This window comes from Callionymus lyra, chromosome 1, assembly GCF_982586985.1.
Source record: "Callionymus lyra chromosome 1, fCalLyr1.hap1.1, whole genome shotgun sequence".
Classification (NCBI taxonomy): domain Eukaryota; kingdom Metazoa; phylum Chordata; class Actinopteri; order Syngnathiformes; family Callionymidae; genus Callionymus; species Callionymus lyra.
The window spans coordinates 49,205,882-49,346,657 of NC_141818.1; the positions used below are offsets into that span (position 1 = coordinate 49,205,882).

The following is a 140,776-nucleotide window of genomic DNA, read 5'->3' on the forward strand; positions in this document are numbered from 1 at the left end:
GGTTTGAATTAATGACCATTTTTAGTTGGAAATCAGTGCAACTCTGAGTACATATGAGTCTGAACTTGTCTGCAGTGGAGGATGAGATTTAACACAGGCTGACACTGAGCTGAAGACCAGGTCTCATGGATCTCATGGATCTCATGGATCTCATGGATCTCGTGGATCTCATGGATCTCATGGATCTCATGGACATTTTTGGTTCAAGTTACTCTCAGAGGAAAAGTATCTTCTTATGAGGAAATAAGCTCCTCACGGACTGCACTATTTGACTCTAGTTATTTATGTAAGTCAGCATTTCTATGAAGATGATTAAATCACACAAATCCTTCCATGACTGATTATCAGTCCATTCACTTCATTCAATCATCTGAGTAAAGTTTGTTCTTACTTACATTGAGCAAATTTGATGAAGGTAGATCTTTTGAACTTAATCATTTAAAAAGGAACTCGCAAACCGAAAAAAGTGTGACACCCCTGGTGTATCGGGTAAAGGGTGTAGTGTTGGATCGGACTCGAGAGACCCGGATGCGAGTTCCGGGAGTAAGATCAGAAAGACTTAAGAACTCAGGAAGCTGACAACGTTAGAAGTCAATCAATAATCTTAGAGCAATCCAGTTAAAAACGAGGGAGCCAAACCTAGGTCAGGAGACAAAGAACTCTGGCAGATTTTTAACAGCTTAAGTCTTTTCACTGTCCTTTGCAAAGCTGACATCCTTGCATCATACATAACATCTAACATGTGGGGCACTTCTTAAGTGTGATCTTTCTCTCTAGCTTTTCTTCATTAAGTAACACTTTCAGGAATCTTTTGGCTTAGCTCTTTCGTTGAAAGACACACAAGTCCATAGCTCTGAAGATGCTGAACTGAACCTACCGGATTTTCTGCAACTCCGTCCGTTGTGATGAATCAACAATTTCTTTCAAACCGATGATGTCATCGCCACACATCTTGCATTCTTCCGCTTGAGTTTCCTGGAACCCTGTGACACAATATTCTGCTCTTTTTCCATGGTAATGAACGGCAAGTGTGTGTGTCCAAGTTGCAGTGGACTGGTCACTGTCAGAGATTTGTCCAGTTGAAATGAAGGGCATTCCATAAGTATTAATAATAATATTCTATCGTCTTCTGCGACAGCGACAATTACTTAGTTTCCTAAATGAAAGCAGATGTTGATAAAGTCATAATTTTAAATGATGGTTGCATGTTTGGCTTTTTTAGGTGAAACTCAGACTTCGAGTGGGTCCAGTGGTTCACTAGCATCAATGACCAAAGCAGGAAACTTGCGGCGTTTAAGCCTCAATCACAACAACCAGACAGGATTATGGGAAATCTACGTAAACTCCAATGACCCCTACTCCGTTAAAGTTACAGGTACGCCAACCGATTTAGTCCTCTTGAATACTATTTAAGCTTATGTTGTCGGTTCAGGTCAAAGCTCAGTAAACTTCATCTTTAACCTGGTGGAGGCTCATGAAGGAGCCCATGGAGACTTCAGTCTGAAGGAAGGACGACCTTTTGAAGGTCAGAAGTTTGATTGGCATCACTTACACCTTGTTGTGGAAATGACATGCTTGTTTTCAGTGTCTTTCCATTTCTTCACCATAACTTTGTTCTTTCCATGCTTAAGGAGGGAATGTCAGCCTTATGATCACCGTGACAGGAAGTGACAAGGTTAAGGTGACGAAGGCATCACTGTATGACAGCTCCGGACCAACACAAGTCAACGGAAGTCTTGAGGTAAGTCACACTTTCACAGACTATCGAGGGAGTAACATCCAGGTGTTACATAAGGCAGAAAAGCACTTGAATGACGTGTATCTCACTTCAAAGTCATTAGGGCGGAGCACCTTCCTAGCAAAGTTCAACAACATCCCAGCAGGACAGTTTGTGGTCCTTCTAAATGGGGAAGAAAGCAGCAGCTCCTTAACAAGGGCAGCAGTAAGCACCTTCCAGAGACAAGCTTCAACACAGATGAAGACGTCCAGCATCTCTGTCACTGTGAGTTCACCTTAAGTCAACCGTAAAACCTTATATTCTCAGTTTACACAGTCATTTCTTTAGGCCACCTTGAACAACACCAACATCGAACCAGGATCCAGCATCTCTGTCCCTTTCACGGTTTCCACCATGTCCAACGGCGTGGTCAACGAATCTGCGACCGGGACGTTCACAGTTCGATCCAGCAACGACCGCAGCTTCACTTCTACTTCACCGACCTCTGTCACCATTGGAAGTGGAGGGAAAGCCAGCGGCACCGTAACCTTAACAGTACCGTCCAGTGCTGCATCAGGGTCGGACGTGACTCTGACGATCGAGGCAGAGAAAGCGGACGATATAAACTATTCTGTGTTGCGGTTTTCGGTCAATGCCAAGGTAAGGAAAGTCAATTATTGTATAGTTTGAAAGGTATTCAGAACTTAAACTGGTTCATGAAAGTATCTTGTGTTAAGGTATATCAAGTATCCATTGTTTTCTTAATCTAGATTTTTGAGGTGACCTTTCCTGATGAGAGAATTTGCTCAAATCTGTTCTCTGTAATCTCTTTGTCTACAGGTGACCGACGTTAACCGGCCCGTATGCAACGTGGTCAGCTCGGACAAATGCTCCAACCTCCCATGTTCTTCATCACAGTGGGAATTTGTTGCCAATATCACAGATGGCATCAACGGAACCGGCATTGAGAGCGTCACACTCCGCCAAGGCAACGGGACACTCAACATCAGCACAGTCTCCGGGGCAGGAGGCGAGAACATAACCCTGGTCACCTATACCGCCTCCTGCTGTTCACCCACTGTGGAGTTGGTGGCTGTGGATAAAGTGGGTAATGTGGGCACTTGTGTGGGTCAACCTCGAGCCTTGACCACTGCTGCCCCTTCCACAGCCCCTGCAAACACAACTTCTTCAGCTGAGAACAACTTGAGTATGAAATACTTTCTGTGGGGCAGTTTGGTGGTTTCACTGCTTCTCAAGTAAAAGATATTACAATAGTTGAATCAAACGAATGTCAGTCAATAAAATGGAAAATATCTGTTGGTAAGAGAACAACAATGTGTTCAAGTCATGTACATGAAGCTACTGATTCCTTGTCCATTAAAACCAAACTGTAACATTTGTTAACAAGTGTCAACCTTTTGCCACAATACATTTTCGAAAATGAAAATTAGATATTTTCCAGTGAGTTCCGTTTGTGAGGTCATCAAATTCTTTAGTTGCTTAAGTGACTTTGTCTTCTTGATCCTCGGTGACTTGGACACGGCTTGAAGTTTGTGAAGGAAGAATAAATTGATCAGTTTAATAATAAAAATATCAGACAAACAGACGAGCGATACGGAGCAACGGGGGTGTCGAAAGGAAAAACGAAAAGAGGGATAAAAACCAGACACACCAAGCTACGGAGCGCACTTGGGAAAGTGAGAAAACAAAGAGTAACAGAAGAGTGACTAAGGGCAGGATGTGTGTGAAAACAGTGGATCATGAAAAAGAATATCGAGCTCAAGCAACATTGAAAACTCAAACACACCAGGAAACAATACCAGGAATGAAGAATATTTACTGGCACAGAACTATTAGAACACTTCAAATTCTTTAATAATAGGTGATTATTGTGTGTTGGGCAAAAGTGAAAGCAAATTGAATAGAATAGGCGACACACCCTTTTTACGTAAAACCTGTGCCTGGAATTACATTTTCTTTGGCCTTTTTCTTTTTTTGGGAGGGCGGGGAGGGGTGACATCATGTTACATTTGTTTGCATGTTTTAAATCATACTTTGTGAGGGGTTTGAATTGTTTGAGCCATGAATTGTGCCCCATTGCTACAACAATTCAGAACTGGTGCAAGAAGTTTTACCCAATTTTTTTTACCAAAGATAAATTCACTCTCCTTCCGTTCGATGTCATTGAAACAATGAACCACTCAGTTGATAAAAATGTCTTCTTTCATTGATGATCCATAACAATGACACAACAGACTTGGACTTTGCACAGCATTTACACACATATTTGTTCATTGTTTTTCAACGGGGAAAGGAAACTGGAGTACCCAGGGTAAAACAACGCTAACACAGGGAGAAGATACTCCACACAGAAAGGCCAATGGATATCCCAAACTGGAAGTGAAGTCGCGACCTTCTAGGTGTGGAACAGTGATGCTAACCAGCCCTGGCTGTTCTTGATCCTCTTAACAAGGCCCCATGTGTACCTTACTGGGGTGTACGGTGGTGGTTAGTGTGATTGCCTTATAGCAAGAATGTTGCTGGTTCGCTCATGGGTCAGGATGGAGCCAACATTTGACTTTTCTGTGTGGGGTTTGTATGTTCTCCGTGTGTCGTGTGGGTTTACTCCGGACACTCCGGTTTCCTCCCACAGTGCAAAAACATAGAGAAGATGATTGAGAGCTTGGGGAAATTGTCCGTAGGTATTAATGTGTGTGTGAAGGGTTGTGTGTCTTTGTGTGCCCTGCAACAGACTAGAGTGTTGTGGTCACAGCAGCCTGCTGTGTTCCCCTCCCCCTGGTCTGCCACTCCTCCTGTCGCCTCACCTCACACCTGGTCCTCATCACCAATCACACTCACCTGTTCCTGATCCCCAATCAACCCCCTTCATCTACCCTTGGATTCCCCGCGGTCGGCGCCAGATCGTACTCTACTCTACCGTGTAACTCGGATCCCTCACTCCAGCTCGCCGATCTCGCTCTCCCTCCGGCTTCCCCTTCAACTACCTGCTTCCCCTTCGTTCAATAAACCCCTTTTTGCTCTCTCTGGAACTTCGCCTTTGTCTGCTCTTGGGTTCAGCATCGAAGAACATAACAGAACGATCTGGCCAAGATGGACCCAGCGGACATGGCAAAAGTCCACGGAGCTCTCGCCACTCAAGGCACTCAGATTGCCGAGCACAGCCAAGCCCTCCGGGACGCTATGGAAGCCTTCAAAAACATCGCCACCCGAGTCACTCTGATGGCCGCACAACTGGATGCATTGGTTCCCCACACACCGGAACCCCCACTGCTTACGACTCCTCCGCCTGCCCCCACTTCCCCAGCACACCTGCCACGAGCCCGAGAACCTCTCATTCCTGCGCCCGAACGCTACGCCGGGGACATGGGTACGTGCAGGGCCTTTTTGATTCAGTGTTCCCTAGTCTTCAGTCAACAACCCCTCACCTACCCCACTGAGAAGGCTAAGATAGCTTACATTATGGGGTCACTTAAGGGGAATGCCTTAGCGTGGGCCTCAGCAGTATGGGACAGTGATTCTCCAGTCAGGGATAATTTTGATCTTTTTGTTGCGGAAATGAGGAAGGTTTTTGATCACCCCGTGGAGGGAGGGGACACCGCCAAACGCCTTATTTCCTTACGCCAGGGCTCCCGCAGTGTAGCTGAGTTCTCCGTAGAGTTTAGGACTTATGCAGCAAGATCGGGCTGGAATGATAAGTCTCTACGTGGGATTTTTCTTTCTGGTCTCAGTGAGTCCATCAAGGATGAGCTGGCTACTAGGGAGGAGGCTGAGTCTCTGGACGAAATTATCTCCGTTTCTATCCGGCTGGATAACCGCCTACGTGAGCGGCGTAGGGAGAGGACAGGGAGTTCCATATCCCCAGCACTCTCTACTAGCCATTCCTCACACTTCCCGAGAGCTACCCCCTCTGCCCCCGTGAGATGTGCTGTGCCCGAAGAGGAACCCATGCAGCTGGGGCGCACTCGTCTCACCGAAGCTGAGCGGTCCCGTCGTTTAAAGAATGGGGTGTGTTTGTACTGTGCACAACCCGGACATCTCATCTCCACCTGTTCGTCACTGCCAAAAGACAAGGCCCAGCAGTGAGACTCGGGGCCCTGCTGAGCCACCCTCCTTCCGTCCCCGTTCCTCTCGGTTCACGCTCTCTCCTGGATGCCACTCTTCTGTTCCTCGGACGTCCCTTGCCAGTACCCGCCCTGGTGGACTCAGGAGCGGACGAAAACTTCATTGACGCCAAGTTCGCTTCTCAGGTTGGCATCACTTTCGAAAAATTACCCTCGCCCCTTAACGCTAACGCCTTAGATGGCCGCCACCTGGCCCTTATTACTCATCGTACCAAGCCCCTGGAATTAATTGTTTCTGGTAATCACCATGAGAAACTTCAGTTTCACGTTATCCAGTCTCCTCGTACCCCTCTGGTCCTGGGTTACCCCTGGCTCAAGCTGCACAACCCCCATTTCGACTGGTCGTCTGGCAAGGTGGTGAGTTGGAGCACCTTCTGTCATTCCACATGCCTTCAATCTGCACTACCTCCAGCAGAGGGAGTTGTTCCCTCGCCCCAAGTACCCCCCGACCTCTCCTTGGTTCCCCCAGCCTATCATGACCTAGGAGAGGTGTTTAGCAAGTGTCGTGCGCTCACCCTGCCCCCTCATCGCCCCTATGACTGTCCCATTGATCTCCTCCCCGGCGCCCCCTTGCCCAGTAGTCGCCTGTATAACTTGTCCCGGCCAGAGAGGGAGGCAATGGAGAAGTACATCAAAGATTCTCTTTCGGCTGGCCTCATAAGACCCTCCTCCTCCCCTGTTGGTGCTGGCTTCTTTTTCGTCTCCAAAAAGGACAAGTCTCTTCGTCCTTGTATCGACTTCAGGGGACTCAACAACATTACGATCAAGAACAAGTATGCCCTGCCCCTCATCAGTTCCGCATTCGAGCCACTGCAGGGCGCTACAGTCTTCTCAAAATTGGACCTACGCAATGCCTACCACCTGGTGCGCATCCGTGAAGGGGATGAGTGGAAGACTGCTTTTAACACCCCCCTTGGCCATTTCGAATACCTGGTCATGCCCTTCGGTCTCTCTAATGCCCCTGCAGTGTTCCAGAACCTCGTAAATGACGTCCTCTGGGACTTTCTCAACCGCTCGGTTTTTGTCTATCTGGACGACATACTTATTTTTTCTCGGAACGAGGAGGAGCACTGCCAGCACGTCCGACAAGTTCTTCAGCGGCTGTTGGAGAACAAACTCTATGTTAAGGCCGAGAAGTGTGAGTTCAGTGTCACCTCGGTATCCTTCCTTGGGTTCATCGTAGCGAGCGGACAAGTGAGGACCTGCCCCGAGAAGGTCAGTGCGGTGACAGACTGGCCCATCCCCAATTCCCGCAAGAAACTGCAGCAGTTTCTGGGGTTTGCTAACTTCTACCGGAGGTTCATCCGGAACTACAGCAGGGTTGCAGCCCCTCTCACTCGTCTCACCTCTCCTGCCCTCCCATTTGCCTGGTCACCCGAGGCGGAGACTGCCTTCTCTGATCTAAAGAGACTTTTCTCGTCTGCCCCCATTCTCATCCAACCTGACCCCTCCAGGCAATTCATCGTGGAGGTCGATGCGTCTGACACAGGGGTGGGGGCAGTCCTGTCCCAGCGCTCTGCCTCTGACGAGAAGATTCACCCCTGCGCGTTTTTCTCTCGGCGGCTGGCACCTGCTGAGCGCAACTATGATGTTGGAGAGTTGTTGGCTGTGAAATTGGCGTTGGAGGAATGGCGCCACTGGCTTGAGGGGGCTAAACAACCGTTCGTGGTTTGGACGGACCACAAGAACTTGTCCTACATCCAGGCAGCGAAGCGTCTTAATTCCCGCCAAGCCCGATGGGCCCTCTTTTTTGGGCGATTTAATTTCACCCTCACTTACCGTCCGGGTTCCCGTAACGTCAAGCCTGATGCCCTCTCTCGTCAGTTCAACCCTGAGGACGCACCGGCCTCCCCTGACACGATCCTCTCCCCTTCTTGCCTCCGGATCGCTGCCGTCTCCTGGGAAATTGAGTCCCTCATCCGGGAAGCCCAAGTCACAGAACCAGATCCGGGTAACGGTCCTCCTAACCGTCTCTTCGTGCCCAGTGCGGTTAGCTCCCAAGTTCTGGTGTGGGTCCACACATCACGCTTCGCCTGTCACCCTGGCGTGGTCCGCACCCTGTCCCTCCTGAAGAGGTACTTTTGGTGGCCAGCGATGGACGCCGACACTCGGGCATTCATGCTCGCCTGCACGGTTTGTGCTCGGGCCAAGTCCTCCCATCAAGCTCCTGCTGGTCTGCTACGTCCCCTTCCCGTTCCTGGTCGGCCCTGGTCTCACATCGGCCTGGACTTTGTGACCGGTCTTCCTCCCTCTAGGGGCCACACTGTGATCCTAACGGTGGTGGACAGATTTTCTAAGGCAGTTCACTTCATTGCCCTCCCCAAGCTCCCCAGTGCCACAGAGACTGCCCAGCTGCTTGTGCAGCATGTCGTCCGCCTCCACGGGATTCCCACTGACCTCGTCTCAGACCGTGGCCCTCAATTCATCTCCCAAGTTTGGAAGGCCTTCTGCCAAGCACTTGGAGCCTCTGTCAGCCTGTCTTCAGGATTCCAACCACAGACGAATGGGCAGGCTGAGAGAGCTAACCAGGACCTGGGGACTGCACTTCGTTGTGTGGCTGCGCACAACCCCTCTGCATGGAGCGACGATCTCTCTTGGATTGAGTATGCCCACAATTCCATGTCCTGCGCTGCCACCGGCATGTCTCCATTTGAGTGTTCCCTGGGGTACCAGCCACCCTTGTTTCCCGCTGAGGAGGAGGATATCTCTGTCCCCTCGGTTCAACACCATCTCCGCCGTTGCCGCAAGATGTGGAGGGTCGCACGCTCCGCTCTGCTGCGCTCCGCCGAGCAGAACCGGCGCATTGCCGACCGCTCCTGCCTATCGGGTGGGCCAACAGGTGTGGCTGTCCTCAAAGGATCTCCCCCTAAAGACTGGCTCCAAGAAGCTAACCCCTCGTTTTGTTGGTCCCTTCCCTATTGTGTCCATCGTCAACCCCTCAGCTGTCACACTCAAGCTGCCTCCAGCCATGCGCGTTCACCCCACCTTCCATGTCTCTCGCCTTAAGCCAGTCTCCGTCAGCTCTCTCTCTCCCCCTCCCCCCTCCTCCCCGTTTGATTGACAGTCACCCAGCTTTCACAGTTCGGCGGTTGTTGGACGTTCGTCGTCGGGGCAGGGGGCATCAATACCTCGTGGATTGGGAGGGTTATGGGCCAGAGGAAAGGAGCTGGGTTTCGCGGGGTCTCATCCTCGACCCTTCCATCATCCGTGACTTCCATCAGGCTCACCCAGAGAGGCCTAGGCCGCCTAGAGTCGTCCCTTGAGGGGGGGTACTGTTGTGGTCACAGCAGACTGCTGTGTTCCCCTCCCCCTGGTCTGCCACTCCTCCTGTCGCCTCACCTCACACCTGGTCCTCATCACCAATCACACTCACCTGTTCCTGATCCCCAATCAACCCCCTTCATCTACCCTTGGATTCCCCGCGGTCGGCGCCAGATCGTACTCTACTCTACCGTGTAACTCGGATCCCTCACTCCAGCTCGCCGATCTCGCTCTCCCTCCGGCTTCCCCTTCAACTACCTGCTTCCCCTTCGTTCAATAAACCCCTTTTTGCTCTCTCTGGAACTTCGCCTCTGTCTGCTCTTGGGTTCAGCATCGAAGAACATAACATAGAGTCCTGTCCTGGCTGCCCCCCCCCCCCTCCCCCTCGACCAGGACCTCAATAAGGGATTAAGCCGGTACAGAAAATGAAAGCATCTACCTTGCAGTGACCCAGCCAACTGTAGTGGTGAGATCCTGCACATGAGAAGCTCAGTAACTTCAAGCGTTGTCAGGCCAAGATTGTAGCTTGATGATGAAAGTTCTACAACGCTCTTTTAGGTTGAATTGGTCGTGTCTCCGGAGTAGTCTGGTCTCTGGGACCACACAGAATTAGTTGTGCACCTCAAGGTAGTTTATGACAAAACACCGCCATTCGAGGCTGGTCACCCGCAGGTCTGATCAGACCTGGGCTTGTGTCCCATAGTAGCTCCATGTGCCACGCTTGACGTTTTGATGACTTTCTGCTTGGTTCTGACCCCTGATTCACCCGTGTTTCAGTGATATACTGTGGTCTGCGTGTATCACTTTTCATTTGAAGGCCTCCTGCTACGGTAGAGGATTTAGACCAAAGGACCAGGTAAGGTCTTGCGGAAATCTTTGGTGGGAAGTTGAGCCGCTGCTTTTTACCCTCTTAGACAAATGTTGGTTGCCAAGGAGTAGTGTTGCTTGGGTTCTGTGTTGGTGTTTATCCTTTAGGTAACACAGGTATGGACTGGTCGAACAGATCATCAACTTACATCGTTTCAAAGAAATCTTTTTTTTTTTTTTTTAGTATTGTTCCTGGTTGGGTGCTTTCTGTGCCAAATCATTTGTTCCACTAATCTGGTTTTTCCTGTTTGGCTTGGAATATAAATGATTACCTTCAACCATGTAGGAATTATTTGATGTGCTGTTTAAAACCTTCGCCCCTCACAGGTGTAAGTACGTTGCCGTCCTTAATGTTGGCCGAGTGTGTGACAGAAGACCGGTCGGTAAGAAGCCGGGAAACCTTCAACATTTTCTCGTCATTCTCGTCATTCGATAAACAAGGAACACATTCCTCTAATGCGATAAACACTGAACCACTACACCTGGAGTGGGAGGGTATTTGGCTCCATCACTTGATATGTGACAAGCCCGTTTATAAAAGGTCGGCAAAGGGCATTAATGCTTCACTGTTCAGACATCAACTCAGGCTGAGGACGAGGCTGCGACACACAGGAGCAACAGCACATTCCAGAAACAAAGCATAAAGGTAACTTCTCACTTATAACTTATAATTGTTGTCACTTTTTTATTTCAGAGTTTGACCAATAATGCACACGTCTTCTCAACATCCAGACCAACAGTCATGCTTCGGCTGGCAGCGCTGCTGCTCGCCCTCGCCGGCCTCACGGCTGGCTTCAAACCCATGTTCACACTGAAAGGAGATTCAATCACACATCGTGAGATCACAGTCCGAGCCGTTCTCCAGAAGACGGCCGTGGTCTGTCGCGACATGGCCGAGGCCGAGGGACGAGACTTCAGCCTGACAGTGAGTGGAAATCACTCGGAACATCTCCTGCGAGAAAAAATACGATAAGGGGACTTCTAAGAGGGGTCACGGAAGATAGATGAAAAGTTAGTTTGCGCTCTTTTTCAAGATGAATACAAAAAGACGGGAGAATTTTTCTTGTTTCGATGAGCTGCAAGATTTAGTTTCTTTGTGATTTGTATAGACAAACCACAGGTGGGTTTTGATGTGTGGTTTGAAAACAGTCAGTTTGTTGATGGTGACAGTTCACTCAGGTATGATGGAGGCTGTGAAAGGCTTGTTGTATTTAGGGATATTTTTCTCTAATTGTTTTGAACTCTAGGATCTTGTTTATAGAAGAATATCAGTGTCATCATGAATTAATGAATTTAACATTTCAAATGTTTTTGACTTTTTTGTTTTTATATAATATTTTTTTTTTTTTTAAAGAATTGAAATCTATAGTTTGTTGATTGAAAGGTTCAAGTAGTTTTTTTCTAATTCATTTGATTTAAGAAATCGGATATTTTTAAAGTAAAAAACGTTTACACATAGTTTGATTATTGAATTACAATAATTCCAAAATAAAGTCTTAAATTCAATATGTTTTGACAAATTATATATAAAATTGTCGGTGTCAACATTTCTTAATTAAAAAAAGAAAAGTAATAAATACAATATAGAAATAATTTAATTCAATTTTACAATAAAATATTTCAATGCTTTAAATATACAACATTTCAACTTTTCAGTTTAAACTACGCTTTGTGAGAGAATAAAAAAACAGACAATGAGAGAAAGTGGCGAGGAAACTGAAAAACAAAGGTAGAAAGAAAGGACTGTAATTTAAAAGACAAGTTTATTTCACCGCAGCTTAAAGTTCACCTCATGTGAAAACTCTCATGACTTATTGACATGTTGTAAATGTTAAAGTCTTCAACATGCAGTAGATTGTTCATCATGACGGGCTGAAGCGTATTTTCTAATGTAAATATCTTTATTAAAAGACAGTTTAGTGCAAAAAGAAACAGATGAGTATAATAGAGTATAATAAAGGTCCTAGAACAATTTAAGAGACATTTAAATCAGCACATTAGCTGAACTTTAATGATCGGAGGAATTCAGTTGATGTCTTGTCTCCTCTCTCTCGCAGATCGACAACAGCCTCACAGTTGAAAAAGTACAGGAGGCCTGTTTGTCGTCACGAGAGTCCTCAGGTCCTCTCTCCACCTTGCCGTTTCACTCTTCTCTGGTCACCATGACCTTCAGCAACGCAGTAGTGGACGTCATACTTGCACTGAGCGCAGACCACCACTTTGACGACGAGGCCTTCGTGGGTGGACGTGATGTCATCACAAAAGGTCGTCTTTAGATGAACACAAAGAAAAAAAATGTCATTACAATTTGAATGCATTTAAGGTTCAGACCTGAGGTTAAGTTTAAGGTTAAGTTCAAGATTAAGGTAAGGGTTGGGGTTAACCTAAATGCTATAGATTATAGTTTATTGGAACGTGGACCCATTTGCAAGATTAAAAGAGAGACCCTTCCTTCAGCACTAGTCCAACATTGTTGTCTCTGTAAGACTTGTCAAGAGACAAAGAAGAAGTTGTTGAACTGGTTGACGTGACGTGTAAATGCATTCTCTTCACCCAGGAATGTTGAAAATGTTGTCGAAGGTTGTGCCAGTAAGTCCCCAGATTTTTAATGCACTCATAGAAAAAGATGCATCAGATAGTCTTTACTGGAACAACTGGTACCATATGTGCGGAGAGATGCTGGGAATTATTATTTATACACAAACACATTTGAACTTTGAAGCCACTCTAGACGCACATTCTGGGCATGATTAGTTTGGAAATTTATTTTAAATAAAAAGTTGTGGTTTATTGTGATTAATCTAGTTTATTCCCACAATGTGTATTTTATTGATTTTGCCTTAAAATACTGTAAGTATAATAATGGACCCCAGTAATACCAACATGAGCATTAAAATGTTTGCGATGATGTTTGTCATCATGAGTGCTTTCATAGCAAAGGTATCTTTTGACGGCTTTCATCGCTTACTATAGTCAGCTGGCAACACTACTGACAAGATGAATGAATTGAACCTTAGTTTTACTCTGGCTGTTCAGGTGTGTCTGATGTGAAGGCCAGTGTGAAAGCGGACAACTTCCTGGTTGGCCGTCTCATCCTTGGAAAGATCTTACACACCCTCCAGGTGAGTTGAAGAGTAACTTCACTCAAAACCTTTTGTTCGTTAACACGGTGACGTCGCTACTCAGGACTTCTACAGCCACAGTGACTGGGTAGAGTTGGGGAAAACCAAACCGTACACAAATCTGATCCGACCTGATCAACTTCTTGAAAATCTGGCAGGTACAGTACACACTGTGTTTGTTTGTTGAGAAATGCTTTTGACGTGATTCATTACCGCAAAAATTCATTGGTACGCCTGAGATCAACCAAAACTTTCAGAGCTCTCAAGGGTCGCTGTGGCTACAAAACATTTCAAGGCTTTGGGTAACTCTTTATGGGGGTGAGGCACATTCTAATTCAACTTCCACTTTCATCAGGTGAGGGGCGGAGGACACCCCCCTGAACCGGACACTAGGCTGAACCACTCAACCACAAACACACACACATGGACAATTTTCCCAATCAACCTCTCTATGTTTTTGGACTGTGGGGGGGGAAGTGTGGTGCTCGGAGGAAAACCTCGCAACACAGGGAGAACATACAAACTACATACAGAAGGGTCACAAGTTGACTCCCTCCAGACCTGGAAGCGTACCGGCAACCTTCTTTCTGTTAGGTGATCACGCTAACCACTGCACCACTGTGCGCCCTCACTGGCCTTGATCTTGAACTTGTTTTTTTCTTTCCCAGTTTTATTTTAGTTGTAACTTTACCTATCTTGCGTTGTACGTTGAAGAAATGCCATTTTGGCTGCAGGTCCGGATGTTCCCACTTGTAGGAGCTGCATAGGAGACAACTGCGATGACAACATTCTTCCAGACATACTTAAGCGAGGACTCATTACTTCTGGTTATTTTAACCTATTTTCCCCGGAGAAACCTGCAGGTAATACTTGCTGTAGTTGGTTCAACCATCGCAAAACACATGAGTTTTCTTTCCTACTTGCAGGCAAATGCAGCCACGGGGGCTCACCTGATAAGACGAGCCAAACAGACCCAGTTGGGGGTATAAACAAGGATGATCTTCGATCCAGCCACGGATCACTCCACACCAAGGCAGCAGCTCTGGCTGTCGATGCGACTGTTGAACTCCTGGAGGACATCAGAGGCGCTGTGGGCGACAAGAAGTTTTTGCAGTATGTGGTCATAATATGTCCAATACCTGTGAATACACATGACAACGCATTTTTCTTTTCCCAAGATTGATGGGTCTTTCCCAGTCATCCGTGTTGTGTTTTGTCATCGACGACACGGGCAGCATGGGCGATGATATCGCTGAAGTGAGAAGACTTACTTCAGCTATTATTGACAGCAGGAGAGGGACGCTTGATGAACCCTCTGAATACATCCTGGTTCCATTCAATGACCCGGGTGGGTACTTAAGGGTTTATCACTTGCTTAAGCCCACATGGAATCCATTGAAACCCACATTTAAGCTAACCAGTATTTGTGGCTGTCAGATTTTGGACCTGTGATGAGGACAACCGATGCAGATATCTTCAAAGGATTTATCAACCTTCTGACTCCTCACGATGGAGGGGACTCTCCCGAGATGGCTTTATCTGGATTACAGGTCCATAAAGCAGAAACAATTATTAAAATAAAGATTGAAATACATTTTAATGGAACTTAATTGCATGATACGTCAAACCAAATATGTTAAATGACACAGATACATGTTTTTCTACCAGCTCGCCTTGACAGCAGCTCCTCCTTCCTCTGAGATTTATTTGTTTACTGATGCTCCTGCCAAGGATGCTTATCTGGAAAGTGCCATCGTTGCACTGATAGAGAGCACAAAGTCTAAGGTAAGTAAACTGCAACTTAGTTTGACGACCAGGAAACAAATGCATAGGCAAGGTATATGACAGGGAAGGCTCCGATACTGACACAGATGTCACAACCTCTGGTACAGGGTTATTTAACTCGGTCCTTGAAAGGCAGAGATGGTGCAGGTTTTTGTTCCAACCAGTCAACAAATCAGGTGTTACCTGAAGCAGGCAGCACAGCAGGCAGACAAGCAACTGATTACACTCTTTGGACACCTGATTGGTTCAATTGCATGTGATTGACTTGTTGGATTAAAAACTTTCTCCACCAGGCGCCCCTTGAGGAGCAAGTTAAATATCCCTGTTGTAGTGTAACAGTCTTGTTGTTTCCTCTCTTTTAAGTAAATTGTAATGGCTATTTTTATCATGATTATATCCTCAATAAAGACCCTCACCATAATACCTGCGATAGGGTTAAGTTAGGGTACGGGTTCAGGTAAGGAGAGGGTTAGACTTAAGGTCAGGGTTACAGTAAGATATTTAAAATATAAGGGTACTTTATTATAACAAATGTACTGATAATTTAGCAGATATGATCGGTGTTTAAAATGAACATCTATGTCACCTATAGCAATCTATTACATCATTTCATTAATTATTCTGCAAACAAATGCTTCTACCAAATGTAGGTCACCTTCATGTTGACAAACGTATTTGCAAGAAGACGACGCAGGAACAGCCAGAGAACGGTCACACGTTTGAGTACAACACAGATCCAACTTTATCGTAACTTGGCCAAAGCCTCTGGTGGTTTAGCAATTGAAGTCCAAAGGTCAGAGCTGTCGACTGCAACAGAGGTGATAAAGGACTCGTCAGCCGGTGCAGTGGTCAGTATTAGAAAGAAAATTAAAAGTTTGAACAATTGTAAAAAATGCCTTCATGTTCCTTACAGGTGACAGTTTTTCAGTCAGCCAAGAATCCTGGTAGTCCCGAAACTTTCAAGTTCACTGTTGATGAGTCACTCCAGAACGTAACGGTCTACATCACAGGAACCTCCTCCCTGACCTTTAACGTTACCAATCCCTCAGGTTTGTGGTTACTGGTGTTTGGCATGGACCTTTGTGAACTTCTTTGTACTAGGTGACACTTACAATGACTTCCTTCCTGAGCTCACAATTAGTTTTACCACGAATATAGGTTAATAGCTAAGTTCACCAGAAATTCCATCATCACTTTCATGGCCTTACGTGTGAAAATAGATACATGTAATGTACAATGTTTTCATTTGCTTGTCTGTTTTAGGTGTATCTCAGAGTTCTAGTCAATCCAGTGGCCCACTAGCATCGATCACAACAGCAGGAAACCTGCGGCGGTTGGCCTTCAACAATGATTACCAAACTGGATCATGGGAAATAAATGTGAACTCAAATAACCCGTACTCTGTTAAAGTTACAGGTGAGCTTATAACATGGCAGGGAAGAGTTGTCTTATGTGTACCGTTAGAGCTTTGGGTTTTCTTTCAGGTCAAAGCTCAATAAACTTCATCTTTAATCTTGTGGAGGCGTTCGGAGGTGCTCCTGGAGAGTTCAGTCTGAAGGAGGGGCGACCTTCAGTAGGTCAGAGCAGTTTCGTTGTTTCACTGTCTTTGAATTTCATTCGTCTTTATTATCTATAACGACCTATCGTCTGCAGGAGGGAACGTCAGCCTCATGGTCACTGTGACAGGAAGTGACACGGTAAGGGTGACGGAAGTGACTCTTCACGCCGGCTCAGGATCAACACAAGTCAATGGAACAATACAGGTGCATAGCTCAAAATGAAACTTTTTTTTTATGATCATCCATCCATCCATCCATCCATCCATCCATCCATCTATCTTTTTATCCATCTGTCCGGCAAGTGATTGCAGTAATAAATTACTTGACTTTCCCTATCAAGTCATTAGGGGGCAGCACCTATCTAGCAGAGTTCAAGGATGTCCCGGCAGGAGATTTTGTGGTCCGTCTGTCTGGGGAAGACAACGGCAGTTCCGGATCCAGGTCCAGCGTGAAAACATTCCAACGACAAACTGCTACACAGATGAAGACTTCCTCAATCTCTGTCACCGTGAGTTAACTCAGCCATAAAACAAAGTGATCAAACATACGCAACAAACTTATGTTAAATCTTTCTCCAGGCCGATTCGAGCAACACCAACATCGAACCAGGATCCACCATCTCCGTCCCCTTCACGGTTTCCACCATGTCCAACGGCATGGTCAACGAATCTGCGACCGGGACGTTCACAGTGCGATCCAGCAACGACAGAGGCTTCACTTCTACTTCACCCAGCTCTGTCACCATTGGAAGTGGAGGGAAAGCCAACGGCACTGTAACCTTAACAGTACCGTCCAGTGCTGCATCAGGGTCGGACGTGACTCTGACGATCGAGGCAGAGAAAGCGGACGATATAAACTATGCTGTGTTGCGGATTTCTGTCAATGGCAAGGTGAGAGAAGTCAATCAAATGTTCAAAGTCCCACTGTGTCAGCAGCAAGACCGTGGCAACCAAATTCAATGTACATCATGGGTTTTAACAGTAAATAATGTCAATAACAATCCAAGTACATGTCCAAGGTCATTCAGGTTTAGTAAATATTGTAGCTTTGTATAAAGTTTTCTTTGATACAATGACCATATTTATTTCACCTTTGCTATTTTCCTTTTTGTCTACAGGTGACCGACGTTAACCGGCCAGTATGCACCGTGGTCAACTTGGAAAAATGCTCCAACCTCACATGTTCTTCATCACAGTGGGAATTTGTTGCAAATATCACAGACGGCATCAACGGAACCGGCATTGAGAGCGTCACACTCCGCCAAGGCAACGGGACACTCAACATCAGCACAGTCTCCGGGGCAGGAGGCGAGAACACAACACTGGTCACCTATACCGCCTCCTGCTGTTCACCCACTGTGGAGTTGGTGGCTGTGGATAAAGTGGGTAATGTGGGCACCTGTGTGGGTCAAGGCCGAACATTGACCACTGCTGCTACTACATCACCTGCCCCCACTACTTCACCTGCCCCTATAAAAAGCACAACTTCCTCAGCTGATAACATCTTGAGTACTAAATACTTTCTCTGGGGCACTTTGGTGGTTTCACTGCTTCTCAACTAAATGTAATATCAAAGTGCTAAACAAATCAAAATTACTATTCTGTTGCTATGAGAACAACAATGTACCCATTGTAGTTTGAGTTATGTTTGTGAATCAAGTAAGTATCATCAAAACACTAGAAACTGTTCTTCACTTATATATGTTTGATAATTATCCCTCATGTGTCAAGTGTTATCAAATCAAATAAAATACTTTTTTTCTGGTTGCCTGATTGTGTTACACACCTGATCGTGAGTTTTGGTTTCCTGTGACCGACTTCTTTGGCCATCGCTTTTCATCTGTCTTTCTTGATACGTCTGTGTAGGAGTTTTTAGGGATGATCGACTTTTATAATTGGTTTCTGCCTCCTGCAGCCACATTACAGGACCCTGAGCCTGAAGAAAGCCAGTGCTGAGGTAGACTGGAACTTGAGCGCCTGCAGGCATTTGATGGGGTCAAGAAGGCCCTGGAAAACGCAGCGCACCTGGCTCATCCCACTTCTTGTGTGCCAATCACTCTCTCAACCAATGCATCTGATGTGGTGGTAGGAGCTGTAGTTCAGCACCATGTGGCAGGAAAGTGGCAGCCCTAGGAATTTTTCACTCGGAGATTGAGGGACAAGGAGCAGAAATACAGCGTCTTATGCCCCTTAGCTCAGAGGAATTTTTGTTTCTTGCTGGAGGGTTGTGCGTTTACTTTGTAAGTCAACATAAAACTGTTGACGCTTGCAATGCCTTAAGTAACTGAGCCCTGGTGTGATCGCCAGCAGCGCCTAATGAAGATGTGAAGGGATGGGCAGCAACATGCGCAGCGTTTCAGTGTGTTTATGATGGAGTCTACTGATTACTTCAAGAAGACCTATTTATTCATGCAGAGTTTTCTTGAAAGATACAGGCTAATGGAGTTTCCCACAACCTTGAGTCTTTTCAGTGGCCTCTCTGACGATACCAAAATGGCGGAATAATGCATCAACGGCATCCAGTTTACGGCCATGCACCGTCAACACTTCAGTCAGAGTCACGTCCACACGACGTTGTAATGCATTCAAGATTCCAATCCCTTGTCAACCTTTGCGATTCATCAGATATCCACCAGCTCAAAAAAGCAGAAATCCAGTTATCATAAATCCAAATAGGTAGAAGTTTTCCCCCGTCCTCCACGGCAAAAACCAAGACACATCGAGAAAAGTCGAGTGAGTCTCTGACAGATGAGAAGGGACAGAGTGCAGAGTGTAGGGAAGGAGCAAAAGAAAATGCGACCTCCTTTGTCGAGACCTGAAGAGAGGGTTCATGATTATAACGGGGAGGCTGGTTTTGTCACTGTGTCTTTAGGCCTTTTAGAGTTGTATGTATTTTTTTGTAATTTTACTGGATATATTTTGGTGATAAAGCGCATTTTGACCCCCGTCTATGAAAGGAGCTTTACTAAAAAAATACTTACCTATGTACTTACTTAGTGCACCAACAAACCAACACTGTAACCATTTTAAGGTTCCAACAAGGCGTTTTGAACACGTGCACGTTTACCTGGTAGGTCCGCTGCCTTCTTCTCAAGGTTTAACACACTTTCTCAAAATGGTGGATCGGACCACAAGGTGGTCAGGGGTGAATCCCGCTGTCCTCCACAGCAACTGCGGATGTGGCACGTTTCGGTTCCCCTCGACATCACATCCGGTAGAGGTGTCGCAGTTTGTGTCTGAGCATTGGTCAGAGCTTGCAAGGTCCCTCGATGTACAGCTTCATAATGCTTTGGCTTACGTCACGTTCTGACGTGATGCACTCATGGTTTCTAACTGCGTGGTTTGCCTCGGGTGATGCTCGGATTGCACTCAGCTCCTAAGGGGGGTCTAGATGATGCTTCTGCTGAGTCGGTGTAAGGTCAACTGCTCTGTTTTCCTGGCGAGTTCTTAACTGAAAGTTAGGTGGTCTTTCCGATTCAGGTCGCCCGTGGTCAAACTGTGCTCAGTCTCGCTCCTGTGTCGGTGCATCAGTGTTTCCAAGGATATTAGTGACTCAGAGATTGCCACGGCTCGCTTTGTTTTCATTTACCATGAGCCCATCAGCCCCCTTATGATGGCCCATTTCGGGTTCTCGATTCCTGTGCTGCAGTTTCTGAAGGCTGATTAAGTAAGTAAGTAAGAAAGTAATTTTTATTTATATAGAGCTTTTCCAGACCAGGGTCACAAAGCGCTTAAACAATCAAAACAATATTCAATAAAGTATATATTTTAAAGGTCAAGATAAAACTGATAACACAACAGGAGTTCCAGAAAATCAAGGAAAAGCCTGAACAAATAGAAACGTCTTAAGATGTTTCTTAAAGGAGTCAGTAGATCATCAAGAGCAAAGAGAGAGAAGATCGTTCCAAAGCTTAGGAGCAAAAGCCTGAAAAGATTTCTCTCCTCTGGTCCTGAACCATGTGCGAGGAACCATCAGTAGGAACAGGTATTTCGTCTTCAAGTTCTAATGTTGATGTTGTGAAGTTGTAAAAAAAAAAGATTGTGAGACTCTGTAAAAGGTTAATCCTGAGATCTTTGATCAGTGAACCATCCGATTGTTGAAGAAAAATACAAAATGTTAGGAGTGAATATCTTCGTTGATACATTATTTAGGAGTCAAACTTTTCCCAGAGGTTCTTGCATGGAGGGGGGGGGGTTAGTAAATATCTCTGAGCTCCTCTGTTCTTGTCCAGTCTTGTGCTCTAAATGTTGTCATTTTTCTTTCTTTGTTTTCATTCTCCTCCAGCAGGAACAGGTGAAAGGGAAACGAAAAAAAAAAATGGTATGTACATAAGAAGGGGCGTCTTCTCTGCTACGTTTTTCTCTCAGGTGTTCTTTAGGTCTTCATGTGTGATATGAACGTGTCTGAGGGAAGGGTTGAGATCTGACGTGAATTCTTCATCAAAGTGATTCTGACATGAGCATCTATCTGTTCTACGGCTGCCTACCTCGGTAAGGAACACTCTGGGATTCGACCGTTAATGTAAAGCTCACAAGAGTTTAATTCAAGAGACTTTTTCCATGATTTTCTTCATCAGAAGAGCTTCACTTCTTACATTAATCTACCACTGACACAGACCAAGCTTTGAGGCGTTCCTTGTTTTCTTCTCCGTCTGATTAGAGCAGCTGTTTCATCACACGAATAAGGTGGTCCAACCGTTTTTATTTCGTGGGAAAATCAAAGGAAATTGTTCGTAACGATTCGAGGAAGAGATGATGAAGTTCATCTGTAGGCTTCGTCTTTATTTTATTTATATGTTTCCATGGGATGATCTCTTGCTGTTGACCTTACGTTGCGTAATTTCCTATCTCACACTATATCTTAACTGAAACGGCAGCTGAGTCATTCGAGCTCATGCAAGACTGAAGCATGTTGTGGTTGTTTTTTGGTGTATGTTAGAGGAACTGAAATCACTCTGGTGAGGAAAACTCTTTCTCTCTCCTCCACCATCCAGAACCCGGCCATGCTCCTGCCGGCGCTGCTCGTGAGCCTCCTGGGTCTCGCTCAAGGTTTCCTCCCGTTCGACTTCAAAGGAACGTCGCTCACTCACGGAAAGATCACACGACGAGCGGTTCTTCGAAAGACGGCCGAGGTTTGTCGAGATATCGCGGAGCGTGAAGGACGACACTTCGATCTCACCGTAAGTGAACACACAGAAATGTAGGATATTAAAGTAGGGTTGAGTTTGGAAATCGATTCTGATGATGGTTTTTGGTCAATAATCTCAGGTACTTTGAACTTTCATGTACCTACTGAACTATGAATACATTATAGTGAGATTTGATTTGCAGCATTTTGTCATAAATTAGACTTTTGTGTCATGAATCCTTGCAATAGCGTCAAAAACATCACAAGTCTTTCATTTCAAAGGAAAGGGTTTTAGTGAAATGTAAACTTTTGCATTTCATTACAAAGATATTTTCAAAGTCAAAACTTACAGTTGGTAGTTAATTAGCATTCACTAACTTTTGTATTAAATATCAGGTTATCTTGTGATCATTGCGGATTATCTTTCCAAACATAAGATAGTACATATAAGATACATTTCATATATTACATCATTTGTGACTAACTTCACTGTTATCTCATTTTATCTTGTGATAAATTTGTGTTAATTTGTGAAAATATCACTTTATCTCTTGATATATTTGTGTTATCTAGTGAAAATATCACTTTATCTCTTGATATATTTGTGTTATCTAGTGAAAATATCACTTTATCTCTTGATATATTTGTGTTATCTAGTGAAAATATCACTTTATCTCTTGATATATTTGTGTTATCTAGTGAAAATATCACTTTATCTCTTGATATATTTGTGTTATCTAGTGAAAATATCACTTTATCTCTTGATATATTTGTGTTAGCTAGTGAAAATATCACTTTATCTCTTGATATATTTGTGTTATCTAGTGAAAATATCACTTTATCTCTTGATATATTTGTGTTATCTAGTGAAAATATCACTTTATCTCTTGATATATTTGTGTTAGCTAGTGAAAATATCACTTTATCTCTTGATATATTTGTGTTATCTAGTGAAAATATCACTTTATCTCTTGATATATTTGTGTTAGCTAGTGAAAATATCACTTTATCTCTTGATATATTTGTGTTAGCTAGTGAAAATATCACTTTATCTCTTGACATATTTGTGTTAGCTAGTGAAAATATCACTTTATCTCTTGATATATTTGTGTTAGCTAGTGAAAATATCACTTTATCTCTTGATATATTTGTGTTAGCTAGTGAAAATATCACTTTATCTCTTGACATATTTGTGTTAGCTAGTGAAAATATCACTTTATCTCTTGATATATTTGTGTTATCTAGTGAAAATATCACTTTATCTCTTGATATATTTGTGTTATCTAGTGAAAATATCACTTTATCTCTTGATATATTTGTGTTATCTAGTGAAAATATCACTTTATCTCTTGATATATTTGTGTTATCTAGTGAAAATATCACTTTATCTCTTGATATATTTGTGTTATCTAGTGAAAATATCACTTTATCTCTTGATATATTTGTGTTATCTAGTGAAAATATCACTTTATCTCTTGACATATTTGTGTTAGCTAGTGAAAATATCACTTTATCTCTTGATATATTTGTGTTATCTAGTGAAAATATCACTTTATCTCTTGATATATTTGTGTTATCTAGTGAAAATATCACTTTATCTCTTGATATATTTGTGTTAGCTAGTGAAAATATCACTTTATCTCTTGATATATTTGTGTTAACTAGTGAAAATATCACTTTATCTCTTGACATATTTGTGTTAGCTAGTGAAAATATCACTTTATCTCTTGATATATTTGTGTTATCTAGTGAAAATATCACTTTATCTCTTGATATATTTGTGTTATCTAGTGAAAATATCACTTTATCTCTTGATATATTTGTGTTAGCTAGTGAAAATATCACTTTATCTCTTGATATATTTGTGTTATCTAGTGAAAATATCACTTTATCTCTTGATATATTTGTGTTATCTAGTGAAAATATCACTTTATCTCTTGATATATTTGTGTTATCTAGTGAAAATATCACTTTATCTCTTGATATATTTGTGTTAGCTAGTGAAAATATCACTTTATCTCTTGATATATTTGTGTTATCTAGTGAAAATATCACTTTATCTCTTGATATATTTGTGTTATCTAGTGAAAATATCACTTTATCTCTTGATATATTTGTGTTATCTAGTGAAAATATCACTTTATCTCTTGATATATTTGTGTTAGCTAGTGAAAATATCACTTTATCTCTTGATATATTTGTGTTATCTAGTGAAAATATCACTTTATCTCTTGATATATTTGTGTTATCTAGTGAAAATATCACTTTATCTCTTGATATATTTGTGTTAGCTAGTGAAAATATCACTTTATCTCTTGATATATTTGTGTTATCTAGTGAAAATATCACTTTATCTCTTGATATATTTGTGTTATCTAGTGAAAATATCACTTTATCTCTTGATATATTTGTGTTAGCTAGTGAAAATATCACTTTATCTCTTGATATATTTGTGTTAACTAGTGAAAATATCACTTTATCTCTTGACATATTTGTGTTAGCTAGTGAAAATATCACTTTATCTCTTGATATATTTGTGTTATCTAGTGAAAATATCACTTTATCTCTTGATATATTTGTGTTATCTAGTGAAAATATCACTTTATCTCTTGATATATTTGTGTTATCTAGTGAAAATATCACTTTATCTCTTGATATATTTGTGTTATCTAGTGAAAATATCACTTTATCTCTTGATATATTTGTGTTATCTAGTGAAAATATCACTTTATCTCTTGATATATTTGTGTTAGCTAGTGAAAATATCACTTTATCTCTTGATATATTTGTGTTATCTAGTGAAAATATCACTTTATCTCTTGATATATTTGTGTTAGCTAGTGAAAATATCACTTTATCTCTTGATATATTTGTGTTAACTAGTGAAAATATCACTTTATCTCTTGACATATTTGTGTTAGCTAGTGAAAATATCACTTTATCTCTTGATATATTTGTGTTATATAGTGAAAATATCACGTTATGTTGTTTTTTGTTCTCTGGTGAAACGATCACATTATCTCGTAAAAATGAAATTGTTGACTGATCTTGTTATTGTCGTGTGTTTTCTCGTGAAACGATCCTATTATTTCTTCATATATTTGTGATATTTAGTGAAAATATCAGGTTAGCTGGTTATCATTTTGTGTTTTCACGTGAAGTGATCACATCATCTCGTGAAAAAATATCATTTTGACTCATCATTATTGTGTGTTTTCCTGTGAAAATATAACCTTATCTAGTAAAAACGTCAGTTTAGTCGGTGAGCGTGTTGTCTTATCTCTTATTATCTTAAATATCAGGTTATCATGAGGTTTATCATCTGGTGTTGATTCATGAAGTCCTCACGATACGTCGTGAAACATAAGTAAAGATAGGAGTTCTTGCTCTAGATTGACGACGGCTTGACGGCGTGGACGGTTCAGGGGGCGTGTCTCTCGTCCCGGAGGTCGGTCGTCTCCGCCATCAGGTTCCAGGCGTCTCTGCTCACGTTAACCTTGAGTAACGGGTTAGTGGACGTGGTCTATCTTCTGGGGACGGCACATCACGTCACCGACGAGGCCTTCGAAGCAGGACGTGACATCATCACGAGAGGTGAGAAACCCCGGTTACCTATACGTAACCACGGTTCTACGATCTGAATGCGAAGAGACAGTTACACAAGTGAAGAACTGATGGACGGATGTTTCTGACTGCGATTGGTTTTCATTGGAAGGTAAAGCTGCGGTGAAGGCCAGCGTACGGAGGTCAAGCTTCTTCGCCGGACAGTGGGCCCTCGGTTCGATCTGTCACACGGTCCAGGTGAGTGTGGGCGGAACGTGGAACACAGTCACGTCGTGTATTGAAACACATGATACACGCAGGACTTCTACAGTCACAGTAACTGGGTGGAAATGGGGAAGAAGGTTCCGTACGACACTCTGATCCAACCCGACCGACCGTTCGTCAACCTGGCCGGTAAGACTCGACCATCGCAATCCAACGTGATTCAAAGTATTATCGGAAAAAGTACCAAGTTCAGTGAGGTTCGTTCAAATATCGGCACCTTTGAAACTAGTTTAGAGTTTGTTTGTATCAGGGTCTCAAAGTCAACTGTTCGATTGTTGTGGGGAAATAGTTTTGTTTCCTAGATTTGATGTGTGTGTTGTCAAGAATGTGTTGATACGTAACACAATACAACAATACAATACGACTCTGGTGTTGTGATAGTGTAGTAACAAGTATATATTGTGTAGTATTGTCCAGTACTTGACTCTGGTGTTGTGATAGTGTAGTAACAAGTATATATTGTGTAGTATTGTCCAGTACTTGACTCTGGTGTTGTGATAGTGTAGTAACAAGTATATATGTGTAGTATTGTCCAGTACTTGACTCTGGTGTTGTGATAGTGTAGTAACAAGTATATATAGTGTAGTATTTTCCAGTACTTGACTCTGGTGTTGTGATAGTGTAGTAACAAGTATATATTGTGTAGTATTGTCCAGTACTTGACTCTGGTGTTGTGATAGTGTAGTAACAAGTATATATTGTGTAGTATTGTCCAGTACTTGACTCTGGTGTTGTGATAGTGTAGTAACAAGTATATATAGTGTAGTATTTTCCAGTACTTGACTCTGGTGTTGTGATAGTGTAGTAACAAGTATATATTGTGTAGTATTGTCCAGTACTTGACTCTGGTGTTGTGATAGTGTAGTAACAAGTATATATTGTGTAGTATTGTCCAGTACTTGACTCTGGTGTTGTGATAGTGTAGTAACAAGTATATATTGTGTAGTATTGTCCAGTACTTGACTCTGGTGTTGTGATAGTGTAGTAACAAGTATATATTGTGTAGTATTGTCCAGTACTTGACTCTGGTGTTGTGATAGTGTAGTAACAAGTATATATGTGTAGTATTGTCCAGTACTTGACTCTGGTGTTGTGATAGTGTAGTAACAAGTATATATGTGTAGTATTGTCCAGTACTTGACTCTGGTGTTGTGATAGTGTAGTAACAAGTATATATGTTTAGGATTGTCCAGTACTTGACTCTGGTGTTGTGATAGTGTAGTAACAAGTATATATGTGTAGTATTGTCCAGTACTTGACTCTGGTGTTGTGATAGTGTAGTAACAAGTATATATGTGTAGTATTGTCCAGTACTTGACTCTGGTGTTGTGATAGTGTAGTAACAAGTATATATGTGTAGTATTGTCCAGTACTTGACTCTGGTGTTGTGATAGTGTAGTAACAAGTATATATGTGTAGTATTGTCCAGTACTTGACTCTGGTGTTGTGATAGTGTAGTAACAAGTATATATGTGTAGTATTGTCCAGTACTTGACTCTGGTGTTGTGATAGTGTAGTAACAAGTATATATGTGTAGTATTGTCCAGTACTTGACTCTGGTGTTGTGATAGTGTAGTAACAAGTATATATGTGTAGTATTGTCCAGTACTTGACTCTGGTGTTGTGATAGTGTAGTAACAAGTATATATGTGTAGTATTGTCCAGTACTTGACTCTGGTGTTGTGATAGTGTAGTAACAAGTATATATTGTGTAGTATTGTCCAGTACTTGACTCTGGTGTTGTGATAGTGTAGTAACAAGTATATATTGTGTAGGATTGTCCAGTACTTGACTCTGGTGTTGTGATAGTGTAGTAACAAGTATATATTGTGTAGTATTGTCCAGTACTTGACTCTGGTGTTGTGATAGTGTAGTAACAAGTATATATGTGTAGTATTGTCCAGTACTTGACTCTGGTGTTGTGATAGTGTAGTAACAAGTATATATTGTGTAGTATTGTCCAGTACTTGACTCTGGTGTTGTGATAGTGTAGTAACAAGTATATATGTGTAGTATTGTCCAGTACTTGACTCTGGTGTTGTGATAGTGTAGTAACAAGTATGTATGTGTAGTATTGTCCAGTACTTGACTCTGGTGTTGTGATAGTGTAGTAACAAGTATATATGTGTAGTATTGTCCAGTACTTGACTCTGGTGTTGTGATAGTGTAGTAACAACTCTAACTGTTGTCATTTGTTTTCAAACCAAAATATATCCCAACACCAGCGTTCAATGTATCCTCTCGTCCTCAAATGAGATCCTGGCGATAACTGAGGACGAGAGGATACAGTAGAGCTGGAGCAGGAAGTGTTTGAATTCTGGGGGAACTTTGATTTTAAAAAAAATAGAACAACCCCTTAAATAGGAATGTAGGAATATAAATGAAATATAAATGTATGAAAAACAATGGAATATAATCCTGAGATCACTGGTGCATTTAGAGTTGATTCTTCCACGAAATCCTCCGCAGGTCCAGACGTTCCCACGTGTAGAAGCTGCGAGGGAAGCCACTGCGAGAACAACATTCTACCAGAGATACTCAGAAAAGGAATCCTGACCTCGAGCTACTTCGGCTTCTTCTCCAGAAGCAAACCTCCAGGTAACATCTCGACCCCGAGAATCGACACCATTATTTAGAAACTCATCCACTTCATGGCCCCCGGGGTTCAAGGTAAATGCAGTCACGGGGGTTTCTTCGACCGGTCCAGTTACGGGCACCCGACCGGGGGGATCAACAAGGACGATGTCGGAGCCAGCCACGGATCGCTGCACTTCCGGGCGGCGGCTCTGGCCGTGGACGCGACCGCGGATCTCCTGGAGGACATCAGGGTGTCCGTGGGCGACAAGAACTTCCTGAGGTACGCGTGGAGACCTGGGGACCTGCTGGGAAACTGATCCTTGTGCCGCAGGTTCATGGGCGTCTCCCAGGCGTCCGTGCTCTGCCTGGTCGTGGACACCACGGAGAGCATGGGCGAGGTCATCGAACAGGTGAAGAGAGTCGCCTTCAGCCTGATCGAGAGGAACCAGCAGGAGCCGCCGGCCTACATCCTGGTGCCCTTCAACGACCCAGGCCAGTGTTCCAGTTTTTGTCAAAATGAAGCCGTTAAGACGTCATAATGGACCACGCTCTCGTAACCTCTTGTTCGCCCAGATTTCAGACGAACTTTCTTCGTCACATTAGTTTTTCCTTTGATAAAAAAAACAACTATTGTGGCAAAATAATGAGTCAAAGTGTAGCATCTTTGAACGACTTATTACCAACTGACTCATAGTTCCTTAAACCACAGGACCTCGATTTATACTGTGATGCTTTGTTTTGTGTTTCACAGACGTTGGGCCTGTAATGATGTCGAGAGACGCAGAAGAATTTAAGGCCAACATTAACAGTTTATCAATAGGAGGAGGAGGCGACGTACCAGAGATGAGCTTGTCTGGCCTTCAGGTGATTCACGTGGAGAAATGATTATAGTTGAAAATTGTTTGATTTTAGTTTAAATTGTTGGATTATAGTTGAAAATTGTTTGATTATAGTTGAAAATTGTTTGATTATAGTTGAAAATTGTTGGATTATAGTTGAAAATTGTTTGATTTTAGTTTAAATTGTTGGATTATAGTTGAAAATTGTTTGATTATAGTTGAAAATTGTTTGATTTTAGTTGAAAATTGTTTGATTATAGTTGAAAATTGTTTGATTATAGTTGAAAATTGTTGGATTATAGTTGAAAATTGTTTGATTTTAGTTTAAATTGTTGGATTATAGTTGAAAATTGTTTGATTATAGTTGAAAATTGTTGTATTATAGTTGAAAATTGTTTGATTATAGTTGAAAATTGTTGGATTATAGTTGAAAATTGTTTGATTATAGTTGAAAATTGTTGGATTATAGTTGAAAATTGTTTGATTATAGTTGAAAATTGTTTGATTATAGTTGAAAATTGTTGGATTATAGTTGAAAATTGTTTGATTATAGTTGAAAATTGTTTGATTTTAGTTTAAATTGTTGGATTTTAGTTTAAATTGTTTGATTATAGTTGAAAATTGTTTGATTATAGTTGAAAATTGTTTGATTTTAGTTTAAATTGTTGGATTATAGTTGAAAATTGTTTGATTATGGTTGAAAATTGTTGGATTATAGTTGAAAATTGTTTGATTATAGTTGAAAATTGTTTGATTATAGTTGAAAATTGTTGGATTATAGTTGAAAATTGTTGGATTATAGTTGAAAATTGTTTGATTATAGTTGAAAATTGTTGGATTATAGTTGAAAATTGTTGGATTATAGTTGAAAATTGTTGGATTATAGTTGAAAATTGTTGGATTATAGTTGAAAATTGTTGGATTATAGTTGAAAATTGTTGGATTATAGTTGAAAATTGTTTGATTTTAGTTTAAATTGTTGGATTATAGTTGAAAATTGTTTGATTATAGTTGAAAATTGTTTGATTATAGTTGAAAATTGTTGGATTATAGTTGAAAATTGTTTGATTATAGTTGAAAATTGTTGGATTATAGTTGAAAATTGTTTGATTATAGTTGAAAATTGTTTGATTATAGTTGAAAATTGTTGGATTATAGTTGAAAATTGTTTGATTATAGTTGAAAATTGTTTGATTTTAGTTTAAATTGTTGGATTTTAGTTTAAATTGTTTGATTATAGTTGAAAATTGTTTGATTATAGTTGAAAATTGTTTGATTTTAGTTTAAATTGTTGCATTATAGTTGAAAATTGTTTGATTATAGTTGAAAATTGTTGGATTATAGTTGAAAATTGTTTGATTATAGTTGAAAATTGTTTGATTATAGTTGAAAATTGTTTGATTATAGTTGAAAATTGTTGGATTATAGTTGAAAATTGTTTGATTATAGTTGAAAATTGTTGGATTATAGTTGAAAATTGTTGGATTATAGTTGAAAATTGTTGGATTATAGTTGAAAATTGTTGGATTATAGTTGAAAATTGTTTGATTATAGTTGAAAATTATTTGATTATAGTTGAAAATGGTTTGATTTGAGTCTCTAGGAACTGATACTAACAACATACTCTCTGCTCTCAGCTCGCTCTCACTGCTGCTCCGCCTTATTCTAAGATATTTGTCTTCACTGACGCTCCGGCCAAAGATCAACATCTAAGAAGCTCCATCCAAGCTCTGATAGAAAGCACCAAGTCAACCGTGAGTCCTCTTGAAACCACACCCACGGATCGCAGTCATTAGTCTCTCCTGACACCACAGGACCGCTGTATCCATGACTACCGTCTGAAGGGTGTTTTATTTTGAAACCATCGCGTTACAAGCGTCGTTCCCCGTAAAGTGAACTCAATCCTCTCTTCTGTCTGATGAGTTCTGCGCCTTCGTTTGATCCGAGGAAGAATAACATTTAGAATTAAAACAGTCCATTTATTTAAAGTAAAGAATGATTACAAAACCTTCCAAGACCTTAAATACAACAGATAACAAAGAATGCAAATTACTCATAAATACCAGAAGTTGGAGCGCTCGGTCCAGTCATCCTGGTTCACCAGCAGATCCTTCCAGAGAGAGGCAGCTAATCTTCTAGCACGTCCCTTCTTTTAAAGACCTCCAGACCCTCGAGAACACTGAAGTAAGTGGAGTAAACAATTACAACCTCGAGGTACAGGATGTTTTGCAAAATCTGCCTCCTTCATGAACAACAGATTGATCTGAACACTGACCTGAACAAAGAATCTTCAGTCTTCCTTCACACTTGTTATCTCAAACCAGGTCTGCAGACCATAAATTCTGCGTCTTGACATTTTTAGAATCGTACACGTTTCTTATCTCAACAAGAACAGCATCTCCACACGGCTTACATCCTCTTCCCAACACATATGTCTTTCACAGTCAGATCTATTGACACAGGGTGGCACCAAGGTCAATACAAGGTTAAGAAACAGATGCCCAGAGCCCCCCAACCTTTGAACCCTGCTCCCTGGGAAAGACGAAAGTCGAAACACAAGAATATGTTTGAACTCTGAATAAAAGACAACACCATCAGTACACAAAACGAGGACATATATTCAACCCATCAATGAATACACATATGTGGATGTATTGGAGGATATATATCTTCACCCGTCTTCTCTCGTCATTCTCCCACATTCAGGTGACGTTCATGAAGACGTACAGGCCCAGAAGAGGGCGCCGCTGGTCCCTGAGACCTCAGGGCGCCCGAGCAGAGGAGCAGCTCTACAAAGACCTGGCCAGCGCCTCTGGAGGATTAGACATCGAGGTGAAGGAGTCGGAGCTTCATGACGCTCTGGCTCTGCTGGAAGACTCGTCCGACACTTCAGTGGTGAGAGAATAACTGTCACTAGAGCAGCACCGGACGACTCATGCCTCTGCCAAGGAGCTTGTTTTTACTTTCTTTACTGATGCTACTAAGAATCACACGGAACATGTTTTTTTATCTTCTCAGGTGACGGTTTTTCAGGTGGAGATGACGCCCAAAAGAAAAAGCACGGAGACCTTCAGGTTCACCTTGGACGCCTCGTTCCAGAAGGTCTGGGTCTACGTCACAGGAAACCCTTCCTTGACCTTCAAACTCACCTCTCCCTCGGGTAAACTTGATTGACATCCGTCACGTGACGCCTTCTGACTCAAACCTTCTTCATCCGTCAGGTGTGTCTCAGACGTCCAGTGAGCTCAGCGGTCGTCTCGGTTCCACCATATTTTCAGGAAACCTCAGACGCCTGAGTCTCCATGACAGCAACACAACGGGATTGTGGGAAATCTCTGTGACGTCTAATGATGCTTACGTCGTTAAAGTGACAGGTGAGAACGAGTTTGGTTTATTTAAGATCAAATATTGTTTGATTAAAGTTGGAAATTGTTTGATTAAAGTTGAAAATTGTTTGATTATAGTTGAAAATTGTTTGATTATAGTTGAAATTGTTTGATTATAGTTGAAAATTGTTTGATTAAAGTTGAAAATTGTTTGATTATAGTTGAAAATTGTTTGATTATAGTTGAAATTGTTTGATTATAGTTGAAAATTGTTTGATTATAGTTGAAAATTGTTTGATTATAGTTGAAAATTGTTTGATTATAGTTGAAAATTGTTTGATTATAGTTGAAAATTGTTTGATTAAAGTTGAAAATTGTTTGATTATAGTTGAAAATTGTTTGATTATAGTTAGAAATTGTTGGATTATATTTGAAAATTGTTTGATTATAGTTGAAAATTGTTTGATTATAGTTGAAAATTGTTTGATTATAGTTGAAAATTGTTTGATTATAGTTGAAAATTGTTGGATTATATTTGAAAATTGTTTGATTATAGTTGGAAATTGTTTGATTAAAGTTGAAAATTGTTTGATTATAGTTGAAAATTGTTTGATTATAGTTGAAATTGTTTGATTATAGTTGAAAATTGTTTGATTATAGTTGAAAATTGTTTGATTATAGTTGAAAATTGTTTGATTATAGTTGAAAATTGTTTGATTATAGTTGAAAATTGTTTGATTAAAGTTGAAAATTGTTTGATTATAGTTGAAAATTGTTTGATTATAGTTAAAAATTGTTGGATTATATTTGAAAATTGTTTGATTATAGTTGAAAATTGTTTGATTATAGTTGAAAATTGTTTGATTATAGTTGAAAATTGTTGGATTATATTTGAAAATTGTTTGATTATAGTTGAAAATTGTTTGATTATAGTTGAAAATTGTTTGATTATAGTTGAAAATTGTTTGATTATAGTTGAAATTGTTTGATTATAGTTGAAATTTGTTTGATTAAAGTTGAAAATTGATTGATTATAGTTGAAAATTGTTTGATTAAGTTGAAAATTGTTTGATTATAGTTGAAAAGTGTTTGATTATAGTTGAAATTGTTTGATTAAAGTTGAAAATTGTTTGATTAAAGTTGAAAATTGATTGATTATAGTTGGAAATTGTTGGATTATAGTTGAAAATTGTTTGATTTTAGTTTAAATTGTTTGATTAAAGTTGAAAATTGTTTGATTACAGTTGAAAATTGTTTGATCATAGTTGAAAATTGTTGGATTATAGTTGAAAATTGTTGGATTATAGTTGAAAATTGTTTGATTACAGTTGAAAATTGTTTGATTATAGTTGAAAATTGTTTGATTATAGTTGAAAATTGTTGGATTATATTTGAAAATTGTTTGATTATAGTTGAAAATTGTTTGATTATAGTTGAAAATTGTTTGATTATAGTTGAAAATTGTTTGATTATAGTTGAAATTGTTTGATTATAGTTGAAATTTGTTTGATTAAAGTTGAAAATTGTTTTATTATAGTTGAAAATTGTTTGATTAAGTTGAAAATTGTTTGATTATAGTTGAAAAGTGTTTGATTATAGTTGAAATTGTTTGATTAAAGTTGAAAATTGTTTGATTAAAGTTGAAAATTGATTGATTATAGTTGAAAATTGTTGGATTATAGTTGAAAATAGTTTGATTTTAGTTTAAATTGTTTGATTAAAGTTGAAAATTGAAATCCTTTTAGGTCAGAATTCGATCAACTTCATCTTCAGCCTCATGGAAAGGTTCGAGGGAGCACACGGAGACATCAGTCTAAAGGAAGGACGACTTCTGGCCGGTCAGAACTTCAGGTCATCTTTTAACTGGACATGTGTGTCAATCATCTTCCATTTTTACGCCTGAAGGCGGCGACGCCACGCTCATGGTCACGCTGACAGGAAGTGACAGCGTCGAAGCCACAGAGGTCAGCCTGCGTGAACGTTCAGGACGGACGAGAGTCAGCGACTCACTTCAGGTGAGACTCTTCAGTCCAGTCACTCGAGAACAATCACCATCTCGATTCTCCCGACAGCCATCTGGAGACGGGACTTATTTAGCGGAGTTCACGGCGGTTCCGGCCGGTGACTACGACGTCCTCCTGAGAGGAGAAGACGGCGGCTCCAGCTTCCAGAGACAATCCTCCACACGGATCAAGACCTCCAGGGTCTCCATCAAGGTCAGTCTGACCCTCAACGTCAGTCACACGAGACGATGTTTGTTGGTTTTATAAATGATCTGCGATTGTTTAAAAATGACATCAAATATTTGATGAAGAAATGAATATTTACTGATTGAAGTTAAAGTTTCGATGTCACACGTCGAACAGAAACATTATCAAGGTTTTCATCTTCATGAGAAGTAACTTGAGAACAAGTACGAGTTCAGACCTGCAGACGCACAACTGTTGTCGTCGTATTGCTTTGTTGGATTATAGCTGAAAATTGTTGGATTATAGCTGAAAATTGTTGGATTATAGTTGAAAATTGTTTGATTACAGTTGAAAATTGTTTGATTATAGTTGAAAATTGTTTGATTATAGTTGAAAATTGTTTGATTATAGTTGAAAATTGTTGGATTACAGTTGAAAATTGTTGGATTACAGTTGAAAATTGTTTGATTATAGTTGAAAATTGTTGGATTATAGTTGAAAATTGTTGGATTATAGTTGAAAATTGTATGATTATAGTTGAAAATTGTTGGATTATAGTTGAAAATTGTTTGATTATAGTTAGAAATTGTTGGATTATAGTTGAAAATTGTTGGATTATAGTTGAAAATTGTTTTATTATAGCTGAAAATTGTTGGATTATAGTTGAAAATTGTTGGATTATAGTTGAAAATTGTTGGATTATAGCTGAAAATTGTTTTATTATAGTTGAAAATTGTTTGATTATAGTTGAAAATTGTTTGATTATAGTTGAAAATTGTTTGATTATAGTTGAAAATTGTTACATTTTCTGATCCAACAACCAACTAATAAAGTGCATCAACTCACAGACACAAAGAAATGAAAGCAGCATCGAACCAGGAACCACCGTCAGGATCACCATCACAGTGGTCGTAGTGAGCGACGGTACAACAGACGACGATGCAACAGGGACGTTTCAAGTGAAGGTCAACAACGACCGAGGCTTTCACTCTGGTTCGCCCAGTTCTCTCTTCATCAACGGAGGAACAGCCTCTGGCTCTGTGACCTTGACGGTCCCGCCCGACGCTCCCTCGGGGTCGGACGTGACGCTCACCATCCTGGTAGAAAACAACGCCGACGCCTCTGATGTTAACTACGCTGTACTGCGATTCTCTGTCATTGCAAAGGTGAGCAAGATCTTTGTGTGGTGTCAAAGTGTTACTCTGTGAGGTGTCAAAGTATTACTCTGTGAGGTGTCAAAGTGTTACTCTGTGAGGTGTCAAAGTGTTACTCTGTGAGGTGTCAAAGTATTACTCTGTGAGGTGTCAAAGTGTTACTCTGTGAGGTGTCAAAGTGTTACTCTGTGAGGTGTCAAAGTGTTACTCTGTGAGGTGTCATAGTATTACTCTGGGAGGCGTCATAGTATTACTCTGTGAGGTGTCAAAGTGTTACTCTGTGAGGTGTCAAAGTGTTACTCTGTGAGGTGTCAAAGTGTTACTCTGTGAGGTGTCAAAGTGTTACTCTGTGAGGTGTCAAAGTGTTACTCTGTGAGGTGTCAAAGTGTTACTCTGTGAGGTGTCAAAGTGTTACTCTGTGAGGTGTCAAAGTGTTACTCTGTGAGGTGTCAAAGTGTTACTCTGTGAGGTGTCAAAGTGTTACTCTGTGAGGTGTCAAAGTATTACTCTGTGAGGTGTCAAAGTGTTACTCTGTGAGGTGTCAAAGTGTTACTCTGTGAGGTGTCAAAGTGTTACTCTGTGAGGTGTCAAAGTATTACTCTGTGAGGTGTCAAAGTATTACTCTGTGAGGTGTCAAAGTGTTACTCTGTGAGGTGTCAAAGTGTTACTCTGGGAGGCGTCACAGTGTTACTCTGTGAGGTGTCAAAGTGTTACTCTGTGAGGTGTCAAAGTGTTACTCTGTGAGGTGTCAAAGTGTTACTCTGTGAGGTGTCAAAGTGTTACTCTGTGAGGTGTCAAAGTGTTACTCTGTGAGGTGTCAAAGTGTTACTCTGTGAGGTGTCAAAGTATTACTCTGTGAGGTGTCAAAGTGTTACTCTGTGAGGTGTCAAAGTGTTACTCTGTGAGGTGTCAAAGTGTAACTCTGTGAGGTGTCAAAGTGTTACTCTGTGAGGTGTCAAAGTATTACTCTGTGAGGTGTCAAAGTGTTACTCTGTGAGGTGTCAAAGTGTTACTCTGTGAGGTGTCAAAGTATTACTCTGTGAGGTGTCAAAGTATTACTCTGTGAGGTGTCAAAGTGTTACTCTGTGAGGTGTCAAAGTGTTACTCTGTGAGGTGTCAAAGTGTTACTCTGTGAGGTGTCAAAGTATTACTCTGTGAGGCGTCACAGTGTTACTCTGTAAGGTGTCATAGTAATACTCTGTGAGGCGTCATACTATAACTCTGCGAGGCGTCATAGTATTACTCTGTAAGGTGTCATAGTATTACTCTGCAAGGTGTCATAGTACTACTCTGTGAGGCGTCATAGTACTTTAGGCATTTTAGGCATTTACTCTGGGAGGTGTCATAGTATTACTCTGCGAGGTGTCAAAGTATTACTCTGTGAGGTGTCAAAGTGTTACTCTGTGAGGTGTCAAAGTGTTACTCTGTGAGGTGTCAAAGTGTTACTCTGTGAGGTGTCAAAGTGTTACTCTGTGAGTCGTCACAGTGTTACTCTGTAAGGTGTCATAGTAATACTCTGTGAGGCGTCACAGTGTTACTCTGTAAGGTGTCATAGTAATACTCTGCAAGGTGTCATAGTACTACTCTGTGAGGCGTCATAGTACTTTAGGTATTTTAGGCATTTACTCTGGGAGGTGTCATAGTATTACTCTGCGAGGTGTCATAGTATTACTCTGTAAGGTGTCATAGTATTACTCTGCAAGGTGTCATAGTACTACTCTGTGAGGCGTCATAGTACTTTAGGCATTTTAGGCATTTACTCTGGGAGGTGTCATAGTATTACTCTGCGAGGTGTCATAGTATTACTCTGCTAGGCGTCATAGTACTACTCTGTGAGGCGTCATAGTATTACTCTGTGAGGTGTCAGTATTAATCTGTGAGGCGTCATAGTATTACTCTGTGAGGTGTCATAGTATTACTCTGTAAGGTGTCATAGTATTACTCTGCAAGGTGTCATAGTACTTTAGGCATTTTAGGCATTTACTCTGGGAGGTGTCATAGTATTACTCTGTAAGGTGTCATAGTATTACTCTGTGAGGCGTCCTAGTATTACTCTGAGAGGCGTCATAGTATTAATCTGTGAGGCGTCATAGTATTACCCTGGGAGGTGTCATAGTATTAATCTGTGAGGTGTCATAGTATTACTCTGTGAGGCGTCCTAGTATTACTCTGAGAGGCGTCATAGTGTTAATCTGTGAGGTGTCATACTATTACTCTGGGAGGCGTCATAGTATTACTCTGTGAGGTGTCATAGTATTACTCTGAGAGGCGTCATAGTATTACTCTGTGAGGCGTCATAGTATTACTCTGTGAGGTGTCATAGTATTACTCTGAGAGGCGTCATAGTATTAATCTGTGAGGTGTCATAGTATTACTCTGGGAGGCGTCATAGTATTACTCTGAGAGGCGTCATAGTATTAATCTGTGAGGTGTCATAGTATTACTCTGGGAGGCGTCATAGTATTACTCTGTGAGGTGTCATAGTATTACTCTGTGAGGTGTCATAGTATTAATCTGTGAGGCGTCATAGTATTACTCTGTGAGGTGTCATAGTATTACTCTGTAAGGTGTCATAGTATTACTCTGCAAGGTGTCATAGTACTTTAGGCATTTTAGGCATTTACTCTGGGAGGTGTCATAGTATTAGTCTGTAAGGTGTCATAGTATTACTCTGTGAGGCGTCCTAGTATTACTCTGAGAGGCGTCATAGTATTAATCTGTGAGGTGTCATAGTATTACTCTGAGAGCCGTCATAGTATTACTCTGGGAGGCGTCATAGTATTACTCTGTGTGAAGTCGAGTGTGTGGACCAGGGTGTTCTGAAGTTCTGGTGACGCCCGTGAGATTCATGGCTGGTCTTCATCACCCTCTGGTCTCGTCACAGGTGACAGATGTTGAGCGGCCAGTCTTCGAGACCATCGACGCCTCAAAATGCCCCCAAGCCTCGTCCTGTTCTTCGTCGACCTGGTCTTTGATCACCAAGGTCACCGATCCCGGCGGCTCCGGCATCAGCGCCGTCAGGATCCATCAGGGTGAAGGGACTCTGGATTTAAGTGCCGTCGCCGAGGCTGGAGGTCAGAGCGCGACCGTGGCCAACTACAGCGCCTCCTGCTGCTCGCAGAAGGTGGTGCTGGCAGCTGTGGACGGCGTCGGAAACGTGGGGACGTTTGCAGCCACGAACCGAGCTGGACTTGGTTTCTCTGTGGGAAGCGTCTTCTGGAGCAGCCTCCTGGTTTCTCTGCTGTTCCTGTGACGACGCCAAACATTTATACTTTTATACTCTGTGAAGCAGGAAGTCAACCCTTTATTTCACCGGAACTCTACTCACAGTCCAACCTTCAGGTGAAAACAATGACAATGACTTCAAATAAAAACAAAAGCAAAAAGTTCATGTTCTATTCATTTTTCTATTGCTTAGTTTGTGTTTTCGTATTTCATTCTTTTATTTTTTCCTATGGTGTGTTTACAACACTGACAATACAAGTACCTGATTCTGATTATTACTCTCAATATTATCAGCTAAATTGTTGTCGGAAGAAAGTACATCAAATATTTACTTTTCAGACAGTGATAATAAATAGGACAGAAATGACATTAACATTTTGTTCTTTCTTTTAATATTTATTTTTTATTCACAGTCATAGTATTACTCTGTGAGGTGTCGTAGTATTACTCTGTGAGGTGTCGTAGTATTACTCTGTGAGGCATCATAGTATTACTCTGTGAGGTGTCATAGTATTACTCTGTGAGGTGTCATAGTATTACTCTGTGAGGTGTCGTAGTATTACTCTGTGAGGCATCATAGTATTACTCTGTGAGGTGTCATAGTATTACTCTGTGAGGTGTCATAGTATTACTCTGTGAGGTGTCGTAGTATTACTCTGTGAGGCATCATAGTATTACTCTGTGAGGTGTCATAGTATTACTCTGTGAGGTGTCATAGTATTACTCTGTGAGGCATCATAGTATTACTCTGTGAGGTGTCATAGTATTACTCTGTGAGGTGTCGTAGTATTACTCTGTGAGGCATCATAGTATTACTCTGTGAGGTGTCATAGTATTACTCTGTGAGGCATCATAGTATTACTCTGTGAGGTGTCATAGTATTACTCTGTGAGGTGTCGTAGTATTACTCTGTGAGGCATCATAGTATTACTCTGTGAGGCATCATAGTATTACTCTGTGAGGCATCATAGTATTACTCTGTGAGGTGTCATAGTATTACTCTGTGAGGTGTCGTAGTATTACTCTGTGAGGCATCATAGTATTACTCTGTGAGGTGTCATAGTATTACTCTGTGAGGCATCATAGTATTACTCTGTGAGGTGTCGTAGTATTACTCTGTGAGGCATCATAGTATTACTCTGTGAGGTGTCGTAGTATTACTCTGTGAGGCATCATAGTATTACTCTGTGAGGTGTCGTAGTATTACTCTGTGAGGCATCATAGTATTACTCTGTGAGGTGTCGTAGTATTACTCTCTAAAGCATGGTAGTATAACTCTGTGAGGTGTCATAGTATTACTCTCTAAAGCATGTTAGTATTACTCTGTGAGGTGTCATAGTATTACTCTGTGAGGTGTCGTAGTATTACTCTGTGAGGTGTCGTAGTATTACTCTGTGAGGCATCATAGTATTACTCTGTGAGGTGTCGTAGTATTACTCTCTAAAGCATGGTAGTATAACTCTGTGAGGTGTCATAGTATTACTCTCTAAAGCATGTTAGTATTACTCTGTGAGGCATCATAGTATTACTCTGTGAGGTGTCGTAGTATTACTCTCTAAAGCATGGTAGTATAACTCTGTGAGGTGTCATAGTATTACTCTCTAAAGAGTCGTAGTATTGCTGGGTGATGCGTCATAGTATTACTAAAGTTGACATACGGCTAATTTAATCAAATTTAACCTGTTTTTCATGCATTTGTTTTTCCTGAACAAAGAATTTTGGCAAAACTTTCATTTTTCTTTTTTTTTTTTCCTGTTGCTCACATGATGTCGAAATCATATCCAGAGCTGGGAGTCGAACCCGCGACCTCTTGTCCACGAGCCAAAACCACCGGCGTCTGCGCTAAAGCTAAAGCTAACGTCGCTGAAAAGAACGAGTCGACCTTCAGGAATATCTAGCAAACTTTATTTCATTCAGGTCCAAAAAACGCTCAACAAAAAGTGTAGCAAAGGAAAGTGTTTAGTCAGGATTGGTCGTCAACACATGGAACACATGGAACAGCAGGTTTGCTACGAAGAATAAGAGTTTGAAAAAGAAACAACACAAACTTCTCAAAGTACAAAAGCCACCGAACTGAAGGTCAAACGTCCGGACGTCGAGCGCTCGTGACCCTGGGAACGAAGAGCAGCAGAACTTCTTCAAAACACCAGAGACTCGTTAGAAAAACTCTAGGAAGATACTATAGAAACAATACTGAACACATTCCTTCATCGTCAGGTCAGGCTGTGAAAAGTGCATCTCAAGGTGAAAAACCAGGGTTTCCTGAAGCGTTGACCTTGAACAGGTGGTGAAGGCAGCATGCAGAGGCACTGAGAAGAAACACATGCTCACGTGAAGCCCAACATCTCCTGGATCAACCCCCGGACCTATGATAGTAGATCAGGAACATCCGAAGATTCTGTCGTTTCATGGAGAAAACGTTCACTTTTTTTATTGGAATCAAGTTTTTTTATTTATTCACTTCAATCATTTCTTTATTGAAAGATTTTTTCATCATTGAATTTTAAATTTTGACTATTTAAAGAAAAATGACACAGAGTTTGATTTTCTTATTCCAATAATCCAGAAATGCTTTTTCTAAATTCTATATTTTCTCATTCATAGTCTTTTGAATTCAATATAAAAGCGTTGATATAGTAGTAAAACCTTTCGACCAATCGTATGTTAGCTGACGGTCACGTGACTCGTAGAAACGCACGATCAAGAAGATTTTTGGTGGTTTTTTTCCATTGGAAATATTAACATTTTTATATTGAAAGGTTCGTAAAATTGTTGTTAATAATTGAATTCAAAAATTTGATTTTTTTTTTACACATAGAGTTTGATTTTCTTATTCCAATAATCCAGGAATGACTTTTATAAATTCTATATTTTTTAATTCATAGTCTTTTGAATTCAATATAAAAACGTCAATATAGTAGTAAAACCTTTCGACCAATCGCACGACAGCTGAGGGTCACATGACTCGCACGATGAAGTCGATTTTTTGGGGAAATACTAACATTTTTATATTTAAAGGTTTACATTTTCTTAATAATTGAATTTCAAAATTTGAATTTTTTATATATATTTTTTTACACGTAGTTTGATCTTCTAATTTAAATAATCCAGAAATGACTTTTATAAATTCTGTATTTTTTAATTCATAGTCTTTTGAATTCAATATAAAAACGTCAATATAGTAGTGAAACCTTTCGACCAATCGCACGACAGCTGAGGGTCACATGACTCGTAGAAACGCAGGATCCAGAAGATTCTTCTGTTGAAATCCTAACATCTTCTGGTGAACCTGATGACCTTCTTCTCTCGACTCACGGCTTCATTCATGCAGAAGAAGAAGAAGAAACTCTTCGTCGGCGCTTTTTAAAAATACCTCATAAACGTGTGATCGTCGTGAACGTCCGGCGCGAGTCGTGACCTCGTGAACTTTGACCCGGCGGCGTTCGCGCTTCTCCCCGAGAGACTTTTCGTGTTTTTGGGTCGGAGGCAGAAAAACGATTCGATTCCACGGAAAACCATGGAAACCATGGAAACGGACGAGAAGTTGGAAAATAAAAGCAAAAAAGGAAGTTGATGGTGTAACGTGTGCGTCACTGGTCGCTGGAAGACTGTCGGTCCAGAGGGTCGGGGTCGGGTCGGGGGTCGGGCAGGGTCAGGGTCTCGGGGGCCGACTTCTTGCGAGGGCGGTCGTTGGGCGGGTCGAGGGTCGAGGGGGCGTCGGCGCACACCGGGGTGGGGGGGGCGCTGGCGGGGCCCGTCGGGGCGCGAAGAGGCGAGTCGTGGATGGAGATGGAAGGAGGGAAGGATCCGATCTTCTGGTTGGTCGCCTGTTGGATGGTTCGCTCGAAGTCCCTCACCTCGTCCATCGTCATGTCTGTGATTGACAGGTGGAGCATCCAATTAAAAACGGTTTGGTTATAGTTGGATTCTAGTTGAAAATTGTTGGATTCTAGTTGAAAATTGTTGGATTATAGTTGAAAATTGTTGGATTATAGTTGAAAATTGTTGGATTCTAGTTGAAAATTGTTGGATTCTAGTTGAAAATTGTTGGATTCTAGTTGAAAATTGTTGGATTCTAGTTGAAAATTGTTTGATTATAGTTGAAAATTGTTGGAATATAGTTGAAAATTGTTTGATTATAGTTGAAAATTGTTTGATTATAGTTGAAAATTGTTGGATTATAGTAGAAAATTGTTTGATTATAGTTGAAAATTGTTTGATTATAGTTGAAAATTGTTTGATTATAGTTGAAAATTGTTGGATTATAGTTGAAAATTGTTGGATTATAGTTGAAAATTGTTTGATTATAGTTTAAAATTGTTTGATTATAGTTGAAAATTGTTTGATTATAGTTGAAAATTTTTGGATTATAGTTGAAAATTGTTGGATTCTAGTTGAAAATTGTTGGATTATAGTTGAAAATTGTTGGATTCTAGTTGAAAATTGTTGGATTCTAGTTGAAAATTGTTTGATTATAGTTGAAAATTGTTGGATTCTAGTTGAAAATTGTTTGATTATAGTTGAAAATTGTTGGATTATAGTAGAAAATTGTTTGATTATAGTTGAAAATTGTTTGATTATAGTTGAAAATTGTTTGATTATAGTTGAAAATTGTTGGATTATAGTTGAAAATTGTTTGATTATAGTTTAAAATTGTTTGATTATAGTTGAAAATTGTTTGATTATAGTTGAAAATTTTTGGATTATAGTTGAAAATTGTTGGATTATAGTTGAAAATTGTTTGATTATAGTTGAAAATTGTGTGATTATAGTAGAAAATTGTTTGATTATAGTTGAAAATTGTTGGATTATAGTTGAAAATTGTTTGATTACAGTTGAAAATTGTTGGATTATAGTTGAAAATTGTTTGATTATAGTTGAAAATTGTTTGATTATAGTTGAAAATTGTTGGATTATAGTTGAAAATTGTTTGATTACAGTTGAAAATTGTTTGATTATAGTTGAAAATTGTTTGATTATAGTTGAAAATTGTTTGATTATAGTTGAAAATTGTTGGATTATAGTTGAAAATTGTTGGATTATAGTTGAAAATTGTTTGATTATAGTTTAAAATTGTTTGATTATAGTTGAAAATTGTTTGATTATAGTTGAAAATTGTTGGATTATAGTTGAAAATTGTTTGATTACAGTTGAAAATTGTTTGATTAAAGTTGAAAATTGTTTGATTATAGTTGAAAATTGTTTGATTATAGTTGAAAATTGTTTGATTATAGTTGAAAATTGTTTGATTATAGTTGAAAATTGTTGGATTATAGTTGAAAATTGTTGGATTATAGTTGAAAATTGTTTGATTATAGTTTAAAATTGTTTGATTATAGTTGAAAATTGTTTGATTATAGTTGAACATTTTTGGATTATAGTTGAAAATTGTTGGATTATAGTTGAAAATTGTTGGATTATAGTTGAAAATTGTTTGATTATAGTTGAAAATTGTGTGATTATAGTAGAAAATTGTTTGATTATAGTTGAAAATTGTTGGATTATAGTTGAAAATTGTTTGATTACAGTTGAAAATTGTTGGATTATAGTTGAAAATTGTTTGATTATAGTTGAAAATTGTTTGATTATAGTTGAAAATTGTTGGATTATAGTTGAAAATTGTTTGATTACAGTTGAAAATTGTTTGATTATAGTTGAAAATTGTTGGATTATAGTTGAAAATTGTTTGATTATAGTTGAAAATTGTTGGATTATAGTTGAAAATTGTTTGATTATAGTTGAAAATTGTTTGATTATAGTTGAAAATTGTTGGATTATAGTTGAAAATTGTTGGATTATAGTTGAAAATTGTTGGATTATAGTTGAAAATTGTTGGATTACAGTTGAAAATTGTTTGATTATAGTTGAAAATTGTGTGATTATAGTAGAAAATTGTTTGATTATAGTTGAAAATTGTTGGATTATAGTTGAAAATTGTTGGATTATAGTTGAAAATTGTTTGATTATAGTAGAAAATTGTGTGATTATAGTAGAAAATTGTTTGATTATAGTTGAAAATTGTGTGATTATAGTAGAAAATTGTTTGATTATAGTTGAAAATTGTTGGATTATAGTTGAAAATTGTTTGATTATAGTTGAAAATTGTTTGATTATAGTTGAAAATTGTTTGATTATAGTTGAAAATTGTTTGATTCTAGTTGAAAATTGTTTGATTCTAGTTGGAAATTGTTTGATTATAGTTGAAAATTGTTTGATTATAGTTGAAAATTGTTGGATTATAGTTGAAAATTGTTGGATTATAGTTGAAAATTGTTTGATTATACACTATATCATAAACCCGTGCAGGAGCCGAGGCCTCAAACATACTTCGTGAAACGATTGTGAAAAAAACATGGTAATGACGGTGAAGACGAGGAAGAAACATGGAAAACACGGAAAACATGGAAAACATGGAAAACATGGAAAACATGGAAAACATACACTTTCACTGCCATGGATGGGAATGTCATCAGAGGAAGATGGATCGGAGGTGGAATGATTTTTCTGCTCGTCGCACACTTTTATGTTGGTTTTCTGGTTCATGCGTCGCTCAAAGTTCCGCACGTCGTCCAAAGACATGTCTGGAAAAAGGATGATTGTCGTTATGTGTTGAAAAGTGAGCGCGAGGAAGAAAACTCTCCGCTGGAGCCTCGAGAGCCCGTTAGCATTCTGGGCTAACATTAGCGCTGATTCTCTTTTCTGCTTCGCAGCGTCGCCTCTTGTACTCAGTCCACGATCAAGAAACTGTAGCACCTGCTCTGAACAGAAGTTTTTTTTCTAAAATGACCTTTTCAATCATTTTGTAGAAAAATGTTGATTGAAGCAGATTTTTTTTTTATGTAAACGTTTAAATCCTGGGAAATTACCCAGAATGCCTTGCTCTATTAAAAGAGGAAACTACTTCGATTCTCTGTTGGTGGACTTGAAGGTCAGTGATGAAATGATCTCTTGTTTTTAGAGAAACGTGGGAAATATCAGAGAATGTTGCACAAGTTTGACGAAAACACAACGTTGGACTTGAGTTTGACCTCGAATCAGGATTTCGTCCTTTTTGAGTCATCGGTCGACGTTTCCTCATTTGTTGGCGTTTGATTCATATTTGACCTTTTCTGCATGTTTATATTTAATTATAAATAGAATTGTTGAAAATTGTTGGATTACAGTTGAAAATTGTTTAAAAACGTTCAAATTTGACTTAAACTGATGTAAAGAACAAAAGTCATTCTATAAAGTGACAAAACACGTTTAAATGGCGCCCTCTGTCGTTCACTGAATGATACTGCGCTTCTGTAACTAATGAGATCAATCACTGATGCAGTGAAATAAACAAACACTAAAACATTTAAACACAGAATGACTCATTATTTTCACCTTGAGACTGAAACGAACCGTTGAACAAGTTCCAGAGAAGAAAGAAATGAACCTGAACATGATTTGAAAGAAGTGAAGAGTTTGTCTGAGGAACAAGATGAAGATTCAACAAAAACACACAAACAAAAACACACAAACAAATACACACAAACACTTCCACACAAACTCTTTCACTTAAACAAATACTTTCACACAAATACTTTCACACAAATACTTTCACACAAATACTTTCACACAAACTCTTTCACACAAATACTTTCACATAAACAAACACTTTCACACAAACTCTTTCACACAAACTCTTTCACACAAACACTTTCACACAAACTATTTCACACAAATACTTTCACATAAACAAACACTTTCACACAAACTATTTCACACAAACACTTTCACACAAACAAAGACTTTCACACAAACTCTTTCACACAAATACTTTCACACAAACAAAGACTTTCACACAAACTATTTCACACAAATACTTTCACATAAACAATACTTTCACACAAACTCTTTCATACAAACACTTTCACACAAACAAAGACTTTCACACAAACTCTTTCACACAAATACTTTCACACAAATACTTTCACACAAACTCTTTCACACAAACTCTTTCACACAAACAAAGACTTTCACACAAACTCTTTCACACAAAGACTTTCACACAAACAAACACTTTCACACAAACACTCACACACAAACAAAGACTTTCACACAAACTCTTTCACACAAATACTTTCACACAAATACTTTCACACAAATACTTTCACATAAACAAACACTTTCACACAAATACTTTCACATAAACAAACACTTTCACACAAATACTTTCACATAAACAAACACTTTCACACAAATACTTTCACATAAACAAACACTTTCACGCAAACATTTTCACACAAATACTTTCACACAAACACTTTCACACAAACACTTTCTCACAACACTTTTACACAAATACTTTCACACAAACACTTTTACAAAAATACTTTCACACACACACTTTTTCACACAAACACTTTGACACAAACTCTTTCACACAAATACTTTCACGCAAAACTTACGCACAAACACTTTCACACAAACAAACACAACATCATCAGTGTTTGTTTGTTTAAATCTTTGACCATTTATTCATTTTAAATTGAATTATTTTGATATTTTGTAGAAAAACTTTATTATTATATTTGAATCATATTCATTTCTGTGTTACTCTTGGTAATATATGTAACAATACTTCACTCCAACAATACTCTGAGTCAGTACTCAGTACTCACCGATCCACTCGTCCACCCACGCAAACGCCTGCCTGTGTCCCAGCAGCAGCACGTCCCGGATCACCTGACGGGAACCGACCAATGAGAGGAGGAGTCATTAGACGGAGCAGAGCGACACCTGGCGGCCTCGAAAGCAATGACACTGGATTCATCACTGGATTATATTTTCATAGTTTCATATCAAGTTACTTTAAAATAGTTACTTTGTTACATTTGCACTCACTTTAAGTTACTTGTTACTTTTGAAGTATGTGTGTGTACATGTGTGTGTCTGTGTGTGTACATGTGTGTGTCTGTGTGTGTGTGTGCATGTGTGTCTATGTGTGTGTGTCTGTGTGCTTACATGTAAGTAAGTAATTAGTATGTGCATCTGTGTGTGTGTGCACATGTGCGTCTGTGTGTGTCAGTGTTTACATGTGTGTCTGTGTGCATGTGCGATTTTATATGCGTGTGTGTACATGTGTGTCTGTGTGTAGATGTGCGTCTGTGTGCATGTGCGATTGTGTGTACAACCCAAACTTGATCAACTTTTGTTTCCTCTAAAAAACCAAAAACACACAAGTCACTTTTCCTCAATTTACCTGTTGATCACACAAAACTATGAAATAAAAACAACACTCTTTTAAAACACAACAACATTTCAAGGACAATAACCAACAACACACAACTAAAAGTGTTGAATTAAGTTCTTAAACAACAGTGAACTAATCAAACAACATAAACAGAAATCATCATTTTTGTTTGATCGACTGACGGACAGTGTGTTGTCATGTGTGTTTTCATGTGTTTTTCTGTGTGTTTCATGTGTGTTTTCCTGTGTGTTTTTCTGTGTGTTTTCATGTGTGTTTTTCTGTGTTTTTTCCTGTGTTTTTTTCTGTATGTTTTCATGTGTGTTTTCCTGTGTGTTTTCATGTGTTTTTTCATGTGTGTTTTCCTGTGTGTTTTCCTGTGTGTTTTCCTGTGTGTTTTCATGTGTGTTTTCATGTGTGTTTTCGTGTGTGTTGTCATGTGTGTCGTGATGTGTGTTTTCGTGTGTGTTTTCCTGTGTGTTTTCATGTGTTTTTCTGTGCGTTTTCATGTGTGTTTTCCTGTGTGTTTTCCTGTGTGTTTTCATGTGTGTGTTCCTGTTTGTTTTCATGTGTTGTCATGTGTGTCGTGATGTGTGTTTTCGTGTGTGTTGTCATGTGTGTTGTCATATGTGTCGTGATGTTTTTTTTTCGTGTGTGTTGTCATGTGTGTTGTCATATGTGTTGTCATGTGTGTCGTGATGTGTGTTTTCATGTGTGTTTTCATGTGTGTTTTCATGTTTGTTTTCATTTGTGTTGTTATGCATGTTTTCATGTGTGTATTTAATTGAAGTGATACGGCGCTGACTCCGTCTTAAACTACGTTCCTGAACCATTTCTCTTGTTCAAACTGGTGTGAACTGGTTGGAGAGGAAGCGTCACCTTGTGCACGAACTGCTCCACGCGGGTCTGCAGACCCCAGACCTCGAACTTGACCGTGACCAGTTTGTAGGAGCACATGATGGGGGTCTGGGTGTCCCTCCATCCGTCCTGCAGGACCCCCCGAGACGTCTTCTCCGACTTGAAGTAGCGAAGATCCTGCGAACACGTGATCTGAGCGACTGAAACAAACACTAAAACACTCAGACTCACCTCCGAGTCCTTGTAGTAGCGCTCGGGGATCTCGTCGTAGGCGATGTCCACGAAACTCACCTCGCGCTCCTGGTCCTTGAGCTCGACCCCGAAGATCTGAACAGAACCATCATGAAGGTGTCAACAACACTAGCGCCACTAGAGGGAGCCACACGACACACTTTAACGAGGTTTTTCTTCTTCGGTTCATTGAAGTTCAACACGTGACTCTTGTTTAAACTCTTTATATCAACATGTGAGAAAAATATTGACTTTGAATTTGTTTTATAGTAAAGACAACACTTGGTAAATAATCAGTGAACACTGTGTGTGTACATGTTTGTGTGACTGTGTGTGTGTCCCTGTACATGTGTGTCTGTGTGTGACTGTACACGTGTGTGTGTGACTGTACATGTGTGTCTGTGTGTGTAACTGTACATGTGTGTGTGACTGTACATGTGTGTGTAACTGTACATGTGTGTGTAACTGTACATGTGTGTCTGTGTGTGTGTTACTGTACACGTGTGACTGTGTGTGTGTGTTACTGTACATGTGTGACTGTACATGTGTGTCTGTGTGTGTGTGTGTAACTGTACATGTGTGACTGTACATGTGTGTGTGTGACTGTACACGTGTGTGTGACTGTACATGTGTGTCTGTGTGTGTAACTGTACATGTGTGTGTGACTGTACATGTGTGTGTAACTGTACATGTGTGTCTGTGTGTGTGTTACTGTACACGTGTGACTGTGTGTGTGTGTTACTGTACACGTGTGACTGTGTGTGTGTGTTACTGTACATGTGTGACTGTACATGTGTGTCTGTGTGTGTAACTGTACATGTGTGACTGTACATGTGTGTGTGTGACTGTACACGTGTGTGTGACTGTACATGTGTGTCTGTGTGTGTGTGTGTAATTGTACATGTGTGCCTGTGTGTGTGCTACTGTACATGTGTGACTGTACATGTGTGTCTCTGTGTGTTAGTGACTGTACACATTTGTGTATGTGTGTGTGTGTGAATGTACATGTGTGTCTGTGTGTGTCTGTGTGTGACTGTACATGTGTGTGTGACTGTACATGTGTGTCTGTGTGTGTGTGACTGTACATGTGTCTCTGTGTGTGTGTGACTGTACATGTGTCTCTGTGTGTTAGTGACTGTACACATTTGTGTGTGTGTGTGTGTGAATGTACACGTGTGTGTACATGTGTGTCTGTGCGTGTGTGTGTGACTGTACATGTGTGTCTGTGTGTGTGTAAATATGTGTCTGTCTCTGTGTGTTAGTGACTGTACACATTTCTGTGTGTGTGTGAGTGAATGTACATGTGTGACTGTACACGCGTGTGTGTGTGTGACTATACATGTGTGTCTGTGTGTATGTGTGACTGTACATGTGAGTGTGTGTGTATCTGTGTGTGACTGTACACCTCTGTGTGTGACTGTACATGTGTGTGTGTGTGTGACTGTACATGTGTGTGTCTGTGTACGTGTGTGTGTGTGTGTGTGTGTGTGTGTGTGTGTGTACATGTGTGATTGTGTGATTGTGTGTGTGTACATGCGTGACTGGGTGTGTGTGTGTAAATGTGTGTACATGTGCATGTGTGTGTGTAAAAGTGTGTGTTTGTACATGAGCATCTGTGTGTATGTGTGACTGTACATGTGCGTTTGCGTGTATACATGTTCATCCGAGTGTTTGTGTGTGTGCAAGTGCGATTGTTTGTGTGTGTGTTAGTGTGTGTGTGGATGTGCGATTGTTTGTGTTTGTATTAGTGTGTGTAGATGTGTGATTGTTTGTGTGTGTCTATGTGCGATTCTTTGTGTTTGTGTCGTCACTAAACGTGTACATGTAATGTCCACTGATGGCTGGATCCATGGAAACAGGACCATAAAGGTGCAGATGTTACCACTGGAGTAAAGACCCTGAACTGAGTGACGCAGGAACTAAGAAGGAGTTTCAATCACACAAGTGTCAACATGTGGACGAGTGTTTGGCTCGAGGACACTTGGAAGCACTAGGACATCAGAAGGATCCGCTGATTGTCACGTACTTTATTTTTTTATACACACTCATACTCATGGACGCTCAGTACTAGGATCGGCTGCTCTTGTATATACTGTATCTTATCTTGTACTCACGTTGTCGTTGCATCCGTTGTTGTCCTCGTACTTCGTCTCTATGTGGATGGAGAACTTGGGCAGAAACGAACACTGTGTGGACGAATAATAATAGAACGTAAAGTCATTTATTCATCAGCTCTAGACGTTTTCAACATCTGCATATGTTCCTTTACTGAGTGCTTTACTTCATACGGATTAAAAGAGTTTTATGTCAATCATTCAAACTGAGAGTTTCCTCATCGTATCAAACCATCCATCGTTACATTTACCGTATTTTCTGCACTATTAGACGCACTGGATTATAAGGCGCACCTTCAATGTTTGGCCTATTTAAGAAGTGTTTTGATAAATAGTTTGCACCGGATTATAAGGCGCATAGAATAAAAGATACAAACGTTTGACTGGGGTTGTGTTATCATCCACTAGATAAAGCTGAGCTAAAGGGAACGTCGTCAACAAAACAGTCAGATAAAGTCAAACTTTATTAAGCGTTCTGACAACTTTGTTCACTACCTTGGTAACGATGTTCAAATGATGTTTAAAAGGCTTCAACAGCAGCGACTGTTGTTGTGAGCAGACAAATGTTGAGCAGCAGAGAAGTTGAGCGCGTGTATGACGGCTAGAGTAAGTAAGTAAGTAAGTAAGTAATATTTATTTATATAGCGCTTTTCATGTGTATGACATGTTGAACGCACGTGTATGACTGGTTGAGCGCAGCAGAGTGATTTGGAGTGTACAACAACCAAGACACACTCGCTCAAAATGGTGGCAGTAATCTTACTCCATAGTCGTCCGCCATGATGTGACGTGCGTCGTAAATCCCACCCGTGATGACTCAATGACGTCATCCCGCCCACGTCGTGTCGGCTCAGTCAGCAGAGTCATGAAAGTGTTTGTAAACAAGTCACTCACCAGGTAATGTTCATATATAAGACGCTCCGGATTATAAGGCGCACTGTCGTTTTTTGAGAAATTTAAAGGCTTTTAAGCGCGTCTTATAGTGCGGAAAATACGGTACATTAACTTTCTTCTACATCAACTTTACTATCCAGACCTTCTTAGGAGATTAAATATGGTTTAAAGCAGCTTCTCCAAAGATCTCACTTCAGCTCAAGACACATTCATTTATAAACAAGAAGGTGAACGAACTCACGGTGTATTCTTCAGACGAGGACGTGAAGATCCACGTGAAAGAGAAAAGAAAGTCCATCAACATCCACCATTATCAGCCTCAAGATCCACAGTTTGTGTCAGGTTTTCAGAACATCTGGTGAAGCAGGAGCTGCAGCGCCTCCTTGTGACGGAGCATCATCTGAAGCAGGAGCTGCAGCGCCTCCTTGTGACGGAGCAGCATCAGAAGCAGGAGCTGCAGCGCCTCCTTGTGACGGAGCAGCATCAGAAGCAGGAGCTGCAGCGCCTCCTTGTGACGGAGCATCATCAGAAGCAGGAGCTGCAGCGCCTCCTTGTGACGGAGCATCATCAGAAGCAGGAGCTGCAGCGCCTCCTTGTGACGGAGCATCATCAGAAGCAGGAGCTGCAGCGCCTCCTTGTGACGGAGCAGCATCAGAAGCAGGAGCTGCAGCGCCTCCTTGTGACGGAGCATCATCTGAAGCAGGAGCTGCAGCGCCTCCTTGTGACGGAGCAGCATCAGAAGCAGGAGCTGCAGCGCCTCCTTGTGACGGAGCATCATCAGAAGCAGGAGCTGCAGCGCCTCCTTGTGACGGAGCAGCATCAGAAGCAGGAGCTGCAGCGCCTCCTTGTGACGGAGCATCATCTGAAGCAGGAGCTGCAGCGCCTCCTTGTGACGGAGCATCATCAGAAGCAGGAGCTGCAGCGCCTCCTTGTGACGGAGCAGCATCGGAAGCAGGAGCTGCAGCGCCTCCTTGTGACGGAGCAACATCAGAAGCAGGAGCTGCAGCGCCTCCTTGTGACGGAGCATCATCAGAAGCAGGAGCTGCAGCGCCTCCTTGTGACGGAGCATCATCTGAAGCAGGAGCTGCAGCGCCTCCTTGTGACGGAGCATCATCAGAAGCAGGAGCTGCAGCGCCTCCTTGTGACGGAGCATCATCAGAAGCAGGAGCTGCAGCGCCTCCTTGTGACGGAGCATCATCAGAAGCAGGAGCTGCAGCGCCTCCTTGTGACGGAGCATCATCAGAAGCAGGAGCTGCAGCGCCTCCTTGTGACGGAGCATCATCTGAAGCAGGAGCTGCAGCGCCTCCTTGTGACGGAGCATCATCTGAAGCAGGAGCTGCAGCGCCTCCTTGTGACGGAGCATCATCTGAAGCAGGAGCTGCAGCGCCTCCTTGTGACGGAGCATCATCAGAAGCAGGAGCTGCAGCGCCTCCTTGTGACGGAGCAGCATCGGAAGCAGGAGCTGCAGCGCCTCCTTGTGACGGAGCATCATCAGAAGCAGGAGCTGCAGCGCCTCCTTGTGACGGAGCAGCATCAGAAGCAGGAGCTGCAGCGCCTCCTTGTGACGGAGCATCATCAGAAGCAGGAGCTGCAGCGCCTCCTCGTGACGGAGCATCATCAGAAGCAGGAGCTGCAGCGCCTCCTTGTGACGGAGCAGCATCTGAAGCAGGAGCTGCAGCGCCTCCTTGTGACGGAGCATCATCAGAAGCAGGAGCTGCAGCGCCTCCTTGTGACGGAGCATCATCAGAAGCAGGAGCTGCAGCGCCTCCTTGTGACGGAGCATCATCAGAAGCAGGAGCTGCAGCGCCTCCTTGTGACGGAGCAGCATCAGAAGCAGGAGCTGCAGCGCCTCCTTGTGACGGAGCATCATCAGAAGCAGGAGCTGCAGCGCCTCCTTGTGACGGAGCAGCATCAGAAGCAGGAGCTGCAGCGCCTCCTTGTGACGGAGCAGCATCAGAAGGTCCCTGACTGACCGACAGATTCTTGCTTAGTTGCACCTTCGTCTCTAATGATTTGAAGTACATCACCTGCTGCAGGGAGACTCACCTGTGATGGTGTACGGGTAGTAGTTCCAGGCCTTCTCCGTCACGTAGAAGATCTTGGGCACGACGGCCTGAGCCCAGCCGGGTAGTTTACTGGCCCGAGAGAAGAGATGTTAAAACAAGGTAGAAATACTAGTGTGTAGATGAACATATGACACATGACTTCAGGACTCTCCTCCACTCATCACTGAGCTACACTTCTTTCCTCCTCCTCCACTCATCACTGAGCTACACTTCTTTCCTCCTCCTCCACTCATCACTGAGCTACACTTCTTTCCTCCTCCTCCACTCATCACTGAGCTACACTTCTTTCCTCCTCCTCCACTCATCACTGAGCTACACTTCTTTCCTCCTCCTCTGCAGCAGGAGTCAGGCTGAGTCAGCACAAGAGGCTCCTTCAAGCTCCAGAAACGCTGACACATGAATCTGGGGCTGAAATAAACGGAGCTTCTCGTGGTTCAAGTCGTCGTCTCAGGCCTCGAGTCGAGTTTACACTTGTTTACGAGTCGAGCACAGAAACATTGATGCAGTCGATCGACTCAAATCATATGTTGACGGATGTCGACCCAGACGTGTCGATGTGTTGACGGAGGTATAGTTGAAAATTGTTTGATTATAGTTGAAAATTGTTGGATTATAGTTGAAAATTGTTGGATTATAGTTGAAATGGTTTGATTATAGTTGAAAATTGTTTGATTATAGTTGAAAATTGTTGGATTATAGTTGAAAATTGTTGGATTATAGTTGAAAATTGTTGGATTATAGTTGAAATGGTTTGATTATAGTTGAAAATTGTTTGATTTGATTATAGTTGAAAGTTGTTTGATTATAGTTGAAAATTGTTTGATTATAGTTGAAAGTTGTTTGATTATAGTTGAAAATTGTTTGATTATAGTTTAAAATTGTTTGATTATAGTTGAAAATTGTTTGTTTATAGTTGGAAATTGTTTGATTATAGTTGAAAATTGTTTGATTATAGTTGAAAATTGTTTGTTTATAGTTGGAAATTGTTTGATTATAGTTGAAAATTGTTTGATTATAGTTGGAAATTGTTTGATTATAGTTGAAAATTGTTTGATTATAGTTGAAAATTGTTTGTTTATAGTTGGAAATTGTTTGATTATAGTTGAAAATTGTTTGATTATAGTTGGAAATTGTTTGATTATAGTTGGAAATTCTTGGATTATAGTTGAAAATTGTTTGATTTTAGTTTAAAATTGTTTGATTATAGTTGAAAATTGTTTGTTTATAGTTGGAAATTGTTTGATTATAGTTGAAAATTGTTTGATTATAGTTGGAAATTGTTTGATTATAGTTGAAAATTGTTTGATTATAGTTGAAAATTGTTTGATTATAGTTGGAAATGGTTTGATTATAGTTGAAAATTGTTGGATTATAGTTGAAATTGTTTGATTATAGTTGAAAATTGTTGGATTATAGTTGAAAATTGTTTGATTATAGATGAAAATTGTTTGATTATAGTTGAAAATTGTTGGATTATAGTTGGAAATTGTTTGATTATAGTTGAAAATTGTTTGATTATAGATGAAAATTGTTTGATTACATTTGAAAATTGTTTGATTATAGTTGAAATTGTTTGATTATAGTTGAAAAATGTTTGATTATAGTTGAAAATTGTTGGATTATAGTTGAAAATTGTTTGATTATAGTTGAAAATTGTTGGATTATAGTTGAAAATTGTTTGATTATAGTTGAAAATTGTTTGATTATAGTTGAAAATTGTTGGATTATAGTTGAAAATTGTTGGATTATAGTTGAAATTGTTTGATTATAGTTGAAATTGTTTGATTATAGTTGAAAATTGTTTGATTATAGTTGGAAATTGTTTGATTATAGTTGGAAATTGTTTGATTATAGTTGAAAATTGTTTGCTTTTAGTTGAAAATTGTTTGATTATAGTTGAAAATTGTTTGATTATAGTTGAAAATTGTTTGTTTATAGTTGGAAATTGTTTGATTATAGTTGAAAATTGTTTGATTATAGTTGGAAATTGTTTGATTATAGTTGAAAATTGTTTGATTATAGTTGGAAATTGTTTGATTATAGTTGAAAATTGTTTGCTTTTAGTTGAAAATTGTTTGATTATAGTTGAAAATTGTTTGCTTTTAGTTGAAAATTGTTTGATTATAGTTGAAAATTGTTTGATTATAGTTGGAAATTGTTTGATTATAGTTGAAAATTGTTTGATTATAGTTGGAAATTGTTTGATTATAGTTGAAAATAGTTTGATTATAGATGAAAATTGTTTGATTATAGTTGGAAATGGTTTGATTATAGTTGAAAATTGTTGGATTATAGTTGAAATTGTTTGATTATAGTTGAAAATTGTTTGCTTTTAGTTGAAAATTGTTTGATTATAGTTGAAAATTGTTTGATTATAGTTGGAAATTGTTTGATTATAGTTGAAAATTGTTGGATTATAGTTGAAATTGTTTGATTATAGTTGAAAATTGTTTGCTTTTAGTTGAAAATTGTTTGATTATAGTTGAAAATTGTTTGTTTATAGTTGGAAATTGTTTGATTATAGTTGAAAATTGTTTGATTATAGTTGAAAATTGTTTGATTATAGTTGAAAATTGTTTGATTATAGATGAAAATTGTTTGATTATAGTTGGAAATGGTTTGATTATAGTTGAAAATTGTTGGATTATAGTTGAAATTGTTTGATTATAGTTGAACATTGTTTGATTATAGTTGAAATGGTTTGATTATAGTTGAAAATTGTTAGATTATAGTTTGATTATAGTTGAAAATTGTTTGATTATAGTTGAAAATTGTTGGATTATAGTTGAAATTGTTTGATTATAGTTGAAAATTGTTTGATTATAGTTGGAAATTGTTTGATTATAGTTGGAAATTGTTTGCTTTTAGTTGAAAATTGTTTGATTATAGTTGAAAATTGTTTGTTTATAGTTGGAAATTGTTTGATTATAGTTGAAAATTGTTTGATTATAGTTGGAAATTGTTTGATTATAGTTGAAAATTGTTTGATTATAGATGAAAATTGTTTGATTATAGTTGGAAATGGTTTGATTATAGTTGAAAATTGTTGGATTATAGTTGAAATTGTTTGATTATAGTTGAAAATTGTTTGATTATAGTTGTAAATTGTTTGATTATAGTTGAAAATTGTTGGATTATAGTTGAAATTGTTTGATTATAGTTGAAAATTGTTTGATTATAGTTGAAAATTGTTGGATTATAGTTGAAATTGTTTGATTATACTTAAAATTGTTTGATTATAGTTGGAAATTGTTTGATTATAGTTGAAAATTGTTTGATTATAGTTGAAAATTGTTTGATTACAGTTGAAAATGTACGAACATTGTTATTGACAAATACATTTCCACATCCGATCATTGACCCACATGGTTAAATAAAATCTTGCCAGTTTTCCTGGTTCGTGTTTAACTGTTCGAGGCTTCATTGTTTTTGTCTTTCTTCGTCCTCGTTTGTTTACAGTGGAAAAGGTTGTGTTGATGTTGTGCGTCCTCACATTCACACTGTTTTGTGTACACATGTTTCAAGTGTCCCACAAGTCGAGATGTTGACCCAACACTGCAGCACAAAAACCCAGAGGCGGTCACTGACCTGTTCAGAAAGACCCGTTTCTCGGTGAACTGTCCTTGGCCGTGCTCGGGGTCGTTGAACGGCTCGTTGGAGATCACCTCCACGCCTTCGCCGCGATCGCTCTGCTCGTGGCTGTGTTTGCTGATCATGTAGAGCTGCCCGATGCGATACTGGGGAGACAGAGGTTCGCCGTTAAAGACGCTTCTTACGATCAAAACCTTCCACGAGGTTTGCTGGGAACAAACATGGCTCGACACATATGTCAGGTCAGCAAACGTCGCTCTGTGTCTACACAACAAAATAGAGGTAAAGTCTACGTGGAGTAGAAAAACAGAAGGTTCTCGTACCATCGGCCTCGTCTTCCCCCAGAGCTCCATCTTATCTCATTTATAATCCGTGTACACATGATCGATATTAATGCGATATTTTTCCTTCACTTCAAAATGTAGCCGCGTGCAGTCGAGCGCAGGAGTGAGTACTGTAGTGAAGGTCCGCGGGTTATAGAAGGAAAACGATGAGATATTTCCCTTTCGTTTATTTCAACGCTTCTGTGTCGACATGATTGTAGAAAAATATCTCTTCTAACGCTCAGTCTCGCGGGACTTGCATCGGTTTCCTGCCAAACATGAGTGACATCAGAGAGGAGCCGCCGGCGCGTCGTGATATCACCAAATCAATTATAAATACTTGTACAAGCACACATAACACTTTATAAATTATGCTAACAACTTAGCTTGTTAGCATACGGTGAAGACGCACACATAACACTTTATAAATGACGCTAACAACTTAGCTCGTTAGCATACGGTGAAGACGGACAGGTTTATACTTGTTTATAACACTTTATAAATGACGCTAACAACGTAGCTCGTTAGCATATGGTGAAGACGGACAGGTCTATACTTGTTTATAACACTTTATAAATGACGCTAACAACGTAGCTCGTTAGCATACGGTGAAGACGGACAGGTTTGTTTGGAAGTTCACGATCTTATAAGAAAACAACTGAGACGAGATGAAAAGTTCTTACAATATGTTGCTTTAACAAAGGAGGTTGAAAGAGACGAGTGACTGGATCACTAGTGTTTGACTAGATCATAAGTTAGTATTACTTCACTGGATCACTAGTGTTTGACTAGATCATAAGTTAGTATTACTTCAGTGGATCACTAGTGTTTGACTAGATCATAAGTTAGTATTACTTCACTGGATCACTAGTGTTTGACTAGATCATAAGTTAGTATTACTTCACTGGATCACTAGTGTTTGACTAGATCATAAGTTAGTATTACTTCACTGGATCACTAGTGTTTGACTAGATCATAAGTTAGTATTACTTCACTGGATCACTAGTGTTTGACTAGATCATAAGTTAGTATTACTTCACTGGATCACTAGTGTTTGACTAAATCATAAGTTAGTATTACTTCACTGGATCACTAGTGTTTGACTAGATCATAAGTTAGTATTACTTCACTGGATCACTAGTGTTTGACTAGATCAGAAGTTAGTATTACTTCACTGGATCACTAGTGTTTGACTAGATCATAAGTTAGTATTACTTCACTGGATCACTAGTGTTTGACTAGATCGTAAGTTAGTATTACTTCACTGGATCACTAGTGTTTGACTAGATCATAAGTTAGTATTACTTCACTGGATCACTAGTGTTTGACTAGATCATAAGTTAGTATTACTTCACTGGATCACTAGTGTTTGACTAGATCATAAGTTAGTATTACTTCACTGGATCACTAGTGTTTGACTAGATCATAAGTTAGTATTACTTCACTGGATCACTAGTGTTTGACTAGATCATAAGTTAGTATTACTTCACTAGATCACTAGTGTTTGACTAGATCATAAGTTAGTATTACTTCACTGGATCACTAGTGTTTAACTAGATCATAAGTTAGTATTACTTCACTGGATCACTAGTGTTTGACTAGATCATAAGTTAGTATTACTTCACTGGATCACTAGTGTTTGACTAGATCATAAGTTAGTATTACTTCCGTGGATATACTGAGCCAAGATACGTCGTCATAGCAACCGAGTCTAGCACAGTTCACAGACGGACGGAGACGTAAACAACAACGAGACATAGAAGTACAAATTGACAACTTTAAATGCTTGACTTGACTGATTGATCAATGAAAAAGTAAATGATACTACTTCTACTACTACTTCTTATACTTCTACTGCTTATTCTACTTCTACTACTACTTCTATTACTTATTCTACTACTTCTACTACCAATAATTATTCTACTATTTCTACTACTTATTTTACTTCTTATACTCCCACTACTACTTCTTTAACTTTTTTCACTCCAGTCTTTCTTCTTCATGCCATCATTTCAAACGTCTCCACACATTTTTACTTTGAATACAAACAAAATACTTTCAAGCATTTCAGTTTTACACATTCATCAGATTCAGCATTCACACAGTCCAGATCCTGAACATGTCCATGTTATGTAAGATTCCTTCAGATGGAAAGTCTAAAGGAGAAGATGGTTTCCTTCTCAAATATTGCATCTTGGCGTGGAATGCTGCTCAGCGGGAGAGTAGAGGGATGAGAGTGATTGTTTAACTCCCACAAGCCTTTCAAAACCACGAGAGAATTAAGAAGAGGAATCATGGAGCGATAAAGCCTGCGCTCTACAGATCGTTATTCAAGTAAGTGGATGACGAAGCAATCTTGATGCTGATCAATACCAATGAATCAGAGAGAGTCACCATCGCTTCATCCTCCGCCATCACGTGCACATGTCGGACGTTCACTTTGGTCAAACAGGCCAATCATGGCAATATCCAAAAGGTCTGGAACAACAATAATAAAGTAGTAAACGACGCTAAAAGCAACTGCAGCAAATTGATCGCAGTAATAATCTGTGTAAATGATGTACAACGATGAACAGAGATGAGCGTCTTCGGTAGTTCTTCACTTGGGAAGGTTCCAGAAGTTTATCTGTGTTTTTCTATTTAAAAGACGTGTTAATACATGAAGAATCTTGACATCAATAACATGTTATCGTAACATGTTATGGAGTATTTTATACCAGTATTAGGCTGAACATTATAGTATCGTGACACCTTTAGTTCTTAGTTATCGTCAACTCAATCTTCTTATTCACTCTTACTCCCTAAAATACACTTCAAAATCCATCCATTTTTTGAGATGATGTGGCTCAAAACTTCAACCACTTCACTCTGTTGACATCTGTGGTTCCACTCATTACACAATAGTGCTGGACTTTGACCCAATTACCATAATATCGCAATACCACACAATGTAGTTAAGAAAACTACATTGAACCTCTCGCTGACACAGAAATATAAACAATTTTTGAACGATTATAATCTAACAAAGAAGCATGTTCTCAGGCACAAACATTTATTTAACGATTCAATTAAATGATTCAGTTGAAATGATTTGTTTTCCAGGTTGACATGGATTCGAACCAGATCTCAGGGACAAAACAATAACACAAAACTAATCATTCTTGTCTAGACAAAGTCACTTGCAGCAGAAAATTAATAACCAAGAGCAAAAGTCAACAGCAGGGTTTGTTCATAATGAACCGAGTGAGAGGATAGAAACCTCTAAAGAACGTACAATAACCCTTTGACCGTAGACCGAGCCACCGGACCTCAAATAAAAGTCGACCCACAATCAGAGAATCCAAAACCCTCACATGAATCCACTTGAAACGTCGGCCACGATGTTATAAATCGAGACGAGACACACGTGTGGAAAGAAGAGCTTGAAAGTGTGATTTATTGTCGTTTTATCATTTTTAATCATCATTTTCTTTACCGCTTAATCCCTTATGGAGGTCGCAGGGGACCAGAATCTATGGGCGAGAGGCGGGGGACACCCTGGACAGGACGCCAGTCTGTCGCAGGACACACAAAGACACACAACCATTCACACACACACACAAATCTACCAACATGTTCTCAATGGACCTCTGTATGTTTTTGAACATACAAACTCCACACAGAAAGGTCACAGTCCTCCCGACCCGGAAGTGAACCGGCAACCTTCTTGCTGCGAGGCGACCTCCAGGTACTCCGGTTTCCTCCCACAGTCCCCGAGTAGCTGGGATAGATTCCACCGCTAAGGCCCCACTAAGGGAATCAGAGGTAGAAAATGAACGGACGTCTTAAGTAGGTCAAACATTTTGATTTCACAGATTTTTTGTTTTTCCAACGTTGCCGTTTTTTAAAAACCGTGTCAAGAAGCGTCGCCGCAGGCCGTCCTTGTGCCCGCAGTCGAGGTCGAGGTCGAGGTTGAGGTCGAGGTTGAGGTCGAGGTTGAGGTCGAGGTCGAGGTAGAAGTCGAGGTCGAGGTCGAGGTCGAGGTTGAGGTAGAAGTCGAGGTCGAAGTCGAGGTCGCGATCGAGGTCGAGGTCGAGGTCGAGGTCGAGATCGAGGTCGAGGTCAAGGTCGAGGTCGAGGTCACGCTCGCGACGGTCAGTCACCCGCCCGAGGGCTCGCCTGGAATGTCGGGGAAACAGCGCGTTCATTGTTCGTGTCGGCGAGCGAGTCGACGCAGAAATATTGAAAGTGTAAAGATGTTAAAGTTCAGGTGATTGTTCTTCCTTATTAAAGAAGTTTATTTCACAGCAGTCGTACCTCAGACGTGTTCAATGTAGCGCCCTCTAGTGAGCAATAATATATTCATCCGAGTTTGTAGGATTTCATTTTTTATTTGGGGAGTATTTGAACATTATGAATTGCAATCAAGTAATGTTTTATTTTCAACAAAATCATATATTTCCCACTTATAAAAGTATTTCCTGTACTTGTAAATTTACCTTTTTCTATTTTTCTAGTATTTTCATCGTAAAATAAACCAGTTTTTCACTTACAGTTACACATACAGACCACGTAGAATCACAAAGACTAATAACACGATTATAAACTTGACAATCATTTTAATTTTATTGATGATCTTTAAAGAAAATACTAAAGTTTAAAAAATGTGTGTTATCTTTCTATCGAATGGAAGAATTAGAAGTGGTACCTCAGACTATACGTCGTATAGTAGTATTGTCAGGTACTTGACACTGGTGTTGTGATAGTGTAGTAACAAGTATGTATGTGTAGTATTGTCCAGTACTTGACTCTGGTGTTGTGATAGTGTAGTAACAAGTATGTATGTGTAGTATTGTCCAGTACTTGACTCTGGTGTTGTGATAGTGTAGTAACAAGTATGTATGTGTAGTATTGTCCAGTACTTGACTCTGGTGTTGTGATAGTGTAGTAACAAGTATATATGTGTAGTATTGTCCAGTACTTGACTCTGGTGTTGTGATAGTGTAGTAACAAGTATGTATGTGTAGTATTGTCCAGTACTTGACTCTGGTGTTGTGATAGTGTAGTAACAAGTATATATGTGTAGTATTGTCCAGTACTTGACTCTGGTGTTGTGATAGTGTAGTAACAAGTATGTATGTGTAGTATTGTCCAGTACTTGACTCTGGTGTTGTGATAGTGTAGTAACAAGTATATATGTGTAGTATTGTCCAGTACTTGACTCTGGTGTTGTGATAGTGTAGTAACAAGTATATACTGTATGTGTAGTATTGTCCAGTACTTGACTCTGGTGTTGTGATAGTGTAGTAACAAGTATATATGTGTAGTATTGTCCAGTACTTGACTCTGGTGTTGTGATAGTGTAGTAACAAGTATATATGTGTAGTATTGTCCAGTACTTGACTCTGGTGTTGTGATAGTGTAGTAACAAGTATATATGTGAAGTATTATCAGATACTTGACTCTGGTGTTAAGTTAGTTGCACGACAGTGATGTCAGTAAATCTATCCTCCTGTTCGTCGTCCTCTGGACACAAATGTTACCGTCATGTGAACGACAACAATGTGTGGGTGTTTGCGTGTTGATCTGAAACCAGTGACTCACAGAGATCTTGTGAGCGTCTGCCTGCAGCGTTCTACATGTATATAGTTATGAGTCTCACTCTAAAGATCGATCCATACTATTTCTATACTATCCATACTATACGATATATTGCAATAATGTATATTTGTACTGTATGTTCTCCTCGTGTTTGCATGAGTTTACTCCGGGTACCCTGGTTTCCTCCTGCAGTTCAAACACATACAGATGTTTATTGAATACTAGAGGTGAGTATTGTCAAGAATTTGTTGATACGCATCATGATACAAGTATATATGTGAGGTATTGTGGAGTACTTGACTCTGGTGTTGTGATAGTGTAGTAACAAGTATATATGTGTAGTATTGTCCAGTACTTGACTCTGGTGTTGTGATAGTGTAGTAACAAGTATATTTGTGTAGTATTGTCCAGTACTTGACTCTGGTGTTGTAGTATTTACAGACCACATGACTCTTGACAAAGTCGTAACTACTTTCATTTGTTTTCAAACCAAAATATGTCCAAACATCAGCTTTAAAAGCTGCTGGACTCACTGTATCCTCTCGTCCTCAGTCATCATTCTTCCTTAAGCTGTGGAGGACGTAACGACTGCTGCCATCTAGAGGCCGGAAGTTTAATTGCAACAGAATAAAATGAAAAAATGCTGCTAAAACCTCATATGTGATGTTTAATCTGAAAGTTCAAATAAGAATGAAAAGATTATAACTTTGCAGATTCTATTCGTTCAGAACAGAACGATAACAAACGAGCCGTGTACACAATTTGAATTATTGTGATGACAAAGTACTTCACTGGGACACACACAAGCCTCTGTCTTCTGTACTTCAGTCCAAGAAATTCTTTGAATGTTAAAAAGTAAACAACTGAAGGGAACGTGACGTCTCTCGCCTCAGAACTCTTGGATCCGTTCCCGACTTCCGCTTGCGTCAAACATCTGCAAACACACCACAACTGCAGCTTTCACACAAACCCGTGACCTCGTTCTCTCGCTCGACCCCATGACATCACAGAGAGCCATGTGGTTCCTGTTCGGAGGACGCCGAGGAACATGTCAAGATCGAGTCGCCGACAAACATCACTCCAGGAAGAGGAAACAAACGAAAACAGAGGCGTCTCTGCTTTTCATTGGATCCATTTTCTAATCACGTCAAAGCTCTCCTGAAGCCAAGAAGGATCTGACTTCATCTTCCTCTCGGTGCAGGGAAATCCCTGGTTTCCCGCTTTAGTTCCACGGCTGTGTTTCAGCAACACAAAAGTCACAATTACACTTCCGGCAAGCCTTTGATCGGCTGCTACGAACTCTTGCAATAATCTTGACCTTTAAAGTATATATTTTATTGAGTATTGTTTTGATTGTTTAAGCGCTTTGTGACCCTGGTCTGGAAAAGCACTATTTAAATACAAATGACTTACTTACTAACAATCAGAAATGACATTATTGGGCAGAGTTTGAAGACATAACCGTTTGAATGGTTACTGAGCGTCGACAACTGTGCAGCCACAAATATCGTCCGTTAATAACTGTGGCAACAAAAGTCAGAGACTGTTCCTCAGTGAAAGTACTAAGGCTGCACGATATATCGACAAAATATCGATATCGCAATATTGTCACATGCGATATCGAAAACATGGGATAATTAACAATTTTTATTCTATATATCAAACATTTCTTAAATGCGTACTTCAACCAATCAGTGTCACGTTCTGTAAAGTTGTCAATTTGTACTTCTATGTCTGGTTGTTGTTTACGCCTCCGTAAAGTTAAAGTTTTATAAAAAAGTGTAAACCTGTCCGTCTTCACCGTATGCTAACAAGCTAAGTTGTTAGCGTCATTTATAAAGTGTTATGTGTGCGTCTTCACCGTATGCTAACAAGCTAAGTTGTTAGCGTCATTTATAAAGTGTTATGTGTGCGTCTTCACCGTATGCTAACAAGCTAAGTTGTTAGCGTCATTTATAAAGTGTTATGTGTGCGTGTACAAGGATTTATTATTGATTTGGTGATATCACGACGTGCCGGCGGCTCCTCTCTGATGTCGCTCAGTTTGGCGGGAAAAAATATTCAAGTCCCGCGAGACTGAGCGTTAGAAGTGATATTTTTCTACCATCATGTCGACACAGAAGCGCTGAAATAAACGAAAGGGAAATATCGAAAAGTTTTCCTTCTTTAAACCCCCGGACTACAGTACTCGCTTCTTTACGCGGCTACATTTTTAGGTGAAAGAAAAAAATATAGCATTAATATCGATATAACACTTCAAGACACCAATATCAAATATCGCACATATTTCCAATATGGTGCAGCCCTAAATCCAGATCCAGGATCCACGACAGTACAGGTTAGATATGTTAAGCTTCACAATGATGTCAAATAAAAAGTAGAAAAATGAAAAAGAACCAGTGACGTCAGATTCTTACAACGACTCATAATAACCTACAGGAGGATAACAATTATACATGAGTTTCCGTGATGACTCTTAATCAATAAATTAATCAATATACTTTTTTGATCTCGATAAAGAAATCTCTCAGAGAAATTCACTTCACTTTCACTTTCAGTTTTTTTAACGACACGTGACTGATCCAATCAAATCTCTGTTAGTGCTGTTTTTTCTGTTTTTCTAAAAGTTCGAGAGGAGAATAAAAGAATAGAGTGATTTTATTGTTTTTAGGGACAATTTTTTTTTTTTTTTCATGACTTTTATTTCCGTTTTGTTCTTCATATTTTTTCCGTTTCTTTTGAATTTTCTTTTAATGAAACTTTCTTTTTTTCAGTTTCAGTTTTTTGTTTTTTTTGCAATTTTGTTTGTTTTTCTCTCATTATGTTTCTTTTTTAATTTATAATAAATAGTTTTTCTGTTTTTGAAGCACTTTCTTTTGTAATTCATAATAATCTTCTGTTCTGTTAGAATAAAAAAAAGGAAGTAAGTAATATTTGTAGAGCGTTAACAATCAAAAACAGTACACATTAAAAAAAATATGCTTAAAAGGTCAAGTCTGACCATGAATAGATCTGAAAGTAAGAACCAGAATTTTAAAATGATCCTGAAAGAAACTGGCAGCCAGTGAAGAGTTTGAAGGAGAAATGTGAGTTCTTCTACTAGAGCAGCCAGTGAAGAGTTTAAAGGAGAAATGTGAGTTATTCTACTAGAGCAGCCAGTGAAGAGTTTGAAGGAGAAATGTGAGTTCTTCTACTAGAGCAGCCAGTGAAGAGTTTGAAGGAGAAATGTGAGTTCTTCTACTAGAGCAGCCAGTGAAGAGTTTGAAGGAGAAATGTGAGTTCTTCTACTAGAGCAGCCAGTGAAGAGTTTGAAGGAGAAATGTGAGTTCTTCTACTAGAGCAGCCAGTGAAGAGTTTGAAGGAGAAATGTGAGTTCTTCTACTAGAGCAGCCAGTGAAGAGTTTGAAGGAGAAATGTGAGTTCTTCTACTAGAGCAGCCAGTGAAGAGTTTGAAGGAGAAATGTGAGTTCTTCTACTAGAGCAGCCAGTGAAGAGTTTGAAGGAGAAATGTGAGTTCTTCTACTAGAGCAGCCAGTGAAGAGTTTGAAGGAGAAATGTGAGTTCTTCTACTAGAGCAGCCAGTGAAGAGTTTGAAGGAGAAATGTGAGTTCTTCTACTAGAGCAGCCAGTGAAGAGTTTGAAGGAGAAATGTGAGTTCTTCTACTAGACCAGCCAGTGAAGAGTTTGAAGGAGAAATGTGAGTTCTTCTACTAGAGCGGCCAGTGAAGAGTTTGAAGGAGAAATGTGAGTTCTTCTACTAGAGCAGCCAGTGAAGAGTTTGAAGGAGAAATGTGAGTTCTTCTACTAGAGCGGCTCAGAATTCTGGCTGCAGAGTTTTGTATGAACTGCAGGCGAGACACATCCTTCTGGTTTAGACATGAAAAACTGTTGCAAATAAATATTAACATAACATTTTTTCTTGGTAGTTTTTTGACATTTTTAAAGCAAATTTATTGTGTTTTTTTCTTAATAATTATTTTCATCATCGTGCAATTTGGTTCTGTTTTTGGGATATTTTTCCTCATGTTTTTCATGCATCCCTCTAGGATCTCTCACTTTACAACATTTCATGAGCATGTCAAAACACCATAAATCAGCCCTTTTGATTGACATCCATCCATCCAAACCGTTAGTGCTCCACTCAGTGGGCGGAGCTTACGATAAAGACAGAGGTCGGTTCAGAGAAACATTGTTGGACGAGAGTCATGTGACCGAGTGAACGGATGATGTTTAAGTGTCATGAGTCTCTGACACTGAACGTCCTGTGGTGCAAATGAATGTGAATATTCACGACAAGAGACATTTTGTGTGTGCGGTAGGAAAAACATTAGTGTCAACTCGGGTTCTATTTTAGGAAGCGTCACACCTGACTCATGTTTGCCTTTGAGCGGCTGTGAAGGCTGAGCAGAGAAGGAAGTGAGGCGCGTATGAAGAAACTCCAAAACCAGAAGATCACGTCCAAACAAACACATCCGTTTATGTTTACGCCTTAAATACAGAGAACTGAAGTGCATCAACGAAGACAACATTTCATTTATTTGTGAATTTTCTTTCTTGTGTCTCTAAACTATTGTTTTAAATTCATTCTTCTCGTCGCAAATGTGGAACAACTGACAATAGGAAGCCTCAAGGTTGCCGTTATATTCATATACTGTATTTTCCGCACTATAAGAAGCACTTAAAAGCCTTTAAATTTTTCGAAAAACGACAGTGCGCCTTATAATCGGGAGCGCCTTATATATGAACATTACGGGGTGTGTGACTTGTTTACAAACACTTTCATGACTCTGTGACGACTGAGCCGATACGCCGTTGGCAGGATTAAGTCATTGTGTCGTCATGGGTGGGATTAACGAAGCACGTCATATCATGGCGGACGTCTATGGAGTAAGATTACTGCCACTGTTTTGAGCGAGTGTGTCTTGGTTGTTGTACACTCAAAAACATTTTTTTTGCAAAAAATCACTCTGCTGCGCTCAACCAGTCATACACGCGCGTTCAACATGTCATACACGTGCTCTAGCCGTCATACACATGCTCAACTTCACTGCTGCGTAATCCAACCCCAGTCAAACGTTTGACTGTATCTTTTATTCTATGCGCCTTATAATCCGGTGCAAACTATTTACGAAAACACTGGTGCGTCAAATAGTGTGGAAAATACGGTAATCGCTTTAAACTGGAACAAAAACATGAAATACGCACATAATAACTTTTCAAAATTCTCATTGCGCATCAGTGAAGTTGATTTAATCACCAACACTGACCATTCACGGACCAAAAAACTTCAACTGAGGTTCGAGAATCTCTTCGAAGAGATGGAACAACATCTATACACGGATTAGAAAAGAAACAACTTTCTAATGTATTTATAACAACAACAGAAAATGACAAACAAACATGAAAAAATAATGATTGATACTTTTCCTTACTAATCACTTACTCACAGTAACAAACCAATATAAACAACAAATCCATCCATGATGCCTTCGTAACATTAAAGATGTTAAGAGGTTTATAATCTCGACGCCAATTACAAAAAACGAATCAATAATGTTCAATCAATTCAACTATAAATTCTAAAATAATGTCTGTATGTGTTTGAACTTCACATTTCACAAACAAACATGAAAAAAATCCATCAATATTATCAACATTTTTCTAATCATTTTAGGAGTAACTACACAAATTTGAGCTACAAATCTATTCATGATGCCTTAATAAATAAAGTAAATGTGTCGGTAAAAGAGTGAGAAAAGATGATTGACATGCATAATTTATGCATCATTAATTTGTCAAATGTCTCAATTATAAATGTAAAAATGATCCGAAGGTCTTTGAATCAGAAATATCACAATATAAAAATATAAATCTTTGTTTGTGAATTAAAAGCTTACTTTTAATTAAAGAATCTTAAGCTGTAAATTAAATGGTGTTGTTTTTTTGTGCATTCTTTCCAAGATGGCGGCGCAGAGTAGGTCGACGGCTCGTGAGCTTCGTGAAAACGACATCACGATTGTTTTGTTGTCATTTTTCGCACAATATCAACACAAAGCCTGTGATGACTTTTGAAAGTCTGGTTAAATGTCGAACGCATCAAGTTCAGACGTACAAATGTAGACGGATTCACATCAAAGGTGGGTTCAGGCGGCGTCACCCGAAAATGATTTCACACCGAAAAACCACTTTGTGACGGGATAAAGTCTCCGATGAATGGCAGCCGTTGCCATGGCAACTAAATGAGCACCACATACGTCTATCTATAGCTCGTCTAATATGTCCATGTGTGCGAACGAGTGGCAGCGAGAGATGTTTCTTCTGAAGCGCTGTGTGGGCAGAACAACGTGACGCTCGGTCCGGTTTATTTTCGTGTCTCTGAAGCACTGCCGTCAAACTGTCCAAAAGTTTCCAGGCGAGCAAACGTTGGGCAGCAGATCCACACGGAGTTTATAGTCACTATAATACTAGATATATCCACGTATTTACATCGATTACTGACCAAAAACAAACTGGCTTCGACTTTGACCAATTAAAACAATTCAATCAATTTAGTGAGAGAAGCAAATAAACTCCATTGAAAACACACTTCTTTTTTTTTTGTACTTTATTTATTGTTATTATGAATTATTATTATAATCATGTATTATTTATTTTTATAGATAGATATATCGTTCCATCATTAGTCCAACAAGGGGACATGTTTGATTATTTATTAAATAATTGTATTCGTAAATGCCAACTTAAATGTACAAGCAGGGATGTGATAAATAATATAAATCAATACAAAATTCAATACACTGATGTGTGTGTTTATATTTTTATATATATATATATATATATATATATATATATATATATATATATACTATATTAATATTCACTAGCACTGTATCAATTTTTAAAAAAAAACAATTATTCATATATTCATAGATCTGCTTTGGTTTATTTATATTCAATTTAGTGTGTGTAAGATAATATTATCTGATTTTTTTTTTTAATTTAGAATTAACATGGAAATATTCTCGGGGGTTTGTTCATTTTGGTGTTTTTAAACTTCCAGCCTCTACAGCTAAAGGAAGCATGAAATCCCTGGTGCCGACTGAGGACGAGAGGATACCATGCAGCAATTCAGAGTCTCCTTAAAATCGTTGTGAAAAGTATGCCAGTGTATCCGAATATATAAAGAATTGAATTGTAACAGGAGAAAAGATGAACTTATTTCAGTTTGTCGAATTTTATTATTTAAATAATTTATCCATAGCACAAAAATCCCCGCGTTGTTTTGTAAAAACTGACAATACACGTTTTCTAATTCTGAAACTAAGAAAAAGTTAAAACTTACATGAAAAATGATATATTATTTGGACTAATAGATATTTCAGTCACTTGAACACTAGTAAAAACGTGTGAAGAGATTCTTTACTTTGTAAAATACACACTTCGACCAATCAGTGTCACGTTCTGATCTAGTCAAACACTAGTGATCCAGTGAAGTAATACTAACTTATGATCTAGTCAAACACTAGTGATCCAGTGAAGTAATACTAACTTATGATCTAGTCAAACACTAGTGATCCAGTCACTCATCTTTGTTAAAGCAACATATTGTAAGAACTTTTCATCTCGTCTCAGTTGTTTTCTTAGAAGATCGTGAACTTCCAAACAAACCTGTCCGTCTTCAGCGTATGCTAACGAGCTAAGTTGTTAGCGTCATTTATAAAGTGTTATAAACAAGTGTAAACCTGTCTGTCTTCAGTGTATGCTAGCAACATATTGTAAGAACTTTTCATCTCGTCTCAGTTGTTTTCTTAGAAGATTGTGAACTTCCAAACAAACCTGTCCGTCTTCAGCGTATGCTAACGAGCTAAGTTGTTAGCATCATTTATAAAGTGTTATAAACAAGTGTAAACCTGTCCGTCTTCACCGCATGCTAACAAGCTAAGTTGTTAGCGTAATTTATAAAGTGTTATGTGTCCGTCTTCACCGTATGCTAACGAGCTACGTTGTTAGCGTCATTTATAAAGTGTTATGTGTGCGTGTACAAGGATTTATTATTGATTTGGTGATATCACGACGCGCCGGCGGCTCCTCTCTGATGTCGCTCAGTTTTGGCGGGAAACCGATGCAAGTCCCGCGAGACTGAGCGTTAGAAGAGATATTTTTATACCATCATGTCGACACAGAAGCGCGAAATTGAAATATCATCGTTTTCCTTATTCAATCCCCGGACCTTCACTACAGTACTCACTCCTGCACGCGGCTACATTTTTAGGTGAAAGAATATATTGCATTAATATCGATATCGCACGTCAAGACACCAGTATCGAATCTGGCACATATTTCCAATATGGTGCAGCTCTACAGTAATTGAACTCAACAGAGCTCACGATGTCAGTTTGTTTGGCTCGACAACAGGTCAACATGCACCTCAGGAGACGAACTCCATTGTAAAAAACAGGAAGAAGGTGCGACGAGGTTCGGCTGCAGAAGCTCGAGAAGTGACACACGTTCAGTCGCGGTTGAAACGGCATCATCTGTGGATAATGGTCTCGTGTCACGATGGTTTACCTTCATGAAAGTCAATAGCAATAAACGGGAACTTGATCCGATCACAGCGCAGTCACAAGTACCGGATGAGAAGAGCGAGACACGTCCACAAATCATGGTGAAGAAGACGATGAGTGTCGAGCTCAGACCAGAGAGTTCGTTCCCACATCGACACCTGGCTTTTATTTTTCTTTTCTTTCTGTTTTCCAGCTCCCGCCGAGCTCGCAGGAGAAGACAGTGGAGAAGACGAGAGTTTGAAGCCGTAGATCACAGCGACCGTCGTGATCCATGATTCCACAGACTCAGCACTTATCGCAGGAATTAAACATGCCTCGCTTTAGAAGTTTAGCTGAGAAAATATTCATGGTTCATTTCTGCTGCAGACCTTTTAGTTTGCGCCGTGATTTAATATTTATCTTCGTCGTTTCTTCATCTAATGTAATTCTTCAGAGTAACTCGGTGAAGCTTTTTTTGTGGAATTCCTTAAACCAATGAAATTATCCTAAATTTACTTTAAACGATGAACATTTTCATTTATTTTATCAGGTTGAATTATTTCGCACAAGCACTTAAAGGTGGTTGGAAAACAATTGAATTGGTCATTCACAGTTAAAAATAAATAAATATATATATCGATACATCAGTATATTGGGGAGTTTTCCTCAGAATCCTATTCATACATTAAAGTTGGCAAATAAAAATGAAATAATTCAACATAAATGTATGATGATAACAAACCAAGTTACAGGATTGTGAAAGCTTTAATTTCCTGTTTTGAAAACAGTTTTCCTGCCTTCGTCACTACATCGTCTTTCATTGTTGTCTGTCGAAGCCAGTTTAATGTTCAGTGTTTCGTGTCATTAAGGTTAATAAATGCATATCCAGAGTCGTATTAGTGACTATTAACATTAAGAATTTATAAAATGTATTAGATGTTGGGGGTTTTTCACTGTGAATTTCACAATTGATTGCAGTGTATATATATATATATATATATATCTTTATATATATATATATATATATATATATAAAGATATTTGCTGAATTGGATCGAAAAACGGACATTTTATGAATAATTGAAAATTGAATGTGCAGTAAGAAAAAAGCTGAAATGAAACCATTTTGAACCTTTAAAGCCAAAAGACAAAGCATGTTTCAATACCCGGATCTTCACTGCAGTACTTTTTATTTTGAGATGAAAAAATATGTCAAGACACCAGTATCTAATATCGAGTTCCATAAACAAACACATGAGATATTCTTTGTCCCCGTCAGTGAAGATGCATTAAAGTTCTGAAAAAGCCTCGTGTTGTAAAGAATTATTAAAGCCTCTTGATGGTCAGTTCAGGTCCACACAGCGAGAACACATGAATATCAACGACACGTGTTACACCTCCGAGGACGAGGCGTCACGACGGCCGCTCTAATTTAATGAAACGCTCAAGAGACGACCATTAAGACGAGCAGCAGGTTTCAAACGCGTCCCTCCATCCCAGCTGGTGTCGGACAAAAGCTTTATTTAGCTCCTCGACTTCACCGACGCCATTATCCTACTCGTGAGCGATGCCAACGCCGGCTTCGTAAATCGTCGCGTCGGGTCTGCGCGGCTTTTACTGGATTACAACGTCTTCTCCGTGTCCGATAAATCGTTCCGCCGGCTCCAGGTGAGCAAGCATCCATCCGACCGTTCGGTCCAACACCAAGTTCTGCTCGGTACCGTCTCTACAACAAGATAAAGTTACTGTATAAGTGGCTCCGGAGCACAAGTCGCTCCAGACATAAAATACATAATAAAGAAGTAAAAACATATATAAGTCGCACTGGAGTATAAGTCGCATTTTTGGGGGAAATTAATTTGATAAAATCCAAGAACAGACATGTGATCTTGAAAGACAAGTTAAAATAAAACTAGAGGCAACAACAGAATAATGTTACGTTACATGAAGTGAGAACCTGGTATGTTAACATAACATATGAAGAGTTATTCAGAGAACTATAGCATCAATAACTAACAAGTTTACCAAACCATCCGTGTAACTCCAAATAACTCTTCATCCTCGTGTCACTTTTAAACAACTAACTAACTCCGGAGGTAGAAGATGCTTCCTCTTCTACGTGGAAATGATCAACACAGGCCTAGAGCGCCCTCTGGTGGTTTAGTGTGAAAATAACATGTGAAATGATATAATAATGTGGTAATAATTTCACACATAAGTCGCTCCAGAGTATAAGTCGCGGACAAACTATGAGAAATACTGCGACTTATAGTCCGTAAATACGGAACTGAAGTGAACCTCTTTCACTCCGTCAGCACTCGGTCGGTCAGGAGACCTTCTGAGCTCCAGCATTAGTTTGAAAGTTCAAGTGTTGCAGATCCAGGTCGGATGAAAGCACGAAACTGTCGGACGACGAAGAGCGCAGAGAATCCGATTGTTCCGTTAAGATTTATGAAAGAAGAACAAACACCTACAGCTGCACAAGTAGAGAACAAACCACAAGAAGAAAAACATCTTTTCCGGGAAAAGATTTACGACGTGGAATAGTTTGGCTTGTGTTACGTCTGAAGAAAGAACAAAAACATCAAATGTTCCGACTTTAATCTCTTAGAACTTCAAGGACCTAAACTATCAATAAATCATTTCTAGCTTGGAAATGAAGTTCAAGAATGTTTCAGGAAGATCTCAGTTTGTTTGAGGGATTCATTTTTGTTGATTTCAGGTTTTGACTCCAAAAACGAAAAATAAAGTTTTCGATTTGTACTTCTATGTCTCTTGACAACTTTACAGAAGGTGACGCTCGAAGACATTTTTTTTAAATCAATTTGTATTTCGATTACATCTTAAAATGATGCATTAATAATAATAATGAATTCAGCAAAACAGAATACAAAGAGATACGACGGTATCACTGGCTTTAGAGGCACTTTAGGGCATCATGTGACCACATTTCTTAAATCTTAACGATAACATACACTTCAATAAAGCACTGTTGTCAACGATAATGATGATCACATTCATGATACAAGTCATAAATGAGTTTCTTTGTGATTCAAATCAACTCTTTCGACTGATGAGAAAAATACACGTTAGCGACCTCGCTAACGTAGCAACAACAACAACAACCTCCTGAAGGATCAATAAAGTTCTACCTAACCTGACCTGACAAGCCGCACAAGTACGTCAACAGAGAAACGACCGTCGTGTTTGACGGTCAACGGTTCGTCAAAAGACCCACATGTTGAGAGTGTACGACAACAAAAGAGAACTAATCTCCGGCCACTTCAATGAGATTTCCTGCCAAAGAAGAGTTTTTCGGACTAATGGAAATAATGATGCACTTGAATGTAGGTGCTGTTACTGTATTCAACAGAAATATTCAAAGAGTTTGTTCATTTTTGTCCTGCAATGAAACCTCAGGCCTCTAGATGGCAGCGTCCTTTACGTCCTCTGTGGCTAAAGGTACGATTAAAATCCTGAGAGATCCCAGCTATGACTGAGGACGAGAGGATACAGTGAGTCCAGCAGCTTTTAAAGCTGATGTTTGGACATATTTTGGTTTGAAAACAAATGAAAGTAGTTACGACTTCGTCAAGAGTCATGTGGTCTGTAAATACTACAACACCAGAGTCAAGTATTGGACAATACTACACATACATACTTGTTACTACACTATCACAACACCAGAGTCAAGTACTGGACAATACTACACATACATACTTGTTACTACACTATCACAACACCAGAGTCAAGTACAGGACAATACTACACATATATACTTGTTACTAAACTATCACAACACCAGAGTCAAGTACTGGACAATACTACACATATATACTTGTTACTACACTATCACAACACCAGAGTCAAGTACTGGACAATACTACACATATATACTTGTTAGTACACTATCACAACACCAGAGACAAGTACTGGACAATACTACACATATATACTTGTTACTACACTATCACAACACCAAAGTCAAGTACTGGACAATACTACACATATATACTTGTTACTACACTATCACAACACCAGAGTCAAGTACTGGACAATACTACACATATATGCTTGTTACTACACTATCACAACACCAGAGTCAAGTACTGGACAATACTACACATATATACTTGTTAGTACACTATCACAACACCAGAGACAAGTACTGGACAATACTACACATATATACTTGTTACTACACTATCACAACACCAGAGTCAAGTACTGGACAATACTACACATACATACTTGCTACTACACTATCACAACACCAGAGACAAGTACTGGACAATACTACACATATAAACTTGTTACTACACTATCACAACACCAGAGTCAAGTACTGGACAATACTACACATATATACATGTTAGTACACTATCACAACACCAGAGTCAAGTACTGGACAATACTACACATATATACTTGTTACTACACTATCACAACACCAGAGTCAAGTACTGGACAATACTACACATATATACTTGTTACTACACTATCACAACACCAGAGACAAGTACTGGATAATACTACACATATATACTTGTTACTACACTATCACAACACCAGAGTCAAGTACTGGACAATACTACACATATATACTTGTTACTACACTATCACAACACCAGAGTCAAGTACTGGACAATACTACACATACATACTTGTTACTACACTATCACAACACCAGAGACAAGTACTGGACAATACTACACATATATACTTGTTACTATACTATCACAACACCAGAGACAAGTACTGGACAATACTACACATATATACTTGTTACTACACTATCACAACACCAGAGACAAGTACTGGATAATACTACACATATATACTTGTTACTACACTATCACAACACCAGAGACAAGTACTGGACAATACTACACATATATACTTGTTACTACACTATCACAACACCAGAGACAAGTACTGGACAATACTACACATATATACTTGTTACTACACTATCACAACACCAGAGACAAGTACTGGACAATACTACACATATATACTTGTTACTACACTATCACAACACCAAAGTCAAGTACTGGACAATACTACACATATATACTTGTTACTACACTATCACAACACCAGAGACAAGTACTGGATAATACTACACATATATACTTGTTACTTCACTATCACAACACCAGAGTCAAGTACTGGACAATACTACACATATATACTTGTTACTACACTATCAAAACACCAGAGTCAAGTACTGGACAATACTACACATACATACTTGTTACTACACTATCACAACACCAGAGACAAGTACTGGACAATACTACACATATATACTTGTTACTACACTATCACAACACCAGAGTCAAGTACTGGACAATACTACACATACATACTTGTTACTACACTATCACAACACCAGAGTCAAGTACTGGACAATACTACACATATATACTTGTTACTACACTATCACAACACCAGAGACAAGTACTGGACAATACTACACATATATACTTGTTACTACACTATCACAACACCAGAGTCAAGTACTGGACAATACTACACATATATACTTGTTACTACACTATCACAACACCAGAGTCAAGTACTGGACAATACTAAACATATATACTTGTTACTACACTACACATATGATGCTGTGTTGGTACGAGATAATGTTCTATGCTATCCATCCATCCATCCATCAGTCCCTCGTTCATCCATCCATCCCTCCCTCCACCCATCCTTCCATCCATCCATCCATGTGAAAGGTACAAAGTTGACAAACACTGAAGTACAATGAACTCTGAAACAATAAAATACAAAAGAAAATAAAACTACAGGTGTAAACGTACAAGTCACCATGAAAACATTTTGCAGTACAAAACAAAATGGCTCCTCCCTTGTGGTTTTCACGCACAACATTACTTTAGCGTCGCTACACTTCCGCCCAACGTTTCATCCTCTGCTCTGGAAACATTGCAATAGAGACACTTGTGAACCACCGACCACACAAACCTTCGTGCTCCCCTGCGGTCCATTAGATCAGCAGTTCCTATGAAGCAACATTACTTTATCTACTGAATACCATCGTAGTCGAGGAGAGTTAAGTCAATAAATCAACCTTTAAATGTATGATTAAGCAACACAATCTAAAAATAAAAGTGTAAACTTGATCGATGTGTCATAAATATTTGAACTTATTACTTTTACTCAGTACTGAGCCACACCTGAAGAAAATACTACCACGAGTGACGCGTCTCCACGAGATCACGGACAGAAGCGACTGTTATTCTAAACATCCTCGCCTGGAATATTGGAAATAAAGAGGTAACAGAAGAACGTGAAATACTTCAGTGGAGCACCGGCTTCCAAAGGTCTCTTCACACATGTGAGCCTGGAAGCTGTTGATACTCTTGGATTATAGATGAGACCCCTCGCTCCTGGACCACCAGGAGTCCCGGGTGTGACGCCCTTTCACCGCCTCTGATGATCGATTCACTGACATTCATTCTAGTTCTACCACTTCTTCCATTATAGGGGGGACCAGAGCCTGTCCCAGTTGACCAGGGCGAGAGGCAGGGGACACAATCAAGTCTTTATCGGGTCCCAAAATATTTCAAGATTTGTCCAAATTGATCGATACTTTGTAAAAGTAAATATGCATCAGAGGTTACTCTAGAGAAGAGTCTTAGCTCCTCCACAGTGAGTCAAAGAAGGAGTCTTAGCTCCTCCACAGTGAGTCTATAAAGGAGTCTTAGCTCCTCCGTAGTGAGTCTCTAAAGGAGTCTTAGCTCCTCCACAGTGAGTCTCTAAATGAGTCTTAGCTCCTCCACAGTGAGTCTATAAAGGAGTCTTAGCTCCTCCACAGTGAGTCTATAAAGGAGTCTTAGCTCCTCCACAGTGAGTCTATAAAGGAGTCTTAGCTCCTCCACAGTGAGTCTATAAAGGAGTCTTAGCTCCTCCACAGTGAGTCTCTAAAGGAGTCTTAGCTCCTCCACAGTGAGTCAAAGAAGGAGTCTTAGCTCCTCCACAGTGAGTCAAAGAAGGAGTCGTAGCTCCTCCACAGTGAGTCTATAAAGGAGTCTTAGTTCCTCCGTAGTGAGTCTCTAAAGGAGTCTTGGTTCCTCCACAGTGAGTCAAAGAAGGAGTCTTAGCTCCTCCACAGTGAGTCTCTAAAGGAGTCTTAGCTCCTCCACAGTGAGTCTATAAAGGAGTCTTAGCTCCTCCACAGTGAGTCTATAAAGGACTCTTAGCTCCTCCGTAGTGAGTCTATAAAGGAGTCTTAGCTCCTCCACAGTGAGTCTATAAAGGAGTCTTAGCTCCTCCACAGTGAGTCTCTAAAGGAGTCTTAGCTCCTCCACAGTGAGTCAAAGAAGGAGTCTTAGCTCCTCCACAGTGAGTCAAAGAAGGAGTCGTAGCTCCTCCACAGTGAGTCTATAAAGGAGTCTTAGTTCCTCCGTAGTGAGTCTCTAAAGGAGTCTTGGTTCCTCCACAGTGAGTCAAAGAAGGAGTCTTAGCTCCTCCACAGTGAGTCTATAAAGGAGTCTTAGCTCCTCCACAGTGAGTCTCTAAAGGAGTCTTAGCTCCTCCACAGTGAGTCTATAAAGGAGTCTTAGCTCCTCCACAGTGAGTCTATAAAGGACTCTTAGCTCCTCCGTAGTGAGTCTATAAAGGAGTCTTAGCTCCTCCACAGTGAGTCTCTAAAGGAGTCTTAGCTCCTCCACAGTGAGTCTATAAAGGAGTCTTAGTTCCTCCGTAGTGAGTCTATAAAGGAGTCTTAGCTCCTCCGTAGTGAGTCTCTAAAGGAGTCTTAGCTCCTCCACAGTGAGTCTATAAAGGAGTCTTAGCTCCTCCACAGTGAGTCAAAGAAGGAGTCTTAGCTCCTCCACAGTGAGTCTCTAAAGGAGTCTTAGCTCCTCCACAGTGAGTCTCTAAAGGAGTCTTAGCTCCTCCACAGTGAGTCTATAAAGGAGTCTTAGCTCCTCCACAGTGAGTCAAAGAAGGAGTCTTAGCTCCTCCACAGTGAGTCTATAAAGGAGTCTTAGCTCCTCCACATTGAGTCTCTAAAGGAGTCTTAGCTCCTCCACAGTGAGTCTATAAAGGAGTCTTAGCTCCTCCACAGTGAGTCAAAGAAGGAGTCGTAGCTCCTCCACAGTGAGTCTATAAAGGAGTATTAGTTCCTCCACAGTGAGTCTATAAAGGAGTATTAGCTCCTCCACAGTGAGTCAAAGAAGGAGTCTTAGCTCCTCCACAGTGAGTCTCTAAAGGAGTCTTAGCTCCTCCACAGTGAGTCTCTAAAGGAGTCTTAGCTCCTCCACAGTGAGTCTATAAAGGAGTCTTAGCTCCTCCACAGTGAGTCAAAGAAGGAGTCTTAGCTCCTCCACAGTGAGTCTCTAAAGGAGTCTTAGCTCCTCCACAGTGAGACTATAAAGGAGTCTTAGCTCCTCCACAGTGAGTCAAAGAAGGAGTCTTAGCTCCTCCACAGTGAGTCAAAGAAGGAGTCGTAGCTCCTCCACAGTGAGTCTATAAAGGAGTCTTAGCTCCTCCGTAGTGAGTCTATAAAGGAGTCTTAGTTCCTCCGTAGTGAGTCTATAAAGGAGTCTTAGCTCCTCCACAGTGAGTCTATAAAGGAGTCTTAGCTCCTCCACAGTGAGTCAAAGAAGGAGTCTTAGCTCCTCCACAGTGAGTCTATAAAGGAGTCTTAGCTCCTCCACAGTGAGTCAAAGAAGGAGTCTTAGCTCCTCCACAGTGAGTCAAAGAAGGAGTCTTAGCTCCTCCACAGTGAGTCAAAGAAGGAGTCTTAGCTCCTCCACAGTGAGTCAAAGAAGGAGTCGTAGCTCCTCCACAGTGAGTCTATAAAGGAGTATTAGCTCCTCCACAGTGAGTCTATAAAGGAGTCTTAGTTCCTCCGTAGTGAGTCTATAAAGGAGTCTTAGCTCCTCCACAGTGAGTCTATAAAGGAGTCTTAGCTCCTCCACAGTGAGTCAAAGAAGGAGTCTTAGCTCCTCCACAGTGAGTCAAAGAAGGAGTCTTAGCTCCTCCACAGTGAGTCAAAGAAGGAGTCTTAGCTCCTCCACAGTGAGTCAAAGAAGGAGTCTTAGCTCCTCCACAGTGAGTCTATAAAGGAGTATTAGTTCCTCCACAGTGAGTCAAAGAAGGAGTCTTAGCTCCTCCACAGTGAGTCAAAGAAGGAGTCTTAGCTCCTCCACAGTGAGTCAAAGAAGGAGTCTTAGCTCCTCCACAGTGAGTCTATAAAGGAGTATTAGTTCCTCCACAGTGAGTCTCTAAAGGAGTCTTAGTTCCTCCACAGTGAGTCAAAGAAGGAGTCTTAGCTCCTCCACAGTGAGTCTAAGAAGGAGTCTTAGCTCCTCCACAGTGAGTCAAAGAAGGAGTCTTAGCTCCTCCACAGTGAGTCTATAAAGGAGTCTTAGCTCCTCCACAGTGAGTCAAAGAAGGAGTCTTAGCTCCTCCACAGTGAGTCTCTAAAGGAGTCTTAGCTCCTCCACAGTGAGTCAAAGAAGGAGTCTTAGCTCCTCCACAGTGAGTCAAAGAAGGAGTCATAGCTCCTCCACAGTGAGTCTATAAAGGAGTCTTAGCTCCTCCACAGTGAGTCTATAAAGGAGTCTTAGCTCCTCCACAGTGAGTCAAAGAAGGAGTCTTAGCTCCTCCACAGTGAGTCAAAGAAGGAGTCTTAGCTCCTCCACAGTGAGTCAAAGAAGGAGTCTTAGCTCCTCCACAGTGAGTCAAAGGAGTCTTAGCTCCTCCACAGTGAGTCAAAGAAGGAGTCTTAGCTCCTCCACAGTGAGTCAAAGGAGTCTTAGCTCCTCCACAGTGAGTCAAAGAAGGAGTCTTAGCTCCTCCACAGTGAGTCTTCAAAGGAGTTAAATAAGGAGTAAGGTAAGGTAAGGTAAAACTTTATTGATCCCTCAGGAGTTCTCCTTCGGGAAATAGTTTTTTTCCAACAGCCAGCAATTTTTCATAAACAATAAAAAATAATAAATCAAAATAAAATAAGAAGAAGAACATAAAGAGAAAGAACAAGATGACACAATCTAAGTCTAAAGATAAAGATAAAGAACAAAGATCAAAGAAAAACAACAAAGACAAAAGATACAAAGACTAACATGATACATCCAGATACTCTCACTCCACTCCTGCCCCTGAACTCAGAATTGTACAATTTAATAGCCCGAGGGATGAATGAGTCCCTGAGTCTATTAGTGTTGAGTCCAGTCATAAAGAGTCATAAAGGAGTAAAAGAAGGAGTCATAAAGGAGTCCTAAAGGAGTCTCACCTCCTCCACAGTGAGTCTATAAGGAGTCAAAGAAGGAGTCATAAAGGAGTCTCTAAAGGAGTCAAAGAAGGAGTCATAAAGGAGTCTCTAAAGGAGTCATAAAGTAGTCTCTAAAGGAGTCTCACCTCCTCCACAGTGAGTCTATAAAGGAGTCATAAAGGAGTCAAAGAAGGAGTCTATAAAGGAGTCTCACCTCCTCCACAGTGAGTCTATAAAGGAGTCATAAAGGAGTCAAAGAAGGAGTTTATAAAGGAGTCTCACCTCCTCCACAGTGAGTCTATAAAGGAGTCATAAAGGAGTCAAAGAAGGAGTCTCTAAAGGAGTCTCACCTCCTCCACAGTGAGTCTATAAAGGAGTCATAAAGGAGTCAAAGAAGGAGTCTATAAAGGAGTCTCACCTCCTCCACAGTGAGTCTATAAAGGAGTCATAAAGGAGTCAAAGAAGGAGTCTATAAAGGAGTCTCACCTCCTCCACAGTGAGTCTATAAAGGAGTCATAAAGGAGTCAAAGAAGGAGTTTATAAAGGAGTCTCACCTCCTCCACAGTGAGTCTATAAAGGAGTCATAAAGGAGTCAAAGAAGGAGTCTATAAAGGAGTCTCACCTCCTCCACAGTGAGTCTATAAAGGAGTCATAAAGGAGTCAAAGAAGGAGTCTATAAAGGAGTCTCACCTCCTCCACAGTGAGCGGCATACAGATCCTATATTCCTTCAGCAACATCTTGATCTTCTGGACAAACCTCCGCCGGATGAGGGACCAGGTTCGTGCGCATGTGGATGAAGACTAGTCCTGCCGAACGACGAGTGAAGACCCGCGGACTGCTTTCATGGAGACTCGAGAGCTTCAGGACGAGCGACGAGAAGGAGTCGAACTGAAGCTCTGGCATCGACTGACCCTCCTATGACAGCGTCAAGCTGACGCACGCAGCGCGACCGGAAGCTGCTCCGGGAGAGTTTCACATTAAAGTAAAACGCTTGATTTCAAAATTTGTTTTAAATTTAAAATCGTTGTTTTAACTATTTTAAGCCCGAATCAATGCATTAAAAAAAATGTTTTTAAATAGAACCAAGCACACTTTCAAGCCGGAGCTCCGAGGAAGGTCAGAGGGGCCATAATGACGTCATAGAAAAAGTAGGAATACATATCGTTTGTAAATACTTTTAAATGAATATGAATACACTCATCTACAAAGAGATGTAGGTTAATGTTTTTTTTAAATGCGGAAAATAAAATAGATACACATATTACATTTGATGATATACACATTTTTATTTGTGTATTTTCCCCTCTAAGCCTATGGTGGCCCCGAAAGAAAATGTGCACAATTTAAAACTTAATAAAGATCTGTAACACTTTCCCAAACTCTGATAGAAATAAACACGTTTAAAAAAGAAACTACAATTTCCTGAAAATAATCTTAAACAAAATTGGAATTTCCTTAAACATATTTACAAACAATTTATACATATTACATACATATTTATAAACAAACTCTGGTACAAAATCACAAGTACCTGAAACAAATGAACAATTGCTTAAAATTCTATATTTGTTTTAAAAGTCTTCTTAACTTCAGAGTTTGTTCATTATTTGTTAACTTCTGTGCCACAGTACTCACCATATAAACAAGTCTCTATTGACTAAACTATACTTTAAAATACTTCAATTAAATACTAAACTGTACAATGTAAATGTAAACTAGTAAAGACAGAATTCACTGCAGCTCGACATGTACAAAGAGACGAGACACATACATTTAAAATAAAATGGCATGAGATGTTAAAAAGGCGGGAGGAGGATCATGATGGTTATCGTTGTGAAAATGAAGTGGAGAAAGTTCTGGAGAACCTGCTCCAGAACGTGACCGGACCAGATTCAGAACTTGAGCAACTAGTATTCTTGTGAGTAGCTCTGAGTCATGTATTTTAATCCCTTTATTTGTAACCACAGTCAAGGAAGTTTCAATTACAACGGTGTTACAATAAGATGCTCACTGATGACTCATCCCAGTGAAGTTTGACTCACTGAATGAAACAAGTCATCAACATGAAAGAAGGAGTTTTTTAAAGTGAGTTAAAAAGTAGTTCTTTTCTCGAGCAGAAGAATCAGATAAGTCGCACGTTTCCTCGCCACCCACGGACCCACTTCCTGTCTTCACGCGGAGGATGAACCATGACGCTCCTCCAGTGGAAACATCTCACGGAATCATCCAATCACAAACCTTTAAAGTTGACTTGGAACCAAAAGACTCTCTTCGTCGTACGGATCTGAAAGTGACAGTTTAAGGAAGGAGCTCGTTCACTAGTGCATTGTATCAGCAAATATATATATATATATATGTGTGTGTGTGTGTGTGTGTGTGTGTGTGTATATAAATATATATATAATGATAATAATAATAATAATAATAATAATGTCTATTTGAATAGACATTGAAAATATATAATATATATACAGTATGTATGTATGTGTGTGTGTAACTTTTTTTGTGAATATATAATGAATATTATTTTAACTATTAAGTTCGGTTTTCTTATTCCACTGCTTAAAATATACATGCTCGAAATTCTATATTTTTTTTAGAATTAGTCTTTAAAATTCAGTATAAAAACGTTTCCATGGTAGGATTTAAAATTGAACTGTTCACATCAAGTGTTTACATCAAGTGTGTATATATAACATATTAATTATATATTTAATTATTTAAAAAATTATAATAATTTAAATTTAAAACGTAATATTTTCAAAAGGATTGATTTTTCACCTAGATTTCGATATTCTAATTCCAATAATTCAAAAATAAATGTTCTTAATTCAATTTTTTTTGATTCAATATAAATTTGTTGGTATACTAGTGTCCCCATGAAATACTAAATGAGTACTAAGCTACTTGATTGAACTCTGAGCCAATCATATCATAATCATATCATGATCACATGCACGTCAATTCAGGTGTTTTCCTAATAATCTACTTTGTTTTGACAATTCTTGGGTCTCAGAAAATATCTTATGTCATTCATTTTAAATATTCGAATTATTGGATGCATTTATTCAATTAAATAGTTTGAAAAATGAAATGTTAGATTCCACAATTTAATATTCTGATGGCACTGATCCAAACGTCCGTAGATTTGCATCCTTTCCTGCCTGATCTGAACCCATGTCCGAGCGTCTTAAAGACGCCTGGATATAAAGGTTTTCTGATGGAGGTTGATTTACACACAAAACCCCTATTCATAAAACAGTGGTACAGTAAACACACCAGATTGCACAATGGCGATTTAAATTGTTTTTGATATTCAAATCCATGACTTATTACCAGCTTTCACTGGGGTCCTCGCGGCGCCGTGGCCACCTCTTGTGATCTGCTCTCTGATTGGTTGGTTGTCGCAGGTTGGTTCCTTTGACAAGCAGTGGCTGCTCGGCTGAATAGCAACCGCTACATAAACATCATCACACCGTGACTTGTACTTCGCTGCACCGGCAACATGACGACCGAGGAACGAGCCGAGAGATCCGATGGGAAGATCGTGAAGATGGAGGTGGACTACAGTTCCACCGTGGATCAGCGGATCCCCGAGTGCGAGAAGATGGCTAAAGTAAGCGGCCGGTTAGACAGGCCTGAGCCGGCTGAGTCATGGTGCCTCAAACACCGCGAACATCTACGTCTATTCGTCTATTCTGTCTCTAGTTAACCGCTGTATTGTATAAATACTCTAGAATAGAAAGTTAAACCACCTTCGTGTCCGAACCAACTCAACGAACTATTTGTTATTTACCGCAGTTGAGTCTCTTTTGCTAAATTTGCTAGCGTCATGCTAACAGTGCTACTAGCTACTGTGGACCAGAGTGTTGCTTTTGATAACAAAGCCTCACATTTGCTCATAAAGATGACCATTTCATTATAGGCTGTGAAATAATGTGTGTTTTTCTGCTACAGGAGGGCAAATTACAAGAGGCTGTTGAGAGTCTGCTGTCGTTAGAAAAGCAAACCAGAACGGTAAGTGTTAGTCAATTACTCTAAAATACACTATTATAGTGTCTTAAACAGTGTCAATATATAGTGACTATGTTAGACGTGTTTATATGCAAAGTTACGTACATTTATCTGGAAAACGCGTCTTAAGTCCTGCGCATGATGTGAGGACTTTTTCAGTCAAAATAATGTTGTTTTTTTCTGTGCCCATAAGTTGATGCTATCATTTTTTCTTAACTAGTTGGATACATATTTAAATTGTTTTTTATTCTATTCTGTCATCATCACCAAAAATATATGTCGTTTTCACAACACTGATGATAAATGTTTTATTCTGAAAGGGTGAGTTAAGTAAGAAGATCCCTTAAGGGTTTGGTTCAAATGAAACATGTCTTTTTAAACCATTTTGGCCGTTTGAAGGTGTTTTGTATTGGTTGTATCTCTTCAAATTGTACGAACATTGTCTTTACTCATTTTCCGGTGAAGGCGTCCGACATGGTCTCCACCTCGAGGATCCTCGTGGCTGTGGTCCAGATGTGCCACGGGGCGAAGGATTGGGACGCACTGAACGAAAACATCATGTTGCTCTCAAAAAGACGAAGTCAGCTCAAGCAGGTATTTGCTGACGGGACTGGAGCTTTGGCAAACTTCTGACTAATGATGATGATGATGTTTGAAATTAAATTTTGTTCCAACAGGCTGTTGCTAAAATGGTACAAGAATGTTACAAGTACGTCGACACTGTGACTGACCTCGCGATCAAGCTGCGACTCATCGACACTCTTCGCACCGTGACTGCTGGAAAGGTTTGTGTTTGTTTTGTTTTTTAAATGTATTTTTGACTAACTTTAAACATTTAATTGGAAATAATTAGTTTTTTTTTCGCCCTCTAAGATCTATGTAGAGATTGAACGTGCAAGGCTGACGAAGACACTGGCTGGTATCAAGGAGCAAAGTGGAGATGTCAAGGAGGCAGCTTCCATTCTGCAGGAGCTCCAGGTAGACTTTGCTTCTTTTCTTTGTGTTTAGAGCATCGTTTTAAAGTCTTAATGCTGGAGTCTCAACATAACAAGGCTAAATACTCTTAAATCTAGGCCAGCAATGTGTTAATCATCCCAGTAGAATTCCTATATAGATAATGTGTCCATTAAAAAAACATGTTTTTCTCAAAGAGCTAATCAACCGTTTGCTTCACAGGTCGAGACTTACGGCTCAATGGAGAAGAAGGAAAAGGTGGAGTTTATCTTGGAGCAGATGAGGCTCTGCGTTGCTGTCAAGGACTACATTCGCACCCAGATCATCAGCAAGAAGATAAACACAAAGTTCTTCCAAGAGGAGGGCACAGAGGTAAACATGAACATTTGATCTGGACTAGTGGTTCGGCAACCTGCAGATCTTTCAGCCCCCTGATGCGGCTCGCTGAGGTTTTTGAAAACGAGTATGGGTATACTGTACATATAAACAATTTCCTTCGGGATCAATTAAGTTCTATCTATCTATAAATGTGGATATTTATTGTTTTCATAGTGCCGTAAAAACGAGCAGCTCTCTCTTCATTTTACTTTTTATTTAATGAAAAAAAGGTTGCTGCAGGACGTAAATATCCTATCAACCATGTCAACCTACTCATATTTTATATGAAATATCAAACTAGTCATATTTTAATTTCAACATTCTACTACTGGTGGTAGTGGTGGTGATTTATAGTTAACCGGTAGACTAGTCGCATGACGGAAAACTAGTCAAATTTGTTAGTTTTTCCAGCATCTACATGTATTTAGTTTATTGATACAACTGTTCTGTTTATAGATGTTCTTTTGAAAATATTGACCAGAGACTTGCAGTTAGTGGAGTCAGAAAGATAAGCAACAAATGAGGGATATTTACCCATTTTCTGTCCCTAGTGAGGGATCTGTCACCCATTTTCAAATTCCTACATCAGGCTTTGATGCAGAGGATGTGATTAGATGCACCGTAGACGACAATTAGAGAACAGTTAGCAGATCAGCTAGTAACAGACCTGTACATTATTATAAGTCATTTTTCCCCTTTATTTTCTATTCCGCAATGTTGATGATAATATCGGGATTTATATATATATGTCCTAAATGATATTACTCCTGATTACACTTCCTTATTATACATATAGCATTAGGGGGAAAACCCAACATAAGCATAATACATTTTTTTAAAAGGTTCTGTCTCTTTACTGTAGTAAACTGGTCCAAACGTCTCTCTTGAGTGGTAAAGGTTTCTGACCCCTGACCCAGATGGAGGCTGAAGATAAATCTTTTCTATGGTTGAATCTTTCTCGCCAGGAGCCGAAGTTGAAGTACTACAATCTGATGATCCAAGTGGACCAGCATGAGGGCTCCTATCTGTCCATCTGCAAACACTACCGTGCCATCTATGACACGCCGTGCATCCTGGAGGACAGCGGCAAGTGGCAGCAGGTGGGTGACGGTTTAAAAGGATGATGATGATGATGATAATGGTGGTGGTTGTGGTCTAGTATTTCAAATGTGTTTGTGGTCTAAGGCCCTGAAGAGCGTGGTGCTCTATGTGATCCTCGCTCCCTACGACAACGAGCAGTCGGACCTCGTGCACAGAATCAGTGCCGACAAGAAGCTGGAAGAAATTCCCAAATATAAGTAAGTCTTATTTTAGATTAAGCTATTTTAAGTTATAGCTTGAGACCCAGATTAACGTCTCTTGTAAAGGGACAGAGAATATATTTTCTCTCGCTCGTCTTCGCGGTTATTTGCTTGATAACGAAGGTCATGTCGATGTCTGTTTCAAGGGAGCTGCTGAAGCAGTTCACCACGATGGAGCTGATGCGCTGGGCCGCCCTGGTGGAGGATTATGGGAAGGAGCTGAGAGAAGGTTCGCCGGACAGCCCCTCCACAGACGTCTTCTCCTGCTCCGAAGAAGGAGAGAAGCGATGGAAGGACCTGAAGAACAGAGTCGTTGAACACGTACGTACCAAATTTTGATTGTTTACAGAACATGTCGGTGTAAAAAAAGTTTTGTATAAATGCTCGTGTTACATTTGATTCATTCCAGAACATAAGGATCATGGCCAAGTACTACACGAGGATCACAATGAAAAGGATGGCTGGACTCCTTGACCTCTCCATCGATGTAAGTTCTCTCGTAATCGCCAGGATTTCTTGACTCTTGTTTCCTTGAGAACATTTTATTTTTGCTACAGATGAAAGTGTGAACATGTGTCCCTAAATACACATTATTTATTTATTCCATTACACTTTTAAGTGTCTTATCATAACAAAGTTATCTCAAGACACTATACAGTTGAAGTAAGACTATAGCGGTGAAAGGAAAAACCGATCCAGCAACTCGACTATGAGTAAATCACAGTGCGGCGTTGGCGAGGAAAAACGTTCCTTTTAGAAGGCAGAAACCTCGAGCAGAACCAGACTCGTTGTTGACGGCCTCCTGCTGTGACCAGCTGGGAGTACTGGTAATATTATACTGGGAATATTACTAGTGTTATTTAATCTCGGGGGTCAATGGGGCATTCGATTTTTCAGCATCTATGCTTCATCATGAAAAAAACGATTAACTTTGTATGTTTTGTATTTTCCCCTCATCTTAATTGTAAATATTAAATGATTTTAATTTGGCTCTGGTAACACATCTGGCAAACAAATGTATCATATCATCTATTTAAATGTATCAAATATTATTAGTCTTCAATTTTGTAATTAAGTAAGTAATTTGTATTTATATAGTGCTTTTCCAGACCAGGGTCACAAAGTGTTTAAACAATCAAAACAATATTCAATAAACTATATATTTTAAAGATCAAGATAAAACTGAGAACAACACAGGAGTCTCAGAAAATGAAGGAAAAGCCTGAACAAATAAAAACATCTTAAGATGTTTCTTGAAGGAGTCAGTAGATCATCAAACACAGATGTTTCTTGAAGGAGTCAGTAGATCATCAAACACAGATGTTTCTTGAAGGAGTCAGTAGATCATCAAACACAGATGTTTCTTGAAGGAGTCAGTAGATCATCAAACACAGATGTTTCTTGAAGGAGTCAGTAGATCATCAAACACAGATGTTTCTTGAAGGAGTCAGTAGATCATCAAACACAGATGTTTCTTGAAGGAGTCAGTAGATCATCAAACACAGATGTTTCTTGAAGGAGTCAGTAGATCATCAAACACAGATGTTTCTTGAAGGAGTCAGTAGATCATCAAACACAGATGTTCCTTGAAGGAGTCAGTAGATCCATCAAGCGCAAAGAGAGAGGAAGATGGTTCCAAAGCTTAGCAGCAACAGTCTGGAAGGATTTCTCTCCTCTGGTCCGGAAGTTCAAGAACCATCAGTAGATTCTGATCCACGGACCTCAGAGCCCGAACTGGGGTGTAAGTCTGGATCAGATCACTGATGGAAGGTCTGACCATGAATAGATCTGAAAGTAAAAAACAGAATTTTAAAATGATCCTGAAAGAAACTGGCAGCCAGTGAAGAGTTTGAAGGAGAAATGTGAGTTCTTCTACTAGAGCGGCTCAGAATTCTGGCTGCAGAGTTTTGTATGAACTGCAGGCGAGACGCATCCTTCTGGTTTAGACATGATAACCAACTGTTACAATAGTCCAGGTGAGAAGACACAAACGCATGGATAACAAGCTCCAGATCATGTTTTGACAACATTTTCCGAAGTTTAGAGATTTTTCTCAGTTGAAAACTCAGTTGATTTTGCGTGTTTGGATAGCTGTTCATTTTTGTTTCTCTCTTCCACCAGGAATCCGAGGAATTTCTCTCCAGCCTCGTCGTCAACAAGACCATCTACGCCAAAGTGGACCGCCTGGCCGGGATCATCAACTTCCAGAGGCCCAAGGATCCCAACGACCTGCTCAACGACTGGTCGCACAAACTCAACTCCCTCATGTCTCTGGTCAACAAGACCACACATCTCATCGCCAAGGAGGAGATGATCCACAATCTCCAGTAAAAAAAAAAAGAAAACGGCTGTAATGTTTCCATTGTTGTCATTTTCCTTCTGTTTTTTTTGTTTTTTTTGCGGTAACTTTGAAGCATCTGACCACACAGACGAGCTTCTGTGTAAACTCGCCAGAGAAAAAAAACAATTTGACTTTTTCCTTCTGCTATTAAGACATTTTATTACAGCTGTCTTCAATTATCAGTGGAAATGTGTTTGAAAATATAAATAAACAAGACATTTGTATAAATAATGTTATAACTGAGATGTTTATTAATTTTAAATCGCACATCGCATCCGACGAGTGGTGGGAACTGAACAGATATTTGTTTGATACTTGTTTTTTTTTAAAGGCCATTATTAGCAATCGCTGCTATTTATGTTAAACAAGTAGTCTAAAAATGTTATGGTTAAATATTTCTGAATGGTTTTACTCATTTGAAGATAAACCAATGAAGGAGAATATACAATATAACTAGCAAATAAATAATAGAAACAATTCATACCATGTAGTACTAAACTCTCAAGATCATCGCATGGTTGTTTAAAAACTGACGCCACAAACGCTCAAACACCGTTCAACAAAAAAAATGGATTGAGAACAAAAACATCACTCGCAGGTGTTAATAGTATTTAAAACACATAATAAAAGACATGTTTTAGTCTTTTGAATATAAAGGGACGTAGATCAGGCGAGGTTTCGAAAGATGTGTCTTTTTTTCCAAGAAACTATGTCGGAAGATCAAAAGAAGTTGAGTAAAACTTCCAGTTAAACTGTTATGTTATCAGTTTTATCTTGATCTTTAAAGTATATACTTTATTGAATATTGTTTCGATTGTTTAAGCGCTTAGTCACCCTGGTCTGGAAAAGCTCTATACAAATAAGAATTACTTACTTACTTACTTAAAAATACAAAATTGATTTAATTTTTAATTCTTAACAAATTGACAAATAAATTTAATTTAATATTATCAATTAATGTGATATTTAAACATGTAAAAAAAAAAAAAGAGCATCAATAGTTTAAAAATATTAATTCGCTATATAGTGTATTTTAAAGGAAACTAATAAAAACATCACGGTATATATATATATATATATTTTCAATAATAAGTGACAACAAGTGACCCCCACACCACAGTCACGTGACGCCTCCATAAATATTTGGGGGGTGGGGGGGGCGCACGCGCACACGCACGCTGCCGCTCAACCTTCAGCCGAACATCCCACTATGCTTTGCGACGGTCTGACAAGTGGATCCAAGATGGCGTAGAAAGTAATGCTAGGTAAGTGTTGACTTGTCATTTTCACTCGTCCCTTTTCCGCGCCGAGTCTTTTGTCGTGATCCCCGCCGTTCGTCGCGGGGCGACGCCGGGGTTGCGGTGGAGCGTGTGCACGGCCGAGGGCTGCGGTGTCGACCCGGTTATATAAGCCCGGGCTCCGTGGAAAATGTACGGGCCCCGAAGCCGTTTTGTTTCGGTGAACCCAGAGCTAGTAGCTTGCGTTGCTAACTAGCCGTTAGCTGCTAACGTTGGTCGGTCCAGCCTTCTTTCCACTCGCTGCCCGAGGTTAGTGCACGCACTGGGGCCGTGCTTTTCTGGGGCTAACATGCTAAATGCACGAACATACACCCGGTGGACGCTGTCACTGCACTTTGATATATATTCCCAGAGAAAGTTCTCCGGCGATATGGAGTCTCTTTCTACGCCACTGGAGCCGCAAGAACTTGTCAAAACAAGCAACTTTCAACCGCTGCGTTCGACCGTGTGCGAGCGAGACCAGTTATTTTAGCTTAAAATGAGTTAGTTTTCTGGTGTGTGACCGTTTTTTTTACTGCCCAGAGCTTAACGATGCCCCCTTTTTTTCCCCTTCCTTCCCTTGTGATCCAGTCCTTTGTAACGGTCTGTCATCTCACCATCACTGTAACACTTGATCTTTTCCCCTGAAACATCTCATTGTTACGGATCACGTGGTCCTGTGACTCCCCCTGAGGTTGTTGACGTTTCAAATATATTCTTAATAGTGTTGTTGCCACAATACCAAAGTAAAAACCAGTGAATACTTCAGATACCCTTCGATACCAATGATTCATAAAAGAATCATGTACTATAGGTACACGTATACTTATTATAAAAAATCATCTTACATTTAAAATGTGCAGATAAACAAGAAAAAAAATACATCTATTAGATAAAAACAGTGGTAATGAGCAGCCTTCAAGTATGATAACAAACTGATGCTGTGTCTCAAATCACATACTTGTGTACTCAAAGTTAGTATTTTTAGTGCGTAAGTAAGTAATTTGTATTTATATAGCGCTTTTCCAGACCAGGTGCGTCTCAATTCTTAGTATGCGACATTTAGTGCTCGATACACACTAAATTGTCACTAAAACGCCCACAAAACTGAGTATGGTTCGATGGACACTGTCTACCCCTAAACGGCTCCATCTTAGTGACGTTGTAAACGGAAGTTACGTCATATATATGCATATATATATATATATATATATATATGCATATATATATATTACAGGTCTATTTTCAGCCAACAGTAGAAGGATGACATGTCTTCGCTGCTGATACCGGCGTAAATATGTCACCAATATTTCGTTTCTCATATTTTTTCTTTATTTCTTCTTCCAAACTTGCAAAACGTGCTGCCAGCAGGTGTCGCTAGTGTTCCTACAGCTTGTTGCAACCATCGTTAAATAGTAGTAGAAGAAGTTGTCGCGTCATTTCCTGTTAGTGCGTAGCGGCAGTGTTTGATTTGAGACAAACTATCCGTGGAGGATTAGTTACTAGTTAGTACGTACACTATCCTGATGCACACTATCTTCTAGTATACTATGAGAAGTATGCAATTTGAGACACAGCATATAATACATTTGTCATATAAATGTGCAAATGAACAACAAAACCTTCAACCATTAGATTGAAACATGGATGAGCAGACGATAAATATACATTCTGTGAGTGTCGGCTCCAGATCTTCTTCTGTGTTTTATTTCAAATATCATGAGTTCAGTTGATCTTCAAGAAGCATCTCATGACGTTACGTAACAATATCATCGCGTTAACAATCAACGAGTATTACAAACGTGCACCTCTGTAGTGTCTTTCTACTAGTGGAACGTGTGTTCGTTTAAGTGGAATGTGACTCGAGGTATAGCGAAACAGAAATCCACACATCTTTAACTCTTTAAACAAGTCGGCGTGTCCTTCCAGTGTTTGGCGAGTTCAACGCGTTTCTTCCGAGCTTCAGCGAGTCACTGTTTGTGGGTCAGTTTTTGAATCCGAATCGAGGGTTAATAATAATAATAATCTACATTCATCCATCTCAGAGATTCAGTATTTCCAAATGCAACTCTGACTGGCAGTTATTATCAATAAGACGTCGTGTTTAACTCTAAATATCAGAAGACATTCTTTTTGCATCATCTTCAGCGCACACACTGCTAAGAACTCGTGTATTCAATACGTAACAAGCTGCTACCGTTGCGTTTTCGACGTGTTGGTACGAAAGTATTGGTGGAAAACCTTCAATTTGAATCAGTTGTAAAAAAAAATCTTGTTGCCAGGTTTTTTTGTATGTCAGTTAAATCCTGACTGAATCTTACACAATCGATGTAAAGACATGTTACAGACGTAGCTTTTCCGCATTCTCAGAAACGAGAATATCTTCGTGATCCTAGTATAATCCTCAAATAATCTAGATGGCTGTATCATGGCAATCATTATTCTTGTTTGATTCTAAAAACAAAAAAAACCCTGAAAATATTTGTTGATGTGACTTGCATTAGTATTAAGACAACTTTCTGAACCCAATACACGTTCCTTGATGGAAAAGACGTCACTTACGTAAGTGTCTTATTTAATTGTTGGCCATTCTTTAACCATCTCTAGCTGTTTATTCCTTCTTTTTGGTCCTTGTCCCTTATTCTTTTTTTTGCCTTTTGCTCATATCTCCACTGAGATGACAGGATCCTATACTGAAAAAAAAAAAGTATTGATTTACAAATGTATATACATTTTGAAATGTATCACATGAAGCAAACAATAATTCAAATCCTTAAAGTCACTCTTTGTTACAATGCAATTTATTAAATAATTTAAATATATTTTTTTAATCTAAATTTCCATTGATTTTCAGGAAACCATTGTCATGGTAGAAACATACCGAGACACGCCTGCTTTCTAAATCTCCAGCTCGCACACATAATCTCAGTTTTATTGAGTATTTATCGTGGACTGTTTTGAGGGGGACGGCTCCAGATGTCTTCGACCCAATAGTTTAACGTTCGCACACGAATGTCGCTTGGCATGAATGCACAGATGACTGATAGAGTATTGTTTTCTTGATGAATTAATGAAAACCTTTTTATTGATTGACAGCTGGCAGTCTTGACTAAATTGAATGTTATCTTCCCGATATGTTGTATAGATAATACATTGAATAATTGAACATTTGAGTAAAGCTTGTATTATTCCATTAATTCATTACTTTTGTAATGAATTATAGTGGCAACTTCTTATTACATAAATGGCAGATTATTGTTATTATTTTTTTGTTTACCAGAGAAGTATTGCATTTATGTGTTTACCAAAGAAGTATTGCATTTATATGTTGCTTTTATGTCCCTTAATATGAGAAAATTCCACATTCCAGCGTTATCCGTCTGGTCTCGTTTTTGGTCGAATTTGACTCAATCTGTATCAGTTTATCTAATCTGGCAGGCGTCAATACTTTTGGGATTCAATAAGAGAAAAAAAATTCAACACTGGAAAAATATGTGATCAAGAAATATTATAAAAAAAACAACTAAACTACTTTGTGCTTTAGAAGCAAAAAGAACACCCAAATATACTTTTTATTAGTTGTATAGGGTGTTTGTTATAGGTTTTGTTTTTTCATTTAACCTAATTGTATTAATAAATTCAATCAGTTTTCTATAATTTAATTGAAAATGTCAGTTTGTTTCAAAGCACTATTTGATTAAAAAAAAAAAGTCTATATTGGACTAATTTCTTTTTATGCATCGCTCTATTCCTAACCCTTGTTTGTTTTTGCCCTGCAGTCATGGCAGACAGGAGAGCGGAGAAGTCATGTGAAGAAGCCGGTAGATCGTTGAGCAGGCATGAATACGAGGCTACGGTCAGCCTCACCACAGAGGCCTTGGTGGTCCTTGCACCGGACGTCCAGCCATCTTGTGCCCCTGGCTCTCCAAGCACTTCAAACCTAGCTTTCTCTTCGGGTTCGCTCCGCAGCCGTGCTCTACTTTATCGCATCGCTGCCTTCCTTCAACTAGTAAGTGATTACAAACACAATTAGGTGACATCAGCAAACATGCCAATGTCAATCAATAAGTGACTTTTTATCCTTAAAACCCAACAGAAAAACTATGATGAAGCAGATGAAGACTGCAGAAACGGTGAGGAATAGGATGAGAATGAGGCGGAACTTTCCGTTATTAAATGCTCTTTGTTTGTGTAGTTGTGGTGCAACTGTACATTATATACATTGTGTTGTAATGATTGATAGATTATGGAGAGAATAAATTGTAACGTATGTTTCATTCCTAGTTCTGGCAGAGGAGATCGCACGAGGAGACGGTGCTCTTCAGGCCAGCTTGCGTTCAATGGTATTGGATGGCAGCCTGCAGGAGGTGGCGAGCATCCTTTCTAAAACCCTGTTTGGAGAGCAAATGGTACGATTATGTTTTACATTATTATAGTGGGCAATAACTGCCTCCAATGATTAGTGATTGCACTGATAATTACAGCTATTTTGATAAAGATTGTCATCACAATTATTCACGATGAAGATTCATCTCAGAACTTTATTTGCTCGAGAGCTCATGGATTATTTTCAGAGTCATCTGTTCATTTTAGAGTTATAGACAAAAATGTTTGTTCATTTTAATGTAGTGACAGGAGCTTGGTTGTCTTCGTCTTCGTCCAAAAAGACACTTAAAAAAAACATCCAAATACCTCCAGACTGCTCGTCTGTAACGTCCCTCTTGGACTGAAGCCTCCACATGAGGAATTGTTCTGGAAAAACTTGAATAAGTCCACATTTTGAACTCGCTTGTAGCAAAAGCTTTAAGAATAACTAGCGATACAGACAGGAAGTACTCGGACAGGAGGGCTGTATGCGCTTCTGCGGAACAAGGTTTCAATATGGCTTTATGAAGATTGTCTGGAGGTGAGTTTGAAATATGGATTAATTTAGTCATTTTCAAAAGAATTCTTCTCATGTCGAAGCTTCAATCCAAGAGAGATAGTCAAGCAGTACGGAGGTGTTTAGATGTTTTTAAGTGTCTTTTTGAACTAAGATTAAGACAGACAACTGAGCTCCAGTCGCAACATTAAAATGAACAAACATTTTTGTCTTTAACTCTAAAAAGAGCACATTAATTTGAAACAAATCAACATTAGTCGACATCAGAGTAGAAAACGAGTGAAGTGAGTTGATCCTTAAAATGTGTATTGCTTCGGTTTTAGTTAGTTTACTTGTTAAATCTAAAATCACATTGAACTTTGTCAAAGCTACACTAGCTCCACTTTTTGTGCTGTTTTTAAGGAAGTGTCTCATCCCTGTAAATGGCACTTCCTCTTGTTTTTGGTTTATTTCTCCCAGTCTTGCTAAAAACAATGCAATATCTATATGTTGTGCAGTCGTTTCAACCATGACCAACATTGTTATATTGTCTATATTTTCATGAATATTATATTGTCTATATTTTCATGTCTCTCCACTTGTTGTATTACAAACTTATTTTTGTGCATTTACTATTTTAATTTTGAAATATCTCTAAGGGTTTATTCTAGCTTTGGTGCGTCACGTCAGTTCAGTGCTATTTCTTAAATTATATAAAATAACGTTAATTACATTAAAAACACTTTAACAAATGACTATCTAATGAGTGCAATCCTGCCTTCTTCTCATTTTCCACAGAATGGTATTATTACAAAAGACGTGTCCCGGTTAAAAATGCTCTTTTCCCAAATAGAGGTAAGACACAGAGCATTAGTTTTATTTTACACAGTTTCTCTGAATGGTCAACACATTTGTTTAACTTTGTTTTTCCTCCCTTGCATTTTGTTTTCATCGTTTCGTAAAGTTAAACGATTTTTATCTTCTGCATCCAACGTTTTAATCTTTGGCTGTTTCAGGCTGTGAAGCGAGAGATGCCTCCTGAATTCATGGAAGATCAAGAGGAAGGTTAGAAATTCTTTCGTATAGTTTGATATTGGTTTATTTGATTTAATAGAATTGAATGTCAATAACTGAAAAAGCAAAAAAAAAAAAAAAAGAGGTACATTTCCGTCTAATAAAATTGATTAACTATTATTTATCAAACAATTCTATTCACTGACTGAGACTAGATTCAAGGGTAGTTTTATCTCTTCTTCCTCATAGAAATGTATTACATTTGTTTCTATCGACTTTGCTCATCGACAGAGGTCCAGGATGGCTGGCAGTTCCGCCCTCCGCCTCGAGGTGTCACTAGCAGCGAGGAGTACACGCTCTGCAAAAGGTACATTCATCCTTGCCAACTTTTACACTGAACTTTGTTTGTTTGTTTCTCTCCAGAAAGGATTTGAAATGAGAATCCCTTTTGCTTTGTCCACAGGTATTTGGAGCAGGGTTTGTGCCGTTATGGTGCACAATGTACCTCGGCCCATTCTCAAGAGGAGCTGATGGAGTGGCAGAAGCGCTACGCCTCTCGTCTGATCCGACTCAAGCAGCAGCAGGAGAGCAAACACTTCACGGAAAACTACATAGAAGCCCTGATAGAAAAGTGGATGAATTCCCTCTCTCCTGAAAAAGTGGTAAGTATAACTGGGTGTAGTTTGTGGCTTCCTGTTGTTTTTGTTTAAATGTCATTCTTGATTGGCATAGAATCCAACACGAATGAGTAATTGTAGATAAATCTAATAATATTTCTTATCTTAGTTAATAACGTGTTTTAAACGGTTGTGAAATAAATTCATAACTGTTTTAATAAGGTGTGAAGTTGGATCCTTTAGATTTTCCATACACTAGAACCATTGCTGATTCCCTTTTAACTCCCGTTTTTGATCCGAGTATTTTCTTCTCCTCTCAAGCTAAGCGACTGTCTTGAAGGAGTTCTGGTAGAAACCAACTCCAGCCTATCTGTGACCGTCTCCACCAAGAGGTCCGCCCACTCCTGGACCTTCTCGTTTTTGTGCAAGGTAATAAACACATTATCAATACAATGTTCATCTATGTGGATGAGAAGTTATTCTGAACGTGTGCCTCTGTTGTGTTTCAAGCCTGCTAGAAAGCTGCATCGTATCGCCCTGTTGTACGACGCTCACCGGCCACACTTCTTCATCACTGGTGTGTCTTCTGGGGAGAAGCTTCAGGCTCTTCCAGATGGCTCCCAGGAGTGGACCTCGGGAGAGGAAACCGCCAGTAAGTTGTGTTTTTTATGAAGTATTATGAACTTGGAAATTATAACTGTACTATTTACCCCTTTTATTTAAAGTGGCAGCTCACCCAAAATTCTGAATTCACTCATTTTCTACTCACCCTCATGTCGACTAATGTTGGATTTTGTTGTAGCAGCTGGAGCTCCAAATGAGTCTATATTTGAAGCCTGTTTGCAGCAGAAACTCCCAGTCTCTCAGCTCTTGGAGCCCAAGTGTCTCTACGTTCAAACACATCACACGATTTATGATGATAATATGGAAGGAAGCTTAAAATATGGTTTAATTTAGTTCTTCTAGACTTCTGAACAAGTCCTCTTGTCGAGGCTTCAATAAAAGACGTTACAGACGAGCAGTCTGGAGGTGTTTGGTTGTTTTTAAGTGTCTTTGTGGACGAAGATGAAGACAAAGACAAGTGAGCTCCTCTCGCTACATTAAAATGAACAAACATTTTTGTCTAACTATAAAAAAAAATGACTCTGAAAATAATCCAACATTAGTGGACATGAGGGTGAGTAGAACATGAGTGACATTTGAATTTTGGGTGAACTGTCACTTTAATATATGTATTAATGTGTCCTTATGACATTTTAAATTAGATAAGACATTCAGAGTAAATTTATCACAAAGAGTTTAATGTTCAAGTTAATTTTTAATAATAAAATAATGTACCCTGAGAGAAAAAAAACTGTTTTTCTCTGACCTTCACAGCAGACAATGGGATGGACCACTGTGTCTACAAGGTCACTGTTGGCTTCAGCACAGAAATCTTCGGTACCTTCCGGCAGACTGTAGTTTTTGACTTCGGCTCAGAGCCTGTGCTCATGCAGAGGGTGATGGTGGACGCCGCCTCCATCGAAGGTATGTCGAGTCTCGAACAGTTTTATTACTTGAATGTTAAAAACACAACGTTACAGAGAAATGAAGTGGAAACATCTATTGATCCCCCTCGACATAAATCCACCTTCTTTCCCAGACCTCGAGCACCTGCTGGCAGCCAGGCAGCAACTGTTGATCTCGGCCAAACGTTGGGACTCTTCCTGCAAGACCATCGTAGAGTTTGTTCCCAACGACGGCATGGCCGAGTTGGAGCGCAGCCTCTTGTGCAGATATCAGATCCCCCTGTCGGCCGACCAGCTCTTCACCCAGTCGGTGCTGGATAAGACTCTGACTAAAGAAAACTACCAGGCCCGACTGCATGACCTCCTCTACATCGAGGAGATTGCACAGTACAAGGAAGTTAGCAAGTAAGTCAAAGGGTTTGTCGTGCCGTCACTTTGTTTGGGACTCCTTTTGACTTGTATTTACGTATACTAAAGGTTAACCGTTTAGATTAAATATTAACAATTCAGAAAGTATTTTTAACTACTATATATATATGAACATTCCCAAAACAGAATAATTATAACAAAATCAATAAATGGAATGCCTTATGATGATAAATAAATTAAATGTTCTCTTTATTTTAACGGTGTTAATCCACTGCCTCACTTCAGGTTTAATAGCTTTGAATCTATTCTTTGACTTTCTAGATTAAGTAAGATTCTCACCAAATTCTGATAGTCCTTTTGAACAAATCACCTCTGACGTGACATGATTCGTGTTAGAAAAAGAACAGGGGATCTTGTATCCTTTCATTTTATAGTTGAGTTTGTGTACATTATTCGAGAAGAGCTGGATTGTTGGATGTTATTTTTTAGGTTAGTGCTTCACATCATCATTTCACCGCAAGGTGTCACTGTTGACACATTTATATATATAAATATATATATATAGATATATATATATATACTGTATATATATATCTATATATATCCAAGTTAAAGTCAATTCATTAGATTTGGTTTTTGCTTCAGTTTCTCTTTCAGGAAACTATTTCAGGACAAAACATTGATGTATTTACATTTTTTTAGGTTTAACATCAAAGTGAATCTTCAACTGGTCAATAGTTTCATGCTGACCGGTATTTCGGTCGGAGCCAAGTATGCTGTGAATGGGCAGCTGTTTGCACGTTTCAAACTCACAGAAACGCTCTCTGAGGTAAAATCCTGCACACGTTTATTTTGTGCTCTTGCAAAATGGCTGACTTACGTGAGACACGTTTGTCCCGCTTCAGGACACGTTGGCGGGGCGACTGGTCATGACCAAGGTGAACTCTGTCCTGGTGCTGCCTCTGGGCCGCAAGGGTCTCGCCTGCCAGCCACCGCCGGGGGTCAAAGAGCGAGTGTACGAAGCGGTCATTGAGGAGAAGACCAAGGATTACATCTTCCTGAGGATTTGCAAGGACTGCTGCGATGAACTGTGCCTGCAGCCCGACAGAGAGTTGCAGGTAATACAAGTGGGAGTTTAAGAGCGAGGACTCGATCTCCTCTGCTTTGACGGGGAATCCTGAATAATATTTGGAACCTGACAGCAGTAGTAAGATTCAAGCTTCTTTATTTGGAACATTTTTATCAGGTTGCTACAAATTAGGGCTGAACGATCAATCGCATTTACGATATAATCGCGGTATTTAAAAATGCCATTATTATATCGCACAGGTTGCGATTTAATTTAATTTTGGAGCAGTCAAAATGACTTTCAAGCGGAGAGAGACGCTTGAACCCGCTGATCAGTGACGTCTACAGAAGCTAAAGAGCAGCAGAAGAAACAAACTACAGTGTTTTCAACAACTTTACATCCTGACATCGTTCATTTGAATCTGTGTGTCTGCAGACATGTCTGTGTGTGTGTGTGTGTGTGTGTGCGCACCACCGGCATGTTTGTGTGTGCTCATCAAAGTTACGCAATCACACAATTCAAATTGTGTAAATGATAATATATTGTTGAGTATGACAGGAAATTCACTTAAACACATGAGAAACACAAATATGCAGTAAGAAAAAGAATGACTTACTAGTGTTTTCACTTTTCTTCACTCTGAAGTTTGTATGATTTATTATTGACTCATAAATATGTTTACGTCACACCTTTTTACACTAGTTTTTAGTGTTTGCAGTGAATATGTTTGTTTACAATTGTAATGAGAGGAACTAAATAAACCTTCTCCCTTTGTTTTAAAGTATACTTAATTTCCCTTCATCATAAAAATACTTAATAACTTTAGCTTGAGAATGAAAGAGAAAAACATTTTAATCACATAAATAATCACAATCCCAATATTTCTGAAATAATCGCAATTATATATTTTTCAATAATCGTTCAGCCTTAATTTTTATCAGGTTGATACAAATATAAAGTTTATTACATATTAAGCTGGCAAATCGTGCCTTTCCTTGAATAGTATTTTAACTTTGTGTTAATAAATGATGTAGTTTCTCTGCTTAGACAGCAACATTTACATAAATACAGGAAATATGGCATTATTTCTGAGTGCTTTGGAATGTCTTGACCTTCAATGGCGGTTCTGGAATGTTTGCGGCACAAAACCAGACGGTTAACGTTTTATCACGACAACCTTCATCTTCTCGTAGCGGTTCTGTAATCTACTTATTCCACAGATGCTACTTCTGCTCGTCTTTCCCGTTCCACTCTGAATTCTTAATGTGTTCTGCTCAGCTTTAATATTTCATGCACTCCTGACTCCGTGGCATTAACGGAAGGGTTTTAAATGTTTGGGTTTTTCTCTTGGTTTGCAACCGAGTGTGACTCCATCATTTATGTGATGTTTTTACTTAATCAATGCCCACTGAACACCTGAGATTGTCTGGAATCTCGTGACTGAGTCTAATTCAAGCATTTTTGTGCGACATATTAATGTTTCCTTAATTAAATGTAAAGATTATGACCAGCAGATCAAACGAATGTAGTTGAATAAGTGAAGTGTGATTATTCAGCTCAGGCGAGGATATTTTAAAGGACAAATGTAATGTAGAAAATAGTTTATTTATATGCAACATTGTGTTTCTCAGGTGGAGCTTCAGTTCCAGCTGAACAGGTTGCCGCTGTGTGAGATGCACTATGCCCTCGATCGCATAAGAGAAACCACCATCCTTTTCCCTGATGTCAGCCTGTTTCCCACCATCCCTTGGAGTCCTAACAGGTATTTTCCCTCATCTAAATGTCACTCATCGACGTTTGTCTTGCATTGAAATGTCAGACTTTTTAAAGAAGGAAAAATGAAACGTCCAACATTGTAAAATGGTAAAAGTATTCAATCGATTCTCTGTTTGATGGTAAGTAAAAGTATTAAGTCTGTCCCTCAGACAATGGGATGAGCAGCTGGATCCGCGGCTCAACGCCAAGCAGAAGGAGGCCATCTTAGCCATCACCACACCTCTCTCCATCGCTCTCCCACCGATCCTCATCATCGGGCCTTATGGCACTGGCAAGACTTTCACTCTGGCTCAGGCTGTGAAACACATTCTCCGCCAGGAACACAGCAGGTCAGTTGTTGGTTCAATTTGATATTCATTGGAATTTATCTTGTTGTTTTTTTTCCTGCTTTCAGTTTTTGAACATGAATTTTAATGGAATATTAACCTTCATGCGTTCTTTTTTATTCCTGACAGGGTCTTGATCTGTACCCACTCCAACAGTGCAGCAGACCTGTACATCAAGGACTACCTTCATCCTTATGTTGAATCAGGCAATCCACATGCCAGACCTCTCAGGTAGTAGACCCACACACACGTGTGATAGTATTTCTGATTTGATGTCCTGTCCTTGAACCAGATACAGGAATTCAAATCTGGCAATATTTCTGATTCCGTTTCTGTTCATTCACCAGGGTATACTTCCGAAACCGCTGGGTAAAGACGGTCCACCCGGTGGTCCAGCAGTACTGTCTCATCTCCAACACGCACGTCAACTTCGCGATGCCCACAAAGGATGACATTCTCAAACACCGTGTGGTGGTGGTCACCCTCAGTACCTCCCAGTACCTCTGTCAACTTGACCTAGAGCCAGGTGAGTCTCATCGACGGTCGCAATGATGGAACTACCGTTGCACATGCTAACAATACCATTGTAGTCCCTGGTACTGTACATGACTGATGTGAAATACTTGAGTCCTGAAGGTCACTACATCACGGTTATTTGACATCATCATAAAATGACTTGGCAGGATGGACATGCATGTTTGATGAGACCTTACTTTTCTCTTTCCTGCCTGTTTTTGGCATTTTGTTAGTTTTTTTAACCCGGAAATATTAAAATTTAGGCCGGCAGCCGAACCCTCATGTGTTCTAGTGTTAAGACATTCAAAGTGTTCATTTCTCATATTTTACTGAAGTTATATTGAGTTAAATATTCATACATTCTCAAAACAGTATTGTTTTATTAAACTGATTCATATTTAACACATAATTGATGTTTGGATTATTTGTTTATTTTTGTTTCTTTCATCACAAATTATTTCTACTTATTTGCTAACTAAAATAAATCGACTTCAATGTATTGCTAGGACTAACGTAAAAGGTAGGTGTTGACGGTTCAGAGGCAGCTATATCTGGTTGTTATTCAGTCTCTGTGCTCCTGCGTTACTCGCACCAACACTAATTTGTCATGCTGTTTCATCCTTGCCCTCATACTGTTCGCACCGTTTGAGCTCTTCAAAGCCGTTCTGGTGCTGCCCTTTTCCAGTGTTAACAAAAGACTGGGTTTGGCATCTACGGTGAAACCTAAAAGACGGGGTTTAGTTGTGTCACCAGAATATATTGTGTTCATCTCCTGGTTTCTCACATAATAATGTCTTATCTTTGTTGTAATATTGGCAAATTATTCTGACAGCATCCTCAGTCTGGTTTTAAAGGATTAAGAATGAGCTTCTGTTGTCTTGAAAATCTTGTATTTTCACAATTCTTTTGATGGGGAAACTATGTCTGAGTTAAGATGTTATTGATTAAAATAAAAAACTTCCCCTACTTTCTCAGGATTCTTCTCCCATATCCTGTTGGATGAAGCAGCCCAAGCCATGGAGTGTGAAACCATCATGCCTTTCGCTCTCGCAAGCAAGACCACACGCGTCGTCTTGGCTGGAGATCACATGCAGGTATTGATCGCCGCAAAATACGTCTCCTTTATCGGACAGAGTTCTCTTCCCTGTTCTCACCTCTTCTCCCCGTTTAACGTGATCTTCTGCAGCTCAGCCCATTCGTGTACAGCGAATTTGCCCGAGAGCGCAACCTCCATGCGTCACTTTTGGATCGACTGTACGAGCATTATCCTCCCGAGTACCCCTGTCGGATCCTCCTCTGCGAGAACTACCGCTCCCACGAAGCTATCATCAAGTATGTGCGACGTGTTTCCCAAATGTATGATCCACCTTTTGTTTACCTTATGTCTTGAACATTCTTTCTCGTCAGCTACACCTCCGAGTTGTTTTACGATGGAAAGCTCATGGCCAGTGGGAAACAGCCTTCTCACAAGGACTTCTACCCCTTGACCTTCTTCACTGCCAGAGGTGAAGATGTCCAGGAGAAGAACAGCACTGCCTACTACAACAATGCAGAGGTATTTAAGAGGAAAAATCTTGATTATAGAGGGTCTTGAACATCAAAGTAAGTCAAAAATCATGACAGAACCGACCAGGTTTGATAGTTGTGTCCAACTAACACAACTAATGTATTCATTTAATTTAAAAAAAAGGTATAGAAACAAATTTTCGCACAGACAAAATCTAAATCTAAAAGAAATAGAAATATATTAAATGTTATTACATAGCTTTCATTAAGGGCTGTTAACTTATTCTAAATAGACTTTATCAATTGTTAATTAATTTATTATTACTTAATTATTCATGTGTTAACGGTTACGCGGATATAAAATCATAAATCTTTAGAAAAATCGTAAACCGGAGAAAATAATATTTTTTTTGACAAGGTTAACTCAAGCTTTTATGAACCATTGTTTTGAAAATACAACAAGTACAATTTTTTTCATTTAATAATTGATCGTACTTGTACAGGGTTTGAAAAGGTTCATAACTCCTAAATTACTAAATAAATATAGTATGACTTTGTAGTATTATTGCACGAAGCTCTTGAACCTCATGGAGTAGTACTATGAGAAATGGGAGTAATAATAATAAAGAGCTTACTCGCATCTTGATATGTGATTGGGTCGTGTTTTGTTGACATTATTTTCAGGTGTTTGAGATTGTCGAGCGAGTGGAGGAGTTGCGCAAGAAATGGCCTGTGTCTTGGGGCAAGTTGGACGAGGGCAGCATCGGCGTCGTCTCCCCGTACGCCGACCAGGTGTTCCGGATTCGAGCCGAGCTCAGAAAGAAGAGGATGCACGAGATCAGTGTGGAAAGAGTGCTCAACGTCCAGGGTGAGACATAAGTCATCACGGGAAGGCTTTAAAATGAAGATGCATTTCTAAACTCGTGTCTTTCTCGACCGCAGGTAAGCAGTTCCGAGTTCTGTTCCTCAGCACCGTGAGGACGCGCCACACCTGCAAGCACAAGCAGACGGCCATCAAGCGTAAAGAGCAGCTCGTCGAGGATTCAACCGAGGACCTGGACTATGGATTCCTCTCAAACTATAAACTTCTGAACACGGCCATCACCAGAGCTCAGAGTCTGGTCGCGGTCGTGGGAGATCCCATCGCTCTCTGCTCGATTGGACGTTGCAGGTTAATACATCATTTTGTCTAAATATTTTCTTAATATTGCTCCCTCATCATTTTGAAACGTAATGTAGTCAGAAGTGATTCAACGGTTATAATCTTTTTAATCAATTCAATCCTTAGTTGATGTTATCATTTCAGTCACTTAGAGTAAACTGCTTCCGTTTCCTTTACTCCTCATTGTTGATGTCTCGCTATTTGTCTAAACGTCTAGTCAAAGATGATTTCCTGCTACTCATTAATTCTATTCGAATTCATCAAATTATTTCTCTTCTTTGGTGTTTTTGTTGCGGTGAAAGCTGGCCTCACTATCAAGGCTTCAACCAGCACTTGGTGCGACTCCCAGACAGATGACTGTAGGGAATGTTTGTCACTCAAGAAAAATAAAATAAAAATACAATCACACCAAGATTTCACCTCCGTTGCATGAACTCAAGATATTATAATATACATTCAAGTGTCACTAATAACAACAATTTAATTGAACTAGAGTTTGTCCTTCCCCCACTTTGATGTATTAAAAGAAAAATATTTTTGTCTTTCAGGAAATTCTGGGAGCACTTTGTCTCGATCTGCCACGAAAACTCGAGTCTTCACGGGATCACCTTTGAGCAGATCAAGTCTCAGCTGGAAGCGTTGGAGCTGAAGAAGACCTACGTTCTCAACCCCTTGGCGCCGGAGTTCATCCCGCGGGCTCTCAGGCCTCTGCAGATGCATCACCCGTCATCACAGGTGCTGCACCAGCACCACCAGCAGCACCACCCGCAGCCCGTCTCCAACAAACAGGGTCCTCTGCAGCAACAGCAGCAGTCGCCTCCCAAGGTAAGGAAACATAGTTTTATTGATGAAAAACCAATCCCATTAAGTAGTCCAATGTGACATATGGGGAAAGTTGACACCATTCAAAAAATGATATGTATATTTTAAATATTTGCCTTTTAATTTGATTAAAAAACACTTTCCATTTCACTGTGTTACGTAATGATTCAGGTTAATAGGAAATCCTAACCACACATCTAGATCTCGATGTCTTCTCTGCCTCGTATTATTAAGCTTGAGCAAGCATGTCTTGGTTTACTCTTCTTTACAAAGGTTAACAGAGTCACCTACACGTCAACCTCCCACTGGGCCCAATGAGCCGCAGCTCCGCAGCATGAGCTGAGGCTGAAACGTCCACCTCTTTGATGGTGACGTGGCAGCGCCTCTAAATGTGATATAGATCAACAGAAGTATCGTCAAATATTCATGCATCTAAACATGGACGTAAGGGTAATAATATAGTCCTTGTATATACCGTATTTTCCGGACTATAAGTGTCTCCGGAGCACAAGTCGCTCCAGACATAAAATGCATAATAAAGAAGTAAAAACATATATAAGTCGCACTGGAGTATAAGTCGCATTTTTGGGGGAAATTAATTTGATAAAATCCAAGAACAGACATGTGATCTTGAAAGACAAGTTAAAATAAAACTAGAGGCAACAACAGAATAATGTTACGTTACATGAAGTGAGAACCTGGTATGTTAACATAACATATGAAGAGTTATTCAGAGAACTATAGCATCAATAACTAACAAGTTTACCAAACCATCCGTGTAACTCCAAATAACTCTTCATCCTCGTGTCACTTTTAAACAACTAACTAACTCCGGAGGTAGAAGATGCTTCCTCTTCTACGTGGAAATGATCAACACAGGCCTAGAGCGCCCTCTTGTGGTTTAGTGTGAAAATAACATGTGAAATGATATACCGCTAATAATGTGGTAATAATTTCACACATAAGTCGCTCCAGAGTATAAGTCGCACCCCCGGACAAACTATTAAAAAAAACGGTGTTTTATAGTCCGGGAAATAAGGTAATTATATTATAACAAGCTGACGACATGATGCTTCTTGTCTTTGTTCATTCTGTTAGAAACGGGTGATTTATTTGAGCGGCAGATAAACTACCATGATGTCTTGCTGCACACTGGTCTATTCAGTCACAGCTTTATATTGTATATAAATTCTATCTTGATGTGTCAAAAATCATCGATGGCTCCGATGGGTTGGCTGGGCGGCAAAGCATTACAGGAGCCTTCCAGGTCACCGTTACTGAGAGGGTTGTTGAGCGTAATGACACCTCGTATGCAATGTTGAGTTTGCAAAATCAAATGAATGTTTTTATTTGAACATTTATTTGCATATTTCGTTCAATGTGGGGCAAGTATAATGTATATTTTTGTCGTTATAGGCATGGTTTTCTATTTTCATTTTGAAGCTAAAAATCTCTTCTTCTTCCTCAATTAAATAAAGACTCAGTAGCAGAGACGTGTTGATAATTGCTTCGATGCAGTTCTATAAATGTTTGATATGTCTTTTGTAATAATAATAATTGCTCCAGCAACTGTTTTTTCTTATCAAAGTCAGATTTTCCCGGAATGTTTACAATGAGAAACACTTGTATTAAACTTATGCTTCAATATCTTGAAGTTTCCATGATATAAACACTATATGAACATCAATGCAAGATCATTATTGATTAATTGTAGAGACATCAGAGGATAACGTTTAATTTTCATGTCACTTTAAAAAAAACTACTATAGAAGTTTCAATTTACAGTTTTATTTGTTTTTACAGCAGTTCAACTATGGCTGATAAAGAGGAAGGAATAGATGATTATATTCTGCTGTAGGGTTACAAAAGAGCGATTAATTTCTGTATTGATTTATTTATTCTCTGCTTGTTCTTGCTCACATTGTTCCTCCTCTATTGTCAGCGCTGCATCTTGACTGTGACAGATGTGGGTCAGTTGTGATCACGCTACAGCTGCTCTTGGCGTTTCTTGTACAGTTGATGGACTCGCTTAAGTTACTTATTCAACTCTGATCTTGTCTTGCAGGGGAAACACAACCAACACAACCATTCGGATCACCTTCCACCTGAAGGATTTGGTGAGTGTTTTATTCATCTCGTCTTCTTCCGTAGGACTCGTGGCTCTAGATGTGCGACAAAATATTGCATCTATAGATTTGTTTGCATCCTCCTCGTCCGTCAAATCCTCCTTCATGATTAAGCATATTTATGGCCATCATTACCTTGACAGGTGTATCATGATGAAAGGTTTTCTGTGTTATACAGACCTGACATGAAAAAAACTCCCTCATTCAGACTGGAATTTGTTTCTCTGCATTTCTTCAACTATTTAAGAATACATACCTTTACATACCTTTTTCAGTTAAATCAATTTAAAAAATAGTTTGCACAAGTGTAATGATTCTTTGTGAAAGAACATAGAATTGAAACTGATGGTAAAATTAATATTAAAAAAAAGTATCGTAGTAGATTAAAGAACATTGGATTTACCTGCATTTATTTGTAGGTACAAATATATTTCTTATATGGTTCATACTTGAGGCCATCAAAAGGCTTTCGCCGTGATTTAAAGAACAAAAAACTTGGTATTAAATGAATAAAACACAAAGTTTAGTGGCGTATTGTGTGTTTTTGTGTACTTGTAACCAGATTGTTGTACATGACTCATTTGAATTGACCCTTTCTTTTCATCCTGCTTCTCTCGCCACAGTCCAACCCAATCCAGCTGTTCTGATGGGAAACCCGATTCGGGCCTTCACGCCACCTTTGGTTAGTGCTCCAGCTGGCTTAGGGAAGTCACCCAGTCCGGTTCAGAGAGTAGATCCTCACACAGGCACAGGCATCCTCTATGTTCCAGCGGTGTATGGTGGCAACATGGTCATGTCAATGCCCCTCCCAGTAAGTTTTTAAAAGCAAAGATAAATACTTCACCAGCACTGGTATGCATTAATCCCAAATTAAAATAACAATAATGCCTGGATGCATGCTCTCAAAAAGATCTGTCTTTGGAACCGCGACAGATGTAACTTGACCTGGTTGGTAAATAAAGAAACACCAACAAAAAAAAGTCTCAAAAGCATCAATAACCTGTTGACTTTTCTCGCCTCCTGTGGAATGTCAATTATTTTTAACTTCCTTAACTTACAACGCACTTAAATATATCTACGACCAAACTTGCTTTGTTAGGAGAAAAACTTTTCTGATTCCATCAATTATTTGCTGGAATCATTAACATTTGTGACCAAGAAAAATAGCCAAAAATTAACCTCAAAATATACTTACCTCAATACCTGTTTGTGACGGCCTCAGCAGAATCGGTTCAGCAGCGTTGGTTCCATGTTGTCCTTCTCTGACTGACCGGTGTTTCCTGTAGTTGCCTTGGACAGGATACCAGAATCCACGCTTTGCTGTGGACCCGCGCATCATGAGTCACCCGGCGGCCATGGCCTACAACTTCAACCTGTTACAAGCCCAGAATCGAGGGTCCCCGATCCCCTACGGTGGCGTCGCCCACCCGTCCCCCCTCGGCATGTGTCAGCCCAGTCCCGAGAAGGAGCCGCCCATGGATCCCATCAGAAATGGCATGTTTTCTTTCCTCCTGATGTGGATTCAACCATAAAAACACAGAGCGTCTTCAATAAATGTTTTGTTTTTTGGTAAATCACAGGAAAAATGGCAGAACAGATTCGCCTTCAGACACCAGAGCGTAAATCCACGGACTTGAAGGATAAGCAGGTGAGGTTTGCTGCAGGAAACGAAGTAGAATCTTGTTTAAATTATAAAATATTGAGTTATTGAATCGAAGATTTTCCGAAGTTTTTTAAATGATCAGATTTAACCTTTCTTTATCAACCATATACTGTATATGTGTTTGTGGTATCCCTTGTGTCGTCTCTGGGTCAAGGTCAACGACCTCCCCGACTTCTATTAATGCATGTGCGTCTCTTGGTCGTTCATCTTGACCCAGAGATTGGTTGAAAGGTTGATTTTTATTAATTGAACAATTTCTATAATAAAAACGTTGAATTTGTTTGTATTGAATAATTTAATTTAAATATTTAAAATAAATTCTAAATCATTCTACCAATAGAGTAAAGATCCACTTACATCTGTTATTTCACTAAATAAATCATTAAATCATATTATTAAAAAAAAACAAATGCAAACTCTTTATAGACACTAACTCTATTAAACTATAATAATAGAGATGTGGAAATTAATTTGAGTCATTCCCAACTCTGACTGCACTGACATACTTCTATAGATATCACGATGCTGATCAATGTTGTGTCGTCTCAGGGAGATGTCGATTCGGGACAAAGTCGAGGTCCAGACCTGCCGCCCGACGGTCTAGTCGGGTTACTACATCGCAAAGACCCCGCGGCCGCTCAAAGATCCCTGAACTACCACCTGGCACCACCTAACCCGGCTATTCCCCAACACCTGGCCGGCGGGAGAGCCTTTCCCAGCCAGTACCAAGTCTCCCGGCTTCCCTATCGGGTCGGACAGCCGCTCCACCCCGGGATGGCCCAGCAGAGTCAGCAGCAGCAGCAGCTCAGCCCCGCGTTCAGCTCCAACAACCCCAGTGCTTCGTTCTTCAGCGGCCACATGGGCTCCCATCGGCCCGTCCAGTCCCCGACGATGGACGGACCCGAGTCCACGGGAGACGAGATGAATAGTCTGAGGACACCCCTGGTCCATCCAGTGGGACACCAAGCAGGTCTTTCTCAACACAACCGGATCAACAACTTTGGGGAGGAAGGTCCGGAAGCTGCTCTGGCGGATTGTCTCGGTAATTTATCATTCTATTCCTGTTTCTTTCTCTCGCTCCGTCCTTTTTCTTTCCTTCCCTTTCCCTCCCTTCATTTTTCTTTCTTTTTCTCTTCTGCCATTTACTCTCACTAACCTGAAGTATTCAGTCCAGAGCTGTGTTTCTAATCACATACTTGTGTACTTAATATTTTTAGTGCATAAGTGCGTCTCAATTCTTATTATGTGAAATGTAGTGCTCCATACACACGAAATCGTACTAAAACGATCGATGGACACTTTCTACACTAAACGACTATATCTTAGTGACGTTGTAAATGGAATTTACGCCATATATCTAGATATCTATATATCTAGATATATGTTTAGATAAAAATAGTTGGTTAAATGGTCACCAGACATTACCAAAGGATCACCAGGCTAGTCGATTGAACTCTCAGCCAATCATGCGACACACAGACGGTCACGTGACGGCGTAGAAGAACTGGCGGATCATCTCAAGTGTAGTCCAGAAAACCTGTCGAATACGCTCAAAAAAATGTACATTTCATCTCTTAGATCATTTCAGGAAGGAATTATGTCTCGGAGAAACCACAGGTTGAACCGAGTCGTCTTCTTGACTCGTTTCCAGAGGTTTCCTGGGTCGCTATGAGCTTGTTCTGTGAAAAAAGGCTCCTTCCTCTCTGACTTGAAATCTGTTTTGCACCAAAGTTTTGAATAATATACTTATTTCTTCCACAAATTCATTTTGAAAATATTTGAAAACTTCAATGCAATTATTCCCTGAAAACAAATTTAACCTAAAAAACACAATTTAATTAAAAAATATATATATATTTCCATAGACCATCATTCCTTCATCTTGTATCTCCTCACTGAACTGGTACATTTTCGATTGCAGAGCTCCAAGGTCCCCTGGCCCTGGAGGTGTTGAACCAGCAACAGCAGAGCGCCAGGATGGGCCAGTGGGGGGAGGCGGCGAGCTCCTTCCTCTCCAGCGGGGTCCCCTTCCCGGTCCCCCAGCAGATCGCTCACCTCGCTCAGCCGGGCATGACTCGCTTCCCCCCTCAGCTCCTCCGAGCGGCGAGCTGGGGTCTCGGCGCCAACGTGGAGGACGACGTCGGACCTTCTTCCAACGCCGGACCACCTTTCGCCAGGTGAGGAGAGATGAACCGGTCGCGTGTCACGGATCCAGAGTTGAAAGTGTCGATCCTCAGGTACACGGGCCTCCTGAGAGAGATGCCTCTGCAGGAGGCGCCTCAGGCCCGAGACGTGACGGAGCTGCAGCCTCCGCCGCAGTCTCGGCTGCTTCAGTACCGTCAGTCCAGGAACCCGGGCGACCACTCGTCCGCCCTGGAGGCCGCCGCCAACCTCGACAGTCCTTTCCCGTCAGGACAGTACTCCCACGACGGCGTCCGGGAGTATCTCAACAACAACAACAACATGCACGGCGGCGCCTCGCTTCAACACAACCACGCCGCAGGTCCACTCTTCAACGCCGGGGGCTACGCAAACCAGCCGGCGCCACAGCCCGCCAGCCCCCCTTCCTCCCAGGTCAAATTCCTTCTGCAGGAGGGACAGTGGTCCCAGACCGGACCCCCCTCCGTCAGCCCGCCACACCAGAACCATCTTTTGGGGAACCAAGGCCATGGCCTGCCCTATGGGATGGCAATTATGGGTCACCCTAGTAGGCAGGAGCAGGTCCGGTTGATGCAGCTTCACCACCATCACCATCAGCAGCAGCAACAGCAGCATCATCATCATCAACATCAGCAGCAGCAGCACCAACAACAACAACAACAACAACAGCAACATCATCATCATCAACAGCAACAACAACAGTGTCAAGACCAAGACGTGGAGTCGTACAACTCTCTGTCCCCCAGAACCACGACGGCTCCTGCCGTCCACAGTCAAGATGAGGTGAGTTTTTTTTCCAAGAGGTTTATTTATTTCTGTCAGAAACTTAAATCCGTAATGATTCAAATCAGATAATGTTTTAAATGGATTATAAAAACAGTTGTTTGTCACGTTGACTGCCATATTGAACATGTGGATAGAAAAGCACTATATAAATACAAATTACTTACTTATTATTGATGTTGCATAATGTTGACTTTGAATTTGTCCTTTGGTCATTTATGTGCGTCATGTGAACACAAATGACGCACATTCATTCCAGTACTTTAATGTGATCATTTTTGTGTGAGTTACGAGTGTCATGTGATGATTGTTTGTTTACATGACACATAAATAATCATCACATGACACATAAATAATCACATAATGTTCATAAGGGCTGCACGATATTGGAAATATGTGCGATATTGGTGTCTTGAAGTGCGATATCGCTATTAATGCAATATTTTTTTCTTTCACCTAAAAATGTAGCCGTTTGCAGTTTAAAGAATTAAAACTACGCGATATAGCACTTTCGTTTTATGTCAACGCTTCTGTGTCGACATGATTGTAGAAAAATATCTCTTCTAACGCTCAGTCTCGCGGGACTTGCATCGGTTTCCCGTGAAACTGAGAGACATCAGAGAGGAGCCGCCGGCGCGTCGTGATATCACCAAATCAATAATAAATCCTTGTACACGCACACGTAACACTTTATAAATGACGCTAACAACTTAGCTTGTTAGCATACGCTGAAGACGGACAGGTTTGTTTGGAAGTTCATGATCTTCTAAGAAAACAACTGAGACGAGATGAAAAGTTCTTACAATATGTTGCTTTAACAAAGGAGGTTGAAAGAGACGAGTGACTGGATCACTAGTGTTTGACTAGATCATAAGTTAGTATTACTTCACTGGATCACTAGTGTTTGACTAGATCATAAGTTAGTATTACTTCACTGGATCACTAGTGTTTGACTAGATCATAAGTTAGTATTACTTCACTGGATCACTAGTGTTTGACTAGATCATAAGTTAGTATTACTTCACTGGATCACTAGTGTTTGACTAGATCATAAGTTAGTATTACTTCACTGGATCACTAGTGTTTGACTAGATCATAAGTTAGTATTACTTCACTGGATCACTAGTGTTTGACTAGATCATAAGTTAGTATTACTTCACTGGATCACTAGTGTTTGACTAGATCATAAGTTAGTATTACTTCACTGGATCACTAGTGTTTGACTACATCATAAGTTAGTATTACTTCACTGGATCACTAGTGTTTGACTAGATCATAAGTTAGTATTACTTCACTGGATCACTAGTGTTTGACTACATCATAAGTTAGTATTACTTCACTGGATCACTAGTGTTTGACTAGATCATAAGTTAGTATTACTTCACTGGATCACTAGTGTTTGACTAGATCATAAGTTATGTTACTTCACTGGATCACTAGTGTTTGACTAGATCATAAGTTAGTATTACTTCACTGGATCACTAGTGTTTGACTAGATCATAAGTTAGTATTACTTCACTGGATCACTAGTGTTTGACTAGATCATAAGTTAGTATTACTTCACTGGATCACTAGTGTTTGACTAGATCATAAGTTAGTATTACTTCCTGAGACGCGTCGTCATAGCAACCGAGCCTAACACAGTTCACAGACGGACGGAGACGTAAACAACAACGAGACATAGAAGTACAAATTGACAACTTTACAGAACGTGACACTGATTGATCGAAGTGTGTATTTAAGAAATGATTGATTTATACAATAACAATTATAAATGATCGCACATGATATGCATATCGCACGTGACAATGTCGCAATATCGCATTTTTTTTGTACCTCATCGTACATTTTATTTTGACCACAATTTCAAAGCCCTTGGTTCTCCTCCTCTCTCCGACACCAGTATGAACCCAGAGGTCCCGGCAGGCCCCTGTACCAGCGCAGCATCTCCTCCTGCTACCCCGACGACGTGTCTCCATCCAACACCCTCGTGGCTCAGCCTCCGCCCCGGACCTCGGAGGCCGAGCATCCGCTCGTGCAGCAGCAGCATCACCATCAGCAGACGCACGTCCCGTACGGATACGCCTCCAACGACATGTGGACGGCCAACGGCGGAGGTCCAGGTCCGTTTCGAAACATGCCTTGCAACGGAGCCGGCTCTGGGGCGCAGCCTCGGGAGCTTCAGGGTAGGTTTCTTAACTCTTGTCATCAAAGGTTCCGTTGTCGAAAATGTGTTTTTTCTCGTACTATAGCAAGTTTTCAGTTCAACTCGTCGAGCTTCGTTCATAGACTCGCGTCAAACACAGTTAATACAACAGATAAATCCTCCTTTACTGTGTTTGTCCGACTATAAGTTGCTCTTAAATTCTGTCAAAAATCGTCAGTTTCTAATCCGGAACCGATTTTTATGTAACGCACTCTAGTCGACTGTATCCTCTCGTCCTCAGTCACAGGATTCAATGGCTCCTTAAGCCGCGGACGACGTAATGTCTGCTGCCGTCTAGTGAGCGGTGGTTTAATGAAACGGTGAAATGAACGAAGGCTGTGAATATTTTCAAGTTGATTACTTTATTTTCTACTCACTATATTGAAATATAAACCATAAAATAATTACCATCAAATATGATTTTAAAGAAACGTGGAAAAAATGTTTCTGCTTCACTACAGGCAGGTTTGTGTCGACATGACCTTCTCTCTTTCAACTTGATTGACATAAAACTAATCAACTTTGACATAAAACTATACTATCAACTTGATTGACATAAAACTAATCAACTTTGACATAAAACTATACTTTCAACTTTATTGACATAAAACTAATCAACTTTGACATAAAACTATACTTTCAACTTTATTGACATAAAACTAATCAACTTTGACATAAAACTATACTTTCAACTTGATTGACATAAAACTAATCAACTTTGACATAAAACTATACTTTCAACTTGATTGACATAAAACTAATCAACTTTGACATAAAACTATACTTTCAACTTGATTGACATAAAACTAATCAACTTTGACATAAAACTATACTTTCAACTTGATTGACATAAAACTAATCAACTTTGACATAAAAGTATACTTTCAACTTTATTGACATAAAACTAATCAACTTTGACATAAAACTATACTATTAACTTGATTGACATAAAACTAATCAACTTTGACATAAAAGTATACTTTCAACTTTATTGACATAAAACTAATCAACTTTGACATAAAACTATACTTTCAACTTTATTGACATAAAACTAATCAACTTTGACATAAAACTAATCAACTTTGACATAAAACTATACTTTCAACTTTATTGACATAAAACTTTTCTTTCAACTTTATTGACCTAAAACTATTCTTTCAACTTTATTGACATAAAACTAATCAACTTTATTGACATAGTATTCTTTCAACTTTATTGACCTAAAACTAATCAACTTTATTGACATAGTATTCTTTCAACTTTATTGACATAAAATTAATCAACTTTGACATAAAACTAATCAACTTTGACATAAAACTATTCTTTCAACTTTATTGACATAAAACTAATCAACTTTATTGACATAGTATTCTTTCAACTTTATTGACCTTAGACTATTCTTTCAACTTTATCGACGCAAAACTATTCTTTCAACTTTATTGACCTAAAACTATTCTTTCAACTTTATTGACATAGTATTCTTTCAACTTTATTGACCTAAAACTATTCTTTCAACTTTATTGACATAGTATTCTTTCAACTTTATTGACCTAAAACTATTCTTTCAACTTTATTGACATAGTATTCTTTCAACTTTATCGACCTAAAACTATTCTTTCAACTTTATTGACCTAAAACTATTCTTTCAACTTTATTGACCTAAAACTATTCTTTCAACTTTATTGACATAGTATTCTTTCAACTTTATCGACCTAAAACTATTCTTTCAACTTTATTGACATAGTATTCTTTCAACTTTATTGACCTAAAACTATTCTTTCAACTTTATTGACATAGTATTCTTTCAACTTTATCGACCTAAAACTATTCTTTCAACTTTATTGACCTAAAACTATTCTTTCAACTTTATTGACCTAAAACTATTCTTTCAACTTTATTGACATAGTATTCTTTCAACTTTATTGACCTAAAACTATTCTTTCAACTTTATTGACATAGTATTCTTTCAACTTTATCGACACAAAACTATTCTTTCAACTTTATTGACCTAAAACTATTCTTTCAACTTTATTGACATAGTATTCTTTCAACTTTATCGACCTAAAACTATTCTTTCAACTTTATTGACTTAAAACTATTCTTTCAATGTTAATGACAAAAAACAATGCTTTTAACTTTATTGACTTAAAACTATTCTTTCAACTTTATTGACATAAAACTATTCTTTCAATGTTAATGACAAAAAACAATACTTTTAACTTTATTGACATAAAACTATTCTTTCAATGTTAATGACAAAAAACGATACTTTTAACTTTATTGACATAAAACTATTCAACGTTAATGACATAAAACTGGAAATGTTACTTTTCTAATCGCCCGTCGGTGTCTTCTCCGAACAGCGTCGAAGGTTCATCGTCAGACGGAGGAGAAGGCGAAGGCGGAGTCTGCGGCGTCGCAGCAAACACACCCTCATGCTCTCAACTCCCTGCAGCACCTCGGACAGTTCCCTCCCCTCATGCCAAATAGCAAACCACAACCCCAACAACAACAACCCCAACAACAACCCCAACAACAACAACAACCGCAGCAGCAACAGCAGCAGCAACAGCAGCAGCAGCAGCAGCAGCAGCAGCAGCAGCATCCCCCCCCACCGCCGCCCCCCCAGGCTCCCATGGAGCCGGGCCAGAGGCCTCCACACCTCAGTAAACCTCCCACCATGTCCTACGCCAGCGCTCTCCGGGCTCCGCCCAAACCCCGAGCCGTTCGCCCGGAGCAGAAGAAGAACAGCGACCCGCTGTCTCTGCTGCAGGAGCTGAGCATCGGCTCGGACGCTAGCAACGGTTACTACTCGTACTTCAAGTGAGTCTCCTTAAAAACAAAAAAAAAAAAAGAAAAAGGAAAAAGAAAAAAAAAAAGGTAAAACCCGAGAAAAGAAGAAAAAAAAGACAAAAATAGTGACACGTGTTTCTATCGGTCGTTTATTTTCCTGCATTTTTTTTGTTCCTTTTTAACTCTTGATTTGTAACGTCGATCTTTCTCTTCTGGCATATCTGTGAAGAAACACGTATATACAGTGAATGCATTACTGCGACATACATGTATATATGAATATATACTTACAGTATTTACACTTGTATATGTCAAGAAAAACTTTAAAAAAGAAAAAAACAGTGGTTTGTTCGACCACTTAGCTGTCTGTATATTGTTTTTTTACCGGCTTTGATTTCTCCACGTTCAGACTCACACGTGGTCGACGGACGCTTCGGCGAATAGAAGATCTTTGTTTTCCCTCGAGAGTCGACGAGTCACGTGACCCCCTCGTCTCCGTCGCGTCCGACCTTTCCACGCCACGATATCACAAATGTAAAAAGTAAAAACTCTGTCTTTTCGGTTCTCGTGTCCAAGTCACGATCTCGCCATCCCCTCCGCTAACATCATAGTCGCCGAGAGAGAAGTCGTTTGAGGTTGTCAAAGGAAGGTCCGGAGGAAAAGTAGTCCCTCGTCTCCGTCGGCGTTTGTATAAAGTTGTGTTTAAATGACGAGACCGACTATTTGTTCCTGAAGGTTTTGAGGAAGTGCGAGAGGTCGAAGGTCGTCTCTAGGAACGAAGTGGCTCGTACGAGTGCAGCAGATAAAAATAGCTTCTGTCCGTGCCTTCGATCCCGTATGGTTTAGGTTCGTCCTCCACGTTCAAAATTGTAGTTTTTAAACTCCCGACTCGGCAGAGACGCTCGTGTTTGTACATAAACATTTTCTAGATATTTACACACACCCGGATTTTAGGAGCGCCTGGATTTTTAGCCGGAGCTCTCGGACGTAGATCCTTTTTAATTATGCAAAAAGAAAAAGTGCACGCAACGAAAATACCGGCTAGTTGCGTCGAACTCGTGAACTTTTCTTTTCTTTTCCGCGAAATAGTCTCTGTTGCACAATTTAATCTCTATATTGAAAGTATCGTTGCTGGATTTGTCCTCCTCTAGTTCCCGTAGGTAGTTTCTTCTACAATCAACGTGTTTTTCTTTCTCCCCCTTTTGATTTTTCGGTGTTTTGATGCGAAGACTCTTCTCGTGCATGATTTTAAATCCCGGTTTTTATCCGTTTGTATGAATTTGTGGATGAAAAAAAAAAAAAAAAAAAGCTTTTGTTGAACCTACAGAGTCTAATATTTTATTGTGTATAACTGGTGACGATCAACTATTAACACGTGGATCTCTGGTCAATACTAACGGTTTAACTGCTGCTTCTCCATCTGAGCAGGAGGTTCAACCACGTGTTTAAAGGGATTTTATTTTCAACACGTTTCCACTCAGTCATTGAAAACCTTCTTTTTTTTTCTGTGGCACATGCAAGAGGAGCGACCTCCTGCCCCGCCAGTAGAGGGCGCTGTCGTGCTGAGCCACGTCTCTCCCGCAGCTTCTTCATCAAGATTATTCAGAATCTGTTTCACTTTTCATTTCAATCAACGGTGGTCGAAAAGTTTTTAAACTGTGTTTCAAAGTTTTATTTTCTTTTTTAATTTGTTTCTCTATTAAAGTGTTTTTATTGAAGCTCTGGGTTTGTGTTGAATCGACGACTGTTTCGCCTTCGAAGTGTAGAAACACTTAAATATATATAAATATTTAATATATACTACAGACTTTAAACATTAAACGTTGAAAAAGAGGCTCAAACTCAACAAAGATGCTTGATTAACGTTTTAAAAATTGTTTTTCTTATTATAGTTTTATTTTATTAAGTACGAGTAACATTGTTTTAGCAACTTCTTAAATGTACAGTTTATAATATTTAAATGTTTACACTTTTTTTTTTTTTTAAATAGTTGTAACTTTAGACTCGACCTTCTTTACGTTTGAAGAATTCATTCATTAAATTTGTTTTTTTTGACAAAACTATTCTTTCAACTTTATTGACAAAAAACAATTTAAACTTTATTGACAAAAAAACAACACGTTAAACTTTATTGACATAAAACTATTCTTTCAACTTAATTGACATGAAACTATTCTTTCAACTTTATTGACTCAAAACTATTCTTTCAACTTTGTTGACACAAAATTATTCCTTCAACTTTATTGACATAAAACTATTCTTTCAACTTTATTGACATAAAACTAATCTTTCAACTTTATTCACATAAAACTATTCTTTCAACTTTATTGACACAAAACTATTCTTTCAACTTTATTGACACAAAATTATTCCTTCAACTTTATTGACATAAAACTATTCTTTCAACTTTATTGACTCAAAACTATTCTTTCAACTTTGTTGACACAAAATTATTCCTTCAACTTTATTGACATAAAACTATTCTTTCAACTTTATTGACTCAACTATTATTTCAACTTTATTTACATAAAACTATTTTTTCAACTTTATTGACACAACTATTCTTTCAACTTTATTGACACAAAACTATTCTTTCAACTTTATTGACACAAAACTATTCTTAAAATGTCACGGTTTCTTTTTCAGTTGAAAAATAACCTTTTGTTAAAAAAAGGAAACTTTATACAACATTTAAATGTATCAAGACTTTAATGTTAACACAAAGTTGTAGAAATATGTGACACACTTGCGTTCAAGCTTTTGGGAGGAAAAAAACTAAACTGTCTGCAACAATAAAATCCCAAAACAAAACAAAAACCTAAAAGGATCAAAGCAAACGCGAATGATTTCCATCTTAATGTACAAATGATGAAGTTGAGGCGACGTCTTGAATATTCACGAAACTAAAACATCTCTTTACTTTCTCTCGGCTTAAAAAAAGTCATGAAAAAAAAGACGTTAAGTTCTTAAAGATTTCTAACAGAATAGTGAACCTTTGAATATTTCTCCTAATGAAGCTTTTACTTTGAAAGAGTCCAGGACCTTCTTCCTTCTCACTCCACCTGCTCCGGCTCGGCGTCCATGCACGTCTCCCAAGGGTTGCGCGGCATGTGCGGCATGGAGAGGATGAGGAGGGCGAAGCCGGTGAGGAAGAGCAGGACGAAGCCCACGCAGGCGCAGACGAAGGACCAGCCGTAGAAGTACTGGATCCAGATGGTGTCCTCGCTCTCGATCATGCGCTTCACCGACTGACGCATGACCTCCAGCGAGATGAAGGTGCACAGGCCTGCGGGGCAGAGGTCGAGAGAGGTCAAGAGGGGTCACGAGAGGTCACGACCCCGGGCGCCACTCGCCCGACCACGTCACTCACCTGAGAAGGCGAAGAACATGCCGGCAGGTTTGAGCAGATACTGCCGACCTTTGCCCTTCCCGGTGCACGAGCCAATCAGGAACAAGGAGCCCAGCAGCATGAAGGCCACGGCGAAGATGGAGATGGCAGCGGCCGAGATGTTGTACTCTGGAGGAGAGCGACGTTATTATATTTTTATTTCATTTATTTAGAACGTTTGCTCTTCTCAAGCGTCTGTTTCCCCTTTTTTAACATTTAACCATTTTTTATTCATATTTAATACATTTTTTCATTGTTTTTTACTTTTTTATGACTTTTTTTCGCGTTATTTTACATTTATTTACATTTGTATTAATATTGAATGATTTATTCATTTTTAAATGTGTTGTTTCCTCTTGTAGTAAACAATAAATAAATAAACTTAAAACATTTATTATTTAATTTTATTTGTTTATTTATTATGAATATTTTTCTTCTTTAACATTTACAGTATTTTTTTTTATTTTCCCTTTTTAATTAATAATTCATTTATTTATTGACTTTACATTTTTTAATGACAATGTTTTTACTTTTCCTTTTAAATAATTTGTTTATTTAAAATGTCTCTTTTATATATATATATATATATATATACAGTATATTATAAGTATTATCCTATTAAATTATTTTTTATTTTATTCGTGTATTTGTTATTTTATTTTTATTTATTTCTTTGATATTTTAATTTAATTTTAGAATTTTAATTCTAACTATTTATTTAACTTATCTTTGAAGTTGTTTGCTTCAAATGCGTCATTTTCCTTTTTGCACGACTCCGTGTGACGACGTATTAATTCATAGTTTTATGCCAACTTTCAAAAGAGATTTTGATTCAAATAACAATAAAAAAAATGTCAAAAACTCTCTTATAAACAATATATGTGTGACGTTCTGTCAGAATTATTTGGAGCAAAATAGTGTCAAACTTATAAACTACGCGTGAAAGGTTTTCTGAAAACAAACTAATTTTTAAAATTCATTGTTATTAGTTCACATCCTAATATACCTTGTAAAACTTAGTTTTATTAATTAATTAATAAATTAATGCCTCCTTTTTGTGTTTTTTTGGGGGAAATAATTTCCAATAATTGTCATGTCAGCTCAGACGACCTCTGCTGTCGTCCGACGACCTTCATCTTCGTCCACATATAGAACATGATGTATATCATAGGTTTGTCCTCTCGTGTCTCTTCTTATCACATCATGTCGTGTTTTATTAATAACATGAAACACGAGACATGAGCTTATTTTTCCGGCGTTCAACTGTCGCCCGAGCGTCTGCTCAACAGTCCCTCGGCAGGAAGTCGATCAATAGATAAAAACATGCAATTTACAAAATCATTGATTCATTTGTGATTAATCTCCATAAAAATCAAAAAAGTTGTAATAATAATTGTATCAATAAAGTTTTAAGAACGTTAATGTAAATAAAGTTATGAGAATATAGAGTTCTTAGAATAGTTTTATGTCAATAAAGTTGTAAGTATATTTTTTGTCAATAAAGTTCTCAGAATTGTTTCGTGTTGATAAAGTTGTACGTACAGTTTTGTGTCAATAAAGTTGAAAATATATTTTTTGTGTCAATAAAGTTGTCAGTATAGTTTTTTGTCTATAAAGTTGTAAGTATATTTTTTGTCAATAAAGTTCTCAGAATTGTTTCGTGTTGATAAAGTTGTACGTACAGTTTTGTGTCAATTAAGTTGAAAATATATTTTTTGTGTCAATAAAGTTGTCAGTATAGTTTTTTGTCTATAAAGTTGAAAGAATAGTTTTATGTCAATAAAGTTCTCAGAATTGTTTCGTGTAGATAAAGTTGTAAGTACAGTTTTTTGTCAATAAAGTTGTAAGTACAGTTTTGTGTCAATAAAGTTGAAAATATATTTTTTGTCAAAAAGATGTCACTACAGTTTTGTGTCAATAAAGTTAAAAAATATATTTATTGTGTCAATAAAGTTGAAAATATATTTTTTGTGTCAATAAAGTTGAAAATATATATTTTTTTAATAAAAATGTAAGAATATTTATTGTCAATCAAGTTCAAAGTACAGTTTTGTGTCAATAAAGTTCAAAGTAAAGTTTTGTGTCAATAAAGTTCAAAGTACAGTTTTGTGTCAATAAAGTTCAAAGTAAAGTTTTGTGTCAATAAAGTTCAAAGTAATGTTTTGTGTCAATAAAGTTCAAAGTACAGATTTGTGTCAATAAAGTTCAAAGTACAGTTTTGTGTCAATAAACTCACCTTTCTGCGTCTTGTACTCAAAGATCTCCGAGTCTTGTCCAGGAGTAAAGTGACCGAAGTAAGTGCAGTTTTCCTCTGAAAGAACGAAAAGCTGTGATTCAGTGAAAGAGTAGAAAAGCACTTTGGAGCGCAGACATCTGCCAAGCAGCTCGTCCATGAGTCGACCCCATGAGGTCACGAGGCTGCAGGCGCTGATCGTGTTCCTCCTGAAATAGCAGCTGTGGTCAGACTTTTATTTTGAAGGAAACGAGGTGTTGAAGCCGTGGATCAGTGGCTCGGCTTGAGAGGCTTAACTTATAACTGTTGATGTCACTTAACAAAACAGTGTCTGTGTAAAAGCTCTACAGTCAAATGCAACAAAAACAAAGTTTATTTAAATAAAAATAAACCATCAAAGTTTTTAAGTTGTTTCTTTTTCATGAAGATTTGCTTTTACTTTTTATATTTTTTACATAAACTATGTTGTGTTTTTTTAACTGTAATATTGTTTTTTTTAGGCATTTAATAATTTTATTGAATAGTTTAATTTAATAATTGTTGTATTTAAAGATTGAATTTTGAACATTTTTGATGTTTTAATTCCAATAATTTAAAGAAATAATTTTATAAATTCCATGGTTTTTAATTTGTATTCTTTTCACTTCAATATATAAATGTTGGTATAATAGAGTCGCCAGACGATCATGTGACTTATAGACGATCATGTGACTTATAGATGATCATGTGACTTATAGATGATCATGTGACTTATAGATGATCATGTGACTTATAGATGATCATGTGACTTATAGATGATCATGTGACTTATAGACGATCATGTGACTTATAGATGATCATGTGACTTATAGATGATCATGTGACTTATAGACGATCATGTGACTTATAGATGATCATGTGACTTATAGATGATCATGTGACTTATAGACGATCATGTGACTTATAGATGATCATGTGACTTATAGATGATCATGTGACTTATAGACGATCATGTGACTTATAGATGATCATGTGACTTATAGATGATCATGTGACTTATAGACGATCATGTGACTTATAGATGATCATGTGACTTATAGATGATCATGTGACTTATAGACGATCATGTGACTTATAGATGATCATGTGACTTATAGATGATCATGTGACTTATAGATGATCATGTGACTTATAGACGATCATGTGACTCACAGACGATCATGTGACTTATAGATGATCATGTGACTTATAGACGATCATGTGACTTATAGATGATCATGTGACTTATAGATGATCATGTGACTTATAGATGATCATGTGACTTATAGATGATCATGTGACTTATAGACGATCATGTGACTCACAGACGATCATGTGACTGATAGATGATCATGTGACTTATAGACGATCATGTGACTCACAGACGATCATGTGACTTATAGATGATCATGTGACTTATAGACGATCATGTGACTCACAGACGATCATGTGACTTATAGATGATCATGTGACTTATAGACGATCATGTGACTTATAGACGATCATGTGACTTAAAGACGATCATGTGACTTATAGATGATCATGTGACTTATAGATGATCATGTGACTTATAGACGATCATGTGACTCACAGACGATCATGTGACTTATAGATGATCATGTGACTTATAGATGATCATGTGACTTATAGATGATCATGTGACTTATAGATGATCATGTGACTTATAGACGATCATGTGACTCACAGACGATCATGTGACTTATAGATGATCATGTGACTTATAGATCATCATGTGACTTATAGACGATCATGTGACTCACAGACGATCATGTGACTTATAGATGATCATGTGACTTATAGATGATCATGTGACTTATAGACGATCATGTGACTTATAGATGATCATGTGACTTATAGATGATCATGTGACTTATAGACGATCATGTGACTTATAGATGATCATGTGACTTATAGACGATCATGTGACTTATAGATGATCATGTGACTTATAGATGATCATGTGACTTATAGACGATCATGTGACTCACAGACGATCATGTGACTGATAGATGATCATGTGACTTATAGACGATCATGTGACTCACAGACGATCATGTGACTTATAGATGATCATGTGACTTATAGACGATCATGTGACTCACAGACGATCATGTGACTAATAGATGATCATGTGACTTATAGACGATCATGTGACTTATAGACGATCATGTGACTTAAAGACGATCATGTGACTTATAGATGATCATGTGACTTATAGATGATCATGTGACTTATAGACGATCATGTGACTCACAGACGATCATGTGACTCACAGACGATCATGTGACTTATAGATGATCATGTGACTTATAGACGATCATGTGACTCACAGACGATCATGTGACTTATAGACGATCATGTGACTTATAGATGATCATGTTACTTATAGACGATCATGTGACTCATAAATGATCATGTGACTTATAGACGATCATGTGACTCACAGACGATCATGTGACTTATAGACGATCATGTGACTTATAGACGATCATGTGACTTATAGATGATCATGTGACTTATAGATGATCATGTGGCTTATAGACGATCATGTGACTCACAGACGATCATGTGGCTTATAGACGATCATGTGACTCACAGACGATCATGTGACTTATAGACGATCATGTGACTCACAGACGATCATGTGACTTATAGACGATCATGTGACTTATAGACGATCATGTGGCTTATAGACGATCATGTGACTCACAGACGATCATGTGGCTTATAGACGATCATGTGACTCACAGACGATCATGTGACTCACAGACGATCATGTGACTTATAGACGATCATGTGACTTATAGACGATCATGTGACTTATAGACGATCATGTGACTTATAGACGATCATGTGACTTATAGACGATCATGTGACTTATAGATGATCATGTGACTTATAGATGATCATGTTACTTATAGACGATCATGTGACTCATAGATGATCATGTGACTTATAGACGATCATGTGACTCACAGACGATCATGTGACTTATAGACGATCATGTGACTTGTAGATGATCATGTGACTTATAGACGATCCTGTGACTTATAGATGATCATGTTACTTATAGACGATCATGTGACTCATAGATGATCATGTGACTTATAGACGATCATGTGACTTATAGACGATCATGTGACTCACAGACGATCATGTGACTTATAGACGATCATGTGACTCACAGACGATCATGTGGCTTATAGACGATCATGTGACTCACAGACGATCATGTGACTCACAGACGATCATGTGACTTATAGACGATCATGTGACTCATAGATGATCATGTGACTTATAGACGATCATGTGACTCACAGACGATCATGTGACTTATAGACGATCATGTGACTTGTAGATGATCATGTGACTTATAGACGATCCTGTGACTTATAGATGATCATGTTACTTATAGACGATCATGTGACTCATAGATGATCATGTGACTTATAGACGATCATGTGACTCACAGACGATCATGTGACTTATAGACGATCATGTGACTTATAGACGATCATGTGACTTATAGATGATCATGTGACTTATAGACGATCATGTGGCTTATAGACGATCATGTGACTCACAGACGATCATGTGGCTTATAGACGATCATGTGACTTATAGACGATCATGTGACTTATAGATGATCATGTGACTTATAGACGATCATGTGACTTATAGATGATCATGTGACTTATAGACGATCATGTGGCTTATAGACGATCATGTGACTTATAGACGATCATGTGGCTTATAGACGATCATGTGACTTATAGACGATCATGTGACTTATAGATGATCATGTGACTTATAGACGATCATGTGACTTATAGATGATCATGTGACTTATAGACGATCATGTGGCTTATAGACGATCATCTGACTTATAGATGATCATGTGACTTATAGACGATCATGTGACTTATAGATGATCATGTGACTGATAGACGATCATGTGACTTATAGACGATCATGTGACTTATAGACGATCATGTGACTTATAGATGATCATGTTACTTATAGACGATCATGTGGCTTATAGACGATCATGTGACTTATAGATGATCATGTGACTTATAGACGATCATGTGACTTATAGATGATCATGTGACTTATAGACGATCATGTGACTCACAGACGATCCTGTGACTTATAGACGATCATGTGACTTATAGATGATCATGTGACTTATAGACGATCATGTGACTCACAGACGATCCTGTGACTTATAGATGATCATATTACTTATAGACGATCATGTGACTCATAGATGATCATGTGACTTATAGACGATCATGTGACTTACAGATGATCATGTGACTCACAGACGATCATGTGACTTATAGATGATCATGTGACTTATAGACGATCATGTGGCTTATAGATGATCATGTGAATTATAGACGATCATGTGACTTATAGACGATCATGTGACTCACAGACAATCATGTGACTTATAGATGATCATGTGACTTATAGACGAACATGTGACTCACAGATGATCATGTGACTTATAGATGATCATGTGACTTATAGACGATCATGTGACTTATAGATGATCATGTGACTTATAGATGATCATGTGACTAATAGACGATCATGTGACTCACAGACGATCATGTGACTTATAGACGATCATGTGACTTATAGATGATCATGTGACTTATAGACGATCATGTGACTTATAGACGATCATGTGACTTATAGACGATCATGTGACTTATAGACGATCATGTGACTTATAGATGATCATGTGACTTATAGATGATCATGTGACTTATAGATGATCATGTGACTTATAGATGATCATGTGACTTATAGACGATCATGTGACTTATAGACGATCATGTGACTCACAGACGATCCTGTGACTTATAGATGATCATGTGACTTATAGATGATCATGTGACTTATAGACGATCATGTGACTCACAGACGATCCTGTGACTTATAGATGATCATGTGACTTATAGACGATCATGTGACTTATAGACGATCATGTGACTTATAGACGATCATGTGACTTATAGATGATCATGTGACTTATAGATGATCATGTGACTCACAGACGATCCTGTGACTTATAGATGATCATGTGACTTATAGACGATCATGTGACTTATAGACGATCATGTGACTTATAGATGATCATGTGACTTATAGACGATCATGTGACTTATAGACGATCATGTGACTTATAGATGATCATGTGACTTATAGACGATCATGTGACTCACAGACGATCCTGTGACTTATAGATGATCATGTGACTTATAGACGATCATGTGACTTATATACGATCATGTGACTTATAGACGATCATGTGACTTATAGACGATCATGTGACTTATAGATGATCATGTGACTGATAGACGATCATGTGACTTATAGACGATCATGTGACTTATAGATGATCATGTGACTTATAGATGATCATGTGACTTATAGATGATCATGTGACTTATAGACGATCATGTGACTTATAGACGATCATGTGACTTATAGACGATCATGTGACTTATAGACGATCATGTGACTTATAGATGATCATGTGACTTATAGATGATCATGTGACTTATAGACGATCATGTGACTCACAGACGATCCTGTGACTTATAGATGATCATGTGACTTATAGATGATCATGTGACTCATAGATGATCATGTGACTCATAGATGATCATGTGACTTATAGACGATCATGTGACTCACAGACGATCATGTGACTTATAGATGATCATGTGACTTATAGACGATCATGTGGCTTATAGATGATCATGTGACTTATAGACGATCATGTGACTTATAGACGATCATGTGACTCACAGACGATCATGTGACTTATAGATGATCATGTGACTTATAGACGACCATGAGACTCACAGACGATCATGTGACTTATAGACGATCATGTGACTTATAGACGATCATGTGACTTATAGATGATCATGTGACTTATAGATGATCATGTTACTTATAGATGATCATGTTACTTATAGATGATCATGTTACTTATAGATGATCATGTGACTTATAGATGATCATGTTACTTATAGATGATCATGTTACTTATAGATGATCATGTGACTTATAGATGATCATGTGACTTATAGATGATTATGTGACTTATAGATGATCATGTTACTTATAGATGATCGTGTGACTTATAGATGATCATGTTACTTATAGACGATCATGTGACTCATAGATGATCATGTGACTTATAGACGATCATGTGACTCACAGACGATCATGTGACTTATAGACGATCATGTGACTTATAGATGATCATGTGACTTATAGACGATCCTGTGACTTATAGATGATCATGTTACTTATAGACGATCATGTGACTCATAGATGATCATGTGACTTATAGACGATCATGTGACTCACAGACGATCATGTGACTTATAGACGATCATGTGACTTATAGACGATCATGTGACTTATAGATGATCATGTGACTTATAGACGATCATGTGGCTTATAGACGATCATGTGACTCACAGACGATCATGTGGCTTATAGATGATCATGTGACTTATAGACGATCATGTGACTTATAGATGGTCATGTGACTTATAGACGATCATGTGACTTATAGATGATCATGTGACTTATAGACGATCATGTGGCTTATAGACGATCATCTGACTTATAGATGATCATGTGACTTATAGACGATCATGTGACTTATAGATGATCATGTGACTGATAGACGATCATGTGACTTATAGACGATCATGTGACTTATAGACGATCATGTGACTTATAGATGATCATGTTACTTATAGACGATCATGTGGCTTATAAACGATCATGTGACTTATAGATGATCATGTGACTTATAGACGATCATGTGACTTATAGATGATCATGTGACTTATAGACGATCATGTGACTCACAGACGATCCTGTGACTTATAGATGATCATGTTACTTATAGACGATCATGTGACTTATAGACGATCATGTTACTTATAGATGATCATGTTACTTATAGACGATCATGTGACTTATAGACGATCATGTGACTCACAGACAATCATGTGACTTATAGATGATCATGTGACTTATAGACGACCATGTGACTCACAGACGATCATGTGACTTATAGACGATCATGTGACTTATAGACGATCATGTGACTTATAGATGATCATGTGACTTATAGATGATCATGTGACTCACAGACGATCCTGTGACTTATAGATGATCATGTGACTTATAGACGATCATGTGACTTATAGACGATCATGTGACTTATAGATGATCATGTGACTTATAGACGATCATGTGACTTATAGACGATCATGTGACTTATAGATGATCATGTGACTTATAGACGATCATGTGACTCACAGACGATCCTGTGACTTATAGATGATCATGTGACTTATAGACGATCATGTGACTTATATACGATCATGTGACTTATAGACGATCATGTGACTTATAGACGATCATGTGACTTATAGATGATCATGTGACTGATAGACGATCATGTGACTTATAGACGATCATGTGACTTATAGATGATCATGTGACTTATAGATGATCATGTGACTTATAGATGATCATGTGACTTATAGACGATCATGTGACTTATAGACGATCATGTGACTTATAGACGATCATGTGACTTATAGACGATCATGTGACTTATAGATGATCATGTGACTTATAGACGATCATGTGACTCACAGACGATCCTGTGACTTATAGATGATCATGTGACTTATAGATGATCATGTGACTCATAGATGATCATGTGACTTATAGACGATCATGTGACTCACAGACGATCATGTGACTTATAGATGATCATGTGACTTATAGACGATCATGTGGCTTATAGATGATCATGTGACTTATAGACGATCATGTGACTTATAGACGATCATGTGACTCACAGACGATCATGTGACTTATAGATGATCATGTGACTTATAGACGACCATGAGACTCACAGACGATCATGTGACTTATAGACGATCATGTGACTTATAGACGATCATGTGACTTATAGATGATCATGTGACTTATAGATGATCATGTTACTTATAGATGATCATGTTACTTATAGATGATCATGTGACTTATAGATGATCATGTTACTTATAGATGATCATGTTACTTATAGATGATCATGTGACTTATAGATGATCATGTGACTTATAGATGATTATGTGACTTATAGATGATCATGTTACTTATAGATGATCGTGTGACTTATAGATGATCATGTTACTTATAGACGATCATGTGACTCATAGATGATCATGTGACTTATAGACGATCATGTGACTCACAGACGATCATGTGACTTATAGACGATCATGTGACTTATAGATGATCATGTGACTTATAGACGATCCTGTGACTTATAGATGATCATGTTACTTATAGACGATCATGTGACTCATAGATGATCATGTGACTTATAGACGATCATGTGACTCACAGACGATCATGTGACTTATAGACGATCATGTGACTTATAGACGATCATGTGACTTATAGATGATCATGTGACTTATAGACGATCATGTGGCTTATAGACGATCATGTGACTCACAGACGATCATGTGGCTTATAGATGATCATGTGACTTATAGACGATCATGTGACTTATAGATGGTCATGTGACTTATAGACGATCATGTGACTTATAGATGATCATGTGACTTATAGACGATCATGTGGCTTATAGACGATCATCTGACTTATAGATGATCATGTGACTTATAGACGATCATGTGACTTATAGATGATCATGTGACTGATAGACGATCATGTGACTTATAGACGATCATGTGACTTATAGACGATCATGTGACTTATAGATGATCATGTGACTTATAGACGATCATGTGGCTTATAGACGATCATGTGACTTATAGATGATCATGTGACTTATAGACGATCATGTGACTTATAGATGATCATGTGACTTATAGACGATCATGTGACTCACAGACGATCCTGTGACTTATAGATGATCATGTTACTTATAGACGATCATGTGACTTATAGACGATCATGTGACTCACAGACAATCATGTGACTTATAGATGATCATGTGACTTATAGACGACCATGTGACTTATAGACGATCATGTGACTCACAGACAATCATGTGACTTATAGATGATCATGTGACTTATAGACGACCATGTGACTCACAGACGATCATGTGACTTATAGACGATCATGTGACTTATAGACGATCATGTGACTTATAGATGATCACGTGACTTATAGACGATCCTGTGACTTATAGATGATCATGTTACTTATAGACGATCATGTGACTGATAGATGATCATGTGACTTATAGACGATCATGTGACTTATAGACGATCATGTGACTTATAGACGATCATGTGACTTATAGATGATCATGTGACTTATAGACGATCATGTGGCTTATAGACGATCATCTGACTTATAGATGATCATGTGACTTATAGACGATCATGTGACTTATAGATGATCATGTGACTGATAGACGATCATGTGACTTATAGACGATCATGTGACTTATAGACGATCATGTGACTTATAGACGATCATGTGACTTATAGATGATCATGTGACTTATAGATGATCATGTGACTTATAGACGATCATGTGACTTATAGATGATCATGTGACTTATAGATGATCATGTGACTTATAGACGATCATGTGACTGATAGATGATCATGTGGCTTATAGACGATCATGTGACTTATAGACGATCATGTGACTTATAGGTGATCATGTGACTTATAGACGATCATGTGGCTTATAGACGATCATGTGACTTATAGACGATCATGTGACTGATAGACGATCATGTGGCTTATAGACGATCATGTGACTTATAGATAATCATGTGACTTATAGACGATCATGTGACTGATAGATGATCATGTGACTTATAGACGATCATGTGACTTATAGATGATCATGTGACTTATAGACGATCATGTCACTTATAGATGATCATGTGACTTATAGATGATCATGTGACTTATAGATGATCATGTGACTTATAGATGATCATGTGACTTATAGACGATCATGTCACTTATAGATGATCATGTGACTTATAGATGATCATGTGACTTATAGATGATCATGTGACTTATAGACGATCATGTGACTTATAGATGATCATGTGACTTATAGATGATCATGTGACTTATAGATGATCATGTGACTTATAGACGATCATGTCACTTATAGATGATCATGTGACTTATAGACGATCATGTCACTTATAGATGATCATGTGACTTATAGATGATCATGTGACTTATAGATGATCATGTGACTTATAGACGATCATGTGACTTATAGACGATCATGTGACTTATAGATGATCATGTGACTTATAGATGATCATGTGACTTATAGATGATCATGTGACTTATAGACGATCATGTGACTTATAGATGATCATGTGACTTATAGATGATCATGTGACTTATAGACGATCATGTGACTTATAGATGATCATGTGACTTATAGACGATCATGTCACTTATAGACGATCATGTCACTTATAGATGATCATGTGACTTATAGATGATCATGTGACTTATAGACGATCATGTCACTTATAGATGATCATGTGACTTATAGACGATCATGTGACTTATAGATGATCATGTGACTTATAGACGATCATGTCACTTATAGATGATCATGTGACTTATAGATGATCATGTGACTTATAGATGATCATGTGACTTATAGATGATCATGTGACTTATAGACGATCATGTCACTTATAGATGATCATGTGACTTATAGACGATCATGTGACTTATAGATGATCATGTGACTTATAGACGATCATGTCACTTATAGATGATCATGTGACTTATAGATGATCATGTGACTTATAGACGATCATGTGACTTATAGATGATCATGTCACTTATAGATGATCATGTGACTTATAGATGATCATGTGACTTATAGACGATCATGTGACTTATAGATGATCATGTGACTTATAGATGATCATGTGACTTATAGATGATCATGTGACTTATAGACGATCATGTGACTTATAGACGATCATGTGACTTATAGACAATATATCAATAAATATATGTTTTTTTTGTTTCTATTTTCGTAGTTTGTGTGTTAATATTTCAACAATTCTACTAAATCTTTTATGACGGTGGAAAATATTACAAACATACTGTGAATAATTTACATCATTTTAAGACTTTCAATGAATAACCAAGTGATTCATGAATCAATGATTCCATCAAAGACACTTTACTTCCATGTTTCACTGTTAACAACACGCTAATGTCACATGTTTGATTCCACACGCTTCATGTTCCGTGTTCCGTGTGTGTCTAAGAGCAGAAGCATGTCGTGTCAGACGTCTCAGCATCACATGTATGACATGTTTGTATCTACAGGAGGATGAAACATGTTCCTCAGTGAGAAGCTTTCCGGGGGGTCCACGAGACATGAGAGCAGCTGATGATGAAGAAGATGGAACACCAGAGTCAAGTACTGGACAATACTACACATATATACTTGTTACTACACTATCACAACACCAGAGTCAAGTACTGGACAATACTACACATATATACTTGTTACTACACTATCACAACACCAGAGTCAAGTACTGGACAATACTACACATATATACTTGTTACTACACTATCACAACACCAGAGTCAAGTACTGGACAATACTACACATATATACTTGTTACTACACTATCACAACACCAGAGTCAAGTACTGGACAATACTACACATATATACTTGTTACTACACTATCACAACACCAGAGTCAAGTACTGGACAATACTACACATATATACTTGTTACTACACTATCACAACACCAGAGTCAAGTACTGGACAATACTACACATATATACTTGTTACTACACTATCACAACACCAGAGTCAAGTACTGGACAATACTACACATATATACTTGTTACTACACTATCACAACACCAGAGTCAAGTACTGGACAATACTACACATATATACTTGTTACTACACTATCACAACACCAGAGTCAAGTACTGGACAATACTACACATATATACTTGTTACTACACTATCACAACACCAGAGTCAAGTACTGGACAATACTACACATATATACTTGTTACTACACTATCACAACACCAGAGTCAAGTACTGGACAATACTACACATATATACTTGTTACTACACTATCACAACACCAGAGTCAAGTACTGGACAATACTACACATATATACTTGTTACTACACTATCACAACACCAGAGTCAAGTACTGGACAATACTACACATATATACTTGTTACTACACTATCACAACACCAGAGTCAAGTACTGGACAATACTACACATATATACTTGTTACTACACTATCACAACACCAGAGTCAAGTACTGGACAATACTACACATATATACTTGTTACTACACTATCACAACACCAGAGTCAAGTACTGGACAATACTACACATATATACTTGTTACTACACTATCACAACACCAGAGTCAAGTACTGGACAATACTACACATATATACTTGTTACTACACTATCACAACACCAGAGTCAAGTACTGGACAATAGTACACATATATACTTGTTACTACACTATCACAACACCAGAGTCAAGTACTGGACAATACTACACATATATACTTGTTACTACACTATCACAACACCAGAGTCAAGTACTGGACAATACTACACATATATACTTGTTACTACACTATCACAACACCAGAGTCAAGTACTGGACAATACTACACATATATACTTGTTACTACACTATCACAACACCAGAGTCAAGTACTGGACAATACTACACATATATACTTGTTACTACACTATCACAACACCAGAGTCAAGTACTGGACAATACTACACATATATACTTGTTACTACACTATCACAACACCAGAGTCAAGTACTGGACAATACTACACATATATACTTGTTACTACACTATCACAACACCAGAGTCAAGTACTGGACAATACTACACATATATACTTGTTACTACACTATCACAACACCAGAGTCAAGTACTGGACAATACTACACATATATACTTGTTACTACACTATCACAACACCAGAGTCAAGTACTGGACAATACTACACATATATACTTGTTACTACACTATCACAACACCAGAGTCAAGTACTGGACAATAGTACACATATATACTTGTTACTACACTATCACAACACCAGAGTCAAGTACTGGACAATACTACACATATATACTTGTTACTACACTATCACAACACCAGAGTCAAGTACTGGACAATACTACACATATATCCTTGTTACTACACTATCACAACACCAGAGTCAAGTTCTGGACAATACTACACATATATACTTGTTACTACACTATCACAACACCAGAGTCAAGTACTGGACAATACTACACATATATAATTGTTACTACACTATCACAACACTAGAGTCAAGTACTGGACAATACTACACATATATACTTGTTACTACACTATCACAACACCAGAGTCAAGTACTGGACAATACTACACATATATACTTGTTACTACACTATCACAACACCAGAGTCAAGTTCTGGACAATACTACACATATATACTTGTTACTACACTATCACAACACTAGAGTCAAGTACTGGACAATACTACACATATATACTTGTTACTACACGATCACAACACCAGAGTCAAGTACTGGACAATACTACACATATATACTTGTTACTACACTATACCTGTATATCACTGTATATTACTATATATAGTATCGTTGTATCGTGATACTATCAACACACTCTTGAAAAAAACACCCAATAAATCTATTTCGTTCATAACACGAGTTTAGAAGACATCGTTCAAACGCCATAAATCAGATGTTTTGATTGACACACGTCTGATCCAATCAAATCTCTTAGTGCTCCACTCAGTGGGCGGAGCTTATGATAAAAGAAAGCGTCCCATTGGTTGATGTTGTTACTCGTGGTCCAATCAGCTGGAGCTTCACCAACATGAGTGTGTGTGTGTGTGTGTGGAGTCAATAAAGTTGTTCTTATAGTAACACAATCATCAAACAGACAAAAATATCTCCAGTCATGAAGTTATGAAACATGATCCTCCACTAATGCATAGACCCCCCATTAGGAGCAGCAGGGGATGCTTGTCACAGCAACATGTGTCAGACCCTCCCTCTCACGCCACGTCTGTGGTGTCGTCCAGACGCCGCTGTCACTCACAGCAACGCTCCTGCTCGACAGCTGAGTATTTACGTGACACAGTATTTTTATCCGTTTGCTTGCAGCGCGTTTTTACTGCACTTCGGTGAAAAATCCTGAGCGAAGACTTTAAAAACATTCATGAAGGTTTTCATCAACGTCCGGCGGCAGAAGATCTAAACAATTCCTTCGCTCGTGTTTCTCCGTGAGAGTCTTTCCTCGGATCACATGGTGACAACTGCACCGATAAACACCCAAGTACAGAGCCTGGTGGAACTCCTGAGGCTGCCGCACCTGACCTGAACTGAACTAATGTGTGTTTCTACGGTTTTAAATTGTTTGATTATAGTTGAAAATTGTTAGATTATAGTTGAAAATTGTTTGATTATTGTTGAAAATTGTTTGATTATAGTTGAAAATTGTTTGATTATTGTTGAAAATTGTTTGATTATAGTTGAAAATTGTTTGATTATAGTTGAAAATTGTTTGATTAAAGTTGAAAATTGTTTGATTATAGTTGAAAATTGTTTGATTATTGTTGAAAATTGTTTGATTATAGTTGAAAATTGTTTGATTATAGTTTAAAATTGTTTGATTATAGTTGAAAATTGATTGATTAAAGTTGAAAATTGTTTGATTATAGTTGAAAATTGTTTGATTATAGTTGGAAATTGTTTGATTATAGTTGAAAATTGTTTGATTATAGTTGAAAATTGTTTGATTATTGTTGAAAATTGTTTGATTATAGTTGAAAATTGTTTGATTATAGTTTAAAATTGTTTGATTATAGTTGAAAATTGTTTGATTATTGTTGAAAATTGTTTGATTATAGTTGAAAATTGTTTGATTATAGTTTAAAATTGTTTGATTATAGTTGAAAATTGTTTGATTATAGTTGAAAATTGTTTGATTATAGTTGAAAATTGTTAGATTATAGTTGAAAATTGTTTGTA

The 140,776-nt window shown here is 38.9% G+C and overlaps 8 protein-coding genes across 11 annotated transcripts in view; 5 read left to right on the forward strand and 3 right to left on the reverse strand.

Moving 5' to 3' along the window:
- LOC148090002 (von Willebrand factor A domain-containing protein 7-like) overlaps window positions 1-3,124 on the forward strand; it is a 13,660-nt gene extending 10,536 nt beyond the window's left edge. The window contains exons 13-18 of the mRNA XM_087811236.1: window positions 1,223-1,375; window positions 1,433-1,525; window positions 1,632-1,741; window positions 1,835-2,002; window positions 2,066-2,377; window positions 2,558-3,124. Of these exons, the coding sequence (XP_087667362.1) occupies window positions 1,223-1,375; window positions 1,433-1,525; window positions 1,632-1,741; window positions 1,835-2,002; window positions 2,066-2,377; window positions 2,558-2,977 (1,256 nt within the window). The 3' untranslated portion in view covers window positions 2,978-3,124. The remainder of the gene's footprint in view (window positions 1-1,222; window positions 1,376-1,432; window positions 1,526-1,631; window positions 1,742-1,834; window positions 2,003-2,065; window positions 2,378-2,557) is intronic.
- Window positions 3,125-10,499: 7,375 nt separating this feature from the next.
- LOC148090003 (von Willebrand factor A domain-containing protein 7-like) lies at window positions 10,500-18,219 on the forward strand. The gene is made up of 18 exons (XM_087811224.1): window positions 10,500-10,633; window positions 10,720-10,912; window positions 12,045-12,252; window positions 13,024-13,109; window positions 13,174-13,267; window positions 13,844-13,972; window positions 14,036-14,222; window positions 14,288-14,457; window positions 14,547-14,659; window positions 14,778-14,894; window positions 15,545-15,742; window positions 15,808-15,943; window positions 16,158-16,310; window positions 16,379-16,471; window positions 16,548-16,657; window positions 16,794-16,961; window positions 17,032-17,343; window positions 17,571-18,219. The coding sequence occupies exons 2-18, from the start codon at window positions 10,730-10,732 to the stop codon at window positions 18,012-18,014; spliced, it is 2,901 nt and encodes a 966-aa protein (XP_087667350.1). The 5' UTR covers window positions 10,500-10,633; window positions 10,720-10,729; the 3' UTR covers window positions 18,015-18,219.
- Window positions 18,220-20,716: 2,497 nt separating this feature from the next.
- LOC148090004 (von Willebrand factor A domain-containing protein 7-like) lies at window positions 20,717-39,083 on the forward strand. 2 transcript variants are annotated; one of them, XM_087811126.1, is made up of 18 exons: window positions 20,717-20,773; window positions 21,447-21,632; window positions 24,973-25,174; window positions 25,296-25,381; window positions 25,444-25,537; window positions 27,878-28,006; window positions 28,079-28,265; window positions 28,317-28,477; window positions 28,737-28,849; window positions 30,462-30,578; window positions 31,531-31,719; window positions 31,843-31,984; window positions 32,046-32,198; window positions 33,896-33,988; window positions 34,056-34,165; window positions 34,223-34,366; window positions 35,188-35,505; window positions 38,378-39,083. In XM_087811126.1, exons 1-18 carry the CDS (start codon window positions 20,771-20,773, stop codon window positions 38,744-38,746), a joined length of 2,796 nt encoding a protein of 931 aa, XP_087667252.1. In that variant the 5' UTR covers window positions 20,717-20,770; the 3' UTR covers window positions 38,747-39,083. The 2 variants fall into 2 exon arrangements, with proteins under 2 accessions (XP_087667252.1, XP_087667261.1); XM_087811135.1 differs by lacking the exon at window positions 20,717-20,773 and adding an exon at window positions 20,803-20,943 and having other exon boundaries at window positions 38,378-39,082.
- A 1,518-nt stretch (window positions 39,084-40,601) lies between these two features.
- On the reverse strand, window positions 40,602-83,284 carry LOC148090005 (cytoplasmic phosphatidylinositol transfer protein 1-like). Its single transcript, XM_087811147.1, has 9 exons — window positions 83,081-83,284; window positions 57,690-57,838; window positions 54,082-54,170; window positions 52,277-52,284; window positions 51,142-51,213; window positions 49,028-49,123; window positions 48,818-48,973; window positions 47,370-47,433; window positions 40,602-42,592 (listed from the first exon to the last, which is right to left on the reverse strand). Exons 1-9 carry the CDS (start codon window positions 83,126-83,128, stop codon window positions 42,309-42,311), a joined length of 966 nt encoding a protein of 321 aa, XP_087667273.1. The 5' UTR covers window positions 83,129-83,284; the 3' UTR covers window positions 40,602-42,308.
- Window positions 52,382-54,059, reverse strand: LOC148090006 (uncharacterized). The gene is made up of 2 exons (XM_087786102.1): window positions 52,914-54,059; window positions 52,382-52,837 (listed from the first exon to the last, which is right to left on the reverse strand). Exons 1-2 carry the CDS (start codon window positions 54,057-54,059, stop codon window positions 52,382-52,384), a joined length of 1,602 nt encoding a protein of 533 aa, XP_087642228.1.
- A 2,531-nt stretch (window positions 83,285-85,815) lies between the features above and the next one.
- psmd12 (proteasome 26S subunit, non-ATPase 12) lies at window positions 85,816-91,610 on the forward strand. Its single transcript, XM_087811156.1, has 11 exons — window positions 85,816-86,007; window positions 86,349-86,408; window positions 86,871-86,999; window positions 87,083-87,190; window positions 87,279-87,383; window positions 87,582-87,731; window positions 88,703-88,837; window positions 88,923-89,035; window positions 89,185-89,359; window positions 89,448-89,525; window positions 91,160-91,610. The coding sequence occupies exons 1-11, from the start codon at window positions 85,897-85,899 to the stop codon at window positions 91,367-91,369; spliced, it is 1,374 nt and encodes a 457-aa protein (XP_087667282.1). The 5' UTR covers window positions 85,816-85,896; the 3' UTR covers window positions 91,370-91,610.
- Window positions 91,611-92,597: 987 nt separating this feature from the next.
- Window positions 92,598-121,651, forward strand: helz (helicase with zinc finger). Of its 3 annotated transcripts, none has more exons than XM_087811168.1 (33): window positions 92,598-92,644; window positions 96,436-96,665; window positions 96,753-96,789; window positions 96,941-97,065; window positions 98,316-98,372; window positions 98,534-98,582; window positions 98,823-98,898; window positions 98,995-99,193; window positions 99,470-99,577; window positions 99,659-99,800; window positions 100,526-100,675; window positions 100,791-101,061; window positions 101,728-101,854; window positions 101,931-102,143; window positions 103,726-103,856; window positions 104,008-104,199; window positions 104,326-104,427; window positions 104,544-104,722; window positions 105,688-105,806; window positions 105,899-106,044; window positions 106,120-106,267; window positions 106,903-107,086; window positions 107,161-107,389; window positions 107,929-108,205; window positions 110,268-110,319; window positions 110,952-111,139; window positions 111,615-111,822; window positions 111,909-111,976; window positions 112,541-113,033; window positions 113,913-114,168; window positions 114,229-114,934; window positions 116,838-117,120; window positions 119,504-121,651. In XM_087811168.1, exons 1-33 carry the CDS (start codon window positions 92,638-92,640, stop codon window positions 119,965-119,967), a joined length of 6,216 nt encoding a protein of 2,071 aa, XP_087667294.1. In that variant the 5' UTR covers window positions 92,598-92,637; the 3' UTR covers window positions 119,968-121,651. The 3 variants fall into 3 exon arrangements, with proteins under 3 accessions (XP_087667294.1, XP_087667310.1, XP_087667302.1); XM_087811184.1 differs by having other exon boundaries at window positions 110,952-111,010; XM_087811176.1 differs by having other exon boundaries at window positions 104,020-104,199.
- Window positions 121,652-122,629: 978 nt separating this feature from the next.
- The window catches only part of LOC148090009 (voltage-dependent calcium channel gamma-1 subunit-like), a 20,886-nt gene continuing 2,739 nt past the window's right edge, over window positions 122,630-140,776 (reverse strand). Inside the window, exons 2-4 of the mRNA XM_087785565.1 lie at window positions 125,558-125,632; window positions 123,304-123,450; window positions 122,630-123,219 (exon numbers count right to left, since the gene is read on the reverse strand). Of these exons, the coding sequence (XP_087641691.1) occupies window positions 122,987-123,219; window positions 123,304-123,450; window positions 125,558-125,632 (455 nt within the window). The 3' untranslated portion in view covers window positions 122,630-122,986. The remainder of the gene's footprint in view (window positions 123,220-123,303; window positions 123,451-125,557; window positions 125,633-140,776) is intronic.

Coding starts and splice junctions, on each gene's coding strand:
- helz (XM_087811168.1), top strand. Junction 98,583..98,822: donor CATGGAAGATCAAGAGGAAG/GTTAGAAATTCT, acceptor GCTCATCGACAG/AGGTCCAGGATGGCTGGCAG. Junction 104,723..105,687: donor TCAACTTGACCTAGAGCCAG/GTGAGTCTCATC, acceptor CTACTTTCTCAG/GATTCTTCTCCCATATCCTG.
- LOC148090004 (XM_087811126.1), top strand. Junction 21,633..24,972: donor GACGACACTTCGATCTCACC/GTAAGTGAACAC, acceptor TTCTTGCTCTAG/ATTGACGACGGCTTGACGGC. Junction 31,720..31,842: donor ACTCGTCCGACACTTCAGTG/GTGAGAGAATAA, acceptor TTATCTTCTCAG/GTGACGGTTTTTCAGGTGGA.
- LOC148090005 (XM_087811147.1), bottom strand. CDS start 83,128: ATGTTGCTGAAGGAATATAGGATCTGTATGCCGCTCACTGTGGAGGAG. Junction 49,124..51,141: donor ACAACGGATGCAACGACAAC/GTGAGTACAAGA, acceptor GGTTCTGTTCAG/ATCTTCGGGGTCGAGCTCAA. Junction 48,974..49,027: donor GCTACTACAAGGACTCGGAG/GTGAGTCTGAGT, acceptor ACGTGTTCGCAG/GATCTTCGCTACTTCAAGTC.
- psmd12 (XM_087811156.1), top strand. CDS start 85,897: ATGACGACCGAGGAACGAGCCGAGAGATCCGATGGGAAGATCGTGAAG. Junction 89,036..89,184: donor GAAGAAATTCCCAAATATAA/GTAAGTCTTATT, acceptor GTCTGTTTCAAG/GGAGCTGCTGAAGCAGTTCA. Junction 89,360..89,447: donor AGAACAGAGTCGTTGAACAC/GTACGTACCAAA, acceptor GATTCATTCCAG/AACATAAGGATCATGGCCAA.
- LOC148090006 (XM_087786102.1), bottom strand. CDS start 54,059: ATGTACTTCAAATCATTAGAGACGAAGGTGCAACTAAGCAAGAATCTG. Junction 52,838..52,913: donor CTCCGTCACAAGGAGGCGCT/GCAGCTCCTGCT, acceptor CTCCGTCACAAG/GAGGCGCTGCAGCTCCTGCT.
- LOC148090003 (XM_087811224.1), top strand. CDS start 10,730: ATGCTTCGGCTGGCAGCGCTGCTGCTCGCCCTCGCCGGCCTCACGGCT. Junction 16,472..16,547: donor GGAGGGGCGACCTTCAGTAG/GTCAGAGCAGTT, acceptor TATCGTCTGCAG/GAGGGAACGTCAGCCTCATG. Junction 16,658..16,793: donor AAGTCAATGGAACAATACAG/GTGCATAGCTCA, acceptor TTCCCTATCAAG/TCATTAGGGGGCAGCACCTA.